General features: G+C 44.4%; 3 protein-coding genes and 1 pseudogene across 8 annotated transcripts; 2 read left to right on the plus strand and 2 right to left on the minus strand.

The window, feature by feature from the left end:
• Positions 1-4670: 4670 nt before the first annotated feature.
• On the plus strand, positions 4671-44446 carry LOC132781627 (tRNA (32-2'-O)-methyltransferase regulator THADA-like). 6 transcript variants are annotated; one of them, XM_060785935.2, is made up of 31 exons: positions 4674-4849; positions 7328-7505; positions 7794-7880; positions 8316-8343; positions 8467-8615; positions 9703-9825; positions 10263-10452; positions 11147-11286; positions 11394-11535; positions 11755-11891; positions 12462-12659; positions 13223-13952; positions 18598-18750; positions 19075-19184; positions 19390-19550; positions 19716-19882; positions 20685-20870; positions 22508-22662; positions 23534-23677; positions 23831-23935; positions 24852-25052; positions 28539-28689; positions 28837-29077; positions 29446-29682; positions 30582-30807; positions 32660-32866; positions 34491-34726; positions 39345-39521; positions 39884-40138; positions 41222-41427; positions 43351-44446. In XM_060785935.2, the coding sequence occupies exons 1-31, from the start codon at positions 4728-4730 to the stop codon at positions 43602-43604; spliced, it is 5796 nt and encodes a 1931-aa protein (XP_060641918.2). In that variant the 5' UTR covers positions 4674-4727; the 3' UTR covers positions 43605-44446. The 6 variants fall into 6 exon arrangements, with proteins under 6 accessions (XP_067329254.1, XP_067329253.1, XP_067329252.1 ...); XM_060785936.2 differs by having other exon boundaries at positions 11451-11535; XM_067473153.1 differs by lacking the exon at positions 43351-44446 and having other exon boundaries at positions 4671-4849; positions 41055-41314.
• Positions 44447-48977: 4531 nt separating this feature from the next.
• LOC132781626 (somatomedin-B and thrombospondin type-1 domain-containing protein-like) lies at positions 48978-73493 on the minus strand. Its single transcript, XM_060785933.2, has 5 exons — positions 72836-73493; positions 60410-60592; positions 60028-60118; positions 54612-54770; positions 48978-49728 (listed from the first exon to the last, which is right to left on the minus strand). Exons 1-5 carry the CDS (start codon positions 73098-73100, stop codon positions 49623-49625), a joined length of 804 nt encoding a protein of 267 aa, XP_060641916.2. The 5' UTR covers positions 73101-73493; the 3' UTR covers positions 48978-49622.
• A 6904-nt stretch (positions 73494-80397) lies between these two features.
• Positions 80398-119545, minus strand: SLC25A1 (solute carrier family 25 member 1). The gene is made up of 9 exons (XM_060785932.2): positions 119284-119545; positions 93262-93369; positions 89881-89980; positions 88640-88778; positions 86793-86877; positions 86224-86328; positions 84879-84994; positions 84341-84414; positions 80398-83503 (listed from the first exon to the last, which is right to left on the minus strand). The coding sequence occupies exons 1-9, from the start codon at positions 119399-119401 to the stop codon at positions 83389-83391; spliced, it is 960 nt and encodes a 319-aa protein (XP_060641915.1). The 5' UTR covers positions 119402-119545; the 3' UTR covers positions 80398-83388.
• Positions 113119-113192, plus strand: LOC132782199 (U2 spliceosomal RNA; annotated as a pseudogene).
• Positions 119546-120393: the final 848 nt, after the last annotated feature.

Raw genomic sequence — 120393 nt, forward strand, 5'->3', positions numbered from 1 at the left:
TCGAGATAGGGATGAAGAGAATAGAAAAGAAGCCCTTTTATCGTTGTTTTTTTTCTTATGGGGCAAAGAGATTCTAAAACCATTATAGGGATTAAGCACTACCACCATAAAAAAAAGAGAGAGAAAGAGGTTAATCTGCTTTAGCTGTTCATTTGTCAAAATTGAATTTATAGTTTTGGACAATCTTTCGAGGCTGAGATTGGAGGAGCCCTGGCCCTTGGCCTCCCAAGTCAGCCAAAGGAAAGATTAAGAAGCAAACAAAGTCGGGTTATTTGAGAAGAGTTAATTTAAAACGGAACAGGCCGGTTGCTCGGAAGGCATCTTCAGAACGTCCTTTGCCCCAACACAAAGTTGGAAAGCCTTCCGATGTTGTAGAGTAACTGCCTCCAACTTTTCTTGGGTGAGAGGAATCTGAGTGAGAGCACTGGCTTCAGCAGCAAGGATTCTGGGGTCTGTGGTATAAGGAGATGGACTGAGATTTCTCAACTGCAAGTCCCAGACTGCCATTGGATATTGTGGTGGTTAAAGTGGAATCATGTTGTACCATGCCTCGAACCATTAGAAGAACCTGGTAACAATTTATTATTATTACTATTGTTGTTGTTGTTGTTGTTGCACAATAACAATGTGCTGCGAATGCATCAAAATGCCAAATTGGGGGTTGTTGTTCATTCGTTCAGTCGTCTGACTCTTCGTGACCTCATGGACCAGCCCACGCCAGAGCTCCCTGTCGGCCGTCACCACCCCCAGCTCCTTCAAGGTCAGTCCAGTCACTTCAAGGATGCCATCCATCCATCTTGCCCTTGGTCGGCCCCTCTTCCTTTTGCCTTCCACTTTCCCCAGCGTAATTGTCTTCTCTAGGCTTTGCTGTCTCCTCATGATGTGGCCAAAGTACTTCAACTTTGTCTCTAATATCCTTCCCTCCAATGAGCAGCCGGGCTTTATTTCCTGGAGGATGGACTGGTTGGATCTTCTCACAGTCCAAGGCACTCTCAGAACTTTCCTCCAACACCACAGTTCAAAAGCATCTATCTTCCTTCGCTCAGCCTTCCCGAAGGTCCAGCTCTCACATCCGTAGGTTACTACAGGGAATACCATGGCTTTGACTAGGCGGATCTTTGTTGCCAGTCTGATGTCTCTACTCTTTACTATTTTATCGAGACTGGACATTGCTCTCCTCCCAAGAAGGAAGCGTCTTCTGATTTCCTGGCCACAGTCTGCATCTGCAGTAATCTTTGCGCCTAGAAATACAAAGTCTGTCACGGCCTCCACATTTTCTCCCTCTATTTCCCAGTTGTCAATCATTCTTATTGCCATAATCTTGGTTTTTTTGACGTTTAGCTGCAACCCAGCTTTTGCGCTTTCTTCTTTCACCTTGATTAGAAGGCTCCTCAGCTCCTCCTCGCTTTCGGCCATCAGAGTGGTGTCATCTGCATATCTGATGTTGTTAATGTTTCTTCCAGCAATTTTCACCCCAGCTTTGCATTCATCAAGCCCCACACATCGCATGATGTGTTCTGCATACAAGTTAAAAAAGTTGGGTGAGAGTATGCAGCCTTGCCGTACGCCTTTCCCAATCTTGAACCAGTCTGTTGTTCCGTGGTCAGTTCTGACTGTGGCTACTTGGTCCTTGTACAGATTCCTCAGGAGAGAGACAAGGTGGCTTGGTATGCCCATCCCACCAAGAACATTGTTTTGCCAAAGAACATTGTTTTGCCAAAGAATGTCCGTGCCTCACTGAACTACATCTCCTGGGATTCTGCAGCATTGACTGAAGCATGGCAGCTCAAAGGAGTGTCAAACTGCATTCATTCCACACTGTAGATGTGTCCCAAGATCAAGGAAATGATGCATGCCTGAGCTAACCCTTTTAAACAGAGGCTAGATGGCCATCTGTGGGGGGTAGCTTGAATGCAATTTTCCTGCTTCTTGACAGGGGGTTGGACTGGATGGCCCACGAGATCTCTTCCAACTCTATGATTCTATGATTCTAACAGTGGGATTTTGAACTGCATCAAAAGGAGTCTAGTAGAGGTGTGCAAAGTGGTTGAAATCCAATTGGTAATTCATTTTGGAGATTCGGGTGGCCCCCTACTTTGTTTCATGAAGATCCGAAGGGAGTCCTGTTCTGATTAAGTTATCCGAATCTCTGAAGCTTCATAATTGTTTCATTCAGATTTGTTCCATTTGCGGCAATGGGAAAAATCGCGAGGCTTGTTTCTCCATCATTTTTATGGTGATCAGGATGAAACCTGGCACACTTGTAGGCGACGTTTACGACGTTAAGCCTGCCAAGTTTCAGAGTGTTTCATTGTAAAAATACAATTAAAAAACACTGAAAGGGAAGGGGTGCGTGGAGTGAAAGTAGCCTCCCATTTTTATGCTTATTCGCTCTCTAGCAAACTCTATGCTTGCCTCACTCCTCTCTATTAGTGGGCTTTCACCCTCTGTACATTCTGATTTAAATTTTTAAGAGGTATATGTCACCATATTATTAGTATATTATATTTCTTTAAAATAGTGAATTGCCCATTTTAATAATAACTATTGCTGCATCTTATTGAGTATTTTATTTAAATTGAGTTGGGTTTTATCTTTTGTAAGTGTTATTGCTATTGTTATTGATGTTGATGTATTTTACTTGTATTTTATGTGTTCTTATAGCACTATTATGTGCTGTTCTGTAAGCCGCCACAAGTCCCTTCTGGTAGAGGGTGGCAGGATGTAAATAAAGGTATTATTATTATTATTATTATTATTATTATTATTATTATTTGAAACACAACAAGATTAGTACACAGCAAACAAGATAACTATTCTGGCTGTTGTATTGGATCACACATTGGACACTTCCCAGGTATCTAGGACTGTGTGATGTATTGGTGAATAACGCGTGCAGATCCAAGTAGGGTGGCCTTTTGCAGCTGACACGTGGTAATTTTGTCAGCGCTGATTGTGTTTAAGTGCAGGCCAAGGTCTTTAGGCACTGCACCCGGTGTGCCGATCACCACTGGGACCACTTTTACTAGCTTGTGCCAGAGTTGTTGCAGTTTGATCTTTAAATCCTTGTATCGTGTCAGCTTTTCCAGTTGTTTCTCTTCAATCCTGCTGTCGCCTGGGATTGCAATATCAACGATCCAAACTTTGTTTTTTAACACAATTGTGAGGTCAGGAGTATTTTGCTCCAAAACTCTGTCATTCTGAAGTTGGAAGTCTCAGAGTAGTTTGACGTGTTCATTTTCTGTAACTTTTTCAGGCTTGTGATCCCACCAATTCTTTGTCACAAGCAGATGGTATTTGTGGCACACGTTCTAATGAATCATCTGAGCAATGGTGTTATGCCTCTGCTTGTAGTCTGTCTGTGCAATCTTCTTGCAGCAGCTGAGGATATGATCTATTGTTTCGTCTGCTTCCTCATAGAGTCTACAGTTGGGATCTGTCATCAGCTTTTCAATTCTGGCTTTGTTGACATTGGTTCTAATGGCCTGTTCTTGGGCTGCAAGAATTGGGCCCTTGATCTGTTTTTCAAAGTTCCATTTGTGAGCCACATCCATGTTTTTTCTTTGTCAATTTTGCTTTCAAATTTTCCCAGGAGCCTTCTTTTGCCAGTTTTCTCTTCTGCTCTGCATTGTATTTTTACAGTATTTGCTCTTTGTCCTTTGCACTCGAAGCAGTTTTATTCTATTGACTTCCATCAATGTTAGTTCTTGACTGTCTTTCACATAGTCTGTCAGTGCATATTTCTCTTCTTCTAACGTTTGTTTCACTTGCAAAAGCCCTCTGCCTCCTGATTTTCTGGGCAGGTCAAGTCTGTCGACATCAGTCTGTGGACCGGGCTGTGGCGCAGCTAGTTAGTAGCCAGCTGCATTGAATCACTACTGACCGAGAGGTCATGAGTTCAAAGCCAGACTGGGTTGGCGTGAGCTCATGACCTTTAATAGTCTAGCTTGCTGTTGACCTATGCAGCCTGAAATATAGTTACATCTGTCAAGTAGGAAATTTAGGTATCACTTTATCAGGGAGGCTAATTTAACTAATTTACGACACCATAAAACCTTCCAAGAGCATGCAGAAAAATGAGGAATTACTCCATCAAGGACTCGGTGTCGTAAGTGGACGGTGAAGCGGCAACTCCACCTGTGGCTGGAATCATGCATACCCTCATGAAGCCAGAAAGCTGGAATGTTAAATTGCCTCTGTGTCTATCTATATATGTTGTATGTCTATGGCATTGAATGTTTGCCATGTATATGTGCATTGTAATCCGCCCTGAGTCCCATGCAGGGTGAGAAGGGTGGAAAATAAATTCTGTAAATAAATAAATAAATCACTACCCGGTTGTAATGAGTAGTGGATTGTCATCAGTTTTCTTGTTTTTCTGTCCAGGTCATTATAATTGTAATTATTATTTATACCCTGCTTTATCTCCCAAAGGGGACTCAAAGCAGCTATACTGATATATAATGATATCCTGTATAGGGGGTCCCTAGAACCATACGAAAGGCAAAGAAACCACGGTTCATAATTCATTCTTGAATTGCCACCTTTAAAAGTCAAACCACAGATTTCCCATTCTATTGAAAAAAAGTATGATGGGGAAAGAGGCCAATTTGGGTGTTGTTCCCTCTCCCGCCCATAGGTGGCGCTGTCGTGCCTGCAGCTCCACTCTTTCTTTGGTCATCGCAGCCTGCTATTCCCACTTCCGGATTCAATTGCCAAAGCTGAGGATGGCAAAGCATGATCCAGAGCCAGGATCACTCCTCTTTCGGGCCCTGGCCGAAGCAGAAGGCCGGCAAGGGGCCAGGCAAAGCGTCGTCCTCGTCTTGGAAGAGCTTCGGATGTTCGCAGGGTGAGATGATCGCCTGGAAGAGGGGGGCAAAGGAGCCACGTGGGTGGCATCTGCAAAAGGGGGGCATCTCCAGTGGAGCATCAAGGCAGTTTGGCACCATTTCAACTGCCAATGGCTCAAGGCTAGAGGATCCTGGGATTGCAGTTGGATGGAGCACCAGAAGAGCAGGCAAACGGCCCTTCCAGACAGGCCTTCTATCCCACGATCTGATGCCAGGTTTTCTGTTTATTCCAGATTATCTGGCAGTGCGGACTCCTATAATCCAGTTTAAAGCAGAAAACCTGGGATCATTTCCGGGATAAAGGGCCTGTATGGAAGGGCCCTTAGAGGCCTTTAAAAACTACAGCTCCCAGGATTCCATCGCATTGAACCAAGGGGGTATCAAACTTTTGGAGATGGGAAATCTCCATTACCTTTTGGAAAGGCATGGCCTTGTTCAAAGTCATAACCTTTTGAAAAATTATACTATGACATTTTGGGAAAATGGCATTCACGCAAGGCAATCAGGTTTCTCAGCTGTTAAACTGATGTACCTATATATGTATTTGAATTGTTGAGGACAAAGATATGCCAATGCACAAACACGCATATATATATATATAGAGAGAGAGAGCAGGGTTTCTGTAAACATAGCAGAGCACCTGATGAACCAACCTGAACACAACATATTATTGGAGAACACAGAAATGCTGGACCACTCTAACAGCCACCATGTCAGACTACACAGAGAAGCCATTGAAACCCACAAGCATGTTTTGCATAAAGATACGGTGGGCCACCATGTCCTTATTCTGAGAGGACAGGAAAAACGAGGAGGGCCTAAGGTAGGCACCTACGGGGCCTCATCCAGTCCCTGGGCCTCAGATTGCCCGTACTTGATTTAGTCCAATCCCCTGACATGCAGGACAAGCACAATCAAAGTATCAATTTGTCCAAGATATTTGGTTAAGGAGGAAACAATAAGTGACTGTTTGAAGTGTACTTCGAATGGATGAGCTTTTTTCGCTAGAGTTACAAGCTAGGTAGATCCGGGGAATGCCATGGATTTCAGGAAAGCCTTCCTTCGACAAGGTCCCCCATGACATTCTGGCAAACTAACTAGTCCGATGTGGGCTAGGCAAAACTACGGTCAGGTGGATCTGTAATTGGTTAAGTGAACAAACCCAGGGGGTGATTCTCCCCAATGCTTCTTCTTCATCCTGGAAAGAAGTGGCAAGTGGAGTGCCATCAGCAGGGTTCCATCCTGGGCCCGGTCCTGTTCAACATCTTTATTAATGACTTAAATGAAGGGTTGGAAAGCATGATCATCAAGTTTGCAGACTGGACCAAATTGGGAGGGATACTTAATACCCCAGAAGACAGGAGCAGAACTCCAAACGATCTGAACAGATTAGAGAGATGGGCCAAAACTAACAAAATGAAGTTCAACAGTAACAAATGCAAGACACTCCACTTAGGCAGAAAAAATGAAATGCAAAGGTTCAGAATGAGGGACGCCTAGCTCAAGAGCAGTACGTGTGAAAAAGATCTTGGAGTCTAAGTGGACAACAAATTAAACATCAGCCAACAATGTCAAGCGGCAGCAAAAAAAGCCAATGGGATTTTGGCCTGCATCAATAGCAGTCTAGTGTCTAGATCCAGGGAAGTCATGCTACCCCTCGATTCTGTCTTGGTTCTACCACACCTGGAATATTGTGTCCAATTCTGGGCACCACAATTGAAGAGAGATATTTACAAGCTGGAATGTGTCCAGAGGAGGGCAACTTAAAATGTCAAGGGTCAGGAGAATAAGCCCTACGAGGAATGGCTTAAAGAGCTGGGAATGTTTAGCCTTCAGAAAAGAAGGCTGAGAGGAGACATGATTACCATGTATAAATATGTGAAGGGAAGTAATAGGAAGAAGGGAGCAACTTGTTTTCTGCTGCACTGGAGACTTGGACACGGAACAATGGCTTCAAACTACAAGAAAGGAGATCCCACCTGAACATTAGGAAGAACTTCCTGACTGTGAGAGCTGTTCAGCAGTGGAACTCTCTGCCCTGGAGTATGGTGGTGGTTCCTTCTTTGGAGGCTTTTAAGCAGAGGCTGGATGGCCATCTGTTGGGGGTTCTTTGAATGCATTTTTCCTGCTTCTTGGCAGGGGGTTGAACTGAATGGTCCACGAGGTCTCTTCCAACTCAATGATTCTATGATTATGTTAAGTCAAATGAACCTTGATTGATATACGGTCCAGATAGTTTCCTTCCAAGCGATACCTTTTATAAAGCTACTCCTGGCATCACTGCTCTGTTCTGACACTGAATGCCACGCATAGGTTTATTTCTATTGTTCGTTTTAAACAATAAAGTCCTACCCAAAAAAAAGATAGCAAGACTTTTCTCTGAGACAAATAGTTAGGCGGTTTCGGATCCTGACACAGAGGAAAGCCTCTTCTGAATGCATCCTGTTAAGATTTGCCTCTTTCTCTTTGTTTTCCAGGAGCTCGGTGAAGAGATGCAAGGAGAGAAACCTGGATAAGGCTCTCCAGATTTTGGCCGGTATGAGCAAAGGATTGTGGGAACTGGATGGTGATGCCATACTCCCATTGGCACGCTGTGTCGTGGCTTGCCAAATGGAGGCCGCCGGCAGCTCCAGCACTTTCTGCCGACTTGAGAAGGTGGGTTTACTCATGGATAAACTGTGGAACTCACTGCCACATGAAAATAATGAAATGTATGCCAAGAGTGTGGATACCCTACAGATACCGCAAGGAGAAGAGGGCAATAAATTATTATTATTATTATTATTATTATTATTATTATTATTGGAAGGCAAGTCAAGGAGTGGCTCCTAGACTGTCAAGGGCCTTCTCAGTTGTCACCCTGTCACCTGCAACGCCAAGCAAAAATATGCTATTTGCTAAATAGAAGACATTTTCCAACCAATGGCTCTTTTCCTTCTTCAGATCATCGCAAAATTAGCGGAAGGGAATGAATCCTTGGTCTCCGAACAAGTGAACGAGTTCATGGACTACTTCTCCAAGGACAACGAGGTGAAAAGTGATTGGGTTTATTAAAACCTGAAAGAAAATTGTGAGGGGAAAGCTCCCTTTCTGCATTGAAGTTCCCCTTGGGTACTTTAGTGACATACAATGAATTGTGTCATTTGACGTAATAGCACAATGTCTGATCTTCTAGTAGAAGTACAGCTTGGTCAGGTATTGTCATTGCAACTCTATGAACACCTTGTCTTAAATAATGTCTGCATATTTCTGTGAGTAAATATCCTACGCTCTGATTCCCCATTGTCCCCAGAAAAAAATGGCTTGCAGGGCAAGAATGAGGTGGATAGGGGACCCTTCTTCCCATTTTTCTCCTCCCCCCCCCCCCGAAAAAAAAAAACAACGAAAATGAAAGCACAAGGCTGGGTGGGTTGTGGTTGCTCAGTTTGATCCATTTCCAAACTCCTTCTTTCCTTCTCCTTTCAGCCGTTGTCGCCTCATACTTTGCAGACAGGTAAGTCTCCAACTGTTAAACCCCAGACAGGTTGACACTAGATCAGTACAGGATTTAGATAGATTATCTTAACTCTTCCAACCTGTAGCGACAGTGTTTTGGTTTTCTTTTTTTGATGCTCAGTGTGCATATTTATCGAGGAGAGTACAATGGGGCGAAAGTACTGGAAAAACAAGCTGATGCTGCTGTTGCAATGCATTGCTGCCACCTTTGATGTCATCCTGAAGGACCCAAGCGCCAGGAATGAGGAATGGCAGCACCTTACAGTTAAGGTAAGAAAACGAGCTTTAGGCTGCAATCCTAGAGCCACTTAATGTCAGACTATAGCCATAATTTTTAAACATTTGTTTTATTTATTTATTTATTTATATTCCACTCTTCTCCCCCCAAAGGGAGCTCAGGGCAGATCACAGAACATACATATGGCAAACATTCAGTGCTGTTTATACACTGACAAGACAGACAATTGTACATAGATAGAGGTGTATATAGGCTTTTGCCATCTTTGGCATCTTGGAGACTTGTGCGCGTTTCCGGCCACAGTGGGGTGCTGTTGCTTCACTTTCCCTGCCAAAGAGCTTTGTTCGTAAACTTCCTCCTTGTTTGAATCGCCAGCATGTTTCTGGCACTTCCTTATGGGTGCCTTAAATACCTCCCTGCTTTAAGTAGTACCTATTTATCTACTCACATTTTGCTTTCAAACTGATGGGCAGGCAGAAGCTGGGCTAAAGGCCAGGAGATCACCCTGACCCGGGCTTCAAACTGTCAACCTTTTGATTGCAAGATTTCCTGAAGCTGGTGTTTAACCTGCTGTGCTAAAGCCCAGCAGTGAGGAAAGAAAGTCACCAAAGAAAAAATCTTATTGTGGTTTGCCTTTCCTTACCGCACTAAAAACATGTCTGTTTTCCCTTATTTGTACCCCTAAGGGTAAGAAGCACTCTTCCAAGGCCTCTTGAAGCCTTGTTTGTCCCCAAGGAATTTTATGAATCCAACATTGCATTATACACTTCTGGCATCTTCTTGTTTCCATTTCTGTTTTGTCTATTGCGTTTTCTGGGCTGGTGTGTGCTAACATTAGGTTGATGCAATCCATTACAGTCTCAAGAGTCCCAACAATGTAGACATAATTTTAAAATATCTGTCGTTACATAGCCGTGCATCATGAGATCTCTAGGAGATAGGACCCAAGTCAAAACATACAAGACATTTATCTGTCATGTCCACTTTATTACAGCCTAAAAGTCATTTTATACAACATTTTTTTCAAACATTTTGTGGACGAAACCATGGGGACATTTTTTTGGTATTATTTCAGAATTTCGGATAAAGGATGCTTGGCCTTCTTTGTCACTTCTCTAGATCTGCCTGCAGCTATTCAAGTGGATGCCAAAGGAGGTTTCGACGCTTGCGTGGGATGGGGTGGACAATGCCGGTGTCTTGCAAAGGATTCTGGGATCTCTGCTGCAAATCATGGCAGGAAAGGTGATCTTTTGCCCTGTCTGCCTCACCAAATGGGGTGGGATTGATATTTAATTGTTGGAAACCACAAGAATCCTGATCTCTCCGGCAAGAATGCTACAAGTTGTATTTTATGCTGAAAATACGCAATTGTGACCTCAGCTCCACAAGCTCCACAAACAAGAGTATGGAAAAAAATGCCTGTTTTTTCAGGAATACAGAAAATGTGTGATGGGGGTCGGAGAATACTGGGTTAAGCAAGGGATCCAGAAAAGAATCCAACATGAGCTGAGCGTGTCCTGCGGCTGTGGAATGGGGACCCCCTGGGAAAGTGGAGAGCCTGGGAGTGCAGACTGGAATGGAGAGGCTGACATGCAGTTTCAATTCATGCTTGTAAACGTCTGGATGCTTTTTGGAAGGAGTCTTGTTCAGAACATTCCTCTCTCCTTTGTTTGTCCTAGGCCGCTAGCAAGGACACCCGTCTTCTGGTGGGCATTGCTGTGAGTATGCTGGTGAATACAGCGCCCAAGCCACTGCAAGGAGCCAGAGCAATTCTGAGCCTCTATCGTTTGCTGGATCAAGGTGGTGGTTTCATCGTCCAAGAGGCGGAGGGGACAATTATGAAGGTACCCGCAATGGACAACTACAAAGGTACCCGCAAACATTTATTAGTTAAAGGTTTCCCTTGACAGTAAATCTAGTTGTGTCCGACTCTGGGGGGTGGTGCTCATCTCCATTTCTAAGCTGAAGAGCTGGCGTTGTCTGTAGACAGCTCCTAGGTCATGTGGCCAGCATGACTGCATGGTGTCGTTACCTTCCTGCCAAGGTGGTACTTATTGATCTACTCACATTTGCATGCTTTTGAACTGCTAGGTTGGCAGAAGCTAGGCCTAACAGCAGTTTACCCTGCTCCCCAGATTCGAACCGCCAACCTTTTGGTCAACAAGTTCAGCAGCTCAGTGATTTAACCCGCTGCGCCACCAGGAGGGCAATAACATTTATTATTATCCTTATTATTATTACTACTACTACTAAAACTACTACTACTAGCTTGGGTACCCGGCGTTGCCTGGGTAATTTGAAAAATCATTTTTAAAATTTTCCAAAATGCAAAAGGTTGTAGGTGAACTGCAACTCACATCATGCCAAGTTAACCCCAAAAAACTCCATCAGTACTTAGTTTGTCATGTTGCAAATATGAATAAAGTGTTATTATATGTTATTGGAACCGGCCACAGGTTATGTTTGTCCATTACTATGTGGATGGGACAGTATATGACCAAACCTGAGTCAACACAATGCCATACTTTACCCACTGATAGTGGATTTCTTTTTTCCTGTCTAGGGGAATACTGGTTTGGAATGCTCCGTGTGGTTCCCTCTGCTTGGAGTCCGGATGGTTTGGAGACATTGGTTTTGACTCGGGGTTTGTTGTCCTGTTGCAAGAAGGAAATCCTGAGCTGCCGTCTGGACGGCCACAAACAGGTCAGCTTTAAAAGAATACAGTCATAGTCACTGGGGTTTGGAGCGTAAGAGCCTTATGAAAGAGGAAAATCTACGAATAAAACAATCATGCTATTTTTTTAGCCTAGGAGAACACCTTTCTAGGTACTCTGGTGCCATTCTGTGGTCAACTTTTCTTTCTACAGTCTTGCCTCTTGCTGGATGTGCTTTTCCCAGTCGTTTTAGCCTTAATGGAAGAGCCAATGGATCGCCACTACTACTGCTTTCAAGGTAGGCAGTTAAAAGGGGGGGTCAATCTGTGTCAGTTCTGCAGTGTGGACCCTTGGTGTGACAAGTTGGAATGGAAAAAAGAGATGCACTCTGCTGTAACTCCATCCAAACATGCATCTCTGTTTACATAAAGCGTTGTGAACATAATCTAGCAGGTGCCATCTTTGTGAATCAGTCCTATAGCAGCCGTGTGCTCTTACCTTCTGTCTCTCATTGCAGTTTTCTCTCTGTGGCTTCAAAGTTTCCGAGAAAATCTGGATGAAATTTGGAAAGCAGCGGGTGGCCGGGTGCTGGGCGACAATTCCAGCCTGCTCCAGAGACTGACCCAGTTGCTCTGGAACAATGCAGAGAGCCCGGTATGATATCAGGTTTATTTTATGCCATCTGGAAAGCCTTACATAGAAAAAACTGCTAAAACAGATGGGAATTGAATCTTGGAAGACCTAGACATTCCCAGAGAGGACACATGTATCAAATCCCTGAATAATCCAATCTGCCAAAGTCAGGCCATAAAGATGTGGCTGTATAACATTTTTAGGTTTTTAGTCTGTACTGAGTCCTAGTTTTTGGAGAAACTGGGTAGAAATCAAATAAACAAGCAAAAGGCCTCCATTTTGAAAAAATAACAATATGGAGAAGACAGGCAGGTAGAGAGGTGTCTAGATGGATCTTATAAGGAATGGAGCCAAATGGGTTGGGTACAGAAAGCTGTGTTACACATCCCAAGCCATTTCTTCCCAGCCAGAGTCGGAAACATTAGAAGCAGAACTCCAACTTCCAGAACTCCCTCACTGGCACGGGAGTCAGTCCAAAAAAGGTTCCCAAACTCGAATTGTAAAAGGCAATGTCAGAACTGTTGATGGGTACGTTTGTGGCATGAACATATTAGCCACCAACCATTTTGCTTCCTGCCCCTCTGTTTTTAGGTGGAAGGGATCTCTGAGTCCATCCGCTGCTCCTTCCAGCTGCTCTTGGAGAGCTACAGTCTGGAATGTGACCACTTTGAAGCCCGGGAAAGACCCTTCTTTGAAGAAGTGCTGCAGAGGATGATCCTAATGCCCTGGCAGGCTAGAGCCCGATACTTCGCCCTTGTGTCGGTTCTCCCTTACTTGGGCCCCGAAAAAGTAAGCCATCCAGGCGTGTTCAATAGTACTTTTTGATACCATCACTCTTAGTTGAGACTTTGCAAATGACAAGGAACAAGTCCCAGGGTGATCAGCAGGGTGAGGCACGTGGAGTATATATATACCTGTAGAATAATGTCCAGGATGGGAAAATGAAACCTTGTCTGTTGAAAGCAAGTGTGAATGTTGCAAGTAGCAGGCTCGAATTACCATTTGAGTATCTATGAAGTTTGCAAAGTCAGTCAGTGACATAGCCTGGCCTTTGTTGCCTGGAGGCAATCCTCTGTTTGCGAGGTGTTAACTGGCCTTTGATTGTTTGTTGTCTGGAGTTCTCCTGTTTCTGAGTGGTACTACCAGTATTTAAAAATTCCAGAATCAAGACAGTAAATAATGAACGTCACTCAGAAATAGAAGAACTCCAGACAACAAGCAATCAAGGGCCAATTAACACCTCCCAAACAGAGGATGCTTCCACCTTTGCTCTCTCTTTCCTGTTTTCCTACCCCCACCTCCATGTTGTATATCTAATGCCTCTTAGTTTTCATCTTGTCTTCTCTGCAAAGGTTCTCGATCGCTACAAGGAACTCCCAGGGCACCTCTTGAGCTGCCTTTCAACCAACCACTTGTGCCCAGTTGCAGCGGAAGTGTACAAAACCTTCCTGCAGCTGCAGCGTAAAGCCTGGATGGAAGGCCACGGCCACGTCTCAGAGGAGGAACTGTCTCAGAAGTGGGCCTGCCCTTGGCTTCCAACCCTGTCCATCGCCTTGATGTCTCCCAACACTTTTCTTCAGAACCATGCCTCCAGCCATCTCCTTGGCTGCACCTTGCGGCTCTTCCCTGCCTCTTCCGCCTTGCTGGCAGAAAGCTTTTGCGGCGGACATGCCTCTCAGCTCTGGGCCTGGGTGGCCTTGGTGAATGCTCAGAAAGCAGTCACCGGGGCCTTGCCTGCAGACACTGCAACCCTGGAGAGACTGGCCTCGTGCTTCTCCTCCAAGGAAGAGAATATTCGCCTGGCCGCCCTGGGCCTGTTGTGTGCCACCCCCAGAACCAATCAAGCCCTGACCGGAACAGAAATCCGTCTCCTGCAGGAATTCTTGCTGCTCAACCTAAACTGCGACTCTTCTGCCTTCCGGCAGCTGCTCCAAGCATCCATGAAGAAAGCTTTGGTCAGGATGAGGGACAGCTCCCTTGCCATACTTAGAGCTAAAGCCCCGAACAAGAAGTCTCAAAGCAACCTGGAAGTCTCGGTGCAACCTGGAGAACACAGAGACAGCTCTCTGATACAAGCGGTAGGTGAGTTGGCCTGTTCTCCTGAACTTTCAGTGGACCATGGATGATGTTCAGGAAATTGTCTTTGCCGTTATCATTACTTCAGTGAGCTCCTCATATCCACAGGCAATGTTCCTGACTATACTGAGATTGCATGAAACCATAGCTATGACTGAACACCGTTGAATCACATCACTTCCAGTTCTAGCGTACTACAGAGTTGCATCAGGGAACCTAGAGATTTCTAGAGAGATGTCCTCTCCTAGAGAGAATTTGCAACATCTTCCAATGCAACTCTGTGGAAGGAAAGAAAACCTTACATAATATTGCCTGGAAGCCCTAGAAAATGCATCCTTGTGGGGAATGGATGAGGGGTCACTTTTGTCATTGGCCTCAAGCTGCCTAATGTTTTTAGACCAGCCCTGGTGGTTCCAGGCTGTATCCACTCTCCCTTTTAGATCTTCTCCTGCCATTGTTTGGACAGAGGTATGAGTTCTTTATGGAGCCCCCAGTGGCGCAGTGAGTTAAACTGCTGAGCTGCTGAGCTTGTTGACCGAAAGGTCGCAGGTTCGAATCCGCTATCAGCCCCAGCTTCTGCCAACCCACAGTTTGAAAACATACAAATGTGAGTAGATCAATAGGTACCGCTCTGGCGGGAAGGTAACGGCACTCCATGCAGTCATGCTGGCCACATGACCTTGGAGGTGTCTACAGACAACGCCGGCTCTTTGGCTTAGAAATGGAGATGAGCACCTCACCCTAAAGTCGGACACAACTGGACTTAATGTCAGGGGAAAACCTTTACCTTTTATGGGTTCTTTCACACTGCACAGTGGGATTTGTAATTTGGTGAAGATCAATTCGGATGCTCAGCAAGAGACCTCCTTCAATGTCTAACCAAACACATACCTCAAGATTCTGTGGCTATGATTGTTAAAGTGAAATCATCACATTGTAATAACATAGTGTTGAACCAACTGTTTGTCTCTCCATGAACTTGTGTTTCCCCTTCACCCCAGTATTGTCAGTCAGCCTCTTAGAATCATAGAGTTGGAAGGGACCTCGTGGGCCATCCAGTCCAACCCCATTCTGCCAAGCAGCAGGACAATCACATTCAAAGCACCCCCGACAGATGGCCATCCAGCCTCTGTTTAAAAGCCTCCAAAGAAGGGGCCTCCACCACACTCTCGGGCAAAGAGTTCCACGGCTGAACAGCTCTCTCACACACAGTTAGGAAGTTCTTCCTCATGTTCAGGTGGAATCTCTTTTCTTTCCTGTCGTTTGAAGCCATTGCTCCATTGCGTCCTAGTCTCCAGGGCAGCAGAAAACAAGCTTGCTCCTTCCTCCCTATGACTTCCCCTCACATCATGATCCATGGCCCTCATCATGTCTCCTCTCAGTCTTCTCTTCTGCAAACTAAACATGCCTGGCTCTTTCAGCCACCCCTCCTTGGGCTTGTTCTCCAGATCCTTGATCCTTTTAGACACCCTCCTCTGGACACATTCCAGCTTAGATTGCTAGATTCTTCCCTTCAATTGTGGTGCCCAGAATTGGACACCGTGTGATTCCAGGTGTGGTCTGACCAAGGCAGAATAGAGGGGGAGCGTGACTTCCCTGGATCTAGGTACGAGAGTCCTATTGATGCAGGCCAAAATCCCATTGGCTTTTTAGCTGCCGCATCACATTGTTGTCTCATGTTCATCTTCCTGTCCACAAGGACCCCAAGATTGTTTCCCCACAAATTGCTGTCGAGCCAGGCAACTCCCATTCTGTCTCTTTGCATTTCCTTTTTTCGGCCAAAGTGGAGTATCTTGCATTTGTCCCTGTTGAATTTCCCTTTGTTGCTTTTGGCCCATCATCTCTCTAATCTGTAAAGATCGTTTTGAGTTCTGCTCCTGTCTATTGGCTCTCTCTCCCAATTTGGTCCCGTCTGCAAACATTCCATCATTCTCTCTTCATGCCTCAAACGTTCTCTTTCTCTTTCAGCCTCTCTTTCTTCCCTCTCAGCCTCTCTTTGCATTCTTTCTCAGCTTCCCTTTCCATTCTTTCCCTCTCAGCCTCTCTTTCTTCTCTCTGAGCCTCTCTTTGAATTTCCAGTTCCCTAATTCTCATCTCCATTTTAAGCCTTTGAATTTCTAAAGAGGTAGCAATCTGTTCTTGACTGCTCCTCTGTGTTTGTGTCTCAATTTCCTCAGCTGATTCCATAGCTTCTTCCCTTTCTGCTCCCTCAGACACAACCTTTTTGGCTTTTGGAGGTGCCATTGTAACTGCTGGTTTTATAAAATGGAGTCTGTGGCAGATTCCTTTCTCTGAGGTAAATTCTGAAAGTTGGTTTTTGGACAAAATTCACCTCAGGAGTTTCTCAAAAACCACTGGATTAAGATGTGTCACGATCCAACCGCTGCCTACCAATTATAACGATCACACCGCTGTACCACCAAATTATAAAGATCACACCACTGCTCCTTTAAATTATAACGATCTGTGGGGAAAAGTAGGAAACTCTATTTGACAATAAAAGTCCAAATGCTGCTTCACTAAAATTATAACAACTACGCAGCAGCCTACCAAATTATAACGATGACACCACTCCAGATTAGCTCATCAGAAATATAGAGGGAGAATAGTTGTTGGACCAACTGTCTATTTAACAGATAGGAACTGGGAACCACTTTTTTTTTTTTTTGTCGTGTCAGGAGTGTCCTGTTGTGAGAGAATTGGCCGTCTGCAAAGACGTTGCCCAGGGGACGCCCGGATGATTTTTGATGTTTTATCCTTGTGGGAGGCTTCTCTCATGTCCCCGCATGAGGAGCTGGAGCTGATAGAGGGAGCTCATCCGCCTCTCTCCGGATTCGAACCTGCGACCTGTTGGTCTTCAGTCCTGCCGGCACAGGGCTTTAACCCACTGCACCACTGGGGGCTCCACTGGGAACCACTGGACCTGTGAGACTTAAAAGAATTCTTTAAAAGGTTTCCGCTGCCACCATATTACTAATGAACAGGCTGAGGTACTATTGAGAGGTTGTTCAGTAACACACTCTGTGTTACTCTAGTTTTCTTAGAGGCTGGTAAAAAGCTGACTTGAATAACACTTTTACCACAAAGGTATTCACACTGAGGCTGGTATTCATTGATAAAAATAACAAGAACTTTATTTGAACAGAGTTGGATGTTTCAGGTACAAATGCTTGATGGTTTCAGTAAAAATCTGGCAGACAAAGCTTGTGCTTACGTTTGACCCAGAAGTTAAAAACTTCTGGGTTACAGGTCTTAAAGTTTCCACACAGAAAATTACTTCAGGAAATGAATCTCTAAAAGTAACTCCCACAAAAATCCCCCTTTAGGAATCTAGCCAAAACCTGAACTAGCCTTTCTTAAGAAAAAGGACAGGCCACTAACAGGGTGCTGCTCCCCACAGTATTCTAGCTATATTTCTCTATAGCTATCCTGAATACTAAACAAAAGACTGACCCAAAGTTCTTCTCCAAAACCCCAAACTGCTCTCACTAACACCTTTTCCAAGCTCCAACTCTCAACTTCTCAACTGGCAATCTGGGAAACTCAAGCCTCAGTTTTAAAGTCACCTTTTTTTCCCCTACAGATCACTAACCAACCCTAGTGGTCTAACTTTCCCTCCAAGACTAGAACACGCCCCCTTAAGGCAAACCTAACCTAAAATGGTGTCTCCCTTCTCTAAAATGGATGCCGGGGATTCGCCAGGCCCACTCTCCTAGGCCTAAGCTAGCTTGCTAAGGTAAGGGATTCGTTACATCATGAATTCTCATTCTTCATCTAAGTCATAAATAAAGACGTTGAACAGGACCGGGCCCAGGACAGAACCCTGCTGATGGCACTCCACTCGCCACTTCTTTCCAGGATGAAGAGGAAGCATTGGGGAGAATCGCCCTCTGGATGTGTTCACTTAAGCAATTACAAATCCAGCTAATTGTAGTTTTGCCTACCCCAAATTGGACTAGTTTCCTTACCAGAAGGTCATGGGGAACCTTGTTGAAGGAAGGCTTTCCTGAAATCCAGATACACTACATCCACAGCGTTCCCTGCATCTATCCGGCTTGTAACTCTTATCAAAAAAGAGATCAGATTAGTCTATCATGACTTGTTTTTGATCAATCATGGTTGACTGTTAGCGATGACCACATTCATTTCTAAGTGTTTGCAGTCCACTTCCTTAATGATCTTTTCCAGAATCTTGCCTGGTATCGACATGAGGCTGACCTAACATTTGTAATTGTTTCGGTCATCCTTTTTTCCCTTCTTGAAGATAGATAGGGACCTCATTCACCCTCCTCCAATCTGCTGGGACTTGTCCCATTGTCCAAGAACTCTCCAAAATGATTGCTAGTGGTTCCAAAATGACTTTCGCTAGTTCCTTCAATACTCTTGGATGTAGTTGATCTGATCCTGGGGACTTGAATTTATTTAGAGTGGCCAGGTATTCATGAACCACTTGTTTCCCTATTTGGGGTTGGATTTCCCCTAATCCTTTGTCCATTTCATGTTGCTGAGGTTGAGAACGGCTTTTTTTTTGTGAGAAGTCTGAGGCAAAGAAGGCATTAAGTAGTTCTGCCTTTTCCCTATCCCCTATCCCCTCTTCCCTCATCCTGCTTTGCACACCATGAAAAAAATCCCAATTTTTTTCTCAATCTAGATTTTGTTGAGTGGCTGATGCAGCTCTGCCTGTCCTCCGTGACGCCAGGGTCCAACTACCAGCGGAGGAAAACCTCCCTCCTTCTGTTGACAGCTGTGATGGAAACCTGTACTGACACATGGAGTCCAGAGCGGAAGAAGGGACAGCCTCCACGTGAGTCCTTTTGTGCTCGACGGTTGACCAAAATCTGGGAATGGGGCCATGCGGGATTGTTGGGGTTGTGCCGAAGTCTCTCATTCACCTCCCTGAATTTACACACAAGTACTAAACTACAAATTTGAGGGTCCCATAGGGTGGAACTACCACAGCTAAAGTGGAATCAGACTGCTGTAACTCCCAGAATTTTAATGCTTCCAAAGAGGGGGGGTACCAGGCAGACCTTCCTTGGGAGCGCACACCTCAGGCCTTGATGTTTTCAAGTACAGTTCCTTTCTCCCTCCACTTCCTTCACCCCTCTGTGTAATGTGCTTTTTGCAGGCAATATGGCCATGCTCCTAAACTGGGCCAGAAGCAAGGGCTGCTGGGATTATTTTTGCCAAGCCAACACGCTGACATTGCTGAGCTGTTTGCAGGACAGTACGAATGAGGTACTGGGTCCAGAAATGGGACCAAAGGTTTCCTTTTCTTTGGGAATTTAAGGGTATGTTCCCCTAGTCAATAAGTAAGATTGACAATAAGTAATATGCAAATACAGCTGGGCCCTCTGTGTTCTGCATCCACAGATTCAGTCATCCACAGCTCAAAAATATTTTTTGGTTTAGCAGTCTCTCCCTCTCTTCTGTTTTTCTGCAGATCCGTGAGTTGGCATCAGAGCTGCTTGTCTGCTACTTCCCACCAGCTTTCCCGACATCCATGACTGCCGCACTGTTTCAGCAGGCCCAAGAAGCCATCAGCAGCCCCCGGGTTCAGGAGGCAGAATCAGGGGCCGTGTTGATGAAAACCATCCTTCAAAAGTAAAATGTTGCCACTTTGTTCTCTGTCACACCTTTGGGAGTGATTATTTCCCTTGTTATCCAGTACCCCCATCCCTGCTGGAAATGTGTTACAGCCGTACACATTTCGTTCTGCTCAGAGGGAGCAGTTGGTCACCGTTTCTGTTGTGTTCTTTGTCTCCTCAGATTAGATGTCTGTGCTTTGAGACAGCTATTCCCAGCAGCCGAGGAGGAGCTGGGGGAGCAAGGCCAATGCCTCTGTTTCCTTGAGCATCTTTTCAGGGTGCTGCATGACCATGTTGCCATTGCTCGCCAGAACTTGTTGCAAGCTGCCTGCACCACACCAATCCATGGTCAGTACTAGTATTGTACCTAAGCAACTTCAGAGAAGGGAGTGGAAATGCTGATTGGTTGTGAAGGGTTAGAACAGAAGAACATAGAGACCAGCGGTGCATCTCATGTGGCTTTCAAGATGTTGTTGGACAGCAACTCCCAGTGTTTCTCGCCATTGGCTGTGCTATGACTGCTGGGATTTGGGTGTTTCTGAGTAATATAAAAATATAATAACACTTTATTTATATTCCACTCTATCTCCCTGGGGGGACTCAGAGCGGATTACAACATACACAGATAGGCAAACATTCAGTGCCTTTAATACAGTGAAATAACAATGACACACAAATACACAGAACAAAGGTGAAGGCTTTTCCATTCATCTCCAGCGCCTGGAGGCTGTGCTCACTCTGGCCATGGGGAGGTGCTCTTGTTCCCTTTCCAAGTCGAGGAGTCTGTTGTCCGTAGACCCCTCCTAGTCGTGTTGGCGGCATGGCTGCATGGGTGCCTTTATTGCCTTCCCGCTAAAGCAGTACCTATTGATCTACTCACATTTGCATGTCTTTGAACTGCTAGGTTGACAGGAGCTAGGGCTAACAGCAGGAGCTCACCCTGATCCACGGCTTCAAACTGCCGACCTTCTGGTCAGCCGTTCAGCAGCACAAGGGTTTAACCCATTGCACCAACCACGGCCCCTAATGAAAATTAGTACATTTTGTTTCCTATTTATTTTGTTGTTAATTGATCAGAGATGGTTCCAAACAAGGAACGACAGTTGTGGAAGTTCACCACTTGGTAGCCGGAGTGTTGGGTCCCCCGTAGGTGTGGTTTTGGCTCTACGGCGATGTCTACTCGAGGTCCCAGAAGTGCTGGACTCTATGCTGACGTTGCAGCTGGCACCACGTTGGCAAGCGTTCCTCAGTGACTTGGTGAATACCGCCAAGGACATCAACAGCTTTCTCCTGGGCATGTTACAAGGGAAGCCGTCATCAAGCACAGACCAATCAGGTGTGACTTTGTATCACTTCCTATTGCAATTTGGGACTACAGAGCAAAACAGGGGTATTTGGAGGGGGGGGGCATATGGAATCCTGGAGTAATAAGGCAAGGTAGGGTTATTTTGATGCACTCTCGTACACTTGGGTTGCTTTATTTTGGAAAATGGAAATCTCCATAACCTTTTGGAGATTTTATGATCTTTGGAAAGGCATGACCTTGTTATTAGTCACAACATTTTGAAAAATGATGCCATAACCTTTTGGGAAAATGGCATTCATGCAAGGCAGTTAGGTTTCTCAGCTGTTAAACTGATGTACTTAGGTATGGCTTTGAACTGTTAGGGACAAAATATGCCAATGCACAAAACACACACACACATATATATATACTGCAGAGTTTCAAAAGTGTTCTTTTTAGTTGCCCATAAACATCTACTCTCCCTTAGAACATCTTGGTTTAAATCACACTCTCAAGAGACAAAAATAACCAGACTTCTTTAAAAGCAACATAGTTGGTTTACTCACAAACTTCATGTATTTAGCATACAGGTACTTTGCATATCAATCCTGTTACAAGTAGATTTGACGTTTCTCTGTGTAGGTAACACAGGGCATCTTTCTTAGAATCAACAGCCCATAATCTAAAGCATCTCTCTGTTCCGAGAATCTAATAGAGTCTCAGTCTAGTCTGAAAGTCCAATAGGGTCTCTAAGCATACTGTTCCTACTGAAGTCTAAAGCAAAACTGTTCCTAAAATGAAGTCTGAGCCCTAACCAAGCCCAGATCTGATCACATGGTCTGCAGCCCCTCCCACAACAAAGAGTTAAAGAAAAACTTCATACCAATACACATATATACAATATAGTAAGCTGTCGAAGGCTTTCACGGCCAGAATCACTGGGTTGTTGTAGGTTTTTCGGGCTGTATGGCCATGTTCTAGAAGCACGCTCTCCTGACATTTCGCCTGAATCTATGGCAGACATCCTCAGCGGTTGCGAGGAGTAAGCAATCTGAATTATATACATAATAATTAACTAGTAGAGGCTTGAAGAAAGTTGCTATTTCCAACACTTTCTGTATGGCTTCAGAGCAAAAATTGCACTCAAAGCACACAGAAAGATACCTCTTTTAATTTAGATAGTTTTGTCTTGAGGGGTTCAGGGGCCACACATCACACTGTCCCCACCCCTGGCCCACTAAAATGTCTGGTTGTAGTTACAGATGCGGGAGAAGCGATCGGTGCCTTCCAAATAGGATGTTTAGCCTCACAACTCTTTGTGTTTTATGAGTTCCATATAAACGTCCTGCTCCTATTTTATCTCATCATAGTTTGTTAACTGTTTTTATCCTGAATATGTGGCCCGTCCATTATTATCACTACCGTGATTGTGCTTATTGGAATGTTTATTTTATGATTTTTTAAAATGTTATTTTGATAATGTTGTTGTTGTTTGTTGTATATGCTTTGATTTTATTGCTGTATTATGTTGTCCGGGCTTGACCCCATGTAAGCCGCTCCGAGTCCCCATCAGGGAGATGGTGGCGGGGTAGAAATAAAGATGATGATGATGATTATTATTATTATTGGTTTTCCAAGGAATTCTCCTTCGCTTACAGCTCACTAAGTCTCCCATGGTCTCCTTGCAGCCTCAGCACCTTCCTTTGCAGACATGGGCAATGCAATCGGGTCCCTCATCCAACTTGGGAAGGAGTGGGGATCGCCAGAGGCACTGGAGGAAGATTCGGTCCTGCTTTCCGAGGAACACAGTCTCATCCTCACCTGTTGCTGGGTCTCCGTGAAAGTGAGCAAGGCTAGAATGGGGCATAGTTGGGGAGATGCCAGGAGACCCTGGCTTCTTGTTCTGTAGGTTATTTGTTTATTTATTTATTTACAGTATTTAATATTCCACCCTTCTCACCCCACAGGGGACTCAGGGCAGATTACAATGCACATATACATGCCAAACATTCAATGCTATTTAGACATACAACATATATAGACAGACACAGAGGCAATTTAACATTCCACCTTTTTCTGGCTTCATGAGGGTTTGCTCGATTCTGGCCACAGGGTGAGCTGCCGCTTCACCGTCCACTTGTGACACCGAGTCCTTTGATGGAGTACTTCCTCATCCTTCTGCACGCTGCTGGAAGGTTTTTTGGCGTCGTAAATTAGTTAAATTAGCCTCCCTGCATAAAGTGGTACCTAAATTAAATCACTACTCTCGGACAGTAGTGATTTAATGCAGCTGGCTCCTAACTAGTTGTGCCACAGCCTAGTTCCAACCCACCCCTGGCACTGCCCATTCTTCCTGTATTGTTTATTGCGTATCTTCATGCCATTTCCAACTTATGGTGACTCTATCCTGGTGTTTTCTTGGAGAGATTTGTTCAGAGTGAGGTCTTATGATGCTTTTGGGCAGTGGCTCTCAACCTGTGGGTTCCCAGATGTTTTGGCATTCAACTCCCAGAAATCCTAACAGCTGGTAAACTGGCTGGGATTTCTGGAAGTTGTAGGCCAAAACACCTGGGGACCCACGGGTTGAGAACCACTGCTTTTGGGGAATTGGAGGCATTGGATCTAGCTCTACCAGGGAAGGAGAAGCAACAGCTTTGATATTTGTTAGATTTTTTTTTACTCCCAATCTGATGCCTTTATTTTTAACTACCAAGGAAATTGGGCTGCTCTTGGGAGGCCTCATTGAGAAGGTTTTGCCACTAGCGCCACCTGGAGACTGCGGGCAACTCCTGCCACTTCAGGTGGTCCATCTGGCTGCCGAGATCTTCCAGGATACCTTGCTGAAGTGCCGTCACTGGGTAAGACCAAGCTTTTTTTTAAACATAACATTAAAATAGGCAACATCTGCTTTTGTGTCTCTGCCCACACATTCTTTTAATTCCTTCTTGAACATTGAGAATGACATTGGATGGCTACATAGGAAAGAAATGCTCCACTCTTTCTCATTCCAGGGCGCAGTGGAGGGCTGCAGCATGGGATTCACTAAATTCTGCACTGCTTTGCTCAGGCATCCGGACCAAGAACTGCAAGCTATCCCAGAGACAATGCAAACCCAGGTACTAGAGGTGTTTTTGCATATGCACAAAGAATAATTAAGGAACATGTGCAATGAGAATTCGGAATGGCTACAGTATATGATTTCTGGATCATGGGATTTTAATGTTTATACTAGTATGATTTTATGCTTTGTATGAATGTTTAAATTTTATGTATGTCTTATGTCTTATCCATTAATGTAATGCAATATAATAATACTGCTACTACTACTACTACTACTAATAATAATAATAATAATAATAATATGATATTATAATTATATGTTTATGTTACATGTAATATTACTAATAATATTACAATATAATTGATATAGTTCAATGTAGCAATATTTAAAACTGATATTGTACCATGCTAATAATATAATATATTATTGTATGTATATATACCTTGTAAGCCGCTCTGAGTCCCCTTCGGGGTGAGAAGGGTGGCATATAAATGTCGTAAATAAATAATAAATGATAACATTTAATGGTTTTAATTGATTTTACATTCATAGTTATATGTAGTAATTAGTTATTATGTGTTCTTTGTGTACTGTGTGTTGCCATTGAATTTTTGCCATTAGTATGTTGTAAACCGCCTTGAGTCCCCCCAGGGGTGACAAAGTCAATATATAAATACAGTAAATAAATAAAAAACAAACAAACATGGGACTGTGCCATTACCACTTCCCAAGTCAATGCTTAGCAGTGAAGCTTGACCTTGTTGCATGCCTTGAAGTCATTTCCATCTCAAGCTAACACTATCTCTGGGCTCCCTTGGCTTCCCTCAGAGCTTTGGGTTTCCCGAAATGGTTGTTTGAACCTCAACTGCCAGAAACCCTGGCCAACAACTGTGCCAGCAGGCTTTCTTGCAGGTCTGTGATATCTGGAGAGACAACAGGCTCGCTCCTTCCATTTGTTTCTCTTTCCCTAGGGCTTGGTGTTGTTAAGGAGCCCCAGAAGCAGGTCCATTACTCGCAGGGCAGCTGGTTTCCCAATGCTCTTCCTCTGCATCGTAGCTGGAGAAGACCCCACCAAGTCGCGGCCTCTTTTGGCGAGTTGTGTGAAGACATTGTTGGCCTTGGCCAGTGAGCCTCTTCCCTGCAACTGGGACCAGACAGTGGACCTGCCTCAGGTAAGGAAGCCAGAAGAACCTGTCCAGAAATTCATTCTCAAACTGGTCACCACCTTGACCCCTTGCAACAAAAACCATTGAGACCTGTGCCACTGTAAAAGTGGAGATGGGTCCCACTCCCACCATTTCAGGCTCCTGCACTCCTGTTATGAATAACATTTCTATAACTTTAAAGTAAAGGTTTCCCCTGACATTAAGTCTAGTCATGTCCAACTCTGGGGATTGGTGTTCATCTCCATTTCTAAGCCGAAGAGCCAGCATTGTCTGTAGACACCTCCATGGTCATGTGGGCAGCATGACTGCATGCAGCACCATTACCTTCCCGCAGAAGTGGTACCTATTGATCTACTCACATTTGCATGTTTTTGAACTGCTAGGTTGGCAGAAGCTGGGCTTCACAGCGGGAGCAAACCCCACTTCCTGGATTCGAACCACCAACCTTTCATTCACCAAGTTCAGCAGCTCAACAGTTTAACCCGCTGAGCCACCAAGGGGAATAGGTTCTTTTTATTGCAATTTTCCAGAAAGAGAAAGGGTATCAGAACTTTTACAGAACAACATTTCGACATACAGCCATACATTAAGTCTAGTCATGTCCAACTCTGGGGATTGGTGTTCATCTCCATTTCTAAGCCGAAGAGCCAGCGTTGTCTGTAGACACCTCCATGGTCATGTGGCCAGCATGAAACTACATTGAATCCACAAACAACCTTCAGTTACATTGGCTAACAAACAAACAAAGGGGAATTACATTTTACTCAGCATTCACATTGCCCATACACATTCATTCTCATGCATCAATCACCATTCTCCTGCTGTCTCCTGGAGGAGAACATCTCTTAGGCCAGACTGCTTCCTTGCAAATCTACCACTTTTCCAACACTTCCAAAACTCCTAAAATGCCAAAATGCATCCTCATTCCCTAGGAACAATGCCTCCAAAATTGCACTCTTTTCTCTATCCTTGAGAAAAGGAGGCAAGTGTCCAGAATCTTGCTTTCCCATTGCAGATCTGACACTCTTCAAAGCACACCATCTCTCTCCATAGAGCATGGTGGGTGAGCAGCACTGCTGTCTGTCACACTTGAGAATTATTAGATTGAGTTTTTTATAAGAATATTTCTGCTGATGTTGTTACAAAGTTGTAAACGAATGACAGATGTTTTTCCAACCTGAAACATCCAGGCTTCATCTCAGTTTCCTGGCAGATGTTGACTTTGGTGTTGGTAAACGCAAGCCTTGTGTTGACTTCCTTCTTGACATAAAGAACCTTGTAAACATTTCCTTAACTTAAAGAGCTGTTGTCTCTGACTATGTGAACACGTTTTTCCCCAAAAGTTCAACAGTTAATCATTGTTACAGCGCTTATCAATGTCAGCAGTTCAGCAACTTCTAATTACAGTTCCTGAGTGTAGTTGTTTTCCAGGCCTCAATAGTTTAGAATGGTGTCTCTAAAATTATTGAGTCTCATTCATTCACCTTTCATACAATTCCATTCCAAATCATATATTTATTTTATTTGTTTATTATTTACAGTATTTATATTCCGCCCTTCTCACCCCACAAGGAACTCAGGGCGGATTACAATGTACATACACATGGCAAACATTAAGTGCCATAGACACACAACATATATAGACTTGCAGGTATTCTGGCTACCAGGGGAGCTGTCGCTTCACTGTCCATTTGTGACACCAATTGAGTACTTCCTCATTTGCTTGCTTGCTGGAGATTTTATGGCATCATAAATTAGTTAATTTAGCCTCACCGCATAAGCAGTACCTAAATTTCCTACTTGACAGATGCAACTGTCTTTTGGGCTGCAAAGGTCGACAGCAAGCTACACAATGGTCAGAAACTCACTCCGACCAGGGCTGGCTTTGAACTCATGACCTTTTGGTCAGTAGTGATCTTATCTTAATACAGCTGACTCCCAGCCCGCTGCTCCACAGTCCTGGTGCATATATATCATATATTTCATGACACTCCCAGATCCTTAAAAAGGTTATTAAGAGCCAGTCACTTCCAGTTTTGCAAGGAGGCGCTCCTCAGGCCGAGAACAAACCTAAAACTGCCCAGAATGACAAATAAAAACCTGTGGAGGCTTTGGGCACAATCTGACATTTTTAGTCCCTCCATTTTCCTTGGAATTGGGGGGGGGGGGGGTGAGAAAAAGCTCATAAAGGTCATAAAGATGTTTTTTTAGATCACCTGAACTTATAGATCAGAATCAGAATTGCATTTGAATTCATGGACTGGAATGCCTGAAGTGTTATCCAGACTTTTCACCCTCAAAAAGGCACAGGTGTTGGGGGAGGGGGGCAGATTTGGAGTTTCTTCCCAGTCCCAAAGTGAAGTAATTCCCTCTCTCTTTCCCAACTTCGACCCAACCCAGTATGGCCAATCCTTGGGTTGAAAACCACCAGTGGTTCTCCAGCACTCTACGTGGGGCTGCCCTTGAAGACGGAAATTTCAGTTGGTCCAGCGGGAGGCAGCCAGGTTACTAACTGGAGCGACTTACAGGGAGTAGTCAACTCCCTGCTTAAGGAGCTCCATTGGCTGCCGTTCATCTTCCGGTCCCAATTCAAGGTGCAGGTTCTTACCTACAAAGCCCTGAACGGTTTGAGACCCGCCTACCTGCATGACAGCATTTCGGTGTACGAACTCACGCAATCTCTTTGATCATCTGGGGAGGCCCTGCTCTTGCTCTCGCCCCTTTCGCAGGTGCAATTGGTGGTGACGAGGGAGAGGGCCTTCTCTTTGGTGGCCCCCCGACTCTGGAACTCACTTCCGAAGGATATCACGCAAGCCCCCACATTGGCAGTCTTTAGGAGGAGCCTGAAAATGTGGCTGTTCCAGTGTGCCTTCCCTGAATAAAGGAAATAATTCCCTGCAAAATGTCCTCAGAAGCACTTTAACTATCCGTTGTGTTGTTCTCCCTACATTTCTTTTAAAACCCTCCTACTAGATACATCCTACCACCTCTGTTCATGCCCAGCGTTTATTTTAAAAATTTAAACTATTACATCTGGCCCGGCCATAGGTTTTTAAACCCTTGCATGTTATTGTCTATATGTTGAGTTATATTAATTGTATTGTTTTATTTGCGTATTGCTTGTTGTTTTTACTGATGTGTTGTTGGGCTTGGCTTCATGTAAGCCGCTCCGAGTCCCCTTGGGGAGATGGTGGTGGGGTATAAATAAAGTTTTATTATTATTTATTATTACTTGGCATTCAATCCCATTTTACAATGATCAGGTCTGGTACCAGAGGCTGACACATCTGAACATCTGGTAGGATGCATTCAGTCTGGAAAGTAAAGGCAAACATCCTTCCTGTTCTTCACTATTTGCTACCTATTTCACACTGTGCCAAACCAGTTGGTGATCATGTTCTCAGTGTAATTCAGAACCGAGGCAAAGGCCTCCAAAAAATCAACACCAGCTCCAAAATGCTTGGGTCATCCCTTCTGGTTTCCCCCATGTAGGTCTCAGCGGTGCATGTCTTGCAGACGCTGGTCCGTGGTTCGGGGCTTGGAACAGCTCTCCACAAATACATTGCCCCCATGTTGACACTGCTGCTCCAGGCCCTCGGCTCCCCCAGCTGGGCCATGAGAAATGCAGCCATCCAGCTCTTTGGTGAGTGCTTTCATAACCTTTCCTTCTCATGGTATATTGATCAGGGCCAATGAATCTGTGGGCTAGAGTCCAGGTAGCAACAGACTAATGTTTTTTCTTCTTCTCTTGTCTCGTCCATTTCTAACAGAATTTGTCTCTTCCCCTCAGGCGCCTTGACGGTTCGTCTTCTGGGCCAAAAGCGAATGCGGGAAGACAGCGCTAGCCAAGAAGGGCTGAGCTCCGAAGCCCTTTTCAGCTCCTATCCTCAGCTGAGGGGCATTCTGCTTGAAGAATTGACCTCAGCTGTAACCGGAGGGACTCAGAGAGGGAAACTGTGCTTGTACCCCTCACTCTATGCCATCCTTACCTTCCTGGCCAAACTGCAGCCGAGTGCAGACGTGCCAAACAGGTAGGCAAGGAAGCATTGGTGCTGCTGATTGGGGGTCACTGTCCCAGGAATATTCAACGCAGCATGTTTTGAGAAGCCTTTTGTTCTCATACAATTCCTTATACACACATTTCATGTCGTTCCTATCCAAGAAAGGTTGTGTTTCTGTGGGAAACCAATTCCTTAAGATTGGGCACATTACGCCCCAGTACGTTAGTCCCATACTGGTCCTAAACACTATTTAGACCTGTTTCTAAACAAAATGAAGTCCTGGGTTGCAAGGATGGAACTGGGCTCTTTGCTGCAAGTATTGTCAGCTATTATTGCAGGAAAAGCTGCCCATCTTTGTATTCTTCAGCATTCAAGTTCTTACTTGTTTTGTTTCCCAGCGATTCCATTTGCTTCCTGGAGTCTCTGATCCAGCTTTCAGGAAACCCCATTTACGCTGTGCGGAAAATGGCGGCCCGGGCCTTGCTGCCTCTAGTCCCTCGGAGTAACTATGGAAAGGTCCTCTTGCAACTGACCTCCCATTTGCCACAACCTGAGGATATGCTGTCTCATAATGCACTGCACGGATGTCTGCTGCAAATCCTGGCGTTGCTAACGCGGGCTCTGCGGGTGAACTGGTAAGGGGCTTTCCTAGGAACGCTATCATTTACATCCACACCGCAACATTAAAACATTGTCAGCAGTTCATTTAAAACAGGACACAGGTGGGATGTATTTGATTTTAGAGGAAAACAGGCTCTCCTGGAGGATACAAGGAATTGTCATTATTATTATTATTATTATTATTATTAAACTTTATTTGTAACCCGTTAGCATCTCCCAAGGGACTCGATGCTGCTTACAAAGGCCAAGGTCTCAACACAACAACAGCATAACAGACAATTCAAGCAAAATCAAAGCATAAGCAATAACAACAAAACATTAAACCATAACACAGTAAAAACTATGGCCGGGCCAAGAAATGGGTACAGAATTAAAAGTTGTTGTCTTTCCTTTCTGATGAAAGGGTTGAAGGCTAACCTTTTGCAGAAATAATAATAATAATACACTTTATTTATATCCTGCTCTTATCTCCCCAAGGGGACTCAGAGCAGATCACAGCATACACATCTATAGGCAAACATTCAATGCCTTTTATACAGTGAACAATGACACAAATACACAAATAAAGCAAAGGTTTCACTTTCCAACTCCGGTGTCTGGAGGCAGTGCTCAATTCTGGCCATGGTGGGGGAGTGCTCTTGTTCCATTTTCCATGCCAAGGAACCTGTTGTCTGTCCATAGACCCTCCTGGTCCTGTTGCCAGCCTGGCAGCATGGGTGCTTTTTACCTTCCCGTCAAGGCGGTACCGATTGATCTACTCACATTGCAAGTTTTCGAACTGCTAGGTTGGCAGAAGCTAGGGCTAACAGCAGGAGCTCACCTCAACCCACGGCTTCAAACTGTCACCTTTCTGGTCAGCAAGTTTTCCTGCAGTTAGCGGTTTAACGGGCTGTGTTTTTTAAATTCCTTTTAGTCTCTCTTCTGATGCCTTACTCACCATCACTTGTCAGATGGAAGACCATCTCTGGCTTCTCACCAGGCTGCAGCGATGTCACTTGGTCCGCACAGTCTATCTCCAAGTCATTTCCCTACTGATGGGAAGCTGTTCCCAAAGTTTTGCCCAACAGGTTTGGAAGATTGTGAGTTCTGAATTAGCTGACTGTCAATTCCAAGAAAAAGGCAGCAACTCTCCAGTTCAGGTACCTCTGATTGCCAACTACCAAAAAGGAAAGGGGTTTTAAGACTGTATCACACCAAATGGAAACATACCATTATTACAACAATGCCTTTCGCACCTTACTGTATCGCACTAAGATTTATTTGTTTGTCGTGTCAGAAGTGAATTGAGAACACAGTTATAATGTATAGAAAAACCACAAACAGAGTTAAAAACCTGGCATTATAGTAAATGTCCTTTGACCAAAAGCTGGCCTCTTGAAGTGCCTCTGGTCTCGCTGTAAGAAGATCCTCCATTGTGCATGTGGCAGGGCTCAGGTTGCATTGTAATTGGTGGTCTGTGGTTTGCTCTTCTCCACACTCGCATGTCATGGACTCCACTTTGTAGCCCATTTCTTAAAGTTAGCTTTGCATCTCATAGTGCCAGAGCACAGTCAGTTCAGCCCCTTCCAAGTCGCCCAGTCTTCTGTGTGCCTAAGAGGGAGTTTCTCATCCGGTCTCAGCCACTGATTGAGATTCTGGGTTTTCGCCTGCCACTTTTGGACTCTCGCTTGCTGAAGTGTTTCTGTGAGTATCTCTGTAATCCTTTGTGATATTATACAGTTGTGATATTATACATTTTTCTCACAAGGAGGCAATAATTTACAGTATCATAAGCTGCTGACAGGTCTATGAAGACAGTTTCTGCACTAAGATGACATTTAGGGGATGCAAATTCCCGCAATCAGTCTTCCATATATAGTTGCTCTCCCTACTTGTGTTCGTTCTACCAGTGTATGATAGGTTTTTGGGTCTGTTTTGTGGCAATTGCACAATTGCGACATTTCTGCAAGAACTTCCTCTGCTTTGCAATATCAGGACTGCAGCAGAAGGAAAGTTACATGCAGGGAGAAGTGGCCGAACAACAGAGGTATTGGATTCACTGGCAGGTTTTTCCACTTCGCATCCAAGTGCAATGCGATTCAGGGAAGTCACAATGCTGGGCAATAACACGTAACCAAAAGGGCTTTTTATCCTGCCATAATTGCGCTCTATTAGTCTCGTGTGATAAAGTCTTTTGGGGAGGATCTAGCAGTACCTTTAAGGTGACGTGATTTAGCCTACGGTTTTGTGGATCTCAATCATTGATGGGACAGAATGGACAGATGAAATGCATTCCACACAAACCACTAACCGAAAGTGAAGCTAGGAGAGGGACAAAGTACTTTAAGGCTTCTCCAAAGGGTAGATAGTACTTACTTACTTACTTACTTACTTACGTGATCCCTCATAGCTCAAGGATGATTGTCTTCCAGATGTGGTGTCTTGGCGGTGGGTCCGATTGTGGTTGTGGAGCCCTATTCTTGATCCGCATGTTCTCCCACAGTGAGGACATCAGTTTCCAGACAGAAGGCGGTCCTGGTGACGGTTGGCTTGACGTGCCTTCCTCTTGGCACATTTCTCTCTTTTGCCCTCCATTCGTGCTTCTTTGAATTCTGCAGCACTGCTGGTCACAGCTGACCTCCAGTGAGAGTGCTTAAGGGCCAGGGCTTCCCAGTTCTCGGTGTCTATGCCACAGTTTTTGAGGTTGGCTTTAAGCCCATCTTTAAATCTCTTTTCCTGTCCACCAACATACCGTTTTCCGTTCTTGAGTTCGGAGGTAGATAGTAAGTAAACCAGCCATTAGAAAGTATGGATTTGCCCTATTGTCAAAATACCCTAGGGAAATAGACTTACCTCAGTGAGGGATCTGCATCAGTTTGCATTGCACATTTTGAGGAAGAAGGCATTTATGTGTCTCATTATCTCCCTCCATGGAGCTTACAGCTCAGTTCCCTTTTCTCTTCCTTGCAACATCTCTGTGAGATCATAGCTTCTTTTGTTTTTCTGTCCCAGGTGGGTTTGACTACCTTCTACCAAGCCGGTGCCCACTTCCTTTGCCAGGAGGCAGCCAGGCTGGGATGTCCCAAAAGAGTCAGCAAACTTTGCTGGTTCCTTCGAAGGGGGAATGTTGACGTGCAAGTAGCCATCTTGATGTGGGTGAATGAACAGGAGGAAAGAACAGGACTGGAGCTCGGCAAAGGCCTGCAGCTAACACTACTGGTGAGTCCTGGCATCGGCATCCAACTCACAGGAGAGGAAAACAGAGCTATCGCTCACATGAGGCCAACCCTGAGGGTCACATGAGGACAGCCCTCCCCCTGGTTCTCAAACTGTTCTCCTCCGGCTGTTTTGGACTTCAACTGCCCAAAGTTCTAACTGATTTAACCAATGGTCAGGAACCCCCTCCCCCCTCTTCCAGGGAGATAGGGCGGGATAAAAATAAAGTTGTTATTATCATGATTATTATTACTACTGTTATTATTACTACTACTACTACTACTAGCTGTACCTGCCATGCATTGCTGTGGCCAATCTTACCTCCCGCTTTCTCTCCTTTTTCTCTCTCTCTCCTTCCTTCCTTCCTTCCTTCCTTCTCTTCCTCTTCCCTTCCTCCCCTCTTTTCTTTCCTTTTTCTCTTTCTCCCCTTTCTTCCCTCTCTACCTATTCTTGAACTGCAACTCCCAGCAATCCTCCTGATCAATCTACCTTCCTACCTCTGTCTAATCTATCTATCTTATTTATCTGGAGGATTGCTGGGAGTTGCAGTCCAGGAATAGGAAATTGGAAATATGCAGGGATTGGGATGCTCTCAAAGAAACCAAAGGAGAAGAAGGCTTGCAGCTTGGAAGCAGTGCATTTGGATCCTCCTCCTCCCCTAAAGGGCCTGGTCTAGGGGATGCTGGGAAGAGAGTGTGGATATGCTATTGTGTGTTTTGTTTGCCAGGGGGACTTCTTTTTGTGCATGCACTGTAGCATCTTTTTGCTTTTTAGGCTTTTTAAGTGCCTTCTGCTGTGTTTTTCAGTGTTTTTATGAGTGATGGTCACTTGTTGGCCTGATAGGTGTTTGTGTCCAAATTTCATGTCATTCATCCAGTGGTTTTTGAGTTATGTTAATCCCACAAACAAACATTACATTTTAATTTATATAGATTATTATTAATAATAATTCTGGGAGCTGAGGTCTAAAACGTCTGAAGAACCTTTTGAAATGATGCGACATTATATGGAACAAAATAAACATTTAAACAGAGTGTTCTGGATATCAGTGTACAAACAGATACAGCTTTGTGTTGTCGAAGACTTTCATGGCCGGAATCACAGGGTTGCTGTGTGTTTTTTTGGACTGTCTGGTCATGTTCCAGTAGCATTCTTTCCTGATGTTTCACCTTCATCTGTGGCAGGCATCTGAAGAGGCTTGTTCAGAGGTCTGTTGGAAATGAGAAAAGTGGAGTGTATATATTAGAGTTGTGCGCAGAATTTGTTTATCCCGTTTCCTTCATTTCGTGTCTTTCATTTTTTTCGGGAGCATGGAACAGAAAAGGCCCTCCCGCTACAGAAATCAGCTCAACACAAAAGCAAGCAAGAGCGGGCTATTGGTTAAAACAACCAATGGGATCCAATAGGCAAACTGGTTTTTTTTCTTTCTGGGGAGCACCTTCACTTTGTCCATTGCAGAGCCAGATGCATTACAAAAGCTGCCCACCTGAGAGATCTCTAAACACCCTTCTCATTCTCTGTCACTTCTGAGTCTCTCTTTCTCTTTCTCTTTCCCTGGTGTCTCTTTTAACATGACCTGTATGGTGCTTTCTTCTGACTCGAAACCTCTTTCTCTCCTGTCAATTAGGAGAATCTCGAAGAGGTGCTGAAAGGCGAGACCAACTGTGTGCTTCTGAAACTGTACCTGGAGGCTTTTGTGCATCTCCACGGGGAGCCCCTGTTTCAAAATCATCCTTTTCCGCCACTGAGTGCTGGGTACAAAGAGTGCATGGAGATCCTGTTATCCATGGTGGAAAGTGACCATCTCAGCCCAGAACTTCTGGGACAGGCACTGTGTGTCCTTGCTTTTCTCTTGACACTGAGGTAAGGAGATTATTAAGTTAAATATATGTATGCTCAGTGGAGAGAAGGATATTTGAGGCAAAGATGAAGTTCTTTGGCCACATAATGAGAAGACAGGAAAGCTTGGAGAAGAGAATGATGCTGGGGAAAATGGAAGGAAAAAGGAAGAGGGGCCGATCAAGGACAAGATGGATGGATGGATGGCATCCTTGAAGTGACTGGCTTGACCTTGAAGGAGCTGGGGGTGGTGACAGGGAGCTCTGGTGTGGGTTGGTCCATGAAGTCATGAAGAGTTGGAAGTGACTGAATGAACGAACAACAAATATGTATGCCATGGCATTTGTGTAGTTTGCATGAGAAAAAGATCTGACCACCTAAAATACCATGGTATCCTTCTGGGATGGCTCTCTGGGATAGGGCTTGGGGGCACTGTTTTACAATGGCTCTGGTCCTTCCTGGAAGGCCAAACTCAAATAGTGGAGCTGGGGGACTCCTGTTCAACTCTCTGACCAGTGGCCTGTGGGGTCCCTCAGGGCTCAATTCTGTAAAATGCTGTTTAACATTTACATGAAACCACTGGGAGTGATCATCCGGAGTTTTGGAGTTCGGTGCCAAATTTACACAGATGACACCCAACTCCATTACTCTTTTCCATCCAATACCAAGGATGCTGTCCTAGTCCTAAAGCAGTGCCTGTCACCAGTAATGCACTGGATGAGGGCAAACAAGATGTAACTAAATTCAGACAAGACAGAGGTGCTTGTGGTCAGTTGTAACGCAGAACAGGGTATAGGGCTACAGCCTGTGTTGGACAGGGTCACACTCCCACTGAAGACGCAGGTTCGCAGCTTGGAGGTGATCTGGATTCATCGCTAACTCTGTCGGCGGTGGCCAAGAGCACCTTTGCACAGTTAAAACTTGTATGCCAGCTGCATCTGTACCTTGAGACACCAGACTTGGCCATGATAGTTCATGCCTTAGCAACATTCTTTTTGGACTACTGCAGTGCTCTCTACGTGGGGCTGCCTTTGAAGACAGTTTGGAAGCTTCAGTTAGTACAAAGATCAGCATCCAAGTCGGTAATAGGAGTGCCGTACAGGTAGAAAATCACTCCCATGTCGCAGCAGCTCCACTGGCTGCCAGTCTGCTTCCGGGCTAGATACAAAGGGCTGGTCATTACCTTTAAAGCCCTAAACAGCTCAGGTCCAGGCTATTTGTCCAACCACATCTCCTCTTATGTACCAGCTCAGACACTGCAGTCATCGGAAGAGGCCCTACTCTCGGTCCCACCTGCTGGGCAGGTGGGCTTATTAACAAAAGACCCTCCCTGTGAATGTATAGCAGAGTAACTTATCAACAGCAGTGTGACCCCGCCCCAGTAGCACGAAGTGATAAAAAAAAAAAAAACACAGACCAATGTTATGTCTTCCTTAGGAGGCTATTCTTTATAGCAAAACAATATAATAATAATAATAATAATAATAATAATAATAATAATAATAATACTTTATTTATACCCCGCCACCATCTCCCCAAGGGGACTCAGGGTGGCTTACATGAGGCCAAGCCCAACAAAAATACATCAGCAAAACAACAAGCAAGCAAGCAAGTAAACCCAATACAAATATTATAAATAACATATAAGCGAATACTGTCAACAAACTGATAAGTAACTGCCAAATCACTCTTATCTCAGAGGGAGTTTTGGACTTAACCAGCAACACTCCATTAACCAACCTGAAGAGAAATAAACGAAGAAAAAAACAAGAAGGATGAGAAAACAAGCTGACCTGTTTAGGCTTCTATGGCTTCTGGAAGCTGAAGCAGCATTTGTATTATAACTTGTCCTACAATCGTTGTTGTGGTTTTGGCAAAGCACCATTCTACTACTGTCCCCTATTTGGAAAAAATGAGCTATGCCCCAACAGCACCAATTTGACCTCAGTGCTTAGTCTCACTCCCTCAGACTCAAAATTCCAGGTAATAGATGAGTTCCTGGAGAGCCATTCAGACACCCCCCCCCCTCCTCCCTGCAACCAAAGGACATACTACAGCAAAAATAATACTACACTCGATACCTCATCAAAAAACTCCAATAGCTCTGCTGCAAAAGAGGCTTCAGTCCCAGGAAGTGAATGCCCTACTCTCTCAGCACTCCAAAAGAGACTCAGAGAAATGGCTGAAGGTAGTGGGGAAGTAGATAACAAGCTCCCCGATCGGCTGGAAAAAAAACCCAGCCCCCAACCACAGTCAACATAGAAAGAGACCCCCTAATGGAGGGCAAGTGATTACACATAACTGGATTGTGAAGAAACCAAATGGGACAAAGATATCAGCAAAGGAACACCTAGCAGAGCTACAATCATCCCTGGGGCACACATTGGACTTAAATTATGGTGTATTCTGTAAACACCTGACACAGAATGGGCAAAGAGGAAGCATAGAACTAACATTCCAGGATCCTGAGGGGAGGTGCAAATTCTGGTCCTTATTACACTCTCTCAGTGAAGATATACTATTCGAACTAAAACAGCCGCAGAATGAAAACGGGCCTTGGCATCCCAAACATCCAGCATCCTGCTTACAGGACAAGCGGGGAAGCCCACCCAGAAATAGAAACTGGAGGGGAGGGAGGAATCATCGTCATAGCACCCCGCCCTTCATTACATATCCAAACAATATCCAGCTACAACAAGAACATAAGATCGGAAGCACAGGACATCATAGGTACATGGTGGATGGAGCATATCTGGGCAGTCCTAAACAAGAATATGCCCCCGGCCTTTTTCCCAGAAGCTCGGGAGGTCACCACAGTGGGATCCTCATCGGAGACAAAAGAACTAACACTGAACTTCTTCAATCATCCACTAGAAACTCCAGTTGACTGGATAAAAAGCAAATGGGGTTGGATATAATCTCCTGGAATCTGGCTGGCTGGGAAAATAAAGTGGCAGATAATGAATTCATTGAAACTATTCAGAAATTTGACATTATCTGGCTGCAAGAGACCTGGACACATGAACTTAACCCTCCATTCCTACATGGTTATAAAACATATAAGCAGTAACACAAAAGAGATTTAAAAACACTGTGGGCAGGGCCAGATGTAGTAGATTAAAAAAAATTAAAACACTGGGTGTGAACAGAAGTAGGATATGTCTAAATGGGAGTTTTAGAGGGTAATGTAGGGAGATCAATCCAATGGATAGATAAAGTGCTTCAGAGAACGCATTCAGAAAATTGGTCAGATCAGGGCATTGTTTCCTTTATTCAGGGAAGGCACACTGGAACAGCCACATTTTCAAGCTCCTCCTAAAAGCTGCCAACGTGGAGACTTGTCTGATATCCTTGGGGAGTGAGTTCCAAAGTCGGGGGGCCACCATAGAGAAGGCCCTCTCCCTCATCCCCACCAGTTGAGCCTGTGAAGGGGGCGGGAGTGAGAACAGGGCCTCTCCAGGTGATCGAAGAGATCGCGTGGCTTCGTAAACAGAAATGCGGTCATGGTAATGTAAATGGTTGCACTATTTACAAGAACAAGGTTTCCATGACACAAATAAAGTTCAGCCTTCACACTGGAGCTTCAAACATGAGGCCTTCTCATAACGAGGCCTACCTCAAACTAAGGCCTAATAACACTAAGGCCTATTATCCCACAGTGAGGCCTACTACCACTGAGGCCTTTCCTCCCACTGAGGTGTTCTCTCACACAGAGAGGTGTCTTCTCACACTGAGAGCTCTCTCAGACTGAGGCGTTTCTAGCAACAATCACTCCTACTTATATTGAACTGCAGTTTTGCTGAATCATTGCATTCACTTAACCCTTTAAGTGCTTGATTCACATTTTTGTAATTAAAAATACCTACTTAATTTTTAATATTTCTGACACCACCCCCATCTCAAGCGCGACGGGTGGGAATGAGAGAGGGGCCTTCCTCATGATCGCCCCCCACCTCTGGAACTCCCTCGCTAAAGAAATAAAAACGGCCCCCTCCCTCTTCTCCTTCAAAAAACAATTAAAAACTTATTTCTGTACAGTGGCATTTGGAGAGGAGGATGACAAGAAGTCTACATTCATTCAATAGTCCTGTTCCAAATTTGTCACCATACTCCGACTCAGTTGGTTTTGGCTTAGTTGACTGTTGATCTCGCTGGCTCCATTGGCTGTATTACATTTTAATAATGATTTCAAATGAATGTTAAATCTTGTTTATATAATTTATGTTTAATGAATATTATGTTAGATGTAAATTAACTGATTGCTTTATGTTTCTATTTATGCCTTGGATCTGGCATTGAATGTTTGCCATCTTTTGTTGCAATCCTCCCTGAGTCCCCTTGGGGAGAGAAGGTGGAATACAAATAAAGATTATTATTATTATTATTATTATTAAACAAGCAGGTCGTGTTTTCCCAAGTTTGGTTATACCTCTTTTTATGTTTAGCTAGTGCTTTTTTATTTGCTATATAATGATGAAACCTTGGAGACAATAATCATAACAACAACAACAACAAATATTATTTCTTACCCGCCTCTCCTTATGGTTCAAGGAAGATGGGATTTTCTGGTCGTAAGAGTATGAACAGGCTATGACATTGGTGGTCAATCTTATTATTAACTTCTCTCTCTCTCTCCTGACAGTACCGAGGATCATTCCATATGGGAACGATGGGGCGCAGTCATTGAAAAGTGCAGCAAAGCTGTTGCATTGGAAGCACTCAGAATAGCAGCAGCCAAATCGCTGAAAATAGCAGGCGGGGATCTGATTTGGAGAGCCCAACAATCCTCTAGTTCAGCTCTTCGCAGCATGGCTCTACGGTATGTATGTAATGGCAAGAGTGACGCTAGCAGTTTGGCCAACTCAGCCTGAATTGTACTGGAGGACCTAGTGATTCCAAGAACGGTATCCTCTCTAGGAATGTCTAGGTCCTCAAGTTTGGCTCTATGCTTAATGTCCCATGGAAGTTTACCATAGCATCACACTGGCGGACTTAGACATTCCTAGAGAGAGTTTTTTCATCAAATCCATAAATAATTAAATCCACAACAAGTCAAATCTGCAAAGGCGAACTGTATATACTTTCACACTGATTTATTATTATTATTATTATTTCATACTGATTTCACTTAATATGCTCATGTTTTTGGAAGTTTTCCTAACGTGATTTTTTTGTTCCCAGTATAATCGATGCTGGCTTGACCCTCCTCCAAGATGAGGACCACGCCGTGAGGCACGAAGCCGCCATCTTTGCTAGCCTCCTTGCAGCGCCACCTCAAAACAGTTGTGTTTTGCTGCAGGCGAACAAAGCCTTGCTTGGCCTGCTGCAACTCTCGCTGGAAAAGTTTGGGAGCGACCCGGAAACTTTTGCAATGTTGGTTCGTCATCTGCACACAGCTCCTCTCAGTAGGGCCTTAACTGAGCTTGAGTCCAAGGGGTAAGGAACAGAAAGACTTGAATTAGCTCATCTAGCTCAGTGGTTCTGAACCTGTGGGTCCCCAGGTGTTTTGGCCGACTACTCCCAGAAATTCCAGCCAGTTTACCAGCTGTTAGGATTTCTGGGAGTTGAGAACCAGGAGCTGTGAACTGAATTGACATTGACTTTAACCAGAATCCAGAACAACCTTCAGACTATAGAGAACAGGGCCAAAACTAACCGAGTGAACTTCAACAGGGAGAAATATACAGTGCTACACTTAACGCATAAAAATGAAAGGCACTGATCTAGGATGGATAACACCTGGTTTAGAAACCATCCATTTTGAAAGGGATCTAGGCGTCTGAACAGACGACAAGTTGAACATGGGCCATCAATGTGATGCAGCAGCTTAAAAAGCCATTGGGCTGCATCAGTAGGAGTCTAGTGTCACGTTTGAGGGGAGTCATGGCCCCCTGCTATCCTGCTTTGGTCAGACCTCACCTGGATTAACAACGCTCTGCCTGGTTCTGGGCAAAGCAATTCAAGGAGATGGGACAGGGTGGAAGGGGTCCAGAGAAGGACCACCAAAATGGTCCAAAGTCTGGAAGCCATGAATCTCTATGAAGCATGACTTAGGGAGCTAGGTAAACTGAATTGTTATTTGGAAAAAATAATTTCTTTCCTTTGTTTGATTTATGGAGTTTTCTCACCTTAAGAATTAATAATTTTACCTATATTTTAAATAATCTGAATTCATGACATTTCTATCCCAGGAGCTCAAGGGGATCTCTGTGGTTCTTGCTGGCTATCAGCACCAACCTAGAAGGTCATCTTTCCTGACAACCCTAGGAGGTGGGCTTTGAACTGCTTACTATGCCTTGCTGGTTCTGGATTTTGACTATTTCTTTCTTCCAAAACCCTGCCTCTTTTGCAGAAATGTCCTCTTTGTTTGCCAGTGGCCTTCTGGACCAGAGATTGGCCTTATTCAAAAGCTGGTTGTCTTGGAGTTGTAGTCTTTTGGATGGAGAAAGCTGGTGTAGACCAAGGGCTTGGTGGCTTTTCAATCCCTGTGTGTCTGTCCATCTCTCTCGCCATACACAGGGTTGTTAGTCTCTACAAAGAGGATGAGCCAAACGTTTACGCCGAGCCAGGGGTCTTCTCCCAGATGCTGCTGCCCTTCCTCCTCCAGCTCCACAGCCGGGCATCCAGCTCTCCAGAGCTTCAGATGGCAATGTCCAACTGGCTCAAAGTCACCGGACCCGAGATCTTTTCGGACCTCCAGCGCTGCAAGCTTTGGTGGCACCAAGGTAGGTCTAAAGATAGCCGGGGCATTCTAAGGTGAAGGGCTGAGCCTTAACCAAAATCGAGACTTTGAGACATCTTTGATTCCACAGTCCAATTTATTATTCAAGCATCTAAACCAGGCCTGGGCAAACTTTCTAACTTAGGGGCTGCATGGCAAGCTGGGGGGGGGGAGGGGTGTGGGCCGGGAGGGAGGGGGTTCTCCCCAAGTCCCCTTCCTGCCCTTTCCTCCCTCTTCTCTTTCAGAGGCAGAAAGTGAAAGAAAGACAGAAAACTTTTGGATCTCAAAAGGGTTGGCCTTGGTCAGGATGAGAAGGTGGATGGGAGAGAAAAATTGTATGCATTAGACCCTGTATTGCCTACTCCTGATCTAGAATCCAAGAGCTGGAAGAGACCCCCAAGGGCCATCTAGTCTAATCCCCTGCCATGCAAGAAGACACAGTCAAAGCACTCCCAGTAGACAGCATCTGCAGAAAAGCTTCAATAGAAGGAGACTCCACCACACTCCCAGGCAGCCTATGCCACTCTCCAACAGCTCTTACTCCCTGGAAGTTCTTCCTAATTTTTTCAGTTGAATCTCTTTTCCTGCCATTTGAACCCATTGCTCCCTTGTGCTCCCTAGAGCAGCAGAAAGGCAGTTTTCCACCTTCTCCTCCTCAATGGGACACCCTTTGAAATCTTGAAACATGTTTCTCATGTTCCCCCTCAACCGTCTCTTCTCCCAGCTAAACATCTTCCAGGTGGAAAGGAGGAAGGAAAAAGAGGAGGGAAGGAGGGAGAGAAGGCTGGAAGGAAGGGTAGAAAAGAGCATGGAAGGAGGGAGGAAAGAGAGAAGGAAAGACAAAAGGGAAGGAAGGAAGGAAGGAAGGAAGGAAGGAAGGAAGGAAGGAAGGAAGGAAGGAAGGAGGGAGAGAGGGAGAGAGGGAAGGAGGGGGAAGGAAAGAAGAAAGGAAGGAAGGGTGAAAGGGAAGGAAGGGGGAGGGAGAAACGGAGGGAAGTAAGGGAAGGAGGGAAGAAGAAAGGAAAGAGGAAGAAAAGACAAAGGGGAAGAACGAAGGAACAATAAAAGAGGATGTGAAGGGAGGAGGAAGGAAAAATAGAAGAAAGAAAGGGTGGAAGAGAAGGATGGAAAGAAGGAGAGGGAAGGAGGAAGGAAAGAGAGAAGGAAGGAAGGAAGGAAGGAAGGAAGGAAGGAAGGAAGGAAGGAAGGAAGGAAGGATAGGATGGTGAGAGAGAGAAGGGCCTGAGAAAAGAGCCCAAGGATCTGATCTAAACTGAGATAGAAATAAATATAATAAATAATACTCTCATTTGGACTGTGCTCCATGCAGTCATGCCGGGCACATGACCTTGGAGGACAATGCCTGCTCTTCGGCTTAGAAATGGAAATGAGCACCAACCCCCAGAGTCAAACATGAATGGACTTAATGTCAGGGAAAAACCTTTACATTTACTTAGGCTCAGTCATGAAATTCAGCAGCCCAGAGATCAACACTCCACTTCTTAAAAAAAAAAAAAAAAAAGGCTTCTGTTCCTTCCAGATGCAAAAATGAACCTTAAAAGTGTAGACAGTCAGCCCTCCATGTTTACGAATTTGACTTTTGTGGATGAGATTACACTATGTCACACAATTAGCAAATGCCATTTCCTAATATGTTCTACCATAAAAACATGGGAGAAGTTTAGTAAGCTTCGAAAACTTTGTGTGGGAGGGACATCCTGCAGCACATTTTGCTATAGTTTTTCAATGAATATCTCATCACATCTTTTGTGGCAGCCACAAGGACAAAGTTTAGGGAAGATACTTTCAAACTAAGTACCGTACAACGAAACAGGAAATAACACTTTCAAACCAGGAACAGATTTATTTTTCATTTTTTTTTACATAGTGTTATCATAGAAACCCTCAACTATCTCTCATGTTTCAGATCGTGACACTTCCTTGCTCCTGAAATCCCTGGCTTGCCCAAAAGTACACATCGCTGTCTCAGCGCTGCTGGCCACAGCCGCCCTTGCACTCCATATTTTGGAATCGGCAGAAGAAGGGGAAGTGCCCAGTGTGGACAGGATCAGCTTTACTTCCCGGGAGCTGAGAGAGGATGTTCTGTCTGTGCAGGAAGTGCTCAGAGGACATGGGATGGCACCTGCCATTGCTGCAGCAGGAAGCAAGAGAGACACCTGAGGATTTCTGAACGCAGAGGAGAGGCAGACAGAGAGAAAGGAAGAGAGCTGCCATCCTCCTTCCCTTCTCTATTTTGCATCTTCTTGCCTCAGATGGGGGAAGTTACTGTTCCAAGATGTAGTTGGGTGCATGCCTTTGGCTGCCACTTGGCCACAAAGGGATACTACGGTCACTCCTTTGCTTCCCTGGCTAAACCACAGAGCTGGGATATCAAGTTAGGCCAGAGACTTGAGACAGGCCATTGGCCAGAGTTAGCAAAAGGATCCACACTGGTACCCAACTCCTTCCATTCTGACTAACACACCTGTTCTGATCAGCGTTGGTGGCCTAAACTATACTCTTCAGGGTCAGAAGACTTGTTGTAAGACAAGATTGCACAAACGGTAACCAGAAGTGGGTTGTTGTAGGTTTTTCCGGGCTATATGGCCATGTTCTAGAGGCATTTTCTCCTTACGTTTTGCCTGCATCTATGGCAAGCATCCTCAGAGGTTGCTTGCCATAGATGCAGGCAAAACTACCTCTGAGGATGCTTGCCATAGATGCAGGCAAAACGTCAGGAGAAAATGCCTCTAGAACATGGCCATATAGCCCGGAAAAACCTACAACAACCCAGTGATTCTGGCCATGAAAGCCTTCGACAATACAGGTAACCAGAAGTGTTTTCTTGAGTAGTTGTTGGGAAGAGTATCTGATTCAAGTGCCCCACGTGTGACTGAGTTTTACTATTTTCAGCATTTTGCTCTTTGCTCCTGTTATAAGGAGCTCTAATGTTTGTTTCGGAGGGCTGAACAATGTGTTGATTGATGGGATTCTCATTTTAATAAAGCATTTTTAAAAACCAAGACATAGAAGTCTCTTCTGATGAATATGTTTTCTCTGGGAACTGTTTTTGCTGTGTTTCATTCATTTTGAAAACACAAACCCTCCCTTTCCCAGGCATGGATGCACATGGTTGTTTTACAGTAACGCCCACAGCAGTGGTTGTCAACCTTCCTAATGCCGCAACCCCTTAATACAGTTCCTCATGTTGTGGTGACCCCCAACCATAAAATTATTTTTATTGTTACTTTGCAACTGTAATGTTGCTACTGTTATGAATCACAATGTAAATGTCTGATATGCAGGATGCATTTTCATTCACTGGACCAAATTTGGCACAAATACCCGATACGCCCAAATTTGAATACTGGTGGGGTTGGGAGGGATTGATTTTGTCATTTGGGAGTTGTAGTTGCTGTGATTTATAGTTCACCTACAATCAAAGAGCATTCTGAACTCCACCAACGATTGAATTGGGCCAAACTTGGCACACAGAATTCTCATGACCAACAGAAAATATCGGAAGGGTTTGGTGGACATTGACCTTGATTTTTGGAGTTGTAGTTCACCAAATCCAGCGATCACTGTGGACTTAAATAGTGATGGATCAGGACCAAGCTTGGCACGAATAGTCAATATGCCCAAATGTGAACACTGGTGGAGTTTGGGGAAAATAGACCTTGACTTTTGGGAGTTGTAGTTGCTGGGATTTATAGTTCACCTACAATCAAACACATTCTGAACCCCACCAACAATGGAATTGGGCCAAACTTGGCACACAGAACTCCCATGACCAACAGAAACTACTGGAAGGGTTTGACCTTGATAGTTCACCTACAATCAAAGAAAATTCTGAACCTCACCAACAATAGAATTGGGCCAAACTTCCCACACAGAATCCCCTTGACCAACAGAAAATACTGTGTTTCCTGATGGTCTTTGGTGACCCCTCTGGCACCCCCCTCGTGTCTCCCAGATTGAGAAACGCTAGCCTAGAGAATAATTTGCATGTTTGCAAGATTTGGCCACAGCCAAGTAATGGAACAGGAACTTTAGAATCATATCTCAGAGTGCACAGGGCAAAAGTAACAGGAGGGGGCAGAACTGTGCCCTGCTTAACAGGCTCAGGCAAAAGCAAATCACTGTAGCCTCTCTCAATTTGTGTGTTCGTCCTTATGAATAACTTTTCATTGTCTTGACCACAGTCTTATGTTGCTTGGCCATGTATGTGCCATTTTACATCTGTGAAACGTTGGTGGGCAAGTCTGGCATATCACTTGGATTCTCAGACCCTATGAAGCTGCCAGTACAAGGTATAGAACAGGTACAAGTGAAAAGGGACAAAGCCAAGTGAGGACTACAAAAAGAAAGTTGTTGCTTCCGAGGCCTCGCCCGACAAGATTCAGCTGATCCTTTTGAACTGTCCAGAATAAAAAGGTCTCTTTCTGACCCCTCTCCTTGTCCTTTAATACGTGGTTGCCCTTCATACCTCTGTCCAAAGAACCAGGGCCTCATGGCACACCCTCCTTTTGTGCAACCCTGACCCACTGTTACAGGGAAAGGAGAGGGGGGTGCAAGTGACATTCCAAACATTTGTCCACCCGAAAGAGGGATTTGCCGGCAAAGCACTGGGCCATTGTTCTCCGCCGCCAGGGCAGCAGCCACCATTCTGATGTGCCAAGTCGACTTTTGGAGCCGTTGGGAAAGACAGCCAACCAGGCAAGTTGCACGGATTTGAGACAGCATGGCACTGGCCCTTTCTGCTCACTCCAAAGGCATTGTTGGGACTCCATTGCTTCCCCTTCAACATTTCAGAGATGAAAACTGAGCAAAAGATATCCGTGAGGCAGAGCACACAAGCTGGGAGAGGCTGCAAAGATTTACTTTGGGCTGAGCCTTCTGAGAAGCACAGGATTCTCTCTCTCGCCCTTTGCTGAGCAGAGCTGGGCATGTTTAGCCTGAAGAAGAGAAGGTTGAGAGCAGGCATGATAGGTATGTATGTGTATGTGAAAGGAAGTCATAAGGAGGAGGGAGCCAGCTTGTTTTCTGCTGCCCTGCAGACTAGGATGCGGAACAATGGCTTCAAACTACAAGAAAGGAGATTCCACCTGAACATGAGGAAGAACTTCCTGACTGTGAGAGCTGTTCAGCAGTGGAATGCTCTGCCCTGGAGTGTGGTGGAGGCTCCTTCTTTGGAGGCTTTTAAACAGAGGCTGGATGGCCTTCTGTCGGGGGTGCTTTGAATGCAATTGTCCTGCTTTGTGGCAGGGGGTAGGACTGGGTGGCCCACAAGGTCTCTCCCAACTCAATGATTCTATGATTCTAAATGGAGCACAAATGCCTTTCCCCCTTTGCCCTCTGCTTACAGTAGTTAAATGGTGCTGGGGACAAAGGGGGAACATAGGAGAAGAAGCTAGGACATTTTAAATGCAGCTGGAAACAGTGGGATAGTAGAGGATTAATGGGACCGTTCTTGCCAATTTGTGAATGCCGGAGGATAGCTGGAGGAATATGCGGCTGGGCTGGAGTTCGTGCCTTGTAACAAGGACTATATTTCACCTTAGGGTCATTGCAGGTCAGAAACAACTTGAAGACACAGTACTGGGAAACAACTGTATGAATGAATGGAGGAGGAAAACTAAGATCATTGCCCTTTTAAAACCTGGTAAAGATGCCTCCAATGCCAGGAACTACCGACCAATCTCTCTCTTATGTCATCTATATAAGGTACGTGAGATGATGCTATTAAATTGATTAGGACCTGTACTGAATCCCAGTTTATTGCATACCAAGTAGGTTTCAGATCAGGGAAAAATGTATAGCCCAAATTCTTAATCAGACTGAGTATATCGAGGAAGGATATGAAAAAGGCTGCATTACGGAAACAGTTTTTGTGGCCCTTACGGCAGCCTATGACATGACGCAACATAGAAAAATGCTGCATTAAAGTCTAACATATCAAAAACCATCCAAACCTTCCTAGAAAACCACAGCTTCTATGTGGAGTTCCAAGGCAGGAAAAGTAGATGGAGGAGGCAAAAGAATGATCTATCCCAAAGCAGTGTTCTTGCGCCGACCTTGTTTAATATTTTTACTAACATTCAGCCACAGTCATCACTCAAAAAGAGCTTTATATACGCTGATGACCTTGTCCTAACAACACAAGCAAAAGACTTTGAAACAATTGAAAACCAACTTCCAAATACCCTGAAAGATCTCTCCAGCTACTGCAAAGATAACCACCTGAAGCCTAACCCTGCCAAGACACAAATGTGTGCTTTCCACCTATGTAACCGTGAAGCCAACAGGAAATTGCAAGTTATCTGGGAAGGCCAAGAGCTTGAACACTGTTCCCGCCTTAAGTATCTCAACATCACCTTAGATCGAACGCCAACATTTAGGAAACACTGCATGAACACCAAGCACAAAGTAGCTGCACACAATAACATCCTGGGGAAACATACTGGCAGCATATGGGGTGCAGACCCAAAATTAATAAGAACATCAGCTCTGGCCTTGCCTTACTCTGATGTTCTGCGGAGTATGCCTATCCTGTTTGACACAAGTCTGTCCACGCAAAGCAGGTGAACATAGCACTGAATGAGACAGGTAGAATAATCACAGGATGCCTCAAACCTACACCTGTTGATAGACTTTATAATCTGGCTGGCATTCCCCCCCCCCCCCGATGTGTGACAGGAAGTTACGGCCAATTGTGAGAGAAATAAGATTGAACAATGTGAAAGCCATCGACTGCATGGCTATCAGCCCCCTCCCAGGAGACTTAAATCAAGGAAAAGTTTCATGAGAACCACCACTCCTCTTAACGTTACCCTAACAACAGCAAGAGTATCCCTCTGGGCAGCTAAACCAGGCAATCCCAACTGGATGGCCCCCCACGAGAGTCTTCCTCCAGGGATAAGCCAAGAATGGGCAACACAGAAGTCCATGAAGAGACTCAGAAGTGGAGTGGGCAGATCAAAAGGCAACCTGGCTAAATGGCACTGCCTAAAAGAATCCTCCACCTTGTGCAATTGCGGAGCAGAACAAACAACTTAGCACCTGTATGCTTGCCCACAATGGCCTGACTCATGCACAGAGGAAAAACCATTTAAAGCTACAGACAATGCAGTTGCTGTGGCCCGTTTTTGGTCTAAAATTATTTAGCTGCTTGTGCTCCCTTCATTTTATCAGTTTTAAACTTATTTATTTATGCAATGCCTTTGACACAAAATAAATAAATAAATCAACAGCCAAGTGTTTCTGGAAATCAAGCAATGCCAGATTAATTTTATCTTTTTGTTTTTACAAGAAAGTTACAAATTGGTAGATTACAGAAATGTCATAGATGTAGTTTATCTTGATTTCCAGAAGGCTTTTGAGAAAGTCCCCTGTGATATTCTTGAAGAGAACATATCATTTTGGACTAGAGACAATGCTAGGGCCAGGCGCATTTGTAGCAGGCAGAGGTACCATCTCTATCAAGGTCTCACAGCTGATTATCTTGAAGGGAAGTGAAATGTGGGGCTCCAAAGGGTGCTATCCTTGGCCCAGTTTGTTCAACACATTTAGAAGCAACTTTAATACAGGACTAGAAGGGATGTTCCTGACATTTTCCACCAGCACCAACATATCAGAAGACAGAATTAGGATCAAAGATGAGTTTAAGAGATTTTTGATCTGGGCACAAACAAATCCCGCTAAGTATTGGTAAAAAAACGACGTAAAATCTGGAGCATTCTTATCAAAACACCATTGGCTTTTCAGTGTTGGTTACACTGTAGAAGTAACCCGAGTCCACTGTTTGTCCTGCAAATAAAAATACTTTGCACCAGTTTACGGTGTTGCAGCGCTATGCCGACGTTCCAAAAACAAAAAGTAACTCATGACAAAGGGTGTGATGTACGGTAATTAACTTCCAAGCTCTGCAAAAAAAGAGAAGCTTCCGTTGGCTCCTTTGTACCAATGTTTTTAAAGGTGTCATTGCTGAAAAAGAAGCTCTCCTGTTGTAGCAATAGCAATGGAGTGACATAGCCACTAAAAAGAAAAGAAAGAAAATGGATTAGGCAGAGGCACAGGACAAGGGCTACAGAGCATGGATTGATACGGAAGCCGAGGTAAGATAAAGCAGTGTCAGTTTTGCATTTGGAATTTCCTTCACTTCTCCCTCTCTGGGCCTTTGTCCCGCTCGACGCGGCGTCATACAAAAATAAAGGAAAGTTCCGGACAGACACAGTTGTCCTGTAGTGACTCTTGAACCCAGGATCCTTGACAGCCAGCAATGGAGGCGGCGGTCCAGAATGTTCTATAAGGAAACAAGGAAATCGAGTCAGCTGTGCAAGAATGGTTAGCGCTTATACAGCACAATCAAAGCACCTCCAACAGGTGGCTACCCAGTCTTTGTAATAATAATAATAATAATAATAATAATAATAATAATAATAATAATAGAAACCCCGGGGGCCATCCAGTTCAGCTCCCTTTTGCCATGCAAGAAAAGCACAGTCAAAGCAACCCTGAGTTGTGAGAGGAAAATAAAGTTTTAGAAGCACAGAAGACGAGGAAAAAAGGCTTTTGGCCATAAGGAAGGAGAGGAGGAAAGGCTTTGGGGGACAAGGGAGGTGGGCGAGTGGGAGGAGCAGGAAGGAGGAGGGAAAACTGGAGTGGGAGGAAAAGGAGTGAGGAAGAGGAGGAGGGAAGCACGGAGCCTCTCAGTATGCTTCATGGAGCCACAAGGGCTCCACGGAGCACACTTTGAAAACCAATGCTCTAGATCCTCCAGTGTGATACCATGGTCAACTTTTGCCAGAAGTTGATTGTAAAGCTGTGCTGGAAGATCCGAAAGGTTTTCTCTCAAAATACATCAATTTTTATAATCCATGGTTTTTCACTTTCACGGGGATCTGTGAAAGTGAAATAATATGCTGTGTCCAGGTTGGTTCATCAGGTGCTCTGCTATGGCTGACTTCTCTGGTTGAAGTAGTCTGCAGTGCCTTTCATGTTTCTTGATTCATGTCTGGGCAATGCTGCGTTTGGTGTTCCCTATGTAGACTTGTCCACAGCTGCATGCTGTGGACATAGCATATTATTTGAGAACACAGAAATGCTGGACCACTCTAACAGCTACCATGTCAGGCTACACAGAGAGGCCATTGAAATCCACAAGCATGTGGACAACTTCAACAGAAAGGAAGAAACCATGAAAATGAACAAAATCTGGCTACCAATATTTAAAAAACCTCTAAAATAATAACAGTAAGTAAAGAACAAAACTCAAACACAGGGGAACTCCAGACAAGAAACAATCAGGAACAACTAATCAACTCTCAACAAAGGATTCCCCCAGGCAGAAACAAGCCACACCTAAAAACTCTCAGACCATCCAATGCTAATCAAGGTGGCCAGTTGAAACATTGACACTTATCTCCAACATACAACAGTTCTTTCTCCCACCCAAACTTTCCACAGATATATAAACCCAATTTTTCTAGTTTCCAACAGACCTCACAACCTTTGAGGATGCCTGCTATAGATGCGGGCAAAACTGCTTCTAGAACATGGCCATACAGCCCGAAAAACCTACAACAACCCAGTGATTCCAGCCATGAAAGCCTTCAACAATACATCTCCCGAAGTCAGTTTCATATTCAGTGCAAGGAAGCAAAGCTCAAAAAGCAAAGCCAAAAAGCCTGCCTTAGTGCCAGCCTTGCCTTTCTTCTATAAATTAATGGCCTCTCTCTCGCCATTAGGAGAGGGGAACAGAGGGAGCAGTGTTTTCTGGCAACAGCACAGAACTCTGCGAAATGTAGTTTGGGAAGGGAGGAGCCCTATGCCAGAGAATTCAAAAGGCCCTGCCCTAAACTACATCCCAGACTGCAGCACCACCAGAAAGCACCAATCAGGGTAGCAGAGAGAGAAATTTGTCCCTCCCTCACAGCAGGCAGCAAGAGTGCCAACGAATGGTTGAATCTGCAAAGAGGATTAGCTAATACTTCTGGTAAGTAAATCTCTGTGCTAGGCTGGGAAGAAATCCCTAAATGGATGGCTCATAGGGGAAGCATTGTTACTTGTAATTGTGAAAATGATGCTGCTTCAAGAAATTGAGATTTCGATACAACTGAAATTTAGAAGTAACTGCTATAACAAATGTATAACAAAGGTAATAACTATGATAAAACAATAAAAATATTTTTTTTAAAAAAAGAAGTTACCTTACTATATGTTGCATATAGATTTAAAAATGAAATCTATATGCAAGAGGGGGAATGTCACAAGAAATTCAATGTGCAGATTTGACAGATATGAATTCAATATGATGTGTGGGAATGAATGGAAGAATGGAAGGATGTGTGGTTGGAGTTAATAATTTTGGAAACACCAGTATAATATTAAGGCCTGCAATGACTACTACCTGCTTGCTGGAACTGTGATCAAAACCTGCTAATGAGAATTGATAAGAACTGTGACAATGGTTCTTTCAAGTTAAGGAAATGTTAAGAAGGAAGTCAACATAAGATCAACACCAATCAAGAAGATCAACATCTGGCCAGGAAACTAAGATGGAACCAGGATGGAAGTCGTCTATTATTAATTTACAACTTTGGGACTACATCAACAGAATATTCCTATAAAAGACTCAGTCTAATAATGCTCAAATTGTGACAGACAGAGACGCTGTTCACCTGCTATGCTCTGCTCCATGGGAAGGAGAGAGATAGTGTACCTAAGGAGAGTGACAGATATGCTATGGGAAAGCATGATTCTGGTCACTTTGGGGATTCTTTCTCAAGGGAAGAGGAAGAAATGTGCTTTTGGAGTCCTAGATTTTGTGCAGGGAGTCAGGTTCTGCTGTATGGAAAACAGAGATCTGGTCCTTGGCATTGTTCTTAGGGAAAGAAGTTTTGGCATTTCGGCATTCTGAAGTTTTGGTGTTATGGAAGTTTTGGAACTCTGCATTGGCAGGCTGCAGGAAATCAGGGTCTGGCCTAACAGGTGCTTCTCCAAGGAGGGAGAAAATGATATGGTAATACTTGAATGCCTGAGGATGAATGCATGTACACTTGGTGTGAATGTTGAGTAAAAATGTAATTCCCTTTGTTTGTTTGTTTGTTTGTTTGTTTGTTTGTTAACCAATGTAATTGTAAATCCAATGTAGTTGCATAGAATCTGTATGTCTGTATGTCCAATGTCATTCTTTGTCTAAATGTTTTTCTGTAATCTGAGATACCCTCTCACACTGGAAATTACAATAAAAAGAACCTATGCTTTAAAGTTATTGAAAAGTCATTCATGACATAGAGGCTGGATAGCCATCTGTCAGTAGAGTTTTGATGGTTCCCTTCTGCCTGGAAGAAGGGGTTGGGTTAGATGGCTTTTGGGAGTCCCCTCCAACTCTAGGAGTCTATGAAAATGTAGAATTGGTTAATATTGGTTTCTGATGGTTAATATGAGAGACATTAAATTGTTATTATGAGAGACATTCAATGAGATCGTTGTAGCGGCTTGTAAAGGCTTCCTCTTCGTTGTCTGATATTCTATTTAATCTAGTATACAATCTGTGAGGTACTAGGCTATGCTGTCACCAATTAATAAGGGTTTCCTATTTAGTTTATTAATGGATTCCCCTATTTTCAAATAGATTCACTGCTTATGTTTTTAATTTGCTTGTATTATATTGTTATTGTCTGTTGCTGTTGTTTGAGTCCTTGGCCTTTGTAAGCTGCATCGAGTCCTTCGGGAGATGCTAGCGGGGTACAAATAAAGTTTAATAATAATAATAATAATAATAATAATAATACCACTCTGTAGTGTTTCTTTTGGTGTGTAGGGTCCCCCCCCCCTTTGGAATAGTACACTGAGACTTGAGTTACTAAAACAAGAACAAGTTTATTTGGAGTATGGAAGGGTCTTAATGGTTTCAGAGTTCTCTTCTCCTGAGGTATAAAGCTTTATGAGTTACAGTTTCAACAAACTTTAATATAACTTAGGATGTCTTTTACTTCACCAACTAGTTCTTTAGTTTTTACACTTCTAAATATGTTTCCTTATTTGACAGATTAAGGTCGGCTAATGCCCTTGTCTCCCTTCAGCTTCCTGCTGAAGCAAAGATTCCCAGTGGGCTTTCTTCTCCTATTAGCACACAGTTAAACCACAAACTTAAATAAGTTCCCTTGACTTATTTAAATCATTCAGGCTAAAAGCTTTCCCTTAGATTGGTTCACCACACGTTTGAACCACCTTCCCTTTGGCTTAATGACCAAAGGACTGAAGCCTCAAAATGTCTGCTTCTGGTAAGTGCAGTTGGCTCCACCCCTTTCTCCTTGGCAACCTAACTCAGAGTTCTGAGCTTGGTCCCATCACCCTAGTTCTGCCATTTCTAAATGGCTAACCCTTTATGTACATCCATAACTGTCTTTTACCTCCTGAACACATACACATAATAATATTCGACCATCTAAGCACACATATATATATATATATATATATATACACACACACACACATATACATACATACATACATACATACATACAATCATATTTAACTGTAGAGACACATATACATAACTACGCTTAACTTACAGTTAAAGATCAATATTTCATCACACGGCTTTTTTAAAAAAATGTTTTTTGTCAAAACATTTTTAAATCACTAAAATCAGTAAATGTATGAATATTTCTGGAAACTGGGGAAATGGTCCCCTGTTATCTCCTGTCATTGTACAGAAAATTCAAGGAAATAGCTCTTGTATTTTCTTTTTTAAAAGTTTTTATAAAAACTTTGAAAATTCCCTAAAAATCAGTGGATAAGTGAAACATTCTGAAATTTGTTGGGCTAACAGTGGTAAATGTGTTCTACCATTGTAGCAAGTTTTACCCCAATAGTTTTAAAAATGAGGGAGAAAGGGGCCCCTGAATTTTCCCCTAGTAATTTAATTATGTGCATGCGCAATTACAGTAACGAAATAGTAACAAAATTTCATTACTCTCATTATAGTAACGAATTTTTCAGTAAGTATACTTTAGAAACACTTTAGAAATGAAGCACCAGTGCCCCCAGTTTTGTAATTACTTTTGAACCATTTTTAACGGATCACACAACCCTAATAGGTAGTATATGATTCCAACAACACATGCATGCATCCAGCTGGAGAATGGGGAATGAAGAGGGCACCTGGAAGCTACCCACCTGGATCCCTGTAGGCCGTCCCCTTGGCACCTCTTCTTGCTGCCCACAGCTCCCCCTTGGCACTCCACACAAACCCGACGCTCCCTCACCAGTTGGCTGCTCCAGAAATGCAGATGGCAGGCAAGGCTGGCCTGCTTCAGGCGGAAGTAGATGCAGTAGCTGAAAAACACAGTGAAGGTGCATTCCCTCAAGCCAACATGGCGTTCTGCTTTGAGCATTGGACTAGGACTCTGGAGACCAGGGTTCGGATCCCCACTCGGCCACGGAAACCCAGTGGATGACCCTGGGCAAGTCCCACACCTTCTTCATCAAAGGCAAATCCCTTCTGACATCTCCCAAGACTTGGAGATTAGGCCCAAGTCTAAACATGAAATGCACTGATGTTTCATATATACCAGACATATGGAGCTTGAAGGCCACCAGATCCACATAATTTTTTAATGATTTGGCACAAAACAACATCTGTGTCCACTGAAAGCAACGGTATCACTCTCTCAGCCCCCCAAGTGGACAATCTTGGATTATAGAGGATTTCAGCATTCCAGATAAGGGACCTGACCTGTAGTTATAACGTTTTGGGATGTTTAATGCTCTGTGCCTCTTCTACTCAGAGGAGGACTGAAACTACTGGCCCTATTTTACTCATCCATCCAAGATGACACTGTTCTTCATTGCTCAAAACCTATCAAACTAGAGATTTAAATAGTTTACAGGACTATATTATTTATCATATCAGGAGTGATCAGTTGTATTGTATTTAAAACACACGCACACACACACAAAGTTTGAAAACTGGCATTCTATTAAATGTCCTTTGACCAGTAGCTGCCACTTGGAGTGCTTCTGGTGTTGCTATAAGAAGGTCCTCCACTGTGCATGTGGCAGAGCTCAGGTTGCATTGCAGTAGGTGGTCTGTGGTTTGCTCTTCTCCACACTCGCACATCATGGACTCCACTTTGTAGCCCCATTTCTTAAGATTATCTCTGCCTCTTGTGGTGCCAGAGCGCAGTCTGTTCAGCGCCTTCCAAGTTGCCCAGTTTTCTGTGTGCCCAGGAGGGAGTCTCTCATTTGGTATCACTCATTGGTTGAGGTTCTGGGTTTTAGCCTGCCACTTTTGGACTCTTGCTTCCTGAGGTGTTTCAGCCTGCCACTTTTGGACTCTCGCTTGCTGAAGTGTTCCAGCAGTGTCTCTGTAGATCTTAGAAAACTATTTCTTGATTTAAGTCATTGGCGTGCTGGCTGATATCCGAACAGGGGATGGGCCAAAGATGTCATTGCCTTGGTCCTTTCACTATTGGGAGCTATTTCCCAGCGGATGTCAGGGGGCGCAATACCGGCTAAACAATGTAATTTCTGCAGTGTAGGGCGCAGACACCCCATGATAATGCGGCATGTCTCATTAAGAACCACACCCACTGTTTTAGTGTGGTGAGATGTGTTCCCCACTGGGCATGCATACTCAGCAGCAGAGTAGCAAAGCGCAAGGGCAGATGTCTTCACTGTATCTGGTTGTGATCCTCAGGTTTAACAGTCAGCTTTCATATGATATTGTTTCTAGTGCCCACTTTTTGCTTGATATTCAGGCAGTGCTTCTTGTAGGTCAGAGAATGGTCCAGGATAACTCCCAGGTATTCGGGTGTACTGCAATGCTCTAGTGGGATTCCTTCCCAGGTAATCCTCAGAGCTCGGGATGCTTCTCTGTTCTTAAGATGAAAAGAACACGTCTGTGTTTTAGATGGATTTGGAATCAGCTGGTTCTTTCTGTAATAGGCAATAAGAGCACCTAGAGCTTCGGAGAACTTCTGTTCAACCATCTCAAAGCTCCTTGCTTGAGTGATGATGGCACGATCATCAGCATAGATGAAACTCTCTGTCTCTTCTGGCAGTGCTGGTCATTTGTGTAAATGTTGAACATTGATGGAACATGCTTCCCTGAGGCAGGTCGTTCTTCTGTTTTTACCATCTGCTTCTTTGGCCCTGGAACTCAACAAAGAAGCTCCTGTTTTGTAACAGATTTCCTATGAGGTGGGTGAGGTGATAGTCCTTTGTGATATTATAAATTTTCCTCAGGAGAAGGCGATGATTTACAGCAGGGGTCCCCAAACTTTTTAAACAGGGGGCCAGATTACTGTCCCTCTGACCATTGGAGGGCCGGACTATAGTTTAAAAAAAAAAAAACCATGACCAAATTCCTATGCACACTGCACATGTCTTATTTTGCTATTTATATGAATCGTAATGTAAATATCTGATATGCAGGATGTATTTTTATTGTTACAATCTGAACATAAAGCATAGTGATGAATCACAAAAACAATATGTAATATACATTGTGAAATATTTATTTCTAATTACAAATAAATGAAATTTTGATTTCAAGCATGTCACAGCATGTGTAACAGTCTTAATATAACAGCAGGGAATCCATGAATATGTTTACTGTTCAGCCTACAGTGAGGACAAAACTACATAATTTGTTTGTAACTTGGAGACTGCCTGTACAAGTTGGGTCACAGGGGGTCACAGAGACGACTGTACAGAAGAATAATACCTGGCAAAGTCAATGAAAGATTAAATGTCTCTGATCTTGAATGCTAAGCAGGGCCAGTTCTGGTTAGTATTTGGATGGGAAGCCACAAATGAATAGCAGGTGCTCTATTTCAGAGAAAGGGTATAAATATAGGAAATAAATCTATATAAATAAAAATGTAATGTTCATTTGTGGGATTAACAGAAATCAAAAACCACTGGACATTTAACAACCCAATGTATGTCCTTCACTCAAAAAAAATGATTTTGACATTTGGGAGTTGTAGTTCCTGGGATTTATAATCAAAGAACATTATGAACCCCCCCCCCCCCCCCCCGCCGCCAATGATGGAATGGAACCAAACTTGGCACACAGTCCTCCCATGACCAAGAGAAAATACTGGAAGGGTTTGGTGGGCAGTATCCTTTGGTTTTTGAGTTGTAGTTTACCTACATCCAGAGATCACTGTGGACTCAAACAATGTTGGATCTGGACCAAACTTGGCCGGACCAGGGTTCTCCCTCTTTCCTTCCTTCCTTCCTTCCCCCTTTCTCTCCCCTTTCCCTTCTTTCCTTCCTTCCTTCCCTCCCTTCCCCTTCCTTCTCCTTTCCTCTCCCTCCTTCCCTCCCTTCCTTTCCTTCCTTCTTCCTTCTCTCCGTGGGGACACCGGGCCAGGCGCCGCCTCTGCTTGTTCTCCTGGCGTGGCTGGGAGGGAAGCAGGAGGCATCTCATGGCCACGGAGAACAAGAGAGCACAGCAGCAGAAGATCTGCGGCCATGAGGCGCCTCCTGTTCCCCTCCCAGCCGCGCCAGGAGAACAAGCAGAGGCGGTGCCGGGTGGGCATGGCCAGGCAACGCTGGCTTCTCCAAGCCAGGGAAGGGAAGGAAGGAAAGAAGAAGGAAAGGAAGGGAGGGAAGGAGGGGAAAGGAAGGGGAAGGGGACTGAAAGGGGCAAGGGGAAGGAAGGAAGAAAGGAAAGAAAGAGGGAGAGGCCTGGTCCGGCGCGACCCCACCTGAAGCTGCTCCAGAGGGAGAAAACGGCTAGGGGCTTTGTGCCAGCCCAGGCCAGGCAGCGCAGGCTGGATAAATGCCCTTGGCGGGCCGCATCCAGCCCGCGGGCCTGTGTTTGGGGACCCCTGATTTACAGTGTCATAGGCTACTGACAGGTCTATGAAGACAGCTCCTGTAATCTGCTGCCTTTCAAAACCATCTTCTAAGGGCTGAGTCAAGTTCAACAGTTGTGATGTGCAGCTTTTGCCTTTCCTGAAGCCAGGTTACAGGCCTGACCCAACGGATAACAGCAAATCAATTGATACTGCCCAGAAAGAAATAGGTTCATCCACCCATAAGTGACATCCAGAAACTGACTGGATCATATGAAAGAATTCAACTTGATTTTTCTCTCTCTCTCCTCACAGTTTGTCTAGTTCTTCATCCACAACCTGGTCCTGCATTAAAAGGCATAAGTCAGACTATCCTTTGGTTGAAAAAAATTAAGATATAATTGAGCACAGCTGGCCATCTCTGCCAAACACGTGGTCCTCAGTGTGATGCGAATGCACTTCAGTCAGACCATGAACTTTACAAATGATGGCCAAGTTAACAAGGTAAAGCTCTATGGAAACTCTCTTCCTGGGGGCACCGATGCTCTGCGTTACAGGCAAGGAGAGGGCTCAGAGAATATGGGGCTCCTCTCATCGTCGTGCTCCTCTCCACCACCCTGTTTTTTGGCTTTTCACTTGGAGATGCCAGTTTGAGATAATCCCCCACTAATAATCCTGCTTAAAATTCCATTCCCCCATTTACCAAAGCCCTGGGTGAAGAGGCGATGGGAGCAACATGGGATCACAAGGCAAAAGGAGAGGAGGGAGGTGGCTTATGTTCTGGATCTTGTCTTCTCTCTGCTCAGAAACCCAATGAACAATCGAGGGGAAGTGGAGAAGAAAATGAGGATACCACTGAGGTAGAAAGAGGGTTCGCTTTTCTTTCCATGTTGGGATGGATCTGGTCTAACCTGGTTAGAAAAGGTAGGTTTGTGGGGACAGTTTAGAAGAGGACAAATAGGTGAGCTGACCAAACTGCCCCCCCCCCCCAAATCCATTCTTTAGCTGCTTCAACCTCTCCAATAAAGTTAATGGGTGGAAGGCCTTCTTGAAAGCTCCCTCAAGATGTTTGACGCACTGTGTCTGGCTATAGAGCCATGCCTGAAAGCTTCTCTGTCCTACCCCCCCACCCCCGGGTCATAGTGCCCTTTTTGCTGAGCTTTATCATACACTTCCAAAGGTAGGATTTCAGCCCAAGACTCCTCAAGCTCAGGATGCAAGTTTGAGGGTTCTCTAGCAATCCACAGGATGAGAACTCCTGGAGAACTCAAAAGCGCAAATGCTCCCCCTCCGCCCCCAATTTGAGTTGGACCTTCAACCGCAGCATTTGTCTCTTTTTCTCATGAACCAACATGGTGGGCCACCTTTGTGTTTTCAATTGGCCACGGAAGCTACCTCCTTTGTTAGTGGGTCCCCTTCTACAGACATGAGCCTTTGATCGGAGGACAAGGGCAGTAAGAATAGTCCAGGTGGCACAGCGCCATTTCCCTTTCCCACCAGGCCTTCGCAGCCACAATTGTTCACTCCAGCTACTGTGGAAAATTGTCATGGCAGCTCTCGCCCCCAAGCAGACAGTGGGGCCAAACAATACAAGAAGGCCAACAGCAGGCATCAGCAGCAACCCATAGCTAGGAAAGACATATTTTGGATTTGTGAAGGTTTCCTCTAGGCTTGACATGAATTAATTGTAGCATGCAGAACTCAATTGTTAACATGTGCCCACCCAGATTGATACAGGTACACAATGCAACATGCAGCGGCAGGTTTCCTGATCGGATTCCTACCTTGGCATCTTATGCTTCAGGAGCATGTGAGGTCTTCTCCATGGGTCCTTAAAGTCCCTCTTAAAAGAATCAGGCAGGATCTTAGACACCTCTGTTAAAGGAAAAAGCAAAGGCTGTGTGAACTGACTGCCTAAATGGTCATTCCAGACAGGCAACAGCTGTGACCCCTGACCTCACAAATTGACCACTTCCTTCCATCTAATAGTAGGGCCAATACCATGACTCAGATCAGCTCCAGATGTGTTGGATTGACCACTGGACAATGGGAGTTGTCATCCGAAACAAGTGAAGGGCAGCTGTTGATGGCCTGCTGTGATCACCCAAGACAGGTTTCTGAATTGTGTTTCCTTTGTGTTATTGATCACACACTTTCTGGCGTTACCTTTGGCTGTCTCGCAAACCGGGTTGTCCCCCAGGCAGCCTCGCCTCTGCTTCAGGTCCGGGCAGGGGGTTCCTCTGTTCCGCGGCGGCACCGTGACCTGGCGCATGCGGTCTTTGCTCCCAGTGCCACAGAGAGAGCTGCAGTCGCTCCAGGGTCCCCACGGCCCCACCACGCAATCCACAGCTGCTGGAAAAGAAGGCCAAGCACAAGAAAGCGGACACAAAACAGGGCCAAAAACAGATCAGGGGAACAAGGGACCACCAGAGGCAGAGGCGATTCAAACAGGGGAGGTTAGAGGGTGCAGAACGGAACAGACAGGCACAGATGGGTGGCATGCGGAAAGGATAAAGAGGTGGGGAAGGGGGAGGAGAGTAGGATCGAAATCAAGTGGGAATGGAACCGTTCCCAGACGCACTCTTTCATCAGCATCACTCCAGAGGAATTCAGGGTGGTCAAATAGACCCCCGCAGCCCCTCCAATTAATAAGCCGCCTGTCTCCATTGGCAAAACATGTTAGCTTGCCCTTCCTTCTGACTCACTGCATCCCCTTTGCTTCTCAGAGACGCCTCCCGCTCAACTGTCTGGCCTGGAGGCTTCCAAATCCCATGGCCTACAAAGAAGGGGGGCAATGTAGCCAGCAAAGCCAGATCCCAGCCCCTCTGTCCCACACGTCTCTTATCAAAACTCTCCATGGGGCAAGAGGGACATTCCGTCTCTTTCGACACAATCAGACATTGAATCACATTTTGACTTCCTAAGCCAGGCTGCGAGCAAACAAACCAGAAAGGAAGACAAAATCACTCTGCATCCCATTGCGCACAATTGAAGCCAATGTTTGTTGTTGTTGTGTGCCTTTCCCAACATTGTGTGCCTTTCCCCCCCCCCCCCCTCCAGCAAAGGATCACCGCCTTGTCGGGGCGCTGGAGCTTGAGCACCTCAATGATGTCATGAGCGAAACCGTGAAGGGACACCCAAGACGGGACGGTTGTGGCAGAGAGGTCAGACCAAGCGTGATCCCTGGGGAAGGCAATGGCAAACCACTCCAGTATCCTTGCCAAGAAAACTAAATGGACCAGTACAACCAGAGATATGTCGGTATGCCATTGGAAGATGGGACTCCCAGGTCGGAAGATGGCCAAAATGCTACTGGGGAGGAGCAGAGGATAAGTTCAACTAGCCCCAGATGTGATGACGCAGCTAGCTCAAAGCTGAAAGGAAGGCTAGCGGCCGACGGTACTGGAGGTGAACGACGAATCCGATGCTCTAAAGATCAACACACCATAGGAACCTGGAATGTAAGATCTATGAGCCAGGGCAAATTGAATGTTGTTATTGGTGAGATGTCAAGACTAAAGATAGACATTCTGGGGGTCAGCGAACTGAAATGGACTGGAATGGGCCACTTCACATCAGAAGACCACCAGATCTACTACTGCGGACAAGAGGAACATCGAAGAAATGGAGTAGCCTTCATAATTAATAAGAAATTTGCTAAAGCGGTGCTTGGATACAACCCAAAAAATGACAGAATGATCTCAATTCGAGTGCAAGGAAAGCCTTTCAACATCACAGTGATCCAAATATACGCCCCAACCACAACTGCTGAAGAAGCAGAAGTAGATCAGTTCTATGAGGATCTGCAGGACCTACTGGATAATACACCAAAAAGAGACATTATTTTCATTACAGGAGACTGGAATGCCAAGGTGGGAAGTCAAATGACAACAGGGATCACAGGCAAGCATGGTCTGGGAGAACAAAATGAAGCGGGACGCAGGCTGATAGAATTTTGCCAGGAAAACTCGCTGTGTATAACGAATACTCTCTTCCAACAACCTAAAAGGCGGCTTTACACATGGACCTCACCAGACGGTCAACACCGAAATCAGATTGACTACATCCTTTGCAGCCAAAGGTGGCGGACATCCATCCAGTCGGTGAAAACAAGACCTGGGGCTGACTGTAGCTCAGATCACGAACTTCTTATTGCCCAATTTAGAATAAAACTAAAGAGATCAGGGAAAATACACAGACCAGTTAGATATGATCTCACTAACATTCCTAGCAAATATACAGTGGAAGTGAAGAACAGATTTGAAGGACTAGATTTAGTAAACAGAGTCCCAGAAGAACTATGGACAGAAGTCCGAGACATTGTTCAGGAGGTGGCAACAAAGTACGTCCCAAAGAAAAAGAAAACCAAGAAGGCAAAATGGTTGTCTGCTGAGACACTGGAAGTAGCCCAAGAAAGGAGGAAAGCAAAAGGAAACAGGGATAAGGGGAGATATGCCCAGTTAAATGCGCAATTCCAGAGGTTAGCCAGAAGAGATAAGGAACTATTTTTAAATAAGCAATGCATGGAAGTGGAAGAAGACAACAGAATAGGAAGGACAAGAGACCTCTTCCAGAAAATTAGAAACATTGGAGGTAAATTTCAGGCAAAAATTGGTATGATAAGAAACAAAGATGGCAGGGACCTAACAGAAGCTGAAGAGATCAAGAGAAGGTGGCGAGACTATACAGAAGATCTATATAGGAAGGATAATAATATTGAGGATAGTTTTGACGGTGTGGTGAATGAATTAGAACCAGACATCCTGAGGAGTGAGGTTGAATGGGCCTTGAGAAGCATTGCTAACAACAAGGCAGCAGGAGACGACAGGATCCCAGCTGAACTGTTTAAAATCTTAAAAGATGATGCTGTCAAGGTGATGCATGCCATTTGCCAGCAAATATGGAAAACACAAGAATGGCCATCAGACTGGAAAAAATCAACTTATATCCCCATACCAAAAAAGGGAAATGCGAAAGACTGCTCCAACTTCCGTACAGTGGCCCTTATTTCTCATGCCAGTAAGGTAATGCTCAAGATCCTGCAAGGAAGACTCCAGCAATACATGGAGCGAGAGTTGCCAGATGTTCAAGCTGGGTTTAGAAAAGGTAGAGGAACGAGAGACCAAATTGCCAATATCCGCTGGATAATGGAGAAAGGCAGGGAGTTTCAGAAAAACATCTACTTCTGCTTCATTGACTATTCTAAAGCCTTTGACTGTGTGGATCATAATAAATTGTGGCAAGTTCTTGGTGGGATGGGCATACCAAGCCACCTTGTCTCTCTCCTGAGGAATCTGTACAAGGACCAAGTAGCAACAGTAAGAACTGACCACGGAACAACAGACTGGTTCAAGATTGGGAAAGGCGTACGGCAAGGCTGCATCCTCTCACCCAACCTTTTTAACTTGTATGCAGAACACATCATGCGATGTGCGGGGCTGGATGAATGCAAAGCTGGGGTGAAAATTGCTGGAATAAACATTAACAACCTCAGATATGCAGATGACACCACTCTGATGGCCGAAAGCGAGGAGGAGTTGAGGAGCCTTTTAATCAAGGTGAAAGAAGAAAGCGCAAAAGCCGGGTTGCAGCTAAACGTCAAAAAAACCAAGATTATGGCAACAAGAATGATTGACAACTGGAAAATAGAGGGAGAAACCGTGGAGGCCGTGACAGACTTTGTATTTCTAGGTGCAAAGATTACTGCAGATGCAGACTGTGGCCAGGAAATCAGAAGACACTTACTTCTTGGGAGGAGAGCAATGTCAAGTCTCGATAAAATAGTAAAGAGTAGAGACATCAGACTGGCAACAAAGATCCGCCTAGTCAAAGCCATGGTATTCCCTGGAGTCACCTACGGATGTGAGAGCTGGACCTTAGGGAAGGCTGAGCGAAGGAAGATCGATGCTTTTGAACTGTGGTGTTGGAGGAAAGTTCTGAGAGTGCCTTGGACTGCGAGAAGATCCAACCAGTCCATCCTCCAGGAAATAAAGCCTGACTGCTCACTGGAGGGAAAGATACTAGAGACAAAGTTGAAGTACTTTGGCCACATCATGAGGAGACAGGAAAGCCTAGAGAAGACAATTATGCTGGGGAAAGTGGAAGGCAAAAGGAAGAGGGGCCGACCAAGGGCAAGATGGATGGATGGCATCCTTGAAGTGACTGGACTGACCTTGAGGGAGCTGGGGGTGGTAACGGCCGACAGGGAGCTCTGGCGTGGGCTGGTCCATGAGGTCACGAAGAGTCGGAGACGACTGAACGAATGAACAACAACCCCCCCCCCCCTATTGTGGGGTTTTCTGGGGTCAACAGTGTGCCCAAAGGCACCCAGTGGCTTTCAGTGGATGAGAAAGGATTCCAATCCTGGTCTTGTGAATCAAACCATTAATCAAACCCTTTTGTCTGCCCATGGGATCAGTTGAGAGCAAAGGCTGGGGGATACTGAATCCCCAAAATGATTGGTCGAAATGGAACTACCCAGAATCCTATGTAATTGGGTCTCCTTGTCTATACTAAATGATCCAGTACTCAGTTATTAATTACACTTGAACTGCTATGGGAATCTTGAGATTGATCATTCAGGGAAGAACTTGAGTTCCCCAACAATGAATTTTCTATTTATTTATTTATGTATTTATTTATCTATCTATCTGCCTGACTGTCTGTCTGTCTATATGTCTATCTATACATCTATGTCTATCTATACATCTATCTATACACATAAAGTGTATATGGCAGAGGCATCCACTTGCACAGATAGCCTCCCGCTTCCACAAACAGCTTTAACCCACAGTGCTGAGGAGCCACCAACACCCTCCCTCAAAGAACATTACAGGGAGCGCCATGAACATGTCTCCCAACCCCTGCCAATGTCCTCACCAAACACCATACTGCCTACCACCCAAGGAATGATTTCATTTGGGGACAATTTAATCCTAGAGGTTCTGTTTTTCCTCCAGAATGGACATCCCAGGCTTCCTTACCATTTGTGTAGAATTTGCATTGCCCCACCCACTGCCTTTCCCTTAACCCTTTCCTACCCTTTCCCATGGCAGGGGAATTGACCTTGATTTCTAAGAGTTGCAGTTCACCTACATCCAGAGAGCACTGAGAACCCAACCAACAATGGATCTGGACCACACTTGCCGCGAATTATGGGATTTGCCTCACTTCCTGATCCTGGGACCCCCATGAATGATGGGCCTGGACCACACTTGCCACACAGACCCCTCCATGACCCACTTTACATCTTGGTGCAGATTAGGGAAGGATGGACCAAGGCCGATGGGAATTGCAGTACCTTCATTCACTTCCAGAAACCACTGAGACTCAAATGAATGATGCCCCTGGGATTTGCAGTACCTTCATCGACTTCCACAGACCACTGTAACCCCCACAAATTACAGGTCTGGACCAAATTTGGGACACAAAACCCCCATGACCAACAGAACATACTAGAGGGGTTTGGGGAACTGACCCACCCATGTGAGAGTTACAGTTCACCCTGCATCCAGGGTGAACCCCACCAATAACAGATCTGAACCAAACTTCAAACACAGAACGCTGGTGACCAACAGAACATAGGCAACCAACCTACCTGTGTGGGAGTTGTAGTTCACCCTGCACCCAGAGCACACTGAACCCCACCAATGACAGATCTAGACCAAGCATGGCACACAGACCCAATATGCCCAACTGTGAATACAGGCATGGTTTGGGGAGGATTGACCCACGATTCTGGGAATCGTAGTTCACCCACATCCTTCTGTATTTACTAATGGGAGCATTCATAAACAATGAAATCAATGGCTATGTTTTAAATAAAAAATAGTGTTACCTTAAAGAATCCCATATCTTGTATAACTGTGGAGCAGAACAGACGACTCTGCATCTGTATGCTTGTCAATTGTGCCCTGCCTCATGTACAGAGGAGGAATTGTTGGAGGCTACAGACAATGCCATTGCTGTTGCCCGTTTTTGGTCAAAAGATATTTAGCCGCCTGCACACCTTCTATTTTATCAGTTTTATACTAATTTATGCAATGCTTTTGACACAAAATAAATAAATAAATAAATACTCATTAACTAAATGATATGTATTACCTTTCACCCCAAAGCAAACAATGCCTTTTTCAAATAACCTGGGCATCGGCAGGTACCCAAGCTAGTACCTAATAAAAATGACAAATCACAGGATTCCATAGAACTCAAGCATCCAAAGGAGCATATATTTACCATGGCTAAATTTTGTCCAACCCCTTCAAAAGCTATCAATGCCATTGTATAATGTTCAGAAATCCAACATATTGGACAAAACAGACATACTCCTGGCTCTTTTGTGTTCTCTCTAGTATTTTTTCTGATGTCACTGGACAAAGATGAGCGTTCAAAATCTCTCTCGGTATTTCTCCAAAGTCTGCTTTGGCTGCTTTTGAAACCTATTTCTCCATCTCTTGTCGTCATCTGCTTTTCCAAGCGGGAAGCCTTTGGCCCCGACTAAGACTGTAGGTTCCCATCTTTCCATCCCACTGAATCAGCGGCGCTCTTTTTCTCCCATAGCCCTATCCAACGGTTCATTCATGCATCGCTTATCTGTCACTGGGATGTATTTGCTTTGGCTAAAAAGCCAACAGAGACATGGAGGACTGCGTCTTCTGGGATTTCGCTGACTTGTGACCAGTGGCCGCGCTTAAGACTACCTTTCCCATCACCTTTTACCACTGGCTATAATCTACTGCCAGGCTTGGAGAGGTCACTGTTTCAATTTACAAAGAAACCCTTCTTCCTCAGCTCAATTTAATAATAATAATAATAATAATAATAATAATTTATTTGTAGACTGCCCCATCTCCCCAAAGGGATTCAGGGTGGTTTCCAACATGTATGGCAAACATTTAATGCCAAAAAAGGAAAAACATTCAAACAAAATTACATCAGGACAAACCATATTGAACAATGTACGGTAGAGTCTCACTTATCCAACATGAACAGGCCGGCAGAACATTGGATAAGCAAAAATGTTGGATAATAAGGAGGGATTAAGTAAGAGCCTATTAAACTGAGTTGTTGTAGGTTTTTTGGGCTATATGGCCATGTTCTGGTATCATTCTCTCCTGACATTTCGCCTACATCTATGGCAGGCATCCTCAGAGGTTGTGAGGTATGTTGGAAACTAGAAAAACTGGATTTACATATCTGTGGAATATCCAGGGTGAGGGAAAGGACTCTTGTCTGTTGGAGCTAGGTGTGAATGTTTCAATTGGCTACCTTGGTTAGCATTTGATGGCCTGATAGTTTTTCGGTGTGGCTTGTTACTGCCTGGGAGAATCCTTTATTGAGAGGTGATTAGCTGTCGCTGATGGTTTCTTGTCTGGAGCTCCCCTGTTTGAGTGTTGCTCTTTATTTACTGTTATAATTTTAGAGTTTTTTAATACTGGTAGCCAGGTTTTGTTCATTTTCAACAAACATCAACTTATGTTATAATTTTACAAATTAAGCACCAAAATATCATGTTTTACAATAAATCAACAGAAAAAGCAGTTTAATACACAATAACGTTATCTAGTAAATTGCTGTATTTACGAATTTAGCACCAAAACATCACAATGTATTGAAACAGCTATGGATCCAGACGGGAGGCCGACTGTGTTGGATAATACAGAACGTTGGATAAGCAAAGGTTGGATAAGCGAGACCCTACTGTAAAAGCAACCTAATTCTCAACTTAATAACAAAATAACCGACAATAAAAACTTAAATAACCTTTAAGGATATAACAGTTAATATAAATTTAACACTAAATAAAAACAACCAAGAATGATAGCTAAAACCATTATAAAAAGATGACCTGTTATGCAACAACCAGGGGCTGAATGGATGTCCCTCACCATTTGCTGGGACCAAGACATGATGGAGCTGGGCTTTGCTAACCTCCTCTCCCTCAGAGGCCAGGGCAATAGTAGCTGGACCATGGAGAGAAAAGTCCTCACTGTCCATTGAGACTGAGACATGATGGAGCTATGGTTGGCTGCTCTTCTCTCCCTCAATATCCAAAGCAATGTTGGATATGGAGGAATGGCCCCTCACCAGCCACTGGAGCCAAGACATGGTGGAGCTATGCCTCGATATTCTTCTCTCCCTCAGTGGCCAGAGCACTGCAACTGGAACATGAAGATTGATATCTTTACCATCTGCTGGGACCAAGACATGATGGAGCTGTGCTCAGCTACTCATCTCTCCCTTAGAAGCCACAGAAGTGGCTGGTGGAGTGGAGAGAAGTTTTCTCAGCAGCACTGAGGCCAAAGCATGATGGTGATGTGCCTGACTGCTCTTCACTCCCTTGAAGCCAGAAGAAAGAGGCCTCACCAGCCACTGGGACCATGGTATGATGGAGCTGTGTCCGGCTGCTCTTCAGTTCATATAATCATAGAATCATTAAGTTGGAAGAGACCTCGTGGGCCATCCAGTCCAACCCCCTGCCAAGAAGCAGGAAAATCGCATTCAAAGCACCCCCAACAGATGGCCATCCAGCCTCTTTTTAAAGCCTCCAAAGAAGGAGCCTCCACCACACTCCGGGGCAGAGAGTTCCACTGCTGAACAGCTCTCACAGTCAAGAAGTTCTTCCTAATGTTCAGGTGGAATCTCCTTTCTTGTAGTTTGAAGCCATTGTTCCGTGTCCTAGTCTTCAGGGAAGCAGAAAACAAGCTTGCTCCCTCCTCCCTGTGACTTCCTCTCACATATTTATATATGGCTATCATGTCTCCTCTCAGCCTTCTCTTCTGCAGTCTAAACATACCCAGCTCTTTAAGTCGCTCCTCATAGGGCTTGTTCTCCAGACCCTTGATCATTTTAGTCACCCTCCTCTGGACACATTCCAGCTTGGCAACATCTCCCTTCAATTGTGGTGGCCAGAATTGGACACAGTATACCAGTTCATAGTCTTTGTATGCAATCATACCAACACTGATGGCATGGCTTCTCCAACCTCCATCCCCAGAGAGCAAGCGTGGGAGAGCCACTCTTCAGGATACATACTGATTCCCCAGCTTGGGAAGAAGGATGCATTCTGGGAATTGCAGTTCAAAGAGAAAAGGAACTTTTCAACCCTGTGGTTTTAGCTAGCAATGTGGTGAAGTTGATTCTATTTGCATTTTCAGGGGAATGTACATAACACACACATCCTAAATCAGTGGTTCTCAACCTGTGGATCCCCAGGTGTTTTGGCCTACAACTCCCAGAAATCCCGGCCAGTTTTCCAGCTGTTAGCATTTCTGGGAGTTGAAGGCCAAAACATCTGAGGACCCACAAGTTGAGAACAACTTGTGGTCCACTTGTCCTAAATGGTAAAATAATTGGCCCTCAGTATCTGCTGGGGTTTCGTTCCAGGACCCACATGGATACCAAAATCTGTGGATGCTCAAGTCCCACTAAAAACAATGCCATAACAATGCCATAGCATCCTTGAGATAAAACAGGAAAACCAAAGTTTGCTTTGGGGATTTTTAAAGGATCTGTTTTCAAGCCCTGGGTGGTAGAATCCGTGAACACAGGCTGTGTGAATCCAGAGGGCCAATTGTACCAATTTCAGAATGAGCAATCCACTTCTCTAACGCTCAGACAAAAATGTGCCTTTTGGTGGATGGCGTACACAAAATACTGCCAGTAAAGGCAACGTGCAGAAAAAGATTATATAACAGGAAATTCCTTGTCCAAAACCACGGTGTTTTGGAAAAGCGCTGTTAACAAATGCTTTTATTGCCTTTCCATTGTTGCGTTGATCTAGCCCATCAGTTGTTCTCCATGTCAGTACATTATCCCTTAAGAGGGAGGCAAAAATGCAGACACATTTTCGGAGGAACTTCTTCTGTCCCCCAATCTATCAGCTGTTGCAAAGACAGGTTAAAAATGTAAGTTTGTGTCTGGAAAATGAGCTGCTGAAATTGACCAGCGGACGGGTCATCGAAAAGCAAATTGCTGGAGGCTGAAGTGAACAAGGCTTTTGGAGAGCGAATGGCTTTCTAAACCAACAAGGCGCAGTTCCATGGTTTCCAGCTTCCTGACTCTTTTATTTGCTGGCCGATGCCCCAGCAGCGTGGTCATCGAGCTGAGTTGGGACCGGGTTAATCTCCGTGGAGATTAGGGATAGTTTACAGGCGCCAATCTCCTACCTCCCCCAATGACACCAAAGGCTGGTTCAGCCCTGTGCTCCATGGAACTCAAGGGCCTTCATGCACCATTCAACTGTAGCTACCATTAGCCCCCGCCAGGAACATGGGAGTTCCCAATCAACCAATTCCGTCAGCATCAGTTTTAACCATGAATACATGCATTGCCACCAAAGAGGCACATAAACCTAGGATTTATGTGTAGGTTTAGGTTTCATACATGTTGATTTGTATCTTCTGGTCCTCACATGGAAGTTGTAGCATTGTTTGACTTTTGCAGATTGGATTGAAAATGTTCTAAGAATCAGAAGTGTGATTCTATGGTCAACTTCTTCCAGTTCTGTTGCAGGACCCCAATTATGCTTTTTCTAGAGAGAACATCTCTAGGAATCTCCTTTCTAATGCAATTCTGTGCTCTGTTTCCAGGGGAAGTTGACCGTTGAATTGAGAAATTTCTAAAGCGGTGTTATCTCGGATCAACAAATAGTAATTTATTAGCAATTTTTCACTTTCTTTGGGGTTCTGTACCCTGAATCCCAGAGAATGTGGAAGAATGGCGTTAGCTGCAACTTTTGAGTTAACTTGGAGTAGTTTTTTTTTTTTTGTCAATAACTAAGAGCCAGGCTGGTGTTTTAGCTTTGGAATTGGACTCTGGAAATCTGGTGTTTAAATCACTGCTTGGCCACAGAAATCCACTGAGTGACCTTGGGAAAGATCTGCTCTCTCAGCCTCAGAGGAAAGCAAAGGGAACCACCTTCTGAACAAATCTTACCAAGAAACCATGCCTTACAGCTGCCGTATATCAAAAACAACTTGAAGCAACACCAACACCAACAAAAGACATGGCATATTATAAAACAAGGAACATCTCCTTTTTTTCCATGTAACGATTTCACTTTTTCTAATTAGGCTTTTGGATGACCAATGGGATAACAGAGGATTCATTGGGACTAACCTTGCCAAATTCAGATTGTTGGGAGATAAGGCAAAGAAAACACAACCTATACTTGTGTGTTCAGGATTCATCTCAGTGGCTTTTATTGACCACAAATCAGAACTGATTTCCTTGTACCATTCAAGGTCTTTCTAAAGCAGTGGTTCCCAACCTTTTTTGGACCAAGGACTACTTGACCAGGGACCACTTTGACCAGGGACCACTCTCCAACATTAGTACCAAAAGGGTTACGAATCAGTTTTTGGTCAACTTTAGATTCGGTTTGGTTATTTGGGGTTCTGATTCAGAAAATTGCATTGGATAGACCACATCAGCTCTAGTTTCTGATACAGAACATATGCCATCCAGTAGTTGCCATCTGCTCACCCACAGAAAATCATATTGAATAATCTAGAGCTGATGTATTCTATCCAGTGCAATTTTCTGAATCAGCACCTGAAATAACCCCAGGAACAGGCCTAAAAATGAAGACGCCAAGAAAAAAAGTGTTGTTTTTTTTTGTTGGGCTGTGTTATCTGTAGTAGTAACGGTGAGGCCGCGAACCATGTTTTAGTTCTTGCGGACCACTGGTGGTCCGCAGACCACAGGTTGGGAACCACTGGTATAAAGCAAGGATGGGGAAAATGAGCCAAATGTACAAGGTAGTTTATCTCACTCTCCTTACAGACGCCTTCTCAAATGGGTCAACATTCGTCAAAACAGTGGCCAGAAGTGACATGGTGTAACTCCAGGTGTGCCCAAATGCACCAGTATGATGGTCTTTGAACAAAGGCTGGGGCATTATCTTTGATGGTCTTTGAACAGAGGCGGGATGCTATAACCGAGTGGAGCTTTGGGGGTAGTTTTCACACTAGTGGGGGTCAGACTAGATGGTTCCTAGAATGCCTTCCAACTTTTAGGATTCTATTGTTCTCACAGCATGTGGTTCCTAGAGGCACATCAAGTTAACTTTTCATTGTATGGTGGAAAGCAGTGGGATTGGATTTTGACCTGGAAGCCTCCCCCATTGAGCAGGGATAGCTTAGATTGTTTTGGAAGATGTAAAGCAAGGCTGGACAATGTATAGCCCCCAATTATGTTTTTTTTGTGGCTCTCAACACCTTTAGGCTTCCCAGACCAACATTTTTCTGGGTCCAAATAAAGTGAGTAAATTGTTGTTTCCAAAAGACTCCAGGTGTAACAAGATACCTTTCAAATCACAAAGACTTCCCTGCCCTTCTTACCCAATTTTTAAGAATCAGAAACCAACTTTCACCTGGTGGGTGTTTGTTTTGACTTTTCAGTGGCTACTAGAGGATACAGGGGCATAAGCATGGCATCCAGGCCTGCCACAGTTACCCACCCTGGAAGTAAAGGAACATGTCTAAAGAGGGATATCCCATACCATTCACTGACTGTCTGCAGAAGACACGATGGAGCCCTGGAGATGCCAACCCAATGGGTCACCCTTTCCTCCACAGAAGAGCAGCTCACCTGATACCTGACAGATGGCGTGATAATCTTCGCAGCAGTCCCCCGTCTTCTCACAGTATGTGTCACAGTAACAGGGCGTTCTTCTCCAGGAGAAGTCAGAGCAATCGTTATTCCGACCAGGACAACATCGGTGGGTCTCCCGGTTGGCACATCCTGCCTTGGCGGGCTGAAAAGACCAGCTCACTAAAAACCATGAGCAAAAGACCAACCAGTGTCTCATACTGATGTTCAGCTGCTGTGCTTCCTTGGCTTTGGGCCACATCATGACAGAAACCACTGGTTTGGTAGCACCAGGTGCAGGGATGGCCTTCAAGTTGGACTCTGAAGTCTTTCCCAACTTGGTTCGCTTCCACTCCAGCCTCTGGACAGAGGAAGCTTGCACTTCAGCTTTAGAGGAACATGGTGCCCCAAGAGAGACAGAAGTAGAACTCCCTCAGCTATCCAGCTGACAGCATGGGGAGAAAGATATCTTCTTTACGAGGCCAAAGCCGGCAAGCGGACATCAGGGAACAAGCATTTGGGGTACTGGAGAGATCTGTGCCGCTTGGATCTCCTGCTTTTTCCTTTTCCAAGAGCGGTGAAAGCTGTCACTGTGAAACTTGGGCGCCTCACTGGAGAGTTTTCCAGGCAAGGAGCAACACCCACTGGTGTAAAGTGCCTGATGCATCCAAGAGGATTGGCTGGAGATTTAACTTTGGGGGGGGGGGGGGGACTGGAGAGGCTCCTCCCGGGTCTTAAAGCCAGATTATTCTCTTGTTTTCACGGCTTTCTGAAGCTTGAGCCTTTACAAAAGGCAAAAGCTTTTGGATTCAACAGAGAGTCAACTAGCCATGGATGAACCCTTTCCCCTATCTCATCGGGGCCAACCTGACTGGGAGGCTAAGCAAGGTGGCGGCCTCAAATGTTTGATGCGAAAAGGCGATACATTGGTGAGACGGTCAGTTTCACAGTTGGACATCAACAAGGCAGATTATGCTCCATAATTGATGAATGTGAGAGGTATCATTGGATAAAGTTAGTACATTCCAAGCAGGGTCCCTTTTTGGAGGCCTTTGAATGACCCCTAAAGGTTCAAAATGCTTTTACTGATGCAAGGCTTCCCTGGTTGTTTCATTTCACACATGCATAGCATTAGCTCTGAATAAAACGTCAGCTGAACCATGTTGACCTGTTCTTTTTTTACTATCTCCCTAGTCTTTCCACATGATTTCTGCTGCTCGTGCCAAATTTGCCATTAAAGAAATACAGTAGACTCTCACATATCCAACATAAATGGTCCGGCAGAACGTTGGATAAGCAAAAATGTTGGATAATAAGGAGGGATTAAGGAAAAGCCTATTAAATGTAAAATTATGTTATGATTTTACAAATTAAGCAACAAAACATCATGTTTTAAAACAAATTGACAGAAAAAGCAGTTGAATTCACGATAACGTTATGTAGTAATTACTGCATTTATGAATTTAGCACCAAAAGACAGGAAAGCTTAGAGAAGACAATGATGCTTGGGAGAAAAAAGGAAGAAGGGCCGACCTTGAAGTAGCTGGGGGTAGTGACGGTCAACAGGGAGCTGTGGCGTGGCCTGGTCCATTAGGTCATGAAGAGTCAGAAGCGACTGAACAAATAAACAACAACAAAGCACCAAAGCATCGCAATGTATTGGAACAGCTGTGGATTCGGGTGAGAGGCAGACTGCGTTGGATAATACAGGTTGAATTAGCAAGACTCTACTGCAATGCCTAAGAGCACACCAACTTAAGAGTTATACTTTATCTGGCCAGTCATTTAGATGTCACTCACATTTTCTTGGCATAGGGTATTCATTCAGTTTCCATCCCAAGACAGGTTTGTTGTTGTGTGCCTTTAAGTTGGATGGCAAGCCCAAGGCCTGGCATAGGGTTTTCTTCTCAAGATTTGCTCAGAAGGCGTTTGCCATTGCCTTCCTGAGGGTTAAAGTGATTTGCCCAAGTAGGGTTTTGTGGGCAAAGGGGGATTCAAAACTTGGTCGCTAGTCATGGTCGAATGGTTATTTGGACTTAAACTATAATGTGAATTATTATGTAATACAACTCTGTTGGGCATCTGGGAATTGATGTGAATAACTAATTTCTTTGCCTCTTCTTCTGACTTGGGAGCAGCCATTTCTTCCTCGTTGCATTTTCCTTTCTCAGTAGGCGTTTTATGGATTTGTCATGGGAGTTTGTTCTTCAAGTGTGAACTATAGAAGTTGACTGTTTTTTGTTATTTATTCGTTCAGTCCTTTTCAACTCTTTGTGATCTCAAGGACCAGCCCACAAAAGAGCTCCAACTCGCTGCTCCTTCAAGGTCAAGCTAGGCACTTCAAGGATGCCATCCATCCATCTTGTCCTTGGTCTGCCCCTCTTCCTTTTTCCTTCCATTTTCCTCAGCATCATTGTCTTCTCCAAGCTTTCCTGTCTTCTCATGGTGTGGCCAAAGTACTTCATCTTTGCCTCCAATATCCTTCCCTTCAGTGAACAGTCAGGGTTTATTTCCTGGAGTATGGACTGGTTTGTTCTTCTTGAGGTCCAAGCAGGCCCGTAGCCAGGATTTCGATTCGGGGGGGGGGGGGGCTGAATTTTTTTAAGGGGGGGGTTTCGGGGGGGGCTGAGTCTGAGTGAAAGAGGGTCTACTCTAGCAAACCTTTTGTATCATTACCCCAACACCCCAATGCATATGGGATATATTGAGTATGGTGATCAGATGATGATATGAATAAACATAATAGTTTAAATAATGCACCAGTAAGGCCTTTTCGCGAACCACCATGAGAATTTGGGGGGGGGGGGGCTGAAGCCCCTCTAGCCCCCCCCCCCCCCCCCCCGGCTACATGCCTGGGTCCAAGGCACTCTCAGAATTTTCCTCCAGCAGCACAGTTCAAAAGTATCTATCTTCTTTCACTCAGCCTTCCTTATGGTCCAGCTCTCACATCCGTAGGTTATTACAGAGAATACCAATACTTTCACTGTGCAGATCTTGACTGTCTAAGTATAGAGTAAGGACATATCTAGAGTGTGTATGAGGTGGCAGGAATTAGCACTGCGTTGTCAACTCTTCCTTCTTCCTCTGATACAATTTGGAAAGAAGAGATCTTTTTGGGAACAAGAAAAGAAAGAGGTGATCTGGCTGATCTTTTCGCGGCCACCTTTACCTTGGTTGGGATGTGCACCAATCTCAGCTTCCAGTTTACCTGGCCTTGAAGATACTGCAAGATTCTTGGTTCTTTTTTTTAAAACTCCAGTGGACTAGGGATGGAAAGAATATCCCAAAAGATTTGATCAATGCCTCACTTGGCATCTCAGAACGAGAAAGGTTGGTCTCTTGGAAAGTTTAACATGGAAGTTTTAAGAAGCTTCCTTTTAGAAGTTTAATCCTAAATGGTTATTCATTCTTAGATATAATACATGCATGCTTGTATGTCAGGTTTTATACCTTATAACATAATATATTGTGTACTAGCTTGGTTACCCGGCATTGCCCAAGTTATTTGAAAAAAAATCATTTTTTTAATTGTAGAAAATGCATAAGTTTGTGGGTGAACTACAACTCACACCATGCCAGGTTAACCTCGAAAAACTCCCAGCAGTACTTGAAGTTTGTTATGTTGGGCAAGTTTGCTCTAATGCATAATCAGTGGGGTTCAATGTGCTCTCTGGCTGCAGGGTAAACTACAACTCCCACTATGGTGAGTCAGTCCCCTCCAACCCCTCCAGTAGGTTGAGTTAATCATGGGGGTTCTGTGTGCCGAGTTTGGTCCAGGTCCATCATCAGTGGAGAGAGGTCACAGTTTCTCTGGTTGTGGGCGAACTACAACTCCCAGAAAGGAAGGTCAGTTCCCTCCAAACCCCTCCAGTAATCACATTTCAGCAAGTCATGTATGTGTGCCAAGTTTGGTCCAGATCCATCAGTGTTTGGGTTCACAGTGCTCTATGGATGTAGGTGAACTACAACTCCCCCAAATCAAGTTGAATTTCCCCCAAAGACTTCCAGTATTTTTCCCTGTTCATGGGGGCTCTGTGTGCCAAGTTTGGTCCAATTCCATCTTTGATGGAGTTCAGAGTGCTCTTAGATTTCAGGTGAACTATAAATCCCAGTGCCTACAACTCCAAAATGTCCAGGCCAATTCCCCCCAATATTCAAATTTGTTGGAGCATGCAAGGAATTAGTGTGTGTGTCAACTGCAAAATAAGATTGGTCAGCCAATGAATGGGGTGATGGCTCAGCCTAGAACTTTTGGATACTGTTGCATTTTACAGGCTTCAGTTATGCAGGTGTTCAGAGAAGTCAGTTTGAAGAGAAGCAGAGACAGAGTGATTTGCTTCTTGTTTGCTGAAAAGGTCTGTCATATGGACAAAGAAATACCATTGTAAATCTCTCTGAAAGAACATTTAGTGAGTTGATGCAACTGATCGTATTGTACATATGTTGCTCTTAATTAAGAGTAAATACTTGTTCTTGATTGTTATCTGCATGGCATCTGGCAGGGCAGTGTGTGGGCTGATCAAAATGTGCACTAAAATGTGTAAAATGGTTTATTTTACATTCTGCCACAATCAGGTATGTGTGCCAAATTTGGTCCAGATCCATCATTGTTTGGGTTCCTAGTGCGCTCTTGATGTAGATCTGCAACGCCTATAAATCCCTCCAAAGACCTCCAGTATTTTTTGTTGACCATGGGGGTTCCGTGTGCCAAGTTAATTCCAGGTCCATCATTAGTGGAGTTCAGAGTGCTCTTAGATTGCAGGTGAACTATACATCCCAGTTCCTACAACTTCTATAAATCATGGTGAATTCTCCCCAAACCTCTCTAGTATGTTCAGTTGCTGATCAATTTCTCTGTTTGCTGTGTGCCATAGAAAAGAATAGGAAAGGGTTAAGGGAGAGGCTGTGGGCAGGGTCATGCAAATTCCACAGCAATGGAGAGAGTCAGAAACACTGGGATGTCTGATGGAGGAAAAACACCACAGATGTCCCTGTATGAAAGCCTTCACTTGTGTGGTGGGCAGTATCGTGTTTGCAGAGGACATTGGCAGGACTCCTGTATGTTTACACCACTCTCTATAACTTGCCATGTCATTGGAGGGAGGGCCATTGGTGTCTCCTGAGTAGTGGGAGTTGTAGCTATTTGTGGAAGTGGGAGCCTGTGTAAGTGGACACACACACACATATTTTCATTTTTATTGTGTGTATAGATTTTGCCAGGTAGAAAATTTACTGTATCGTATTATCCTTGGCATGTTTTCAGTGGTCTAAAAAAGGGGTATCAATAACACAAGCTTCAAAAGGGGGAATTTCACCAAAACGTGAAGCAAGGAAGAAAAGCCTTACATTTCCTCCAGTCTTCTCATATGACCTTCCATGGAAAGTGTTCTTACTTCTGTTTAGATGTGGATAATTTCCTATAATGCCTTGTCATTATGCCTCAGTCCTTGGAAACAAATCCACAAACTGATAGTTCTATTTCCCCCCCCCCCCCCCCCACACATGAAGCAATCTTTCACAAGGAGACAAAGTATGCAGGTAGATCATACGGTGCTCCGAGATATTGGCTATAATGCTGGCTAGGGTGGGATGATGAAAATTGTAGTCCAAAGAATCTGAATGGTTCTACAAGGGTTGAATGAAAAGTAATGCCTCCATCTTCGTTATTTGGGTTTGGATGGGAATATTTTAATAAATCAAACGCAGAAATAATCATTAGAATGTGCTCTTTAACTACCATTATTCACTTTTCCACATCATCACCAGACAATTGGATACATTTCTGCCAACAATGAACAAGTTTTCTGAAGCAGTCACGGAAGAAGTCCACACTCTGTTTCCTCAACCATTGTCTGACAGTTCTCTCAACGTACCCATTGTGTACAGATCTTCGGATAGCCAAGTAAAGCAATATTGTGACCCACACGTTCTTGTGAAATGTCGATTATGCATGAAATTTCTCGCTGACTGATACGACAATCGTCCTGAATCAATCTGTCAACCTTCTGCTTGTGAAACTCGCTGGTTACTGTCACAGGATGTCCAACTCTTTGTCACGCAAGTCAGAGGTTCCCACCTCAACATCTTTACACTTACTCGCCCAACGGTGCACAGTACTCACATCAACACAATCACCATAAACAGCTTGCATTCTCTGAAGAATCTCCTTTGGGGTGACACCTTCTGCAGTCAAGAATTCAATGACTGTACGTTGCTTACGTCACGTTGACCCACTGTCTGCGCAGGGTTCCATACTTCGCACTTTAACAACACAACTGGTCAATGCTACCGCTTCTTGCCAAAATGGAACTGCAGGGGAGAGTACTGAACAAGCCAGTACCTGCTGCATACCAATACTGCCTTCAGTTGAGGAGTTATGAAGGTGGAGGCATTACTTTTCATTCAACCCTCGTACATCAGTGGTTTTCAACCTGTGGTCTGTGGACCACCAGCGGTCCGCAAGGCCAAAAATATGGTTTGCAGCCTCACCACTACTACACCGTTACCTCAAAAGCACGCAGTAACAAGAATGACTGGTCTTGCTAAACTCTCTTATGGTAACAAAGCAAGAGGGATGTTCTTAAGACCCATTTCCCATGCAACATATCCACAGTTGGATAAAAACTATGTGACTAGGAATTCTGGGAAAGTGAATTCCCAAGTGACAAGAGGACAACATAAGCAGGACATTGGACAGGGATAGGCTTCAGGAGAACATACAACCTAAGTTTGTTTGCTACCAGTCAACCTTTCCTCTGGGTTGCTGTAGGTTTTTCGGGCTATATGGCCATGTTCTAGAAGCATTCTCTCCTGACGTTTCACTTGCATCTATGGCAGGAATCATCAGAGGTTGTGAGGTCTGTTGGAAACTAGGAAAATTGGGTTTAGATATCTGTGGAATGTCCAGGATGGGAAAAAGCACTCTTGTCTGTTGGAGGTAGGTGTGAATGTTTCAACTGGCCACCTTGACTAGCATTTGATGGCCTGACAGTTTTTAGGTGTGGCTTGTTACAGCCTGGGGGAATCTTTTGCTGAGAGGTGATTCACTGTCCCGGATTGTTTCTTGTCTGGTGTTTCCCTGTGTTTGAGTGTTGTTCTTTATTTGCTGTTATAATTTTAGAGTTTTTTTTTAATACAGGTAGCCAGATTTTACTCACTTTCATGTCCTCCTTTCACCAACTGACTTCACTGCTATACTTCTTACAGGAGAAAAGGCAGTTAGCATGGAAACCAAAATGACCTAGCAGAGGCCAAATGCCCTTCTTTTCCACTGCCTTCTCACCAGTGGTGACTAAATGAGCAGTTAAGACACAACTGTAACAGCAAGAAGGCTTTTCAGATGGTTCTGGGCTGCAACTCCCAAAATCTCCCACCTTTAGCTGAGATGGTTAGGCCTGATGTGAGCTGCAGGCCAACACAACAGTTGCCCACCTTGGACAGAAGAATTCTGGTTGTTCAGCAAAGCAGTGGTGAGTTCTTCCCTCCCAGTCCTTCCTGTGGGGTTAAGAACTGGTGGGAGAGAGTCCAAAGGTTCCCCAAATGAAATAAAACAGCTAAGTGACTTTATTAAACAGGCAACTTTGGTTTTATTGTTGGCATCCCTGCTGGAGAGCTCAGATATTCCAGAATCATTCTAGTGTCGGGCTGCCGGGGCACAGAGTGAGAGAGTGGAAAACATTCAATGCAAGTCCAGGTAACAAAGCCTTGGCGTGAAGAAGAGAAGCAACTTGCCCCACCTTGGCTCAGTCACACAGTTGGCACAGGAATCATCCTTCAGTTGCCTATCAAAGCCCATAGTAGATGGAACATCTTACAACAGTAAGCCTAACATTCGAAGCCACAAATGTGTGAGCATGGGGGGGAGGGGGGGGATGTTGCCAAGGCATAGCTCAATTTTTGTGAAATCAGAAGTCTATCACTTGCAGCCAGTGCGCTTGCATGTTCAGTTGGTTACCCAAAGCTCCAATCCAAAACAGTTCACACAGTCTGGCTACAGACCGAAACATCTTAAAATCAGCCATATAATTTTATTCAACTGGCAACCCTACCATACCTGTAAACATGGTGGAGGGAGCAGAGGTCGCTCGACTTTCTCCCTCCATCGCTCATCTCCATCAACAACAGGCTGCATTTAACTAACTCAACAGCAGCGAGTTAACAAACACTGGGATTTTTGTGTGTGTGTGTGTGGGGGGGGGGGGTCACTAAGTGTACAAAAAAGACAAACATATACAAAATTTGGCACAGACGCGGATTGGTATTGCCGCAAGCTATCTTGGCACCTGGACAACAAAAAGACACGATTAGGCAGTCCCCTCCCAATAAAGTACAAGCAGGACTAAATTCAGCGTTGTGTTTGTCACATCTTAATTATTCCGTTAGGGACTTGCTGTGGCCCTCAAACCAAATGAGAGGGGGGAAAGGGGGGGAGGCAGAAGACTTTTTGGAAAAGGAAGCACCCCTTTGTATCTAGACTGGAGTGCCTCAGAACACCAAAGGGAGAGCTCATGTTGCCATTGGCTGACTTTAAGGCCTAAGCATCCGTCTTCCAAGCCGAAAATGTAAACAAGCAAATGTTATGGAATGAGTTTGTTGTGGGAGCAAGAAAGGTTGTCCCTCCCAACTCAGCAGGAAAAGCTACACAAACACAGAAGGTCATTTTTCATAATGGAAAGGGGAGGGGGACACATTCATTTTAAAGCATCTCCTTAGCATGTGAGCAACACTAATGCCATAGGAAAAAAGTGTAGAACAAAGGGGAATGTCTAGCCCTCTGTGCAGTGCTGGAATGCAACTCCTAACATCCTTCAGCATTGCCATGCCGGTTCAACTGAGGAAGGGGACAGTCCAAGACGGCTTAGAGTAGATGTATCAAACCTGTGGCTCTCCAGGTGTTTGAAACTCCAACTCCCAAAAGCCCTATCTAGCTTGTCCAATGGTCAGGAATTCTGGGAGCTGATGTCAAACATCTGGAGGGCCACAAGTTTGACACCACTGACTTAAGAAGGTCACAGGTGTCCTATCTCTAGGGCTGAAAAATAAGGAATGGTGACATTGGATGGCACTGTCAGCAGCTTCCAAGACCTCTGTGCCCACCTCCAGCCCCTTCCATCAGCTCCATTTCTCTGAGTTGGCAAGAGGCTAGACCCTCCAGGGCAACTGGGCCCACTCCTTACCATTGTGCCCTACGATGCCTTCAAAAACTGTAAATATTCCTCTTCCCACTGCAATCAAACATCATGGGGCTTCAAACTCCCAAACAGCAGGGCTAAAGGCCAGCAGTTCTGAGAGATGCCCTGCAACAACATTTTGAGAAACAAGGATACTCAAGGAAAAAGGAAAAATACATTTTTAGGCACCTGTGGTAGATGCTGTTTGCCAGCCTACAAAATGAATGGCACCAGCTGATGGGAACAGAAGTCAAGGTCTACCAGAGTCTTTGCCATTGGTGTAGCAGCTGCTCCCTCACTTTGGCACAGCAGCTGCCCATGCTGCCCCTTGTGTGTGGGACTCCCTTAGTGGGTAAAGGCCTTGTAAATCTGGAGAGGTTTCCTACCTCTAGACAACAGCTTCCCCTACTCTTGGTGCTGGGGACAGACACATCTACAAACGGAGATGCCTTCCTCTGTTCCTGAGCCATCCAAACCATTTTAAAGAAAATTAAAAGGAGAGGGAGAGAAAGAAAAAGCCACGCAAATGCAGTGGTGTGATCCCTATCTGGGCCAGAAGCCTGGCTGTGGCTCAGAAGAGAAAGAAAAGCCACAAGGTGCTGCTCTCTGCTGAGAGAAAGCCGTTGGAGGATGACCGTGGAATGTGCTCAAGGTTTTTCTTGCTGCCTTCATCTCCAAAGTCCTTTCTCCATTTGTTAAAGCGTGTCCATATCACCAAAAAACAAAAACAAAAACATGTGCGTGTGTGAGTGAGGTGAGTGCACTTCAGCACTTGAAGACAGTCACAAAGTTGTAAATCTAACCCCCTTGCCCCCCAATCTTGAGCTCATCTATGGGTTCAATTACTGGCAGAATAACTAAAACTCAATTAAAAGCAAACCCCACCATTACCATCCCAAATCCAATGGGAAGAATTGGCTTTGATTCTAAAACACTCCACATTGGAGGGCACTTTTTCTCCCTCTTTCTTATAGGCACTAAGTGAACTGTCCTTGCTCAAGTTGGCAGAAAAAGGCCTAGCCCAAAGGTGGCACATAAATGCGGCCCCGCCCCTGCAATTCCGTGCCCTTCCCTTTCCAAATGTCCCCTGGTCATGTCAGTGTACAATCAATAATTTTAAAAAATCTCTACAGTTAATTCTGATAAATATGTATCACGAAGCCTGGTATAGAAACAGCAGCTCGGGGACTCTATTCGGGTCTGGTTTGAACCCATGGAGGGGGCCTGCCTGCTGGGGGCCCCTCACAGCAAAAAAAAACAAAAAAAAAAACACCCAACAACAAAATCATCCCCCCTAGAATGCCTTCTGTGGTCATGCTCTTTTGCCAGCTGTTGCCTGGCAGGTGGGGAGATGGTCGTGTCTCTGCTGCAGGCCCTAAGTGCTCAGTCGGTCTTCCACACTTTGTTGAGGGCCTTGACCACTTCGTCGTAAATGATGAAGACAATGGCCACATCTAAGCAGACCCGGCCCAGGCGAGGAATGGTGCCCTTGTAGAACCTATGAGAGGAGAGGCCAAAGGTGAGTGGGCACAATCAGCAAAAGACTTGGGAGTCAATCAACAGCTCATCACTACCATAACCCCATTCAGGCTCAGCACCAAATAAGGGCATCCTTGGAGCAGCCCGCACCCCTAGAGGAATTCCACCTTATACCCCTTTGAAAAGTATCTCCTGCTACTACACAATACAACCCCCATATCCACTGGACCAGTACAAGTGGCTTAGTTTACCCACATCTGACAAAATATGTCCCCTCAAGGTTCTTCAAGCAAGTCAATTAAGTATGGATCCACATGACGTTGACCATAAAGTCGCACTGGAGGACCCTGCAATGCCTAAAGAAGCACCCCTCTAGGTATTTCCTAGTAGGTCCTCCTTCATGACTACATGGCATGCTTTTGTCGGCAGTCACTTCTTCAATAGGACTGAAGTCCTGGGAGGTATCCCGCATGGATACAGAGGTCATCGTGTATTGCTATTTCCCAGTATGCCTTGAGGCAAGAGACAACTCTTAAGGCACAATTGGCCTTTACTTTGCAGAAAAGGAGATCAGCCATGATGTGTTTTTGTTTTGTCCCAGAATACATTGTAAGTACAATGTCTGTAGCATCCACCAAGGATTACTTCATCTGATTCTCAGCCTTCATTCTGAGGGTCTGAACTGCAGACTTGAACTGCACAATGTCTGGCCCAATTTTGAGACTATTCTGGTCTTCTCTGTCTCTTTTTTTTCAGACTGCCAAGCCTGACAGAGTCCAAAGCTTTCATGCTTCCATCATGTTCTGGTGGGTCGAAAAACAGCAATGCATTTTGAAAGAAAGCATTCAAGACTCACGCAAGAGGTCCTTCGTATTTCATGATTTTATAGGCACAGTCCCAGGTGCTCTTGTACTTGTGGGCCTCAAGACCCTGCAAACCAAAGAAGGAAAGGAAAATGGGAAATGGTCGTATACATTGTCAATATTCCTGGAAAAATATTAAATATGTAACATTGTCCCAAGGCAATGCTCCAATATCCTCAACCAAAGATCCCAATATGAAAGATTCCCAATGGTCATGTATCCCATCTTTGATATTTTTAAGGGGCCTACCCGGATCAAATCTGGTAGAAAGTCACCTTTGACACAGAAAAAACAACAACACATAGTCACTTTTGACACAGAAAAAAAACACATAGTAGTTGCACCTCCAACAAAAAAAGAGGATAAAAAGTGTGATAAAAGGTGTGACTATTATGCAACAAAATACAATAACTCCTTGGGGTTATTTCTGAGAATAACCAAACACTGCCAAAGGAACTTAGATCTAAAATAAAGCAATGCAAGGCTGCCAGATAGTGCCCCAGCCCATCACCATGGATGTGTGTTGTGTACCTGCATCCTGGTCTTCACAACGTCCAGCGGGGTGTTTCCAAAAACGCTGGCTGCCCCAGCCACAGCCCCAAATAATCCTGTCACAAGAGGGTTTATGACTTTATTTGTATCGTCCCCTAGAAGAGCAGATAACAGTACAAACAAAGAAACAGAATGTAGGGGGTTAGTAGCAACCAACATTTATAATAGGAATGGGTTGTACTTTAAAAGCTTATCAACCTAGTGCCCACCCCTCCAGATGGGTTGGGCTATGATTCTCATCCTAAGCCAAGATACTTTTAAGTGTGTGATGCTGAAATTAGTAGAACGTAACCTTCTTATTTATAATAAAATCTTCAATGGTGGTTTCTTGTTGCTTTTTAGGCAGTGTCAAAAACAGAACCTTGCCTAGATCTATTTAGAAAAAAAGTCAAAATAGATGACTAGGTTGATGTTACTTTTTGGAGTAAAGAGCTAAGTCCTCATTACCCCAAGTGAAGAGGAAACGGATTAAACAGCCCTCCTCCTCAGAGGTTTTAATAATAACAATATCAACAACAACATAAAAATAATAATGTATTACCCGTCTCATCTTACTGCTCAAGGCCAGGCACAACATAGCTAAAATACATCATAATATTTCATAACATAACATAACACAACAAGCACAGATTAACTGCCAAATAACACCTTTTCTTAAAAGGATTCTTGTGGTACCATAAAAGATATAGATGCTTCTGATGTGCCTTTTGTCATTAAACAAGAAAGGAAGGGGCAGATAGGGGCCGCAATGCAAAAAATCACAACAAAACCACCCTAAATCTAGTATTCATTGTAGGACCAACGTTGGGTTTGAACCCCCGGTGGTGCAGTGGGTTAAAGTGCTGAGCTGCTGAACTTGCTGACCAAAAGCTCGCAGGTTCGAATCCAGGGAGCGGTGTGAGCTCCCACTGTTAGTCCCAGCTTCTGCCAACTTAGCAGTTCGAAAACATGCAACTGTGAGTAGATCAATAGGTATCGCTCTGGCGGGAAGGTAACAGCGCTCCATGAAGTCATGCTGGCCACATGACCTTGGAGGTGCCTACAGACAATGCCAGCTCTTCGGCTTAGAAATGGAGATGAGCACCAACTCCCAGAGTCGAACACAACTGGACCTAATGTCAGAGGAAAACCTTTACCTATGTTGGACCAAATATGTCAAACCAAATAGCAATTTCATATATGCATTTCTTTTCTCTTTTAAATTTTTTTCCTCCTTTTTCAGTTAGTGGACTCCAGATTCTGCCATCATTCTGTGCCAATCTCAAAGAAGGTAGAAAAGGATGACATTAATAGGAAATTATAAAAAATCGTGTTCTCCAAATACCTTTGTACCAGTTCCTGAGTGCTGTCATGACAAAAAAGCGAATGGCCTGGTTTGATCCCTGTTTTAGGACAGTGGCTGTTAAACCTTGGTAGGTGCCCCTGAGGCCTACAGCAAAAGGAAGCAATGAAAAATAGAGAAGTTAACAGTGGGAAAACCTCAAACACAAGCCCCCGTATACATTTCTCTTCTTCTCTCTCTCACACACATTCTTTTGGTGACCTAAAGAGGAATCTAGAACTACATTGTTTACTGCAGTATTTAAAAAAATAAGTTTCTTTGTCCCAGAGTCTTTCTGGCTGAACTTCAAATGGACAAATGTTAGCCAAAGAAGTTGGCCCAGTAAGAAAACAGGCTGTACTTTTCAAAGGCCAGCAAGCTCCACCGTCCAACTCCTGTCATTGGGAAGCCTCTTCTAACACTTCGTCTCAATCTGCCTCTGTCGTCAATTAATTCTAATCCTACTCCCTGGAACAACAAGGAGCGCTTGATCCACTCTGGCTGCAGGAGCATATAGAGATAAGCCAAAGGATTGCCTCACAGTGAGAAAAGACAACAATTTCTCAGCTCACCTTGTTCCCGAACAATCTCCCGCACTCCATGAAAGAAACCTCGATATTTTGGCTTTGGAGAACATTGATCATGGATAAACTTCACCTGCGGACAAAGAGCAGCAAAGAACTGATGAGCAAGTCAGAGATATGCCCTTCTCCCTTGGGGGGCCACGGTAGCACAGCAGGTTAAATTGCTAGCTGCAAAAAAACTCGCTGACCAGGTTGGCAGTTCGAAGCCACAGGTCGGGGTGAGCTCCCAGCTGTCAATCCTAGCTCCTGCCAACCTAGCAGTTCAAAAACATGCAATCCAAGTAGATAATTAAGTACCACTTCAGCAGAAAGGCAAAAAGCGCCCATGCAGCCATGCTAGCAAAACATGACCAGGAGGCTTTACCGACATGAGGCTCCTCAGCATGGAAAATGGAACAAGAGTACCTCCCCATGGTCAGAGTTGAGCATCACCTCCAGACATTGGAGATGGAAAGGTAATCTTTGGCTTTGTTTGTGTATTGTATGTCATTCAATCATATCCCTCATGAAGAAAGACTATGTATCTGTGGCGCCCCCGAAGTTGAAAATCTGAACCACATTTTACATCACTGCAATCTATATGAAATAGAAAGGAAACAATATTTATGGCCTTTTATTTGCAATAAAATAAGCTGGGATACAGCGGCCAAAACCTCATTTTTGTTGTCTGGTTACAACCCCATTCTGACAATAAAAGTTGTTCTTTATTTGTTTAAAGCTGCTAAAAGGAGATCAAAGTTCATAGATCAGATTGGGGTGCAGTGTAGGGGAGATGAGGATAGTTGATGCATATATCTACGGCTAAGCTACATTGGTTTTAAGTTGATAAATACCTATATATTTGTATTCTATTTTAAGAGGACCAGACGTATGTTGTGTTTGCACTGTCTGTTTTTGATAGGGCCAACTGGATAATCAATAAAAATGTTGTTGTTGTTGTTGTGTATTGTATGTCATTGTTCACTGTATAAAAAGGCATTGAATGATTGCCTATATATGTTTATACTGTAATCCACTCCTGAGTCCCCTTGGGGAGATAGAGTAGAATATAAATAAAGATGATGATGATGAATGATGATGATGATGATGATTATTATTTTGGGAAGGTACAACACCCTGATTTAAAGACGGTTCTCAAGAGCCTCTTGAAATAAAAGGTCCAAGAGAAGGACAGCATCTCATCTAGTTGCCAGAGGCAAAGAGGAATTCAGGACAGGTGAGCAAGTGGCTTAGCAGAAGATGAATGAATGGCTTTATTTTTTCTCTCTGCTAGCTTGCTACATTCCCATATTAATCACTGGCCTTTTGGTCTGTCAGATTTGATTTTGGCTGCATGTTTATTTCATTGGAATACAGAATAAGCACCAGATCCTGTCTGACCTTGGAAGCAAAGCAAAGTTTGGTCTGGTGACTAGTTGAAGAGAGTACGGCCAAACAATACCAGATACTGGAAGACTACTTCAGAGGAAGCACTATGGAGTGTTCTTTGCCTAAGAAAATCTCTGGTTCCTACTTCCGTGACTCCTGTAGCCCTCACCCCCAATCTTTTTTTAAAAAAACTGGCACAACTTGTGGGCAATTGTTTCCCCAAAACTATACAGAAAGCACCTCAACTCCATACCATGCAAAAAACCCACACCTTCCCAAAAGCATCCCAAAAAACTTGATTACTTTCAAATACTTCCATTTCACTCTGCAGTCGCTCTCAAAATGGTAACTAGAAGTGATGCCACAACACTTCCTGTCTCCATTTTAAGAAGGAAAGCAAAGAAATCAGAGGTGTTGAGGCTTGCTTAGAATGTGTGCTCTTTTGTTCCCTTTGCCCCTAGTTATACCTTTATTGTTTCCATAGGGCACACCACGACCACAGCTTCTGCCACGCCAGCTCCCAAGCCAGCAAGGAGGCCACGTTTGCTGTCCAGCTTCCCTTCAGCATCTCTCATGTGGTTGCTGAGGAATTCAAACATGCCAAACCTGGATGGGAAGAGAAGCAGCCCATGAAGGAAAGGATGTTGTGTGGACAGATGTTTTCAAAAGCAACTGGTTGCTGTTACAGTCCCAAACTCCACCAGTTTCTCAACCTTCCTGAAGCCACGACCCCTTAATACAGTTCCTCGTGTTGTGGTGACCCCCAACCATAAAATTATTTTTGTTGCTACTTCATAACTGTATTTTTGCTATTGTTATGAATCATCATGTAAATATCTGATATGCAGGATGTATTTTCATTCACTGGATCAAATTTGGCACAGATACCCAATATAACCAAAATTGAACACTGGTGGGGTGGGAGGGGGGTGATTTTGTCATTTGGGAGTTTTAGTTGCTGGGATTTATATTTAACCTACAATCAAAGAGTGTTCTGAACTCCACCAACGACGGAACTGAACCAAACTTGGCACACAGAACTCCCATGAACGACAGAAAATACTGGAAGGGTTTGGTGGGCATTGACCTAGAATTTTGGAGTTGTAGTTCATGTACATCCAGAGAGCACTGTGGACTCAAACAATGATGGATCTGGACCAAACCTGGCACGAATACTCAATATGCCCAAATGTGAACACTGGTGGAGTTTGGGGGAAATAGACCTTGACATTTGGGAGTTGTAGCTGCTGGGATTTATCATACACCTACAATCAAAGAGCATTCTGAACCTCACAAACAATATAATTGGGCCAAACATCCGACACAGAAACCCCCATGACCAACACAAAATACTTTGTTTTTTTATGGTCTTTGGTAACCCCTCTGACACCCCCCTCACAACCCTCCCAGGGTTCCTGACCCCCAGGTTGAGAAACACCGATTTAGAACATACATTTAAAATAATAAGAATCACAAAAATAATCAACTTCCTAAGGAGTGAAATAACTATTCTCCTGGCTAAGAAGAGAAATGGCAGCAGCCATATCCACTAGGGCTCTGTTCAATCCCTTCTGTCCTGGCTAATCCCTTTGCAGACTGTTCTGAGCTTTAAGCATTATTTAATTATTATTTGGCTATGGAGTGTGCCATCTACATTCACTACCTGAGTGCAGCAGAGCCAAAGTGAAATCCAAAATATCTCCATTACCTCACAGCAGCCTTCGGTATGGAGCCATATACCAACGAACTGAGGCCCCGATACAGGCCTTTGATCCCATGGTCTCGGACCGTCACCTTCACACAGTCCCCTGGTGGGAGAAAAAAGAGCAACATCATTAAGCCTAAAGAAGATGCGAGGAATAAATAAAAAAATATTATTATTATTATTATTATTATTATTATTATTATTATTATCATTGTCACCATCATCATCACCACCACCACGGGGATATTATTCTTATCAGTACTGTTGAACATATTCTCAATATATGTGATCTCCCAGTGTAAGCCACAGGCTGAATAGGTCAAGGTCTCACCCTCAAGACATCCTGGAAGGTTTATGAAACCTTAAGAGAGATAATGTTACTTCAGGTTCACCTATTTTGTCTACCTTTAATCATTTAGAGGAGGAATATGGTCAAAAGTAATAAAGAAATATTACTTACGCGGCATTTTGTGCCACAAGGGGGCGTTTTACAACAGAAAAACTATCCAATTAAAACAAGATTGCTTCCAAGGTATCTTGAGACCATCAGATGCACACACAAAAAAGTAGTTTTGGCGGCATGGGCTTCTATTTTGGTGACAGTAAAGAACCACATTGTAAGGCACTCAAATTCCTGCCAACTCCAGCAAAAAAGAAAGAAGACCTATAGCAGGTGAAATGGAAAGCCTCTCCTCAAGACCTGATGGTTGGAGTACACAATATGGGGCTAGAGAAACTACAAAAGATGGTGGCTTTATACAGGATCATCATGGCCAAAATATAAGAGACCTTAGAAATGGGGTAGGGCATGTTGTTGGAATGTCAAAAATCCCAGCCTTAATCTGGCATTTTCAGGGAGAAGGACAAACAGCACATGAGGAGTAGATGGTACATTTATATCCTGCCTTTCTTCCAAAGAGCTCAAGAGGGCATATGGCTCTCTCCTCTCTAACTTGAACTCTACAAGGTAAATCAGACTGAGGAAGGAAGGAAGGAAGGCACTTTGTGTGCATTTTGTAATATGTATTTTAATAGTGTTGGGTCTGTTTTAGTCATGTTGTAACTTGCCTTGAACGGCAAGAAAAATGGGTAACAAATGGTGATGGTCACAAAACAAGTTCCATGGCTCAGTTGGGACTTGCATCTGAACCTTCCGAGTGTTGGGATTCAATCCCACACTGCCCAAGTCTCAAGTTCTCAATGAGGAACAGTTTAGTTAGCATGAGAATAGTCTGAGGGTTTCCCTTCCTCCATGTCTCCTGTATGACATTTGGAATATATCTAATTTCTTCTCTCCTCTCTGTTTCTGCTCTCATTCTGATTAGTTGTTTAAAATTGATACTTTTCTACTGCAAGCTTTTTGAATCTGACTTCTACCTTCATACACTTTAGTATTGAGAATATGTGTTGTGTGCTTTGAGATCTCTCTCTGCTTGTTTGTCAGGAGAGATGTAGTGTTTTGATGGTTTTCCCTCTCTTTGAAACCTTAGAAGAGGTGGGTGTTGGAGTACCTCAGACCCAGTTCTTGATTATTAAGAAATGCAGTCATTTCTTATTATTGTAAATAAACCTTTTGTGATTTTTTCAAGATTGGACTCTGCATGTTTCCCTCCACGGCACTTCACGCTTTGCTAGCTAATGAGCTGATGCTCAACTTTTGTATCCTGTTTGTTTTTGGATGCTCTCCTGTAGTTTTCCCTAACACCAAGTCCAAGTCTTACTGATATCTGTCCAAAACCCTACAGACGTGCGATCTTTGCCAGACGAGCCTATCATGGGCTGGGTGAACCAGACAATCAGACTCAGTATAAATCGAAGACTACATCATGTGTCTGGCTCTCTGCGAACAGCTGAGCTCAGCACAAGTTTATGCGCAGCCTCCTTGCACCGAACAACGGCCTGAACCCAGAATCTCCTGTAGGAACTGATGTGAGAACACAAGTGTTTCTCCTGCCAAATCAAAGTACAGAGTATCCTCAGTTACCCCCTCCTTTCCTCCCTTTCATCCAGTAAATGTTTCATTACCTCAGAGAGAAGCAGGTAGGTAGAGGGAAAAGGACAGCACACGAAGAACAGCCCTGCGTCCGAATGCCTTGAGTAGATTCCACACCAGAGGACCATTTCATCAGAGCATGGTCCCAGCATGGGTGCATTGTCTGGGCACTCTCCCTTCCCCTCCTTTCTGTGTCCTGGCAACTGAACAGCCCACTCTGAACTCCTGGCTCAGGACTGCCTTGCAAGGTGAGCTCCAGTGCCAAACAGCAACAAGACGCCGCAGCACTACATTGTGCATGAAATCAGCAAAAAGGGACAATACAGAGTGTTCCGGTCGATCTGGCATCCTGCCACCCTCTTTACTGATTCGGCTGGGGAATCGTCTTGGTGATGAATCATCCACCACTGTCTACTGCACACAGGATCCCTCTTTGCTATCAAGATGCTAGTAGCCTGCTGCATCGTGGGAGAAATGTCCAAGTTTGAAACTACCAAGGAGGGACAGCCACCAGGCTCAACAGGACAAATAGAAGCAAGACTCTGCAAGGATACAGTGACCTGAGAGGAGATTGCAAAACGAGCAATGCACATCACAGTGACATCATTGAAGGAAAGGCAGGATATAAATGTAGCAGCAAAGAACATAAGAAGAGTCATTCTGGATCAGATGCAAGCCCTCTTTGGTCTTGCATTCTGTGGCAAATCAGATGCCGATGGAAAGGATTCAAATAGGCTACAGCCATCATCTCTCCTTTTTTGTATGTGAAGTCATTTCCTTTTCAGAAACCATTTCCTGTTCGCTGCCTCGTTTTGAATTAGTCCTGGATCTAAAATGACCCACATGGCTGGAAATGTAGCAAAAATGCCCCCAACTCTAACTGGGCATTAAAATGGCCCTGAGAGAAGGTTCCCAGACTATAGGCTGCATTTTGCCCATCCCTGATCTAAAGAAGTGGTTCTCAACCTGTGGGTCCCCAGATGTTTTGGCCTTCAACTCTCAGAAATCCTAACAGCTGGTAAACTGGCTGGGATTTCTGGGAGTTGTAAGCCAAAACACCTGGGGACTCACAAGTTGAGAGCCACTGATCTAAATAAAGGAAAAGAGAAAGTTGAACAGAAGCCCTTTCTCCTATAAGTGCTCACTTGCTTGGAGAGAAAATGGAAAGCAACGAGTAAAACAAGCAAAAGAGCCAAGAGACTCCAGGGTCAGTTGGGCAAGTGCTTAACCCTATTAAGTCCCGAATGCTACCGGTATTCTCTTGTAAAATATGACATTTCCCTCTAACTTCCGAAGGAGAGGGGCTAGCCCATTTCTGGTTTGCACACATGATTTTGCAAGGCAATATCCAGTGGCCATCAGCCCCGTTAGGCCACAACGGTAAGACTTACCAATCCCCTTATAGCGTGGCGGGTTGGCCTTCTCATCTAGCTGGAGCTGAGTCTTCACATACTCTGTAGGGAATGTAATGCAGATCTCAATGCCACCAGCAATGCCACCTAGAGAAGGCAAAGAAAAGAATAAGCTCTTCTTGTTTCCACTGAGATGTAGAGAAGACTCACACAAACAGTGTTGCCTATTATGCTTTAGCTAATGAACAGCAACCCCTTTTAAAAAATATCTGCACTGAACACACTGAATTTCAGTGATGGCAAACATCATGGGGCCAGGAAGGATAGAGTGGGTTTATAGACCAAAACTACTGGCATATAAATGATGCTGAAAGACATGGGAATGTAGAAAAATTGGTATTGGGTCAAAAGCAGATCCCAAGACCTCAACTAAGATAAAGCAATCCTGCAAGAAAGTCCATCAGGGTTAGAAAATGCATGTTTCATCTACTGATCTATAGATTCATCTATAGGAGCCCCTGGTGGAACAATGGGTTAAAACCCTTGTCCCAGAAGGATTGAAGACCGACTGGTCAGAGGTTCAAATCCGGAGAGTGCGCGGATGAGCTCCCTCTGTCAGCTCCAGCTCTCCATGCGGGGACATGAGAGAAGCCTCCCACAAGGATGGTAAAACATCCCAGTGTCCCCTGGGCAAAGTCCTTGCAGACGGCCAATTCTCTCACACCAGAAACGACTTGCAGTTTCTCAAGTCGCTTCTAACACACAAATATTCCATCCATCCTCCGCCCTGATTTTGCTGCATGCTTCTCCAAAAAGGTATCTGTCTTCTCCTACACCATCTTTAGCCTGCAGAACAGCAAATACATCATTCAATGAGAAGGGAGGGGGGAGCAAAAACAAATCCAGCGTTTTCTTCTTAAGAAGAAAACTGCCAGAAGAGCTTTTCAGAAGAGCACTGCAGGATCAGAAACACAGGCATGAAGCATTTTTTCCTTCCCTTTTTGACATTAGGTAAGAAATAGAAAATAATGCACCCAACGTAGAAAGGAGCTTCAAGGCAAAAACACCATTCTGGATGCATTAAGTGCTGGGTAGCCCTGCTTCAGAGTATGTGCCTGCCTTAAGGTACAATGCAAGTGCAACATGGATAGACAAGATAGTCATATACAAGAGGAATTCTTTCCAGAAAGCAAAGATTTCCCCCTCCTTTGCTATTACTTTGCTATTATTAGGGGGCCGCAGTGGCGCAATGGGTTAAACCGTTGAACTATTGAATCTGTTGACCTAAACGTTGGCAGTTTGAAGCCACGGGCTGGGATGAGTTCCTGCTGTCAGCCCTAACTCCTGCCAACCTAGCAGTTCAAAAACATGCAAATGTGAGCTCAATAGGTACCACTTTGGCGGGAAGGTAATAAAGGTGCCCATGCAGCCATGCCGGCAACACAGCCTGGAGGTGTCTATGGACAACAGGCTCCTTGGCTTGGAAATGGAACAAGAGCACCTCCCCAAGGCCAGAGTTGAGCACTGCGTCCAGATGCCAGAGATGAAAGGGGGAAGCCTTTGCCTTTGTTCTGCGTATTTGTGTGTCATTGTTATTCCACTGTATTAAAGGCACTGAATGTTTGCCTATCTGTGTATGTTGTAATCTGTTCTGAGTCCCCTTCGGGAGACAGAGTGGAGTGTGACCGACTCTGGAGGTTGGTACTCATCTTCATTTCTAAGCCGAGGAGCCAGCGTTGTCTGTAGACACCTCCAAGGTCATGTGGCCGGCATGACTGCATGAAGCGCCGTTACCTTCCCACCAGAAGGTACTCATATTTGTATGTTTTCGAACTAGTAGGTTGGCAGAAGCTGAGGCAAACAGTGGGAGCTCACACCACTCCCTGGATTCACACCTGCAACCTTTCAATCAGCAATTCAGCAGCTTAACCCACTGGCCACCAGGAGCTCCGATATAAATAAAGTGTATCATTATTATTATTGTTGTTGTTGTTATTATTATTATTATTATTATTTCATAAACAACAACCAGATTAGTAAACAGCAAACAAGATCACTATGCTGGCTGTATATTATTATTATTATTATTACTACTACTACTACTACTACTACTACTACTACTACGTGTCTGCCCTTTTGAGCATTCCCCTCCTGTTATTAGTTTTTGCTGACCATTTTCAAGGATTAGGTTTATCTTGATTCTGTTTGGTTTTTCAGATCTCTTGGAACACTGGTAAAGAAAAGCAGTCATCCCTCCACATTTGTGGTTTTCACTTTTGTGGATTAGATTATTTGTGGATTAGATTCAAATGTTTTCTTTAGGGATGTTTACAACCTCCAGTATGATTCTATTGTCAACTTTCTCCAGTCATGCAGGGGACCTAGATTTTTCTAGATATCTCTAGATTTTCCAGTGTGGGTCTATGGTCAGATTCCAGTGGGATATAAATACTGTAAATAAATAAATAAATAAATAAATTCAACCGGAGTCATGCTGGAAGACCTAGAAATTCTTAGAGAGGTATTCTCTCAAGTTAAAAAAGCAATTTATTTTGTACTCTGAATCCAGCTGCAAGGAGAGATGGATCATACTATCATTGTTGTTGATGGCGATGTTATTTGTGGTTTTACACTTTCACAAAGCCCCTAGCCCCAGCAAGTGTGGAGGAATGATTGTACTTACATCAATTTACACATACGTCTATTTTTTCATAATAATTTTTTTATAATTGAAAAGGCTTTCACTGGGTCTTCTTCTCCTTCCATTGAATCATGAGACACTTCCTCTCGTCACACCTCCATGTCTAAGTCCATTCTTTCCCAATTCACTGATGTCCCCATCACTTCCCCATACAAGCTGTACCCTCCTATAGTAAAAGGCAAGCCCTTTTCCCTCTTGAGCAACCACACACCTACCTAAGCATTGAAGCAACCTCCAGCCCCATGTTCTGTGGGCAGAGCGCAAGGCTGGCATGCAAAGTTCACAATATCTCCAACACACAAAGCATGATCTCCCAGTCCCGCCACATTTTTCCCCATTCTTTTTTGTGACAAATAAGTAACCAGAACCTCTTTAGTCTTCCTCTCTTGAAGGTTTTGCATAAAGATGCCAAGGAGGTCTATGTTGGAATGAAACCCATAAGCTTATGTCATCGCATATTTCGTGGCATTCCTTTGAGAGGTTTTAGAGCCTGCCTTATGCAATTACAATGACTCTGGACAATGCTCACTTGTTTGTTTTTCCTTAACTTGGCTTCTGGTTCCTTCAGCTTAATTGGGGTCTCTGCTGGTTGTAATCAAATGTTTTGAAGCACCACATTTTAAAAGTTCAAAAAAGACGCCCCCCCCCCCTCTCTCAACCCAAAACCTTTATCGTTACTATCAGGGTAACCAAAGACATCAGGCAAAACGTTACAAAAAGTGAGGTAGGAACAGAGCTTAAAAAAATTCCTTTTCATAATTTTCAGAATCTTCTGCCAGTTGCAGTTCAAATGAGAATTTTTGCAAACCTGAAGTGGGGAAGCATTACAAGGATCTTCTGGTAGTGTTCCATCTACTGTGAGGTTGAATTTCTCTGGACCAGTCACATGGTCTGAATGCCCAATCACCGTCTTCCAGAAAACAGAATGTTGGAGGATAGCAAAAGAGATTTAAAGATGGGCTTAAAACGAATGTCAAAAATGTGGTTTCAGCCCCGAGAGAGAACTGGGAAGCCCTAGCTCTTGAGCATCTAACTGGGAGTCAGCTGTTACCAACAGTGCTGTGGATTTTGAAGAGGAACAAATATAAGAGGCCAAAAGGGAGGCACATGCTGAGAGGAAGAAGTCACCTCAAGCAAACCCTTCTCAGGATCACCTTCCATCTGGAAATGTATGTACTCATTGCGAAAGAAATACCATGCGAATCCATAATAGGTTTCTTCAGTTATTTACGGACCCATTGCCAAGACTCTACACCTGGAAGGTAATCAGATTCATGGGCCATGAAGGATGGCCTATCATGATCTACTGCAGACTCCTTTGTGGTGAAAAACAGAACATAAAATCATAGAATTGGAAGAGACCTCGTGGGCTATCCAGTCCAATCTCATTCTGCCAAGAAGCAGGAAAATTGCATTCAAAGAACCCTTGACAGATGGCCATACAGCCTCTGTTTCAAAGCCTCCAAAGAAGGAACCTCCGCCACACTCTGCGACAGAGAGTTCCACTGCTGAACAGCTCTCTCTCACAATGAGGAAGTTCTTCCTAATGTTCAGGTGGAACCTCCTTTTTTCCTGTAGTTTGAAGCCATTGTTCCATGTCCTAGTCTCCAGGGCAGCAGAAAACAAGCTTGCTCCCGCCTCCCTATGACTTCCCCTCACCTCTTTATACATGGTCCTCTTTATGTCTCCACTCAGCCTTCTCTTCTGCAAGCTAAGCATGCCCAGCAATTTAAGTTGCTCCTCATAGGGCTTGTTCTCCAGACCCTTGATTATTTTAGTCACCCTTCTCTGTACACACTCCAGCTTGTTGCCATCTCCCTTAAACTGCGTGTCCCAGAACTGGACACAGTGTGATTCCAGGTGTGGTCTGACCAAGGCAGAATAGAGGGGTAGCATGACGTCCCTGGATCTAGGCACTCAACTCCCATTCATACAGGCCAAAATCTCATTGCCTTTTTCCCCCCAATTACACTTGGCACTGTGTGTGAGTCCGTCCCCAACAGCCTAGGCATCCCAAATGCCATTAACTTTGATGTGCCTTTTGTTTTGTTCCAGCTTACACACGGGTGCACACCCATTCCAGATCAAGCCTGAAACCGGAACTCTCCCGGTGCTCCACAATCTGCCTACTTTGTTCCTCCCCTGTCAATGGGGCGAGCCATTCATTCACACAAGTCAACATGACTCAGCAAAAGAGGCACCCGGCTGGTGCCATTGGCTAACCAGCCAAACACGCCAGGCAACGCCCGAGCCCTGAAGGAAGCAGGGAAACAAGAGCAGCCTCCAGGCCTCCCTGCCACAAAACAAGGCCTTGGAGGAGGACACAAAGAAGATGGAGGTGGGGGTGTCTACATATGCAGAAAAGTCTACTAAAGGATGAGAAAATACTTCATGGGCTTCTAAAATACAGATGTTGCTGCATGGTACCATTCTTGGAAAAGGTGATACAAGCAGAGGATCTGCTCAATCAATGACAAGACTACGACACCCACCATGCAAAGGCAGCAATGGGAAGAGAGGGGCCTAGCAGTCCAGTAATCTCTCAAAAATAGGTTGCCCACCTCGGCTGGAAAGATTTCAACCCTATTGACATACAAAATGGGGGAACTATTTGGGTTACGTAACACTAACAACAGTTTGGACACTATCCCCCATGCATCCACCAAATATCTAATCAATTTTAAGTTGTGAATTTTACTCTACATCAGTGGATTTTAACTTTAATTTACCTCTGTGTATCTTGTTGTATGTGATTTAATAGTGTTTTTTCTTTTGTTTTCATGATGTTGTATCCCACCTCAAGCCACAGGGAGAGGCAAGTAGTACAATTATTATTATTATTATTATTATTATTATTATTTGAAACACAACAAGATTAGTACACAGCAAACAAGATCACTATGCTGGTTTTTGTATTGGATTACACGCTGGACACTTCCCAAGTGTCTAGGATATTTGATATTTTACCATCCTTGTGGGAGGCTTCTCTCATGTCCCTGCATGTGGAGCCGGAGCTGACAGAGGGAACTCATCCACCCTCTTCCCAGATTTGAACCTGCAACCTGTCGGTCTTCAGTCCTGCCAGCACAAGGGTTTAACCCATTGCGCCACCGGGGGCTCCACAGGAAAAAATGAATACACCTATAAAGGACTTCCCTTCAGACTGCCCAATTGTTTCAAGTCATCCTCTTAAGGATTTTCATGTTTTATAACAGGGTTGGTTTTGTTTTGTTTTGTTTTCTTTTTTTTTGTTTTTGCATTCTCACAACTCCTTAACATACAATTTTTTGAGCTTGGTTTGCTATGGGTTGTAGTAACATCTATACACTTCTATATACTCTTTCCTCCAGTCATGGTGTGGATGTGGTTTCCTACTATCCCCTCCACAAAGTGAACACCTCACCTCATATGCTCGTCCTATTTAATTGTATTTTCAAAAGTATGCTGCAGTCATAATGTGGAAGCAATATCACTATAGTGCCAAAGTGGCGTAGCCTTATATTACGATCTCACTATGACCAAGGAATAAACTTTTAGAAATAAAACTAGGTAACTGGAACATGGATTGCCTTGGGCAGCCCTGTTATGATTGCAGTTACTTTTTTCCAACAGGCATTCCCAAATGTTGCAAGGGAAGAGATGCCAAGAAGCCAAAAATCCAGTCGCAAGCTATGCCACCCCCTCTCCCAGGAATTACAAAATAATCTCAGGTGATGTGACCTGTTTTACAGGTTGGGGCAGAAAGTAGAAGAAATTCCATCTCAATGCCCACCAAGCTTTCCAAAGACTCGATCTCAGGGAGTTATAAGGCAACTAGTTCATCTCGGGTGGATGGAAGCTATATTCCAGTGCACCCGAAAGACATCAAGTTGAGAAACGGTTATTCTGCCACTATCAGGTATCCCTGAAGAATCAACTTTTAATTACTGATCATGTTACCTGAGAAACCGGTTTTGGTGTTAGTTAAAAGCACATGGCGCCATTACTCCTCCACATTTTTTCTCACACTCCAAAGCCTACAGCTCTTTAAGATGCCACAAAAGATTAACATGGTACTCAGAAAAAGAAAAGAAAAGCAAGTAGACAACTGAACTTCAAGACAAAAAGCTTTTGAACACAACTGTTTCTTTCTCACCAGAAAGAAACAGAAAGTCAATACAATTTGGCCGTTGTGCCAGCTATCTGATCCCAAAAACGCAAAAGGTCAATCTTTGTGATGCCCTGAGAAACTGACCTGGCTTCAGCCAGTTTGGCTGCTTCTCATACCACAAGAGCAGAGTTCTTCAGGAGTCATGCATCCAGGATAGCAGACCTGAGGTTCCTTTGGGACCCCCACTGCCAAGAGACAATTGCTCAGGAAGGCAAAGGAGCAATGATGCACAACTGTGGAGAGAGTTGGACATGCCATGATGGCCTTCAGCTCATGCAGAAACATATATTGGCCAGTCCTTATTGTCTCCTACTGCAAGTGACAGCTGCAGTAGAGTTTTGGTGACCACAATGTCCCATCATGGCCTCCAATTCAGGTGCCTGGAAGCGATGCCACATCATTCCCAATCCCCTTTCTGGAGAGAGTTTGGGATTGCTGGTCTTTTAGCTCTCTCAAAACAGCAATTATAACCATCTCAGTGTCATTTTTCTTCTTTCCGTTGGAAAAACAGAATAAGGGGATGTGTGGGAACAGTGAGGTCTCAAGGACTACATTGGGCCCTTGTGGCTGAATTATTTTCCACACTACTAGAGTGGTCAGTCTAGGTCTCTGCTGTCCAGTTTCAAATCCTCTCAATTCCTTCTTTTAATTTTATACCACAGTTGCTATACAAATCCTAATAAATCCCAATCTATTAGCATACAGATCCCGATCTACTAATACATCCTAGAAACAGCAATAACCTGCCTGTTGAAATGGTGAAGGTGCTAGGCAAGATGTCTCCTACAACAAATTATAAAAGTGCTAAAGTGGAATTCTGTGTGTCAGGCAAAAGAAAGCTTTGAAGCATAAATAAAACATAGTGGGACACGTGATGACACCGTCAATGGAGGCAGGCCATTGGTCCCTCTTGCTCAGCACAGTCTGCTCAGAGCAGCCGTTGATCTTCGAGGTCTTTCCATTTACTTGACGCTCACACTTGTTAACAGGAGATGACAGGGGTGGAACCTGAGACCATCTGTACATAAAAGAGGTCTTCCAAGGCCAAGATTTTCCCCTGCTCTTGGGCAGCTGAAGCCCTAAGGTGGAGTGCTGACTGACCTCATGGGGACTCCATGTCACCAAATAACTTCCCCTGTATAACCCAATTTTTCATGAGAACTGCTCCCATCTTTTCCCCTTTGACCACTCCCACTGTTGGACTAGGTGGCTCTTGTCGTTCCTTCCAACTCTAAGATTGTACACAGAGTTTTAAATGTTCTATTTTATCTTTTAACATTTCTTACACACCTTATTTTTTCTAGTTATAAGATAACTCTCCATTTTGGCTTAATCAGTTTGGCTACTGGAAAATGTTCAGGAACAAAACAAAAGGGAGACTAGCCCTAAGGTCTAAGGGAAAACTCTCTAATAGCTACAGTGTGAGAATGACGGGAGGAGTGTGTGCTGTTATATGTTACACGTCTCAGGCTTACCCAATGCCTGGGGTTGCTTACAATTAAAACCAAAGAAACACACAAGTGATGTACCATTTTTAAACAAAGCAATACAATAGGGATACAATAGAGGCAGGTTCAGCGGATCAAGGGAGACCATTTTCTGCAATGTTGAAACAAGGAGGAAAAATTAAATACATCTGCCATAACAACAGTTCACAGGATTTATGAAGCCTCCAAGCAAGCCAGAAACAACTGGCTTTCTGCGAGAAATGACAGAGAACTGCCACTCTTGAAATTCTCAGATACAGAGTCAAAGATCATGCGGCTCCTTGATGATCAGGGCTTGTCAACGTTATCCATTCGTTGTTCTTTGCAGAGCAACGTCTTATCAATTCTCAGCAGCAGTTCCTTTCTCATATAAACACACATATACATTTTAAAAAACTACACTTTATCAGGCAACCCCAACCTCCAAAGCAACTTGGAACTTTTTGCAAGCAGAATAGGGACTTTGGCTAGGGAATACTGGGAGCTGTCAAAAAATGTTTCCAATGATGACTCAGGCTACACAAATCCAGAGCATGACACCTTTTCCACAGCTGAGAGGTGATGGTGAGAAAGGCTTAAGACATGCAATCTGCAGGTGTTAGTGTAGCCCAAGTAACATGTTGCTGATATAGGAAATTTGGAGAGCTTTCATTTGTTTCCCTTATGGGAAACAATTGGGAAGTTACTAATAAAACAAACAAACAAAAATATGCACTGATGATAAATAAAAATAACAAAATGGAATGGAAATCTGGTGTAACTCAAACAGCCTTTAACAGTTGGCATACTTTGTGGCAATTGCCTAGAGCTTGGCAGTCTTTGAAGATGCTGGCTGAGGGAGTCTGAAGCTATAGCCCAAAAATAATGTTTCCAAGGTCAACCATTATTATTATTATTATTATTATTATTATTATTATTATTAACTTTATTTGTACCCCGCTAGCATCTCCCGAAGGACTCGATACGGCATACAAAGGCCAAGACCACAATAAAACAACAATATAACAATTACATATAAACCAAAGCAAATCAAAAACATTAAAGCAATAACAGTAAACAATAAAATAACACACCGTGATACAATAAAAACTAGGCCGGGCAAATGTAATGGGTACAGATTAAAAAGTGCTGAGTGTGCTGAGTGATATATAAGGATTTTTGGATAGGCGCAATGTGCGGACAATCTTAATCTCTAATAAAGTGCTTTTGGGACGTGTTGCTGGGGTTTTCCTATTCTGGAAAGGCACACCGGAATAGCCAGGTCTTCAAGCTCTTCCTAAAGACTGCCAATGTAGGGGCTTGTCTGATGTCCTTGGGGAGGGAGTTCCAGAGTCGGGGGGCTACCAGAGAGAAAGCCCTGTCCCTCGTCCCCACCAGCTGCGCTTGCGACGCAGGTGGGATTGTGAGCAGGGTCTCTCCAGATGAACGAAGAGAGTGTGCGGGTTCATAGACGGAGATGCGGTCACGCAGGTAGGCAGGTCCCAGACCGTTAAGGGCTTTGTAGGTGAGCACCTGCACCTTGAATTGGGACCGGAAAATGAACGGCAGCCAGTGGAGCTCCTTGAACAGGAGGGTTGACCTCTCTCTGTAAGGAGCACCAGTTAACATCCTGGCCGCTCCCCGTTGGATTAGTTGAAATTTCCGAGCCGTGTTCAAGGGCAGCTCCACGTAGAGCGCATTACAGTAGTCCAATCTAGAGGTGACCAAGGCATGGACCACCCCGGCCAGATCAGCCTTTACGAGGTACGGTCGCAGTTGGCGCACGAGTCTCAATTGTGCAAAAGCCCTCCCGGACACCGCCGACACCTGAGCCTCAAGCGTAAGTGATGAATCCAAGAGGACTCCCAAACTGCGGACCTGTGACTTCAGGGGGAGTGTAACCCCGCCCAACACAGGTTGCCACCCTATACCCCGATCTGGTTTACGATCGACCAGGAGGACCTCTGTCTTGTCGGGATTGATCTTCAGCTTGTTCCTCCTCATCCAGACAGCCACAGCGGCCAAGCACTCATCCAGCACTCGAGGGGCTTCCTTGGAATTAGGTGGAAAAGAGTAATAGAGTTGTGTGTCATCTGCGTAGAGATGGCACGTAACTCCAAAACTCCGGATGACCTCTCCCAGCAGTTTCATGTAGATGTTAAAAAGCATGGGAGACAGAATAGAGCCTTGCGGGACCCCACAGGTCGAAGGCCTGGGGTCCGAGCAGGCATCTCCCAGCTTCACCATCTGGGATCGGCCCTCCAGGAAGGATCGGAGCCAGGACAAAACCGTGCCCCCGAGACCCATCCCAGAGAGCCATCCCAGAAGGATACCATGATCGATGGTATCGAAAGCCGCTGAGACGTCCAAGAGAACCAGAAAGGTCACACTCTCCCTGTCCAGCTCTCTATGGAGGTCATCCACCAAGGCGACCAAAGCCGTCTCGGTGCCATGGCCAGGCCTGAAACCAGACTGTGACTGGTCCTGGTAATTTATGTCATCTAGAAAACCCTGGAGCTGGGAGGCTCCAGCACCTTGCCCAGAAAAGGGAGGTTGGAGATTGGTCTGTAATTGTTCAGCACCGTGGAGTCAAGGGAGGCCTTTTTGAGGAGTGGACGAACCACAACCTGTTTTAGTTGAGATGGAAAAACCCCATGCTCCAATGATGCATTAATGATCAACACAAACCAATCAACCAACCCCTCCCTGGCCGATTTTATTAGCCAAGACGGGCAAGGGTCTAAAGCTGACGTGGTCGCCCTCACAGCACCAAGGACCTCCTCCACGGTCTCAGGAAGAACAAGCCTAAAAGAATCCCACAAAATTGGACAAGCAGATGCCTCAATCACCTCTCCTGGCACTGTGATGAAATTGGAGTCCAGCTCAAGGCGTATCTGAGCAACTTTGCCTGCAAAATGGTGTGCGAACTCGCAACACCGAGTTGCTGGGTCATCGAAGGTCTCCTCCACCGCAGGTGGGTGAAGGAGTTCCCCGACAACCCGAAACAGCTCCGATGATCTATTTGCTGCAGACGCTATACAGGAAGTTGTGAAAGACTCCTTGGCTACCCGTATAGCCGCGGTATATGCCCTAAGAGAGGCTGTAGCCCGTGCTTGGTCAGACACGTCTCGAGATTTCCTCCATATGCACTCTAGCCCCCTTCTCGTGTGTTTCATCACAACCAACTCCTCGGTGAACCAAGGAGATGATGTGTCTCGGCGCAACGTGATGGGGCGTTCGGGAGCGATCGTATCTATCACCCTGGTCATCTCCCTATTATAGTGATCAACCAAGGTGTCGACAGGATCGCCAGACTCTATGGCAGGAAAAACCCCAAGATTCCTCAGGAATCCCTCTGGATCCATCAGTCTCCCATGACCTAACTATGGATTTCAAATAAGCACATTTCCCTCCAATGAGAAAAACAGAACCAGGAAGACAGAGAATATGTCCACACTGCACAGTTGTAGCAGCCTGACTTCACTTTAACTGCCATACAGAACCCTGAGACACTGAGACATAGCTATCCTCTATAGCTATGTCTTTCCAAACTACATCAACCATTATTTCACAGACTGGAACCATGGTGGCTACATTGCTCCAATGACTGGATAACACCCCAGTTCTATGTGAAAATACCTGCTTCAATTACTTGGTAGGGGAAAAGCCATCTCTTCCTTTAGGCAAAATACTACCAAAGGACATAAAACTCACACTTTTTGCTTGGAACCCCGCCCAAGGAGGAAACCCCTACAGACAAAGATGGCACCCAATCCCGTTAGTAGGACAGAAAGAGAAGCTTCCACCACCCTGAAGGTATCCCATTTAACAACCAAGGAGGACCTGCCAGAGCATGCTTTGTGAGGTCTTTGTAAGAATGTGCCAAAATTGTAATGGGAATTATCCCGTGTCTGGCTTCAGAAAAGGCTTTGCCATGGTTCTCAAAGCCTGCCACCATGAAGACTACGCCTGCTGGGGTATTTTTCATTGAATTCAGAAGGAAAAGGAAACTGATTGCAAGATCCTGAATCCAACCGGTTATGGGTTGAAAGGGCTCCCTTCCATGACTGCTGGAGAATACACTTAACATCGTATTTTAATCAGGAAATAACCAACAGTTAGTGAGAACATAATCTGATTTTCTAAATGGGTTCACATGACAGGCAGCTGACTTCAACATTTCAAAATATCCCTGAAAAGCCTAGAAGTATGGAGAAGGATTTCTAACCCAAAGGCTCCAGATGTAATAGAGAAGTTTATATGGAGAATATTCACTAAGGCTTAAAAGAAAGGCAGAAAAACCTCTTTCGGACTAGAAATTCAATTTCAATTATGTTTTCTGAGCATGACAAATTCCCATGAAGAAGACCCCTCAAAAAACCATCCTATTTTGGATTAAAGTTCTTGATGCCATTACCTAAATCTGAGAAGAGGAGTTTCAACTTTTCAGATTCTCTTTGGTGGCTTCACTGCTATTTGTTTTCCTTGGAGAACACTTCTTTAGGCAATTGTAGATCCTCCAGTACAATTCTATGATCCACTTCTAGTATATAGCTCCAGAGGACCTACAAATACATAGAGAACGTCTATTTTCTGGGTCTTGTGTAGTGCATCAGCAGAGGCAATATAGGTAATCATAGCAATCAATGAATAATGAAATCCACAAATAATCAAGCCACAAATGTGTAGGAATTGGCCATTCTGCTTGCCATTGATAGCTCTCTTTCCATATGAATCTGTCTGATCCTCTTTAAAGGCAAAGCAACCCACAATCAAGAGATTTTGAGGGAGAAGATTCCAAAATCCAACTATTCGTTATCTGCCACTAATTTGTACAAAAACAAACACTGCCAAAGAACTGCCCAAGGATCTCAGCCTTTTGTATTTCCTTCCTCTCCCTCCTCCAGGTTGCTCCCGCAGAGAGCCATTTATTCAGTGAAGACATAAAGAGGTGGCAAGGAGAGACAGAGAGGGAAAATGCCAATTGCTAATTGCATAAAAGCATCCTCAGCAACTCATTTTGCCATCTCCCCACCTACGGAGGTCTCGCAATTAGTTCATGAAATTACAAATAAGGCTCAAGAAGCATCAACAGAGAAAGTGCAGGCTCCTTCAAGAGCTACTCTTGAATTCTGTTTGCGTCTCTAAAAGTCAGTCATTCCCTGCAAAGACACCATTGTGTCCCAGCACAAAAAAGACTGCTTTCACTGACTCCTCACTGCTTTCACTAGAGCCATTGTGCATCCATTTCAGTAAGTGTAGTCTGTATTAATGCAAGATCATGCATAAGAAGTACAACAACTGTCTGTTTTTCCAAAAAATGTCACCTACAGACCTTATGATGCAACTGAGTGTCAATGAAATATATATGATACAATACTTCCCCAATTATTAGTTGTTCAAACTATATAAAAAGGTGTACAAATGGACTCAATCAAAATCTAACAAGATGGCTTTTTATGAATGAAACAATCTTTTGGGTATCTTAAAACATGTCTCCAGCTTCTTGTGTGGATTCCACTGAATTCTTTCCAGCTTTTGCCTCCCAGTGGGTCTTTCATTTTGTTTTACACCTCTGCCATCAACTCCGCTGGACCGGCCACCTTGTCCAGATGCCTGACCACCATCTCCCAAAGCAGTTGCTCTACTCCAAACTCAAGAACAGAAAACGGAATGTTGGAGGATAGGAAAAGAGATTTAAAGATGGGCTCAAAGCCAATATTAATACTGTTTCATGAACACTGAGAACTGGGAAGCCCTGGCCCTTGAGTGCTCTAGCTGGAGGTCAGCTGTGACCAGCAGTGCTGTAGAATTTGAAGAGGCACGAATGGAGGGCGAAAGAGAGAAATGTGCCAAGAGGAGGGCGCGTCAAGCCAACCCTGACTGGGACTACCTTCCAACTGGAAACTGATGCCCTAACTGTGGGAGAACATATAGGTCAAGAATAGGGCTCGACAGTCACCTATGTACCCACCGCCAGAACACCAAACTTGGAGAACAATCATACTCAAGACAATGAGGGATCGCCTAAGTAAGTAAGTTTACACTTGTAGATCAACATCACTTTCTGTGTTTCTGGAACTGAAAAAGGGACAAGCGGAGAAACACTGAGTAAAGCCCTTTCGAACCCTGAGGTCTACGAGCAAATACAAATAAAGACTTCCCTGCACTAAGAACAAGAATGCTTCTATCTACAGCAATAAAGCATTGAGGAGGGAAGTGGGATGGAATCTGCTGTGAGGAGGACAGCATTCCCCCCTGACTAGTGGCAAAGTAGAGAAGCCAATGGGTGGCTTTGAAAAGGGAAGAGGACTTTGGGCCGCCAAGTAGGGGAAAGGGAAAGTCTCCTGGCTTGCAAGGGCTATGGGAGAGACTTGTCACCACTTCAGAGATACATATGCCAACGACCTTCAGCAAAGGGCACACATTGACTGTCCTTTGGCTCCAGATAAAAAGTAAGCACAGGCGCAGAGTCCAAGAGCCACTCATCGCGCACCCATATGACAGCAGCATAGGGGGGTCGGGTTTGGACTTTGTCATCTTACAAGAATGGAGTCTAGAGGGGGTCAAAGTCCTCACAAAACAGGCAGTTAAAGCTGTTTTCCCTGCATTGTAGAGACCATTCCTGTAAGGCAACTGGGAAAACATATCCCTCTCCAAATTTGTTTTAGGAATCAATCACTTTGTAGGGGAAACCAGTTTTCCTGGAGCAGAGCATGGCAGGACCAGAAATGCGGGAACATGGTCTCCATACCAGACGCTGCCCACTCCTGAACCACTGAGGGATACAATGTGTGAATTTAGCATCACACAGGAGCCATTTTCATCCAATGTGTTTAGCTAAATCCTCAGCTGTACGCAAACTGACTTCCCTAGCATTTCTTGGACAATTGCACCATTCAAAACTTTTGAACGGCACGCTTCCCCACATTTTGTGGCACGAGTTCTTAGCTCAAATGTATTTAGCAAAAAATGTTGCCAAAAAAATCAATGGTGTGATTTGCGCTTAAAAAAAAGCCAGACTAGTGGGTCACAATCATGCTGTTGTAAAAATTAAGGTAAAGTCTGGACTATGCAATGAGGAATGCTTTGGCATTCCAGATGCCTTGGACTTCACCTCCCAGATGCCAGCATGGTCGACAAGAAGGAATGATAGGACTTGGGAGTCCAAAACATTTAGAATTCCCAAAAGATACTGTTCTGACCAAGGCATACTACCAAGCTCGCTCAGCCTTGCAAAGCAATGCTTCAAAACTGTGTACAAGATTGATATACACCAAACGTTCAGTATCTCAGGGGAGGGGGGATCCCTTTTTGTTGTAGTCAGACATTTTCTGTTATCATCAGATGAAAGCACTTCATTCACAGACCACCAAATGTAGCCCCAGACTTTATTTTAAATCATGATTTCTTGCTGGCAAGTCAACAAGAGGGCCACCCAGGGCCTGTCAGTTGAGATGATAAAAGAGCTTGGAGCCACAGGGCTCAATGCACACACGCATGGAGAAAGAACGGCAAATATTGCGCAGTGGTTCCTCTGTGCACATTATGTCGCCAGGTTGGTAAACACAATCGGTCAACAGAAGACACAGATAATGCCCGAGAGAGAGGAGAGGGAGCAAAGAAACCTGCCCGTTTCACAGGAAAAAGGACAGTCTTCCAGGTATCTCTGCTTTCACAATCCCTTTGCTATCAAAGCATAAAATTTACCCAAGAAGCATGACAAGATATTGTCTAGAACTGTAAGCCAGAAAAGGTCAAGGCAGCTGTATGGATTGACAGTTGAGACGTCACCAGGTACGAACAATGAAGCACCTACTGTTAATAATGCCTTTCTCTTCAATAATGATTGGTGGTACTGCAACTGGATGGAGGATAAACTCACCCCTTTTGAGGTGCTGCTAACCTTTCTCTTATTTTTATAGTTGCAGAACAGTGGCTTCATGAAATGGAGGAGGAATACTGTTCAAGTGCTACCTCATACTCTTAAAGTCTTCTGAGTGTCAAAGCAATGAGGAAGTCGATACATATCTTTCATACCACGAGTTAGCAGTTTGCAGTCAGTTAGCCTTTTATTATATTTGACTAAAAGTCATTACAAACTGTTGGAATTTAACCCCACACTGCCAAGTCTCAAGTCCTCAATGAGGAACAGTTTAGTTAGGATGAGAATAGTCTCAGGGTTTCCCTTCCCCCATGTCTCCTGTATGACAGTTGGAATATATCTACCATATATTCTGGTGTATAAGACTACTTTTTAATCCAAGAAAATCTTCTCAAAAGTCAGGGGTCGTCTTATACGTGGGGTCATCTTATACACAGGAGTAGTCTTATACGTGGGAGTCGTCTTATAGAGCGGGTGTTGAAACTGCCAATCGGATTGGAGAATTTGTGGTTGCCGCGTATGGTTGGGGAAGCTCAAAAATGGCAATGGCCGTGTCCCTGCCGTATGCAGAGACTGTATGAAAGCATTAAGGGCGACGCTGTACAAGTACGGTAGAAGAAAATCCATTCATCAGAATTTGTGGACTTAATGCGGTCCCAATGGTGAGGTGAAGGGGCACCTGGCCAGGAAGGTGTAAGTGAAGGCCGGAGCAAGTTGCCCGGGGTATGGAAAAAAGAGATAAGAGTGGCTATGGGCCCAGAAAAACACAACTCTTTTACCTGTCTGGCCCGCCCTTATATCCTATTACCATACCTCCTCCGTTGCTTCTCAGATCTTGCTCCTGAAGCCTGCAGTGAAGTGGTGCAGGTGCCCATGTGCGAGATCTGAGAGGCAGAGAAGATGGTACAATAACAGGAAAATTACCATATTGAAATAAAATCTGATGCTTTTTAAATTTTTATTTGGTGTGGGTTGGAAGAGGGGTAGTCTTATACGGCAAATATATCCCAAACTCTATATTTTAACTGGAAAAGTTGGGGGCCGTCTTATACGCCCAGTCATCTTATATGCCAGAATATACGGTAATTTCTTCTCTCCCCTGTGTTTCTGCTCTCATTCTCATTGGTTGTGTAAAATGGATACTTTTCTACTGAAAGCTTTCTTTGAATCTGACTTGGGTTTCTTACATCTGAGTATGTGCTGCGTGCTTTGAGATATCACTCTGCATGTGTGTCAGAGAGATGTAGTGATTGTTTTTCCCTCTCGTGAAACCTTAGAAGAGATGGGTGTTAAGAGTAGCTCAGACGCAGTTCTTGATTATTAAGAAATGCAGTTGTTTTTTATAATTGTATATAAACCTTTTGTGATTTTTTAAGATTGGACTCTGCATGTTTGCCTCCTAAGCTCTGAATTCTCTACAGTCACATCACATGGCACTTCACACACTGCTTGTTAATGAGCTGATGCTCAACTTTTGTATCCTGTTTGTTTTTGGATGCTCTGCTATATTTTAGGATAGTTTTGCCTAGCACAAACTACAGGAGAAAATACATTTGAGAGGAATAAACTACATGCTAAAGTCCAGTTAGTGACTCCCCTGCGCAGTCCACAACAACAGCATTCAGATTGACTGGGTGAAGTTTTCGCAGCCAAAGCAAACAAAGTGGTTTTGTATGCCATAATCTGACAGTTAAGCGGTTATCGTCCTAGAAGGCCTCTCACTCTGTATGTTTGCCCCAGGAATATCTCCGTAGGATTTTACTTGTCACTTTCTGATGCTTTTAGTTTAAATTCAGAGAATATTAGAATTGGAAGGGATCACAAGGGCCAATCCAGCCCAATGCTGTGCCATGCAGAAATATACAGGGTTAGTCAAAATGCATAGGCCAATAAGCCATTCAATTGAATGGCTTATTGGCCTATGCATTTTGACTAACCCTGTACAATGAAAACACCCAAATGATGGCCATTCAACCTCTCCTTCAAAACTTCTAAAGGAGAGACCATTAACTTAAAATCCTCTGAAACACATCTTGAGGCAGTCTATGTGGCCAAAACGTTTAGATGGGATATCTTTTTCTGCAATCTGAATGGTTTGTATCCTTGTCTCAGGAGCAGCATCTTCCATACGATATTCCTTCAGGTATTTCGACATGGTTAAAACATCAACTTTCAGTCTTCTCTCCTTCAACCCAAACAGTCCCAGCTCAACTGTTCCTTATAAGGCTTGGTTTCAAGAATTTTGGCCATTTTGGTCACCCTCCTATGAATGTGTTCCATCCTCTCCATATCCTTCTTCCCCTGTGGTGCCCAAAATTTGAGGCGAGGTCTGAAATCTCACCCTTGCATCCTGACCTACCTCACAAGCCTGTCGAGAGGATAAAGTGCAGGAAAGAGAATCACAGATACCATTCTGAACTCAACAAAAGAGAGTTAAAAGTCATCATTTTTGCTCCTGTCTTTCACAATTTCTAGGCAAAGTGATTGCAGATGATTGCTATATATTGGTTGCTTTCAATTTGAATGCAACCAATGGTTCCAGTGGTTCCAGTCATCAATTGCCCTTTGCAAGTATTGTAAACTCAGGGCCTCTATAGTTTCCTTGTAATACACTCAATTGCCAACCGCCTTCAATTTGACCAAACTTCACCACCTTTTCTAGTGCGTTATGTTGTTTCGTCATGTGTCCAAAGTACAACAGGTTGATTTTGGCTCCTAGGGGAAAGTTCTGGCTTGATTTGCTCTCAGACCCATTTTTCACAGTATCTGGAGACCCCCTTCTCAAGCCCCAGATTTTAAAGGAGTGGATACTCTTCCTATCAGCTTTCTTCATGGTCCATTTTTTCCCAAGTTCACACAGAAATGGAGGATACAGACACAGGTAAACATCCCTTCTTCCCCTCACCCCCAAATAAATATTCAGGCCACAAAGCGTTCCAAGAGAAGAATGAGCCAGGGTGCCTGCAATGTCAGGGAACTGTCAGCGAGCAGTACTGCATGAGTGAGTAAGTTGTGGGAGGCAGCCCAGGGCTCGCGCCCAACTTAGCCTGGCACACACAGAGAATGCAAAGCCAGCCAGAGAGAGAGCCCGGCAAAAGAAGGGCAGCTGAAGTACCTGCCTCCCCAATTCAGAGCAAGACATACCGTAAGACATCCCAGCCAATTCTCTACCAACACTTTCATTTTTTAAAAAAAGAAGCAATGTGAGTTGAAGCTGCAAGGAACTACAGTGTACCCACACCATGCAGTCACAGCAGTTGGATACCACTTTAACCAGAACCAACTAGAGATATGAAGGTCCAGGTTAAAAAAAGTGGAATGATTTTTTTTTTCCAGAACAACCTACTTATCACAAACTGGCAAAACCAAAGAGGTTCCTTGCAATTCAGGGGTTCCTCACAGCTGAGAACATTGAAGCTCAATTTTAAAGTAAATTCAATTTGTGATTATTTTCTGAACCCACTGTACATTAAATATATCAAATATGCAATGTGCCAAACCAAATTACACACAGAGTACGTTATGCTCCTGAAATAACACACTGACTTTTGATCTGTCGAGGTTGTCAATGCCACAACTTTTTCAGGATGGCAATTGTTTTGGTAGTAGTAGTAGTAATTTTATTGATTAGCCCTTAGGCCATATCACAATAAGAAACAGAACAACAAGGCCTGACAAGACCTGATCACACTCCATCGCTTCTCAGCCTTTTGGCTAAGATCAAGTGTAGTAATTGTTTTGGTGAAAAGGGGGAACCCACCACCCTTAACTTGGTGCTCAGCCGAAGTCCTGTCTGCAGCATCCATGATCTCCAACCATCCTAAGGATGATGGGAGTTATAGTACAACACTGCTACATGGTGCCAAGTAGAAGGAAAGTTGGTGTAGACAATGCCAAGCTAAATATCCTGCCAAGGAAACTCAGTTTATTTATACCTATTCCACTCGTACAAATGGTCACCCCCAATTTTATATTCACAATTCCCCCAAGAAGCAAGCAAAACTTTGGTCTAAGGCTGCTTCCCTACATCTAATACATTGTTCACAGAATGAGACACCAACATTTTAAAACGGACTCCAACCAGACCGCTTAAAAAAAAGACAGATTTGTTGAAATAATTGTTTTAGTTGTTTTATCATTTAAAAACAAGGCAGGCAGAACATATTTCAAGCATACCCAGAAGCACATTTGACAAAATGAAGTCCTCCCAGTGCCAATTTTCTTGGCCTGAAAGGATTGATAGCTCTCTCTTGGCAGGAATGCTGCTTATTACTTCCCCTGGCAGATCGGTTTGTTTAAGGCAATTAAAGCTCCAAAGAAGGCAGGTCAACCCCCTCTCACTCCAAAATGCTTACAGATCTTCCTAGCTGGCTCCCTAACTAGGAACTTTAATATTTTTCAAATGATTTGTGTCCCTTACCCTCTCCCCTTCCCAGCAGCCTCCAATCTGAATGTTGTTTGGGTTTGTTTTGGGTTTTTGGTTTTTTTTTGGGGGGGGGGGGTGAAGGAATACCCAACCTGTATATAGCCTGATCTTTTGTCAGCCCGGGTACTTGCTCCATATTTCTGATGTATCCAAAAGATTGTACATTTCAATGAATATTTTGTTTCCATCTGAATGCCAGCCCCCCATCTGAGCACCATATTGGGAAGAAAGGGCAGGGTGTACATTAAACCAATATAGTAGTAAATGTATTTTATCTCAGACCTTCCACCAACTGCTGGGAATTCTTCATCCAGTGGTAAATATTTATTCCTGAGTTCCATTTTTTTTTGTTGCTTGTTATAAGGCAGACACATAAACACTATAAATCAGCTTGTCAAACACAGTAATTTGGCACTTCTTCTCACACTCACCTGCTAAAACCTGTAATAAACTCAAGAGAATCAATCACTGGGATGACTCCAAATTACAGAGACGGCACAGTTTATTTTACGGTAGGAAAGCCAAGTTAAGAGTTTCCCCCATGGTCCACAACTATCACGTAAAATGGATTGGAGATGCAGTAGTGCCGATAGTTTGATAGCACTCCATAGTGAGGGGCTTAGAAATCTCTGGTATAGAGCTGTAGTTCACTCCCACTTTCTAGGGGATGATGAAATTAAGGTTCCTTGGGCTTTAAACACCTCACAAAATGATCAAATCCAGGATCCCGCAGTATGAAGTCACAGCACTTAATGTGATAAGAAAGTGATTTAACTGTAGTATGAAAGGGCCACTGGATCATTTTCCTTGACCTGTCATGTGTTGTATCTCCTTTTGCAAATATGCAGAGTGTCAAAATATCCGAAGTCAGTCTGCAAGGGCGGATTGCAGCCTTCAAAATCCAATGCCTCACATCACCCCATTCCCAGATGCTTGTCCCCGTCATAAAGAGATGGGGCGCACTGACTAACAGACAGCAAAAAGCCAAAGGTTAGCAACAGAATTCTTCTGCAGCAGCATAGAAAAGAGATAGGTCCAGAATAAATGCAGAGGCTGAAGAGACCAAGAGCTGCTTCAGCTAAGGCAAAAAAGTACATTTAAAAAAGTGTTTAATAGGTTTTAGAGGGGTGCATAAATCCTGAAATATGTGTGTGTGTGTATATATATATATATAATTTAAAAATGAATTATTACCATTACACTATAAAACAAAAAAAATCAGCAATTCCAGTCGATCAATCATCGATAATTTTCTACCCAAGACTGGGATTCAATCTCACAAAATGCATTTTTTAGAAAATGGCATGTAGCTCAAATAATTCATTTTACACATAAGCTAGTTGGCCTTCAATGCAAACAACCCCCCCCCCCCCACACACACACACACACACTGGCTAAGCAGTGATGGGAATTGCAGTTCAACACAATCCCCAGCCCTGATGTTAACCCACCAGTTTTGTTTTGTTTTTTTGTCGTGTCAGGAGCATCCTGTTGTGAGAGAATTGGCTGTCTGCCGGGACGCCAGATGATTTTTGATGTTTTATCATCCTTGTGGGAGGCTTCTCTCATGTCCCCGCATGAGGAGCTGGAGCTGATAGAGGGAGCTCATCTGCCTCTCCCCGGATTTGAACCTGCGATCTGTCGGTCTTCAGTCCTGCCAGCACAGGGCTTTAACCCACTGCGCCACCGGGGGCTCCCGTGACTACTCAATATTATTCATGGAACTGTCAGCCTTGACTATCTTCAACATTTCGGTCACCCAACCTCTCCAAATACCAGCCCAGCCTTGTCCATGATCCAAAAGGAATTGAAGAGTATGCCATGCACCAGAGCAACAGTACATGAAAGCTCATGCTAGAAGAATTTGCTCATTCCTGAAACTGATCTTGGAATGGTAAGTCTTGAAACAAACCTATTTTGTCTCAAACAAAGAAATAGCATATTCAATACAGAGAAATAGTATATTCAGGGGTAACCGTGAGGGCCATAAAATGAAATCCACAAAGGAGCAATACCTTTATTGCCCTATCAAAACACAATGAACAAATCCCACAAAATTATGAAGATCCACAGGTTTTGTAACAGCACAGTGAGGCTCTCTGGCCTATAGATAGCTTTGGCATTGCAGCAAATTCAGTCTTCGCAAAAGATGCCACAGGTGCAGAGAGTTACTTGCTCCCCAAATAAGGTTTCTCCTCACCACTAATTTTTCTTCCAGTCCCTAAATTTCTGGCACTGCTATAACCTAAAGCTTCAGTTGAGCTTTTAGAAAATGCAGTTTTGGCAACTGAAGAAAAGGTGCTGGCAGAGTGACCGAGGGAAAGTGAGAACAGAAAAGTTATATGTGAGATTTTCAGTGTCACAACACTAGAAATTTGAGTACTGAAGGAACATTTCACAGAAGAGATTTTTTTTTATTTGGGGTTCAATGCTTTCATTCCCTCCATGCAGCTACACCCCTCTTTGTTCTGGCCACAAAAAATGTTCACACCCAGGAACTTGGGTAAAGTTGTTTTTTATTTTTTTTGGAAGATTCCAGGAGTGATGATGCAAAATAGAATTGTTCCCAAGCCGTGATTTGCAAAAAGCATTGTAGCCCAGCCTTGAGATTCCGAGGCAGGGGATGCTTTGAGAAACCACTAGATCTCTATCTTTGCTCAACTGAAGGGGCTGACAAGGGAAGCCAAACAATGAAGCAGCCAAGATGGGCTGCGAGAGCCCAGGGACAAGAGGCTTGTGCATAATCGGTGGAAAGGGACACAAAGGTAGCGCGGCTCGGAGCCTGATTGCCCTCGGCCAACCAGCTTGCGGCAGCGGCAATAGCACACCAAGGGTGGGCCAGGCAAGGCGGAGCTCCCAGTGGGCTGTTGTCTTCTCTCCTCTCGGCTACAACAAACAGGAGGCACAACCCATTGATAGGTACATACAGGGAACCCCTCCTAAAACGGGGAGGCTCCTGGACAGCTCAAAGCAGCTCTGAAGGCTAACTAAAAGCATTGCAACTGAACAATGCACTGTCAAGTAATCATTTCATTGTTTATTTACAATTTTATGTTCAATGTTCAGTGTGTCATCCCTGCTCAGCCATGCGCCACTTGCATTGCAGAAGACCAGAGTAACAAACCTCTCTTCAAACTTTCTCTAGTCATTTTGCCACACTTAGTCGCCACTAGAAGCTTGAATGTTCAGGTTGTGTGCATTTGGAAGGTTGTGTGTATGTGTGTGTGAATTTCTTTCCAGAATTATAAGATGCTAGGGTGGAAACACTTTTTGGGGAAACATGCAAGGCACGAAAGGCGAAAGACCTTGTCAAACTACATGACTCCATAGCAATGAACCAAGGCAATGACAGTGGATTCATTTTGGAGCATTATTTGCACCCCAAGGTTTTCTTTCCCATCGCTGGAAGCTTTGGTGTCCTAACACTTTTGTTTTGAAAGAGGGAATTCTACACTAGCAGCCACTGTAATGGCCATCTCTTGCCACTGTGCATGGCAGTTGGCAGCAAATCATTTTTTTTTTTGTTGCTTGTGGACAACAAGCTGAACATGAGCCAAGAATGTGATCCAGCAGCTAAAAAAGCCAATGGGTTTTTGGGCTGCATCAGAAGGAGTCTAGCGTCTAGGCTGAGAGAAGTCATGGTGCCTCTCTGTTATGCTTTGGTTAGATGTCTTTACCTGGAATACTGTGTCCAATTCTGGGCCCCATACTTTAAGAGAGATATTGGCAAGCTGGAATGTGTCCAGAGGAGGGAGACTGAAAGGATCAAAGGTCTGGAGACCATGAATAATCCCTATGAGGAGCATCTTAAGTAGCTGGGTCTGTTTATCTTGAGAAGAGAAAGTTGAGAGGAGACACGAGAGACATGTATAAATAAGCTGAATTTTAACCATGTCCTAACACCTGATGGTTCACACAGGAATTTTAGATGGATTTTAACTTAATTTAATTTTAACAGGTTACATGGACGAGGCTGTGGAGAATTCATGTAACTCTTATGGTTGGTTTTAGCTAATGGTTTTATGTTACATTGTCGATTTTAAATATGTTGTGAGCCGCTTTGGGTCCACTAGGAGAAAGGCGGTATAGAAATTCCCTAAATAAATATGTGAAAGGATGTCCTAAGGAAGAGGAAGCAGGCTTGATTTTTACTGCCCTGGAAATTAGGACTCAGTGGAGCCACGGGTTCAAATTGAAGAAAAGGAGATTCCACCTGAACATGAGAAAAAAATTTCCTGACTGTAAGAAGAGCAATATGTTTTTAAACCCAGTACAATTTTAATCTGTGTATTGATTTATTGAGATATCTTTTTGAAAGAAAACCTTGTACTACTCTCCAAACGCTTGGTTCCACAGCCAGATTTTAACTTGGTTTCTAAAGGACAGGAGGGAGGGAGCCCACCGGATTTCACAGAGGAGGCAGTTCTATAGCCGAGGGGCCACCATTGAGAAGGCCCTGTCTCTCGTCCCCACCAACTGCACTGAGAGCAGCCCCTCTTCCACCAGAAGATCTTAGCGTCTGGGCTAGTTTATAGCGGGGGATACGTTTTGACTGGTAAGATAGGCCAGAACCATCTTATAGGCTAAAGCCAGCACTTTGAATTGTGATCAGTAGCAGATGAGCAGCTAGTGGAGCTGGTGTAACAGGAGGGGTGTGTGCTCTCTGTACGCCGCTCCTGTGTAGAATCTAGCTGCCGCCCCTTGGACTACTTGGAGCTTCTGAACAGTCTTCAAAGGCAACCCCATGTAGAGCGCATTGCAGTAGTCTATTTGAGATGTAAGAAGAGCACAGACAAACATCGCCAAGCCTGGCTTCTCAAGGTACGGTCCCATCCAACTCGATGAAACAGAGGCTGGATAACCATGTGTCAGGGGTACTTCCACTGTGCCATGGCAGAAGGGGGTTGGGTTAGATGACCTTTGGGGGTCTCTTGCAACTTTATGAAATAGAGGCTGGATGGCCATGTGTCAGGGGGGTTTGGACTAGATGACCTTTGGGGGTCCCTTCCAACTCTATGAGTCTATAATCCCCAGCTGGGGGGCTTACACCTTCAGGCAATGCATTCCTAAGGGGATCCCCCCACCTACACCAGGGGAAGCATTTGGGAGGGACACTCAAGCATGCAAGGTGTTTCGAATCTAGGGGATGCTCCCACACATACAGCCAGCATGTTTAGAAGGGGAGTGGTTTGAGGGAGACACACACTCAGGCCATGCGTTCCTGGGAGAGAGAAACACACCAAAAGAGACCATTTTGTCTTACACCGGAGAAGCGGGGGAGGGGGGCTGAGGGGTCGGCGGAGAAAGAGAAAGGCAGCGCCAGCCCCCCTCTTCCCTTTCGCCTCCCAGCCCCACAGAAAGTTGCCAACTTCGGCCAGGCCTTGTCCCGCCAGGAAAGAAAAGGCGGGAGTTTCTCCTCAGCAACATCCTTACCTGCCAGGATGGCTTTGCCGGGGTGGGTGAGCTTGGCTTTGCCGGCGGGGGCGGCGGCGGCCAGGCAGCGGGGCCGGGCGAAGGGGCTGCGGAAGCCCGGCGGCGGGGAGAGGGCCATGCTGAGGAGGAGGAGGAGGGGGGGGGCAGGCCAGCCGCCCTCTCGCTCTCTCTTTCGGGGCTCTCCGAAGCGAGCTTCCGGGCTTGGGCGGCTGGGCGCTATATCTGCCGGAGCGCCACCGCGGCGGCCGCCGCCCCCTTCTGCCTTTCCCCGCCCAAAAACTGGGAGGAGAGGGGGCGTGGCCTTCGCCGCGACGTCACCGCCTCCAAAGAGGCATGCGCGCCGGAGGGGAGGGCGGGGCGCAAAGAAGTCGCCGGGGCGCGGCTTGGGACATGGCCCCTCCCCCACCCCGCCCCCTTTGCTTGCAAAGCAGGGAAGCCAGGTGCGTGGACGACCCTACCGAATGACTCTCACGGACAACCGGGATCTTGGGTTTAAGGTAGTGCTTCCCAACCGTTTTTTGACCAGGGACCACTATCCAACATTAGCACCAAAAGGGCTACCAATCACTGGGGGCCCTTCCACACAGCCCTATATCCCCTATATCCTAGAATATCAAGGCAGAAAATCCCACAATATCTGCTTTGAACTAGGTTATCTGAGTCCACACTCAGACAATGAGGGATTTCCTGCCTTGATATTCTGGGATATAGGGCTGTGTGGAAGGGCCCTGGGTTGTTGTGAGTTTTCTGGGCTGTATGGCCATGTTCCAGAAGCATTCTCTCCTAACGTTTCGCCCACATTTATGGCAGGCATCCTCAGAGGTTGTGGTCTGCTGGAAACTAAGAAAATGGGGTTTACATATCAGTGGAATGTCCAGGGTAGGAGAAAAAACTCCTGTGTGTTTGAGGTAGGTGTGAATGTTGCAATTGACCACCTTGATTAGCATTTAATGGCCTAGCAATTTCAAGGCCTGGCTTCTTACTGCCTGGGGGAAACCTTTGTTGGGAGGTGATTAGCTCGTCCAGATTCTGTCTTGTCTGGAACCCCCCTGTTTTTGAGTGTTTGTCTTTATTCACTGTTATTATTTTGGAGGTTTTTTAAAATACTGG

Source organism: Anolis sagrei, chromosome X, assembly GCF_037176765.1.
Source record: "Anolis sagrei isolate rAnoSag1 chromosome X, rAnoSag1.mat, whole genome shotgun sequence".
NCBI classification, from domain to species: Eukaryota; Metazoa; Chordata; class Lepidosauria; order Squamata; family Dactyloidae; genus Anolis; species Anolis sagrei.

Bases quoted from the DNA above. Each gene is read 5' to 3' on its own strand.
- LOC132781627 (XM_060785935.2), top strand. From the start codon at position 4,728: ATGGCAAAGCATGATCCAGAGCCAGGATCACTCCTCTTTCGGGCCCTG. The intron at 4,850-7,327 runs GTGAGATGATCG...TTTGTTTTCCAG, and splicing joins GAGCTTCGGATGTTCGCAGG to GAGCTCGGTGAAGAGATGCA. The intron at 41,428-43,350 runs GTAGGTCTAAAG...CTCATGTTTCAG, and splicing joins CAAGCTTTGGTGGCACCAAG to ATCGTGACACTTCCTTGCTC.
- LOC132781626 (XM_060785933.2), bottom strand. From the start codon at position 73,100: ATGATGTGGCCCAAAGCCAAGGAAGCACAGCAGCTGAACATCAGTATG. The intron at 54,771-60,027 runs GTAGGAATCCGA...TGTGTTTTTCAG, and splicing joins CTGAAGCATAAGATGCCAAG to CTACTGCATCTACTTCCGCC. The intron at 49,729-54,611 runs GTGGGTAGCTTC...GTTTCCTTATAG, and splicing joins GACGGCCTACAGGGATCCAG to AACATTCTGGACCGCCGCCT.
- SLC25A1 (XM_060785932.2), bottom strand. From the start codon at position 119,401: ATGGCCCTCTCCCCGCCGCCGGGCTTCCGCAGCCCCTTCGCCCGGCCC. The intron at 88,779-89,880 runs GTAATGGAGATA...CTTCCCATCCAG, and splicing joins ATACCGAAGGCTGCTGTGAG to GTTTGGCATGTTTGAATTCC. The intron at 84,415-84,878 runs GTACACAACACA...TTTGGTTTGCAG, and splicing joins TTGTGAAGACCAGGATGCAG to GGTCTTGAGGCCCACAAGTA.